We start from the raw sequence: 144,179 nt of genomic DNA, 5'->3' as shown, positions 1-144,179 counted from the left end.
TTTCGAGAGTCCATACTGAATGTGGAAACTGGAATTGTCGGAAAACTGGAATTTAATTTAAAGCTTCTTAGAGGCTCCAAAGCAGTCCTGTGCACAGCAGACCTGCACATAATGACACGCTATCTTCCCAACAGCAGTAATGATTCTGACCTTCCCTCCATGCCACAGATTCTGTAACCAGAGGAAAATTAATTAAGGGGTTGATCTAGTGATGGGGGATAAACTCTTCCTTCTCTGGTCTATTCAGAAGCTTCAGGAGTCACTCTCCAGATTGCAGGCCCAGGCCCTAAATATCCATCCTGAGGCTCCTCCCACTTCATTTCTTTCCACTCTTGTTGTTTTCCTCTGCTAAATGGCACAGGTTTACCCGACACACCCTTTTCCTTAAATCCTATCCCTGAGTTATACTTAAAACTTTAAAACAACAATCAATTTATTTGGCTGTATTAGTTGGTGAGACAGACAGGTGATTTGCTTGATTGGCTAAAACATTCCTAGCCCTTTAATTTCAACAAGAAGTTGCTTCACACACTGGATTCCTCTCAAAAGCAGTTGTTGTTGCATTCTGACTTATGGAAGAGGAAACTTGTTATATATAAAAATATATATTTTAAATATTCATAAACTACCTCATCTCCCCACAGGAGGTGCACTTTGAAAGCCCTTAGTAAGGTGCTGGGGACAGATCCTCAGCTTGTGTGAATGGATTCAGCTTCAATGGAGCTGCATACCTTTCCGCCACCTGAGGGGCTGGCCCCTTGGCTCTACTAGAACTAGAGAGAGTTTCATTCATAGTGCTGGCTTTGTGGTAGGACAGCTCAGGTTTGGTTCATTATTATGTATTTATTTTATTACTGGAGTGCTAACTGTGTTTTGTATTCTACAAGAACTGGTCACTTGAGGAATCCTTTAATTACAACAATGGTAACTTTGCTCTCATTTATAAATTTGGAGTAAAACCACCACCCATATTTTCTTACCAGTGTAGTCAAGTGGCATGGAAGTAGAAATGGCAATTTGCTTTGATGTGCAATATCAGATCTTCACAGCCTCACCCCATCTTCTGTTCTGTCTTTGTGAGGCCAGTGTAATTAGTCTTTTAGAGGACTGGTAATTAAAGCCAGATCTCGTAGACCTAAACAAGTTTTGAAAGAAGATTAATGAGAGGCGCTCTGCTTTTGTTTCTCACAAAGGGTGGGGAATCATAAACAGGAGGGGGAATGTGAAGAAAGGACACGGTCTGCACAGTAATTGGAGGAAAGTGTAAGTGAAAGGATGAGTCTAACGACTTTCCATCTTTGGTGTAACTCATCTGACTTAATTTGATTATACCAGGAATTAAGGTGGCCCCTTGTATCCGAATGTGGAATACAAATAGACTGTATGACTCTGCCTGGCTCTGCTTTGACAGATGAGCTGTGAGTGAACATGTGTCCAAGCTATGTTGGGGCAAGGACTGCTGACCAATCTATTCTCTTTATTTATTGTTTTATTTTGGCACTTGGAAGAGTGAAGGAAGAGCTTCCTTTGAAGGCACTACCCATTGTAACCTTTATTTTTCAGTTTTTGAGTTTTGTAAATGTATAGGACTTGCTCAAAAATGCAAGTACGCAGACACTCGCTAACTGCTTGCAGGCTCTCAAAGAGCAAATGGCTAGTATAGAAAGAAACTATTTGAGATAGTGGGAGAGATTCTAATCTCATTTACACTAGTGTAAATCAGCAACAGTGGAGTTATGGAAATCAGCGGAGTAACTTCCAGTTTACAGTCATGTAACTAACATCAGAATCTGGCCCAGTGTATTTTATATACATACAACTCTGTTTCAATCGTTCAAGAGCCAGGACTAACTGGTTCAATGCAGACACATAGGGTTACTCTTCCTTTTCAGCTGTTGCGGTTATTCTTTTTACAATTTGTATTACTCTAGCACCAATCAAGCTTGGGGCTCCATTCTGTTTGGCAGTACACAGAATTATAATAGGATAATTCCTGTCCTGAAGCGCTTACAAGACAGATGAAATGAAGAGGAGGAGAGGGAGGAGTAGGGGAGAAGGAAGCAAACATAAAAGCAAAAAGTCATCACAGTTGATGCAGCAAATGTCATATTAGTTCCACATTTTTTTATGGTACCTGCCCCCAAGAAGTTTACATTGAAGTTAAAGACAAGAGGCAACAAGTGAGTGTAACAGACAATAAGAGGGGAGGGAGGACAAGAGTAATAACAATGAGATAAACCTAGGCCAACAATCTGCAGATTGGATGGTTCTAGGTGGGGGAGGTTCAATTATCATTTTTAAAATCCCCTGAGCTCCTTTCATCTCCCGCTCTCCCAGAAAAAGGTGACACTGTGCTGTGCTATTTTCTTTGTTCCTCTTCCATCCCATCTCCAGTCTATGTAGATGATCCCCAACTACACAACTGCTAAAGAGAGAGATCCTTTTTAGAAAATATAAACAATCCCATCAACTGCACCCAAAGGGCAGGAGGAGTTGGGGAGTATGCAGTTGGGAAGGCCACTCGTACCTCAGTGGTTCTTCTGCATTCTTGACTGCTTTCTGCGTGTTAGCAGAGCTTGTCCATCAGCCAGAAGTTATCGTAGAGAAGGAGAAGAAGATAGCTTGCCATTTAAGGGGGGAATATCTTAAGCAGGTAGACTGTCTAGCAAATGACTTCAGTGTTGTGGTGGAATGTTACTGTTTGGGACAACGTACATTATCACTTGTATCTTGCTAAACTCGTGTGTTCACTTGGACTTCAAGAGGATGCCCACTATGCATTCTGCTTAGGGGTTATTGTCTCCATCCAGTCTTAAGGGTTAGTTTCTGCAAACAAAGCCCCCATGTATTAACATTCTAAGTACATTTTTAAAAAATTATTACCATATATACTCGTTCATAAGCCGAAAATTTTTGGTAAAAAGGTGACGCATTAAAGAGAGGGGGTCGGCTTATAAAAAGGTCTACACCAAAATGTGATGATTTTAAACTCTATGAAATCATTGAATTGAATATCTAATACATTGTCATTTTATTTACCTGGAGTGTCTGTAGGCATGGAGCCCCTCAGCTCCCTGTCGCTGCGGTTCGCCATTCCCAGCCAATGGGAGCTGCGGGAAGTGGCGCCACTGGGAGCTGAGGGGCTCCGTGCCTGTGAATGCTCCAGGTAAACAAAATGTCCCAACCCGCCAGCGGCTTACCCTGATGGGCCGGGAGCCAAAGTTTGCCAATCCCTGAAATATAGGGTCAGCTTATGAAAGGATCATACAGTTTTTACTATTTTTACCTATCCATCTTGGGGCGTCAGCTTATAAACAAATGGGCTAATGAATGAGTATATATGGTACTTATTTTCTTACATTCTGTTACTGAGGCTTCATGAAGAATTCAAATAACTTAGTGTTAAGAAGCTACAAACAGCTTCTTAAGATGTCTCCTCTGAATCTCCTCTGGTGGCATTTTTATAAGAATAGCTGTTCTGTTCTTCCCCTTGCCTTTATTTTCAATTCCTTTTAGATTCTTTAGTGTATGTTGTAAGGTTAGTGCCCTCCTAGCCCCCACACCATAATCTCTGAGCACCTGACACACGTTAATGGAACTAATGAAAGTTCTGGGGTTTTCAGGAATAGACTCTTATTTTTTTATCTATATAGAGAATAACCCCGGTCCTGGAGAAGCATCAGACGATACTGGCATGACCTTGCCTCTATGAGTTTGACTATACAAATTATAACTACATAACACAGAATGGGCTGTTCCATTTTTAACAACATTGCCACATGAAATACTGCAAGATGTCAAAGTTCAGAAGCACCAAGGACCTGCCCTTCAAGTTGCTGAGCACTCAACACTCTGGTTGAAATTAATGCAAGCTCTTGGTGCTCAGCACCTTTGACAATCAGCCGATCAGTATTTTAAGTATTAGCAAAGTGAAGACAAGCATAGATTTTCCTTTAATTTGTCATAATGTTTGAGGACTGTGACATATTGGACAGTATCCAAAAGGAAATTATATTGACATAAACTAGAGTTATTGAGAAATATGGTAATTTCAGAATCGTGTGAGTGACAGAGAGTGGCCTTCTTGAGAACAGGATAGTGTAAGTCTAATTACCATTTAAAAGGACCTCCAGACAGTGAAGAAAGAGTCACCTTAAGGATGGGGAAAGGGCTGAACTTGTCTGAAAGAACCTGACACGTCAATCTGGGACAGGAAGAGCTACTCAAATAGACTTTATTCTCAACAAGTAGTATGATAGGTTCAAAGACTCGTTTCAATTGATGTGTGTCACAAAAGAGGGAACTGGGAATATAAGGCTACATATAGTGGCTATTAGGAAAAATTACATAAACCCAAAGATTATTGTGCCAGAGAGAAGAGACCATGCATGATAAACTTACTCCCCAGGTCTAGACATTGAGCAAATTTCATTGGGCACTAACCACCTTACCATCAAAATAACCTGGGAGTGTAACTGAAAGTCACCTAGATCCTAAAACGCTAGACTCTGTTGATGTTAAAGGTTAGAAAGATGAGTGAATTTAGGAGCTTTTAATCACTTTTGTTGCGGGCTTGCCTCTTCCGGGGGCTTGCACTGTAAAGCAAACCACAACCTGGCTGATCATTTTTAAAGGAATTCCGTCCCCACGCATCCACTCAGACATATTCATATTACAAAATTAATTCAGATTCAGTTCACTAGGTAAATACACAAAGAACAAGAGAAGAATAAATAGAAGAAACTTCTATTTTCCACCATCAAAGGGTTACCATCCGGTGTTCTCAAGGGCCTGTATCAACATAATGTGTATTTGTTGTTTACCATTACAGCTCTGCATTTGGTTAATCAAATCTGCATTACTCTGAACACTGTACAATACAGTGGACTGGCTTTGCTACATTGCAATACCTGAGTCACCGATAAAGCAAATTACCATCAGAGTAAGACCAGGACAAGATAATACTATGACAGAAATAATATAAGGAATAATAAGGACCCAGGTGTACATAATTAAGGCTGTAATTCAAGCAAAGGGTTCTGGTAACATCGTTTATCAATGTCACTACAAGCCCTCGATGGAATTACAGCTTTATATGTAGAATTCAGATATATGTGATTTGTTAGAATACATGAAGAATGTTTCTATTAAAAGTAGACAGACAATATGTTAACCTCAAGTAGCAGTGAAGGCAAGATGAGTTAGAGAAGAACCCAGGTTTTTCCTGTTTGAACTTTAGTCTGCCTACACTGTAGGCAGAATGATCAAACTGTGAGGGCATTTCATGGCAAATGTCTAGATTCATTTGAAAGATCACTTAAAATATTTGGTGGGGAAAATGGTGCCAAAAAACAAAAACAAAGTGCAGAGCTAAAATTATAGTTCCAGCAAGAGTCAGAAAAGGGAGAATTAGGAATTGTCTATTACAATAGCAAAAAGACATGTACTCAGGGTACTGACCTGGTCACAGTAGCCACTGTTACTGCCTAGCATAAGGTTACAATGACTTAGAAATGAGGAGGAAAATGAAGGAGGTACTAATGGAATGGTGGGGAAAGTACAGCATAAAGGGAAGAAGTTGCAAAAATAGAGACTATTTTCAAGCCTAAAGAATTCACTGAGAATAAAAATTTTGAGAAAACATTCCCCCTAAAAAAACCCACTGCATACTATTTATAATTAAACATACATGAAATATGACAAAATGGGCAATTTAGTTGCTGACATCAACCTTAACACAGCCTACTTACTCCAGTGCATGGCTCACAGTCTTCTGTATGCCTGCCTTCCCTCCGGGCCAGAGACCCCCTGAACTTCACATCCTCCCCATCTACAGTAATTTCCCAATATGAGCTATAGTCTTCTATTTTCTTACCTCTTATGTTACATGGTGTACTAGTCAATGAACTGCCACCTACCCAACAAATACAAGTAGAGACCTGTACCATCTCTGGACAATGTATCCATGATAAGCCACAGCCTCAGAAAATCTTGTATCTTATCATCTTCTTACAGGCCTGAGATGCCACCACAGTGTGCTGGAAGAAGCCCTCTTCACTCTTCCATTGCAATTTGGGGACTTCCTAATATTGGCCACAGAACCTATCTCTGGAATGTGCCGGAGATCTGTACTTACGCATTCTACAAATATGGGCTTCAGTCCTCATTTCACCTGTGTAACTTCTTCCTGGATCTGATACAGGTGAAAGGGTTGAATGTAGTATTCCATCCTATAGCTACAGGCCATCCTGTTGTAATTGCATATGCTCCTGCGGATGCCTCTGGGCCAATAAGTGGACATATGATAGAGCAGAGAAACCTCACCCCAGCAGAAAAAGTGATAAAGAGAGCTTATGCCCAGCTAGCTCCACCCTGCTGTACCTGCAGCCAATGCCAAACCCGGAAGAGGAAGAAAAGGAGAGAACTTGGCTCAGTTTAGGGCTGACTGGTGAAAAGACAAATGGTAGTTCTGCTTCTCTGTACATAAGGGGAATTTCACTGCAAGTCTGACAGCTGGAACAACTGCCAGGGGAGAAGCACTCTCCCTGACTGAGAGAGCCTGCTGGGGAGCACCCAGCCGTGATTGAACTTTATTTTTGACTGTAAGGACATTGTTGGGCTAGGCCTCTCTAACCATATACACGCTTCTGCCCAGAGGGACCTGAGGCCATAGTAGGATGCTGCAAAAGATCCACAAGAGAGTGCTACTCAAAGTGAGCCACAATAGACTATTTGGATGATAGGGGCCATGCCCCAAACTAAAGGGACATAAGTAGGTACTAGTCCAGGACAGTGAACTTAGCCTTTCTGCTGGGAGGAGTCTGCTGGTGTTGCTTCACATAGGGCCCTGGACTGGGACCTGGTGGAGAGAAGGACCTGGATTCCCCTACCACACCTCCTTAATGGCTGAGCCCCAGATGCGAATGGAAGCCAGAAGATCCCCAGCTTAAGGTCAGGAACTAATTGCAGGTGCTAATTGCAAGGCTGCCTGGCCCTCCAAGAACCCTATCACAGGAGGGTTTTCAGAAACATTAGGTAAGTTAACGTTATCATTAGGACATTAATTGCAAATCCACTAATCTTTTGAGCAATTTTTGGTGTGTGTGTGGGTGTAGGTTTTTGCTGAGTACTATATTTGTTTACACTTATCTGACATTGCTTAACCTCGTGTCTCACTTTTTTTTTCCTTGTAGCTGGAAAACACTTAACACGTGTGAGCATAATAGTGAAAAAACCAGACACTTCATATAATTTGGGTAAAACGTTCAAAAATGCTTTTCAATGGGACAAAGGTTGCTAAAACACTTAGGTGCTTTTGAAAATGTTATCTTCTGTCCCTTGTTGAGGCACCTATTTTGGAAGCATATGAGAAATTGCATGCCTTAGTGGAGTAACCAGCAGAACTTGTAGTGCTCATGAATACAACCTTTGAATGCGGACTCTCTCAAACATTGTACTCACGGAGGCTGTATAAACTCAGCTGATGTATGTCATAATTTCTGCAAAGGGCTCTTTTGAATATGGCAAATGCCGACAGAAATTATAAAGTTCATGAAGTTCCTTTGGTTATGCCAGCAGATAATATAACTTTAGTGACACCTGAAATGTGATGCTTATGAAGGTGAGAGGCCTCGTGGAACTTTCAGCATCTTTTACAGTATCCCACAGTGAATGTAAATTTGCCAGGCATCTGATGACCTTACAGAGTGGCTCCAATACCAGCAGTTTTGCCCTTGAGTAACTTAACTTGGGAATATTAAATTTGGTCAAACTAGCCTTACATAAGAGTTCTGATTAAGAGTTAATGCATAAGATCAATGCACTTTTTATAGCATGCTACTTTTGGGGGAGGAGGGGCAAGAAAGGACAACAAAAAGAATACTTTTCAAACCTTAAAAGCAAGTTATTATGACTTTGTGAGGAGAACTCATAAGGAGCAAGGATCTTCATTTTATGCCAATGTCTAATAATAAAAGAATAAATAAGGAAAATACCTAATGTACAAGCTAGATTGTGTTTAATATAGTGTTTTTCATAGCTTTCCATGAGACAAAAGTAGGCCTATAAGCACCTGCCTATTCCATTACATCAAGATTGTACTGAGTTCAAAATCCCTTTATGTTTGTGCTTGGCTGATTCTACTGTCAGAAGCTTTAAAAATAACTACCAGTGTTTTGTGGTGACTAAAGATCATTTAGATGTCTTTTTGAAAAATAAGGAAATTGTATAATAGTGAAGCTATTTTGTTGGAAATGAAGAATCATAATTACCTCTAAATCATGAGAATTATAGCAGTGCATAAAATGTGACTCATCTTTGAGTACCTGTCCACATTGGTCCCACTCTTGACATAGATATGCGCCACTGCAGGAGACCAGAATCTTTTAATCAGTTGGCGCCAAGCATGCTCCCTGCATATCCTCACATTACTCCTTTCAAAGAGCATAAAGGATGGAGTAACTCCAACTGCCACTCAGTTCCTTCTTACTGCCCATGGAAGTGAAAAAGAACAAAACTGGTGGCCCGTTTCATAGTTGTTAGAGAAGTTACTTTTATGTAACTGCATTTTAGGTAGTCAGTGCCTTGGTGCCAAGGCTACCAGCCCTATTGCTGAATCAAAATCACCAGGTTTCAGACTCATATAACATTATTTTTGATGGCGAAATCAATGAAGAGGGCTTCTGACTCAGAAGTACTTCCAAAAATGGAATCTGCCAATTCCTCCTCAAGACCACAGTCAGCTTAATACACCAACTACTGGAGAGGTTACTCCAGGCTCTTCAGGAACATAGACTTGATACAGCTTGTAAAGGCCATGTCTACACTACTGCAGGATCGACACTGCTGTGATTGATGCACTGGGGGTTGATTTAGTGAGTCTAGTGAAGACCCGCTAAATCAACAGCAGAGTACTCAAGTCAACTCCAGTACTCCACTGGGGACAAGAAGGGTAAGGTAAGTCAATGGGAGAGCGTCTCCCATCGACCCAGCACGGTGTAGACACCACAGTAAGTTGATTGTCCCTTGAAAATGTACTGACCTGATCTGGATGACCCACACATAATTTGAGATTGTCAAATATCGTTTTGTTTTTTAAATCACCCAGGTCTGGGAACCAGCTGATATGATTGAGAGGTCATGCAAATTTCTTACCAGAAGATAGTTTATTCACTTTGCATAATTCATCTAAGCAGGCATTTCCCTGGCAGGAGTCATATATGGCAATAAGTAGAGCATATCAGTTGAACTTCCTGTTGATTTTCTTGCTACATTTTTGTCTTCTGTTGGAAATTGATGGAATCCTATTTGTTTTTCAATTGCTATAGCTGTGGAGGGGGACCCACATTGGTACTGAGAAGGTAGAAAAGAACAAAAAAACAGAAATTAGCACTTCTTGTTATATAAATGTTCAAAACAGATAGCACTTCAGTGTTTTTAAATACAACATGTAGCCAGATTATGATCTCAGCTGTACTGGTCAAAATGTCCCTCTAATCCCTTTTGTGAAATGATTCTAGATTGAGGCCATTGCAAATCAGATCAGAATCTGGCCATAGTATAAATATTCTGCTAAACATGCATTATGATGGGGATTTTTCTTCTATGATGTTATATTGAGATGTAGTATAAGAAAAATGCATTGGAATAGACTAACCCAGTAGCCCTAAAGATCACAAAATGGAGAAAGTGGTGCATTGTGCATCTAGTTGCAAAACTCCACAGTGAAGAGGCTAGTAGTCTTCATTCAGGCATTTGATTGACAGCAGTGTTGGAAGGAGGAAAGTATGGTTTTCATTAGTGACAAGCACTGAATGCTGTTAATTTCTTGTAAGAAGAATAAACTTTGCAAGCTAATACAGTCTCTGAGTAGAATGGTAAATCAAGATGTGTATATTGGTGATCTATTATATGAAACCAAAAGTTTTAGTAGGTGATACATTATGTAAACAGAGTTGATCTTACAAATATTATTTGAAGAGAGGCTAGAGTTTGTTGGCAAAGTGGGTTTATTAAGTGGGTTTATTAATTTATTAAGACAAATAAAGATGTTAGTGGGTTTGCAAATACACCCCATGTATTTTGTGAGGCAAGTTATCAGGGGCAATAACAAATTTAAGTAGATTGTATTAATGCTCCCATATGTGGGGAAAAAAAATTAACAGTGGTCTAATGCAATTTAAAAAAAAAAAGAATCTGTTCCACACTTGTAGTTTTTACAGAGCTTTAATTTAAACTTCATAAACAAAAATATTTCACAAGCACAGGTTCTTATGATCATCCTTTCCCCTCTGTCCGCATAAATAAATAAATTGCCCAAATACTAACATGCTTCCAACTACTCTTTCCGATAGGCACATTTCCCAGTACATTCTTCACTTTTTGCAGTCTTTAAAAAATGTGATTGCATGTTGTAACTGAAGAAAACATCCACATCATTAGCTCTGAAAATGTCTTTATCAACCTTGTTAATGTCAATATTCTAAAAGATCCACAAAATGAAGAGTGTGTGTGTGTTAAAGAACTAATAATGTATAACTTTGTTTCTGTTTTCCACATCGTATCGTCAATGTGTCTATCAGCAATGTAAACCTGAAAAATGATATTGTTCTTGTTTACAGCTAAATAGTTGACAAATAGCGGACATATGATTTGCAGTGTAAAAGCTCATCTTAGAATTTTGATTCCTGACACACAAATGTACAATTGTGGAAATTCATCTTTAGTGTAACTCAGCATTAATTTTGGCAGAATTAAAACTGCCAATGGGATGGATTTGACACAACGTGTCTTTAAGGGGTGAACACACAGTTTTATTATTAGTTTCTAGTATTAAAGGTATATTCTGGTAGTAGCAATCTGAAGAGGATGGAAAATTCATTTCTTTAACTATGCCACAATTGAAATATAAATTAGCTGATGAAATGTAATTTAGGTTGTGGAACAAAGAAAAGTTTAGTGTTGGAAGCATAGTATTCATTTAAGTGGTTCTAGAATAAGTTTCCATTTATACCAGGTCAGAAAAAGTTTGTATCTTTTCTCTAGATACCTATTGTTAAATACTTTTTGCATCATTCTCTACTATATATTTAGAGGCTATCCACACACTAGCAATACCATAAGTAGTCAGATATGGAAATATATGTATGAAGTGACGGTAATTAGTAATTAGCAATTATTTTGTCAGACAACACTATGATAATTCTCCATATTACCCATGTTGGTGTTGTCATTTGCTGTTGTTCTTAACATGGGTAGGCAAGCATTTTCTATAGTATACAGATTTTTATTTCTATAGGGCAACATTTGTTATGGTGCCTAGAAGGCTTTTAAATTAAGTTTTATAATGCCAAACAGATACTGTATCAGTGTCTACCATGTCAGTGATCATATTGTAATTTTGTGTCTCTGTTGTATTGGGTTTAATTCTGTCATGAGCACTGGTTTGGGGGTATGTCCCGACCAGAGCTGTGTGAATAACAGACAAAAACTAAATGTATCATATTGATTTTGAGGGTTTTTCTTACAGTTTTTTAAAGTAAAATTATAAACAAAAAGACATTTTCAATAAAAAAAATAAAATATTTCACTTAGAAAATGTTAGTGTTTCTTCTGACGATTTGTTTGGTTTGGACTTTTTTGGACTGAAACAATTTGGCGAATTTGTGAATTGTTTCAGTTGACCTGAAATTACTTTTCTCAGTGAAAAAAAGTTTTAGCCCAAAAATTTGCACAGCTCTAGTCCTGACATCCTCCTGTGCCATGTTCCCAAACTGTTCTGCATGCGCTTCTCCTCTTGGCTGCCTTTCAGAGCTAGCAGAGTGCCTCTCTTTCCTTGCTTCCCCGGCTGTCTCTCTCTCCTCCTACCAATGCATGCCCCCTCCCTGGGTTGCCTTTGCCACTTACTTATGACTCCATGCTATTTTTCATGTTTCTTCCTCTCACTACCCAAGCTGAGATTGACTGCACAACTAGCTGAGAGAGCACCTTGGTCGACAGAAGCAGAACCCACCCAAGCAGGGAACTTTCAGGGATGCCTAAAATTCTCTGGGCTGCTTGAAAAACTAAAAAGGCTACTAGGCAAAATGGAGAAAGTGAGGAGATGGGGGAGTTTGGAGGCAATGATAGGACAGAGGGAAAAACTTTGAGGATGATAGAAGGATGTTTTGAGGACAAAATGGAGGGAAAATATAGTCCCCCATTTCAAGGGTCAGTGTCCCTCATTCTAGATGTCCTTGTGTTTCATTGCAGCACTGAGATGTATGAGCCTGATTATTATTAATTATTATTATTATTTTATTATGCTTTAATGTTTATATTTTAGCAGTGCTTAAAGGCCACAAACAGGTTGGATACCATTTTGCTAGGTGCTACACAAGCATATAATAAATGAATATTATGAGTATATGTTTCCAATTGTTACCTACACATCTGGTTCCATGCTTTCGTTATATGGGAACGGGGGGGTTTACACAAATTAGTTTGGGGGTTTTTTGGGTGGGAAACAAACCAGGGATTTTATTTCCTAAATAATTGTATTTACTCATGTTCATTTCCATTAAATTCCAAAACTATCAGAACATGCATTAAAGAGATGGATTTTTTTTTCTTAAGTTGGAAACAAGGACAGGAAAGGTCAGGAATTAAAATATTTGTTAAAAATTGGTTCAGTTAAGAAGGTCAATTTCTAAGCAGTTGCTAAGTAGATATTATTTCCCTAAAAATAATTGTCCTAAAAAGAACTTAAAATCCTATATGTAAGCCTGACTTTTGTCTAAAAAATAGCATTTCAAAGACCACAAAATGTGTTCCTCTACACCATAGTACTGAACTTTGACAGATGTCCATTTAGAAATGGTGATTTGCCCAGTCCTATTTGCTGTCTTTTTAAAATCTGGTCCATTTTCCTCATCATGATAGTTTAAAAGCTCAAAAGGGAAGAATCATCTCACCGTTCAAACTAAAAGTGACCAGAAATTAAAATTTTAAATTATATTTTGCATTTGTATGCCTGTTAGTGGTGGCAACCATTATGCTAAAATGTCATTTGTGATGTTTGCAGTACATTGGAGCCCAATGTAAGGGACTGTCTCAATCCAAGTATAATATAGATTTAACAAGAAAAACTTCAATGTTTTAATATTTTAATTCTGTCTTGAGAATTTTCATGCCATCATCATCATACAAGAACAAGAAACATTCAATGAGATTGAAAAGAAAAAAAATTAAATTGATAATATGAAATAGCTTTCTGCACAATATATAATTAACTGGTGGAACTCATTCTCACAGGTATCATTGAGACCAAGAGTTTACTCAGATTCCAAAAGGATGTCAAAAGGATTAGACATTTATATTTATATGGGTAATGAGAACCTCCACAGCTACATTAGACAATAGAAATGGTTTTTTTTTAAAATTGTTTGCATGTTTTGTGTGTGTTTGCTCTTTAAAAAGACAGAATCTCACATGCTTCAAGGCATAAGTGAACCACTAACTGACAGGCTAGAAAGAAACTGCCCTATGGGCAAGTTATTTCATAATTGACTATTTCATTCTTTGACAATTAGCAGTAAATATGCCCAATGGCCTGTGATGGGATGTTAGATGGGGTGGGATCTAAGTTACTACAGGGAATTCATTCCTGGGTGTCTGGCTGGTGAGTCTTGTCCAAATGCTCAGGTTTTAGCTGATCGCCATATTTGGGGTCGGGAAGGAATTTTCCTCCAGGGCAGATTGGCAGAGGCCCTGGGGGTTTTTTGCCTTCCTCTGCAGCACGGGGTATGGGTCACTTGCTGGAGGATTCTCTGCATCTTGAAGTCTTTAAACCACGATTTGAGGACTTCAATAGCTCAGACATAGGTTAGGGATTTGTTACAGGAGTGGGTGGGTGAGATTCTGTGGCCTGCGTTGTGCAGAAGGTCAGACTAGACGATTGTAATGGTCCCTTCTGACCTTAAAGTCTGTGATTCTATGAGATGAACCACTGGTCTAATCTAGTATGAACATTTTTATGTTCCCACATTTGCATAATTACTCTTCCCAGAGGAACCTAGAGAGTGGTGATGGAAAGCTATTTTTCCTTCTCAAAATTCCTCATCTGTGAAGTCCCACAAGGATCTATCCTCCCTTACTACTTCCCAAACTTTCATTATTTACATAAGACCTTTTGAAGAGGTGGTGAGATGTCACTGGTTCTTCCACCACCACCAGATAGATGACACTTAGCTACCTATTTCTGTTTCAGCATGATTTCATCAGAATGTCACAGTGCCTACAAGGGGATCAGCATCTGGATAAAGAGCAGATGACTTAAGCCAAACCCACTCAAGAATAAAATAATACTTGTTGGGAGTGGGAAACACTCTGAAGGAACTAGGTGGGACACTGCCCTCCACTCCCATTAAAGGCTGTCCCTCATTTCATCAGTATGGTATGAAGCCTTGATTCCGACTGGAGTATTACTAACGTCAGATGACTAGGTAGAACCATTGACAAAAAAATGTCCATTTATACCTTCAATTTTCAAGGCCCCCTTCTCAGAAAATGTTTATGCATATGACACCTCCACAGTGGATTAATGTAATTCACTGTATTTTGAACTGAAGATGTAAGCAATGCAGATGCTTCATCTTCAGCAGCATGTGAGGTCTACTGTCTAAAGAGAATAGTCTATTGTGAGCACATCATCCCTATGCTTTTCATCCTCCACAAGTTCTCAATCTGCTTCTGTTGCTAACTCAAGGATCTGGTTCTAATATTCAAAACCATCAGAGGGTCAGGACTCATCTACATCAGTGATTGCATATCCAACCATGGTCTCCATACAGTTGCACTCTGCTAGGACAATGAAGGGCACAATACCTAAGATGACATGAGTGAAGACCAGAGACAAAGTGTTTTCTCTGGAAAGGGCTCTGCTATCAGGTGAGCTATCAGAGGAGATTAAACTAGCTCAAAATCTGATTACCTTCAGAACATACTGCAAAACCCATCTTTCTGATAAAGTTCTTTTATCATAACTGGAAGATGAAGAAAAATGGCAAAAAATGCAGCACAAAGAGTAAAGGAGTACTTGTGGCACCTGAGAGACTAGCCAATTTATTTAGTCTCTAAGGTGCCACAAGTACTCCTTTTCTTTTTGCGAATACAGACTAACACGGCTCCTACTCTGAGCACAAAAAGTGTTCTCCAGGAAAACCTTTTTAGAACATTGTGAGGAAAAGAAAAAGATACTCTTGGAAGTCCACTATGGGCCTTCCATTGCTGATCTAAATTACCCATGCAATGCTTACTCACTTGTTATAATATACTTATGACTTGTTATAATGTCCATATTTAATAATGAATACTTTCACAGGATTTCCTTTAACATAAAATTGTTGTACAAAAAAACTTAGGGCATGTCTATGCTGGCAGAGTTACAGTGCCAGGAGTTACAACGCCACTCAGAGAGTGTTGAAGGGAAACTGCTGTTGTGTGTTCACACTGTCAGCTGCCTGCACAATAGTGTGTTCACACTTGCGGCACTTTTAGTGGTATTCGGAGTGGTGCATTCTGTACAGCTATCCCACAGAGCACCTCTTTCTCTTCTGCTGCTAAGAGTTGTGGGACGGCATTGGGTCCTGTCCCAATGCTCCGTGATGCATTGCTTCACATCTCAGCAATCCCTGTGCTTCCATCCACATTTGGCGCCATCTTTCAACCGTTTGTGTACTGCACACCCTGCCTCTTCAGGCTGCAGGAATGGATCCCGAACTGTTGATCAGTATGCTGCTCACTCTGACCAACACATCACGAGTGGCAGTGGAGTTATTCTTTAAACTACAAAGGCAAGAGGAGTGCGACATTGATCTTGCCACGCATAGTACTTACGACACAAGATTGCTTGTGGCATTCACTGAGGTCCTGACCACAGTGGAATGCTGCTTTTGGGCTTGGGAAACAAGCACTGAGTGCTGGGATCACATTGTGATGCACGTCTGGGATGACGAGCACTGGCTGCAGAACTTTCGCATGAGGAAAGCCAGATTCACAGGACTGTGTGATGAGCTTGTCCCAGCCCCACGGTGCAAGGACACGAGAATGAGAGCTGCCTTGTCTCTGGAGAAGCTCGTGGCAATTGCACTGTGGAAGCTGGCCCTTCCAGACTGCTCCCGATCGGGCGCTAACCAGTTCGGAGTGGGAAAGTCTACTGTTGGACTCGTGTTGACGGAAGTCTGCAGGGCCATTAATCGCATCCTGCTCCAAAAGACCATGACTCTGGGAAACATGCATGACATTGTAGATGGCTTTGCACAAATGGGCTTCCCTAACTGCGGAGGGGCAATAGATGGCACGCATATTCCAATTCTGGCACCAGACCACCTAGCCCCCAAGTACATTAATTGCAAGGGGTATTTCTCAATGGTTTTCCAGGCACTTGTGGATCACTGTGAGCATTTCACAGACATGAACGCAGGCTGGTCTGGAAAGGTGCATGACACTTGCATCTTTTGGAACACTGGCCTGTTCAGGAGGCTGCAAGCAGGCACTTTCTTCCTGGACCAGAAGATCACCGTAGGGGAAGTTGAAATGCCCATTGTGATCCTGGGAGACCCCACCTACCCCTTAATGCCATGGCTTATGAAGCCGTACACAGGGCAACTTGATAGCGGCAAGGGGTGATTCAACAACAGGCTGAACAAGTGCAGAATGACTGTGGAGTGTGCTTTTGGCCGTTTAAAAGCCCGCTGGCACTGCCTCTATGGGAAGCTGTCCCTGGCCAACAACAATATTCCTATACTTATAGCCGCGTGCTGCACGCTCCATAATATTTGTGAAGGGAAGGGTGAAAGCTTCACTCAGGGCTGCACCGCAGAGGCTCAGTGCCTGGAGGATGAGTCTGAACAGCCGGAGACCAGGGCTATTAGAGGGGTGCAGCGCTGGGCCATAAGGATCAGGGATGCCTTGAGGCAGCAATTTGAAGTTGAAAGCCACTAATATTTGTTGCTATGTTTGGGAGTGCAGTGCTTGTAATGCTAGGAGGTGATTATGATTGATGCAGACAATGGGTTTAACATAATTGTATGTTGCAATGCAGGGCTGTTTTTGCTTTCAATTTATAGAATAAAGATTGCTTTCAAACCAACACAATTTTTTTTATTAAAAAACAACAACCGGAGGAAAGAGTCAAACCAAAAAAAAAAAATAAAACCATCAGCAGGGAGGGAGATGGGAGAAGGGGGGAGGAGGAGGAGGAGGAGGGGTCCTGGGACGGCTAAAGATTTGTGTATGTCCAGAGATCATAGCCAACCTTCTCTTTTGGGGTAAAATGCAGTGGGTACTGTACTTCAGCAGGGCCAAACTGCAGCAGGAGGGTATTGAGTGCAGTGGGTGAGGGAATCCACAGTGCTGGACCGTGAGGGGGGAGGAGTGGAATGCCGCAGGTATAGACTGGAGGCAGAAAGTTGATAAGAGTGTGTTGGCAGTGTCTGGGGGGAGCTTGCGAAAGAGTTTTGCGACAGCGGCTGTTGGGGAGGGCGGGCGCAGAACTGCTCGGTTTGAAGAGCTAGTATCTCCTGGAGCATGTTTGCTTGGAGCTTTAAGAGCTGCTCTGTGGCTTCATTCTGGCATGCCGCATTCTCCTTTTGGTTCCTCTTCTCGCTGTCCCACCACTCCTTCAATTCCTGTTTCTCGGCGGCAGAGTGCATCATAACATCACACAGAAAGTCCTCCTTAGTTCTTGGCCACTTTCTAGTTCTGCGCAGCCATTCAGCTGCCGATAACAAAGAGGGAGGCTGGGCTCCCAAGGTCATCTCTGTGACATTTAAACACCACATTTTACAGAAGCAGTATTGTTTGCAACACAGAGAACACTGATTCACTGATTTAAAACACAGCCAGTACTCACACACCTGTCACTAACTGGCTGACCGCAGCCAAGCACACTTGAACCACAAAACCCCCAAAATGGTGAGGAGCCGCAGGGGCAGGGTAAATCACTCTTCCCAGACCCTGCTGTACACTGGGCATGTGGATCTTGGGGAGAGCCAGCACTGTAGGGGAAGCCTGATAATTATTCCTGTCCCCACACTTTCCCCAGGATGTGATCATTATGGAAGATATCTCTCTGCTGAGGGTGAGCAGGGAATCAAGGGAGGCTTCCACCCTGGCCCCTGTGTGGCTCACCTGTGTGCAGCAATCAGGGCCGGTGCAACCACTAGGTGAACTAGTCAGTCACCTAGGGTGCCAAGTGGTCGGGGGCAGCGGTGGAGCGGAGGTAAGCTGGGGCAGGAGGGCACAGGGAGGGCCGCCTGCAGCAAGTAACGGGGGGGAGGGTGGCACACAGGGGAACCGCTCCCCACCCCAGCTCACCTCTGCTCTGCCTCCTCCCCTGAGCACCGCCCCACTCTGCTTCTCTCCCTCCCAGACTTACACGCCAAACAGCTGATTGGTGCCACAAGCCTGGGAGTCGGGAGAAGCGGTGGCGTGCTCGGGGTGGAGGCGGAGCAGAGGTGAGCTGGGGCAGGGAGCTGCTGCACACGGCTCCCGGGCTGAGGGGAGGGAAGAAGGGAGGGGGGGGAGGTGGGGAGCTGTCACGGGGCGCTCCCTGGGCCGAGGGGGGGCGGCAGCAGGGAGCTGCTGCAGGGGGGGCCTCAGGACGGGGGGGCAGGCGGGGAGTTGCCGCGGGGGCGGGGGACGGCGCAAGGTGGAAGTTTCGCCTAGGGCGTGAAACCTCCTTGCACCAGCCCTGGCAGCAATGGTCTGCTCCAGGCCCTCTCCCCCCTCCCCCTCCATGACGGCACAGTGGCGTGGGAAAGTTACCCTTAATGGGGCAAGAAACAAAGCAGCTCTGCTGAAGAACTCCACGAGAGTATCTCCACGAGAGTTTCCTGGAGTTCTCTGAGGGAGATTCTCATGAAGTGAGGGAGTCAATCAACAGCCTGTTCTGCCACTCAGACTACACATGCAGTGGGAGACAAGCCTGCTTTCTGCAACCCTCCTGCCCACATCAACTCTCTTCAGCAATTCCCCAAATCAAATCCACTTACCAGGGGCCTCCTCTCCTGTTTGCGCTTTGCCAACATCTGACAGCTGTGACTAGCTAGCATCCTCCGGGGTAGAAAAGAGCTCCTGGCTGCATGCATCTCTGACCTCCGAGTCATCCTCTGCCTTTGGGTCCCCCTCCACATCCTCATCCAAGATTTCCTCCTCCTGGCTCGGTCCCTTCTCAGCTGGCACACGAGCCACCAAAGTATCCACAGTGGTTTTCGCAGTGGAGGTGGGGTTGCCGCCGAGTATCGCGTCCAGCTCTTTGTAGAACCGGCAGCTCATGAGCGCAGCACCGGTGGTAGACATTCCACAGCTCCTTCACTTTGACCCTACATTGCAGTGTGTCCCGGTCATGGCTCCTTTCTGTCATGCATCGTGAAATCTGTCTGTAGGTATCATAATTCCTATGGTTGGAGAGCAGCTGGGACTGGACAGCCTCCTCTCTCCAAATGCGGATGAGGTCCAGCAGCTCGGCATTGCTCCAAGCAGGGGATCGCCTGGTGCGTGAAGCAGGCATGGCCACCTGGAAAGATGCGCTGAGACTGCTGCATGCATCACCGAGCAAACAGAAAGGGGGCTTTCAAAATTCCCAAGGAATTTACGGGGTGGGGATGACTGTTAGTCACCTAAGGGCAGGGCAGTAGAGTTCAAACCAGTGACCAGAGATGCAAGAACAGGCATTGTGGGACACCTCCCGGAGGCCAATTGCAGCACTGTAATCAACCAAGGTGTCTACACTGGCACCGCAGCGCTGTAGCCCTGGTGGAGAAAGCTCTAGGCCTCTCGTTAGGATGGGTATTTTTAAGCGCTACAACTGCGTAGTTTCTGAGCACTAAGTGGCTTGGCAGTGTATACACCTCAGGAGTTACAGTGCAGAAACTTTACTGCACAGAAACTTGCCAGTGTAGACAGGGCCTTAGTTTCAAACAATGTAAATTTTCAAGTCAGTAGCTTAGCAGGGTTTACTAGATCCAAAAAAGCTCCTTAAACATCAATCTAATTTAGTTTCTCTTAGTCCTTGCTTTTGTTTTTTCTCCCTTTTTGCAGGTTTTTAAAAAGGGAAATAATTACCTAAATAACAGATCACGTGTCTCTAAAGGGCAACGAGAAAAATTGCAAGTAATAAATTAAGTGTATGGAAATCAGAAAACAAGATTTACAATATATGTGTGAGAAGTTATAGTTGATGTTTGTTAATTGCAATCTGAAAAGTTTTGATGCAAATTCTGGAAATAATACAAATCATAGCATATACGGTGTAATGAGGAGAAAAGGTTGAAAATTGAGATTGTATTTAAAAAGGTTTCAGAAACTTCTTAGCACTATCATAGTTATTTCTATAAAATTACTTCAAATATTTCTTCAAGGAGGAAACAATTTAGAGTTCAAATTGAACAGCAAAATAATAACTGAAAATGGATATCAGTGCTGTTCTTCCCATCACTAAACTGTAGATTAGGGTCTTTGTCAGTGTTGCCATTATAAATCCCTATTCCCAGGGGTTTGTAACAATCATAAAGATTTGCTTAGGGCAAAGCTTTGAGGTATGTTCTCCAAGTGATGCATAGGGGATTGGTTTACAACTCCCACTTGTGTTAATAGGAGAGATCTGGGTAAATCTCTTATGCACTGATAGGAGAATAAACCCCAGAGCATAAACGTCTCAGTCTGAGGCTTTTTTTTTTTTTGTATTTAATATACATTTTCACAAAAAATATTTTTTTAAAAATAGAACATAGAAGAGAAACCTGGAAGCTAATGATCTCAGATATTTGTTGAATTAGCTAATGTTCAGAAGGCTTTATTGAAATTCCAGTGACCAAGTTCACAATATAAATGACTGTCTAAGCATTTATACTGCAGTATTTTCAAGTCATTAAATATTTCTAATTCACTATGTGGAAAATTCTCTGAAGTATCTGATACAGGCTACTGTCAAATTCAGAATACTGGTGTAAATGGACTACTGGTCTGACATTTTCTCTATTCCTGGGGGGGTAGAGACATTGGCAGCGTTTGTGGATCTGCAAGTAGGTGGCTCCACTGGTGCACTCCCCACTCTCCCCCGCCCACATACAGGTGTGCAGCATGCAGCAGTTGAGTAGTGGTGGCAAACCAGTTTACCTGCTCTTCATCATCCAGGGAGAATTTCATTCCCCTGACTCCAACATCTCAAATTTCATTTACTCATTCAGTGGATCAGCTCAAGAATTTTAACCTTAGTGCATGTGCTGAATTACCACCTTGACAAACTAGACAATAAAGAATCCAGCTCATTTACACAAGTATGTCATGGCAATCAGGACCACCAACTTGACTCCTGCCTTCCCTGGGTGGAAAGACAATAAAGCATGGCTGAGACCACCACTGCAAAGCAAGTGCTCCTCTGATGATAGGAAACTACCACCCAATCTTTACTATACAACAGTCTGATCTGTTCTAAAGAAACCATTGCTCAGTGGTATCAAGCTCACAAAAAAGCATTTTACTTCTGTTTCCTAAACAAACTAATCCAAAAGCTGGGTATGTACGCCACAGGGAGCTTGGCTGAAGATACCTGAGGAAGGCCTGAACTGAGACGGATATTGCAGGAAATAGCCATGTGAAGCAGAGTATTCTTGGGTTGGTTGCAGATCACTTCCTCATGATCTATGACCCCAGGCTTCCCATAGTAGAGCCAGGTAACAACCTCCTCCTCTCCTCACTTGACACTTTCTGGAGAGATACCTCTGCACTAAGGGATAAAGGACTGTAAGTCCAGGGAGGATAAAGGACAAGTAAGCATTACAATTGGGACTGCAGGAAAAGAGGAACCCATGTGTCAAGGTCTGAAGAAACTGTTTGAGGAAATAAAGCCACAAACCCTGAACAAAACAACCCATACTGGTTTAGCAATGTAGATTACTGTGAATACATCACCTCAGTACTCCATTCTCTACATATTTAAGGCTTCTACAGAACTTTCTTACAAGTTAGATTGTGGAACTGACTCCCACAAGACACAAGAATGACCACAGACCTCACAAAACTTACTTATTTAACTTAACTCTTGTTCAGTAAGTTCTTCTTATACAACACACACACAAGCAAACAAAAACCCTATCTATTTCTCAATCAAGCTATTGCTCCTGCTGGCTGGATAAGAAGATAGAGATTTATTTCTAGTTTTAAATACCTGGGAGACACTCAGATAGTCTAATCATGGAGGCTTTAATACTCTTAACTTTATAAAATTTACAAAAAAATTAGTAGCTTTAAAAATTAACACACATTTTAAATATTTACACAGCCTAATTGAACCGTATAAACAAAATAAAGTGCAGTAGATAATATCTGGGGAAATTACAATGCCTAGCAATTAAATTGTTAAAGATATGACACAAATCAATAACGTTCAGAATGGAATTTGACAGTGCACGTAAGTTCAATGAGCCTGTTCATGTGCAAAATGTCTGCAGGACTGAGGCCTAGGTGTGTTAAAAAAGTTAGAAATAGAACGTAAGTTTTAACTTTGCATTACCTTGCTTTGCTGGTTTTTACAATGAGTTTTAGGTTTTGGGGTTTTTTACAAATGATACTAAATTTCTATGAGAAAAAGAGTTCTGATATTACATGAAATTAAGACAAAGTTTAAGATTAAATGTTAGTAGTAGTCAGGGGGAAAACTTTTCAATAATCAGGAGAAAATTATAATGTTGCTAGCCTCTGGTTTGCAGTGGATAGCATTTAACAAAATAAATAAATAAAGGAATTGTGAACATTTGTCGGACATATACTTTGAATATAGTCTATCAAATTTTAATGAGACCATGGATTAAAACTACAATTTAAAAGCTTAAAACTGGAGGGGCTTATTTTTAACCCTAGGACAGCCCACCATTTAAACACGACCAACTGCAAGAGAGAATGAATATGAACGCTTAATTTTATTAATCTCCTGATATTGCTGCCCATTGTTCTGAGTCACCAAAATATGCAGTTTTTGAAGAGCCTGACACTCTGCTTTTCTTTCTCTGCTATATTTTAAGAAATACATATCATGTATTGCTTGCTAATGTTTTCTGTGGGTGGAGATGAGTAATTAAAGGCTTGTGAAATCAGAGCAGCATACATTTTAATAACTGATAACATAAATCAGTGGATTACTGCAGTTCAGCAAAGGAATTTGCTTGTGCTATTTTGTAAATAAGCACAAGAAACACCCTTAAAATTAAATTGTCAAGGTTTTCAAAAATTATTAGTGATTTTGGACGCCCAGGTTTGAAGGGTTCAGATTTTCACAGCACAGGTGCTTGGCACTTTCTGAAAATCAGGTCCTTGAAAGTGTCACAACTAGGGCATCCAAAAATCACTAATCACTTTTGAAAATCTTGGCCAGTTGTTCTGAATTAGATATATTATATCTTGGAAAGGGAGGGACTTAACTTCTATGTTTTTTAAAAAAGTGGGCTGTAATATTTATTGAAGTAACTTAGTAGTTTTCGTTTTAGTGTTAAAGTGTGTATCTGTAATAGCGTGTACATTTGAAGCTAAAGATGAGAGCCCTCCTTTTTTGTTACTACTCAGTTCCAGCTTCACTCTGAGCATGTGTTTAAGTATGATTAACTTTCCCAAATGCTTGTGGGACATGAGACAATGACTACTCAGGCTGTAGTTTGGGCTCTGGGAACCTGTGAGGTGGGAGAGCCCCAGGTTCATCTACACTGCAATTAAACAGCTCATTACCTGAGCCACAAGAGCCTGAGTGAGCTGACATGGGCAGCTTACATGGGAACGGGTGTTAAATTGCAGTGTAGACATTCCCTTACTGAAACTTAGTAGGTTTTTAGTTGGAGCTGTGAACCCAGGAAAGCAGCAGCTCAGAGCAGGGGAGCTGGAGCTGCATGACCAGAGGCAAGCTACAGTGCGGAGCTGCATGACCAGATCTGGGATAGCAGAAAGTCGGCCCAGCGGCAAGTAAATTGGAGTTGTGGGCAGCTGGGGAGAACGAGGTGAGGATCCTGGCCAGAGAGGGTGAAGCAGAGAAAGACATCACCCGACAAGAGGGCCTTGAAGGCTGGTTTTGGAAGGGGGACACAAACCCGATGGGAGGCCCGATTCCAGGGAGAAAGATCTCACCACCAGAACCTGGGGATGTGTAGACCCCACCAGAGCAGGTGCCTTACCTGCGATATAACCTAGGCTGTGAATGTTTTTGCATTCCAGAGACTATTGTTTATGGTGTTTCCTGTCCTCATAGTGTGGGATTCCTTGTTCCTTTAACCTTTTCAATTTTTCCCTTATTCTTTTTACAGTTGCTGTTTAATAAATTGTATGTGGCTTAAACTCAATGTACTGATCACTGGGGAAGTGAGCACCCTGGAGTGGGGACACTCTAGCTCTTGTGTGACCCATGACGAGACTGGGGATTAAGTCCCCCCACCCAGGATCCGGGGCCCAGCCTTATCATGGGTAGGTACGAGGACTCTGCCACATAGGAGAGAGGAAGAGGAGACCTCAAGGTCAGGCAGGCATCCAGGTAAAGGGAGTTGGTGCTGACTCAGATCCTTTTGCCATCCAGTTCCACTGGGGTAGTATAGAAGGCAGGAAAATTCCCCATGGTAGCAGGACCATTCCCCTGCTTCCATGTGGAATACAGGGAGCATTGATAACACTACTCCTTTCCATTTATTGAGAGAGCAAGAACGATCCAATCTGTGCGTATCGTCTAATCTGAAAGATTCATTCACACTTTTAAATTTTTGGTTTAGTTGAAATCATTTTGCTGCATAATGAGTTTGAGGCAGACATCTCTAAAGAATGTCTGTGAGCCTGTGGATATATTTTGCTAGGTATTTTTTGAAGTAAAGACCCAAGGCACTTTTCCCTTTTTCCAAATTCTGAAGTGCCATTTTTGTTTTTTGTGTTTTTTGTTTAACACTATAGAAAGATGTAGGTTTTTTAATTAGTTTCAAAGATAGAAAAATTTTATAATTGGCAATACCTATGTAGATACCTAGTAAATACCTTGATAAAACTGTAGGAGGCTGTGAAAAGATCAAGCAAATAGAGTTGAATGTAGAACCCATGCCTCCTCCTCTTGAAGTTAATTGGATTTTTGCCAATGACTTCAGTTGAGAGCAGAAGCAAGCCCGTAAGTAACTTTTGTGCAGTATTCGGAAACATGTAATAAAATGATGTTTGACTGAAGTTACATGTTTTCAGGGTTAAGTATGATGTTACTGGAAAAATGAAGGCACGGTTAAATCATGAAAATGAATGGGAAATTTTAAACATCACAATTTTAAACCAAGAGTGCTAACAGCAAATCAAATAGGAGATTAGTTGAGACTAAGCCAAATGCTGCTCTTTTTGATCCCTGCTTCACTTCATTGAAAATACCCATCTGAGAGGATTTGGACCACTGAGTGCAAAAACTTTAACAAATATTTTAGCTGACATCAGAAACAGTATGGATAGTCCATTCACTGTTGTGAAGCTGCAGGGAAGTTAGAGGGAGCAGACAAAGACATTTTTATAGATAAGACAAATCGGTAAGATGTCCATAACTTTGATTATATTGAGATCTTGAATTACTTAGATGTTACTTATAGGTCACCAGTTCAAATCTTGTCCCAGGAGACTGGTAGTGGGAAGTTATTAGCAATTGGCAGGTGTTCATTTGCCAGTATGAAACCAGTTGAGGCCTGATCTAGCAATCCTTGCTAGATTCCTTAGTTTTTGCACTCCAGTCAGTGCTTAGGAGTCCACATTACAAAGACCATCACCAAAATTTACAGTATTTAAGCATCAGAGAGGCAAAGAATTAAATGGGCATGAAGACTCAACCACCTCTTTCTGCTTTAGTGGCAGTCTCTCGAGAACAGAGGTGTGGTGTGGTGTGCTGAGGAAACTTGCAAGGGCTACTGCTTCTGCAATTCCTTTTCTGTGGAGGAAAGAACAAAAAGGACCTCAGACTTCAGGATTATTGCTTATGCACCTTCCAAGAGGACTAATAACTCACTTATGGAGAAATTCATCCATGGTATAGAGAATCAGTCCTCAGGCTCCATCCCAGTTAAACACCATCTGGGGGTGGAGTGGGAAGAGGAGCATGGCAGTTGAAGTAGCCACACACCAGTGCTCCCAGATCCATATTTACTTAGATTCACTAGCCTCACTGCTCATGGGAAATGAAAGAGCTGCAACTACTATTCCAGCCATAAGCTTAATAGTAGCCAAGTGGGGAGAAGGGGTTGCACAACAATGGATCGAGGCCTCACCAGCTCCTTCACACCGCAGCCACATAGAAGTGTATATGTTGGTATATAGTAGATTTCAACATTAAAGAGATTGTAAGCTCTTCAAGCCGGGACCATCTTTTTGTTATGTGTTTGTACAGTGCCTAGCACAGTGGGTCCCTGATACTGGATTGGAATAGAAATGATTAAAAAGCATTTGTTATTTTTAATCATTTCAACAAGTTACTAAAATGTTGGTTGTGATAGTTACGCAAACTATGTTTCTAAAGGGTAGCCTAGGACTGTTTTCTTCCACAGGTTGTTTGTCTACATAGTCAAATTAATTTCTGGGCCTGAGTCCAGAATACAGTCAAGTATTGTATGATAAGGTTGAAATTGAAGAGTATTTTGGCATTTAGTGTCCTTAACTCTGAAATGCATATGAACATATGTAGTAAAGGAAGTGAAACAACAGCTTTTATTTAACAAAGTGTCTAATGGAATTTTACTGTGAATGAGAAATCCATGAGAGGAAAAAAAAAAATTAAGAACAGTTGGAGACACTACAATTAAAATTCAAGTTAGGACCAGGTTGGTAAAAAGACAGAGGTCGATATCCTGATACCATGATGTATTGAATGCCCTTAACTCCTATAGCTGAGAGCCATCAGTATCATTGATTTAAATGGGAGGTGAGGGTCCTTAGCACCTCAAGTGCAGGACCCAATATAGGGATATAAGTAACTCTTGACAGAAATGAAAAGAAAATACAGTAAAATTGACAAAATATTTCTGTTTGTGTTCAGTTTTCAATAAATTGAAGATAAATGAGAAGTTTGGTCCACTAAAAAGGAAAGTGAGGAACCTGACACAGGAGATAAAGAAATGGGGAACTTGTTAAAAAGACAGGTACAGATACGGCAAAAGTTTACTCACATGAATATTCTTATTGATGTGTAAGCAGTGAGTATATATCAATAAACATCTCTTCTGATGGAGGATTCGCATGATCATATTTAACTATTTATTTTTAGATGAGAGCGATTCAGTGCAAGAACCATATTTCCTGGTATGGTAGAGAAATTAAACATATATACTCAACATTAAAAGCTAGAAATGAGTCCTATGCAGGTAACAATGAAACCAGTGAAATCAAGGTTTATTCTTTTTGAAAAATAGATGAAGTACCATGCACATTTCATATATATCACAGATTTCCTTTATGGAAAAGTCTTATAAAATCTAATAGGCATAAGCATCCAGCACCAGCTACAGTTGAGGGTGCAGGGTACTCCCTGGTATACCCAGGGCATTCCTGCACTGGGCCCAGATCTACCTGTTTTTGGAAATAAGCCCAGTAGAATCATAGAATCATAGAATAACAGGGTTGGAAGGGACCCCAGAAGGTCATCTAGTCCAACCCCCTGCTCGAAGCAGGACCAATTCCCAGTTAAATCATTCCAGCCAGGGCTTTGTCAAGCCTGACCTTAAAAACCTCTAAGGAAGGAGATTCTACCACCTCCCTAGGTAACGCATTCCAGTGTTTCACCACCCTCTTAGTGAAAAAGTTTTTCCTAATATCCAATCTAAACCTCCCCCACTGCAACTTGAGACCATTACTCCTCGTTCTGTCATCTGCTACCATTGAGAACAGTCTAGAGCCATCCTCTTTGGAACCCCCTTTCAGGTAGTTGAAAGCAGCTATCAAATCCCCCCTCATTCTTCTCTTCTGCAGGCTAAACAATCCCAGCTCCCTCAGCCTCTCCTCATAACTCATGTGTTCCAGTCCCCCTAATCATTTTTGTTGCCCTTCGCTGGACTCTCTCCAATTTATCCACATCCTTCTTGAAGTGTGGGGCCCAAAACTGGACACAGTACTCCAGATGAGGCCTCACCAATGTCGAATAGAGGGGAACGATCACGTCCCTCGATCTGCTCGCTATGCCCCTACTTATACATCCCAAAATGCCATTGGCCTTCTTGGCAACAAGGGCACACTGCTGACTCATATCCAGCTTCTTGTCCACTGTCACCCCTAGGTCCTTTTCCGCAGAACTGCTGCCTAGCCATTCGGTCCCTAGTCTGTAGCTGTGCATTGGGTTCTTCCGTCCTAAGTGCAGGACCCTGCACTTATCCTTATTGAACCTCATCAGATTTCTTTTGGCCCAATCCTCCAATTTGTCTAGGTCTTTCTGTATCCTATCCCTGCCCTCCAGCGTATCTACCACTCCTCCCAGTTTAGTATCATCCGCAAATTTGCTGAGAGTGCAATCCACACCATCCTCCAGATCATTTATGAAGATATTGAACAAAACCGGCCCCAGGACCGACCCTTGGGGCACTCCACTTGATACCGGCTGCCAACTAGATATGGAGCCATTGATCACTACCCATTGAGCCCGACAATCTAGCCAGCTTTCTACCCACCTTGTAGTGCATTCATCCAGCCCATACTTCCTTAACTTGCTGACAAGAATACTGTGGGAGACCGTGTCAAAAGCTTTGCTAAAGTCAAGAAACAATACATCCACTGCTTTCCCTTCATCCACAGAACCAGTAATCTCATCATAAAAGGCGATTAGATTAGTCAGGCATGACCTTCCCTTGGTGAATCCATGCTGGCTGTTCCTGATCACTTTCCTCTCATGCAAGTGCTTCAGGATTGATTCTTTGAGGACCTGCTCCATGATTTTTCCAGGGACTGAAGTGAGGCTGACTGGCCTGTAGTTCCCAGGATCCTCCTTCTTCCCTTTTTTAAAGATTGGCACTACATTAGCCTTTTTCCAGTCATCCGGGACTTCCCCGGTTCGCCACGAGTTTTCAAAGATAATGGCCAATGGCTCTGCAATCACAGCCGCCAATTCCTTCAGCACTCTCGGATGCAACTCGTCCGGCCCCATGGACTTGTGCACGTCCAGCTTTTCTAAATAGTCCCTAACCACCTCTATCTCCACAGAGGGCTGGCCATCTCTTCCCCATTTTGTGGTGCCCAGCGCAGCAGTCTGAGAGCTGACCTTGTTTGTGAAAACAGAGGCAAAAAAAAGCATTGAGTACATTAGCTCTTTCCACATCCTCTGTCACTAGGTTGCCTCCCTCATTCAGTAAGGGGCCCACACATTCCTTGGCTTTCTTCTTGTTGCCAACATACCTGAAGAAACCCTTCTTGTTACTCTTGACATCTCTGGCTAGCTGCAGCTCCAGGTGCGATTTGGCCCTCCTGATAACATTCCTACATGCCCGAGCAATATTTTTATACTCTTCCCTGGTCATATGTCCAACCTTCCAGTTCTTGTAAGCTTCTTTTTTATGTTTAAAATCCGCTAGGATTTCACCATTAAGCCAAGCTGGTCGCCTGCCATATTTACTATTCTTTCGACTCATTGGGATGGTTTGTCCCTGTAACCTCAACAGGGATTCCTTGAAATACAGCCAGCTCTCCTGGACTCCTTTCCCCTTCATGTTAGTCCCCCAGGGGATCCTGGCCATCCGTTCCCTGAGGGAGTCGAAGTCTGCTTTCCTGAAGTCCAGGGTCTGTATCCTGCTGCTTACCTTTCTTCCCTGCGTCAGGATCCTGAACTCAACCAACTCATGGTCACTGCCTCCCAGATTCCCATCCACTTTTGCTTCCCCCACTAATTCTACCCGGTTTGTGAGCAGCAGGTCAAGAAAAGCGCCCCCCCTAGTTGGCTCCTCTAGCACTTGTGCCAGGAAATTGTCCCCTACGCTTTCCAAAAACTTCCTGGATTGTCTATGCACCGCTGTATTGCTCTCCCAGCAGATATCAGGAAAATTAAAGTCACCCATGAGAATCAGGGCATGCGATCTAATAGCTTCCGTGAGCTGCCGGAAGAAAGCCTCATCTACCTCATCCCCCTGGTCCGGTGGTCTATAGCAGACTCCCACCACTACATCACTCTTGTTGCACACACTTCTAAACTTAATCCAGAGACACTCAGGTTTTTCTGCAGTTTTGTACCGGAGCTCTGAGCAGTCATACTGCTCCCTTACATACAGGGCTACTCCCCCACCTTTTCTGCCCTGTCTGTCCTTCCTGAACAGTTTATAACCATCCATGACAGTACTCCAGTCATGTGAGTTATCCCACCAAGTCTCTGTTATTCCGATCACGTCATAGTTCCTTGACATCACCAGGACCTCCAGTTCTCCCTGCTTGTTTCCAAGGCTTTGTGCATTTGTATATAAGCACTTGAGATAACCTGTTGATCGCCCCTCATTCCCAGTATGAGGCAGGAGCCCTCCCCTCACAGACATTCCTGCCTGTGCTTCCTCCCGGTATCCCGCTTTCCCACTTACCTCAGGGCTTTGGTCTCCTTCCCCCGGTGAACCTAGTTTAAAGCCCTCCTCACTAGGTTAGCCAGCCTGCTGGCAAAGATGCTCTTCCCTCTCTTCGTAAGATGGAGCCCGTCTCTGCCCAGCACTCCTCCTTCATGGAACACCATCCCATGGTCAAAGAAACCAAAGCCTTCTCTCCGACACCACCTGCGTAGCCATTCGTTGACTTCCACGATTCGACGCTCCCTACCTAGGCCTTTTCCTTCCATGGGGAGGATGGACGAGAATACCACTTGCGCCTCCAACTCCTTTATCCTTCTTCCTAGAGCCACATAGTCCGCAGTGATCCGCTCAAGGTCATTCTTGGCAGTATCATTGGTGCCCACGTGGAGAAGCAGGAAGGGGTAGAGATCCGAGGGCTTGATGAGTCTCGGCAGTCTCTCCGTCACATCGTGAATCTTAGCCCCTGGCAAGCAGCAGACTTCTCGGTTTTCCCTGTCAGGGCGGCAGATAGATGACTCAGTCCCCCGGAGGAGAGAGTCCCCGACCACCACCACCTGCCTTCTCCTCTTGGGAGTGGTGGTCGTGGAACTCCCAACCTCAGGACATAGCATCTCATGCCTTCCAACCAGCGGAGTCTCCTTCTGCTTTCTCGCCCCAGACATATCATCTGGTCCACCCTCCGCAACGATACCAGTCCCAGGCAAACTCCTGCTGTGTGCTGCTCTGCTGTCCCCGCTGCTCAGCTGGTTCTCCGCCGCTCAGCTGGTTCGCGAAGCTCTGGCTATTTTTTTTTTTAAATCATCCTGGCTGGGATGATTTAACTGGGAATTGGTCCTGCTTCGAGCAGGGGGTTGGACTAGATGACCTTCTGGGGTCCCTTCCAACCCTGATATTCTATGATTCTATGATTCTATGTTGCCTATCTTTGCAGTTTTGAGTTTCTTCTCAGATTCTAGTTTCTCTCTCTATTATTTTACAAAAATGCCCTTCTTGCAATGAGCTGGGGTTTAAGAATTGCTCTTGATTACTTCATGCTTTTTAATCACTCCACTGCAAAACAGTAACAAAGTTACTTGATCCATCTGTTCATCAACAGTCATAGCTTAGTTAAGAATGAAGAACAAAATATCTGAATGAGTCTTCGGTATCTGAATCACTACTTTTTTATTCTTTCTTTTTAGTCTTATTTGACCTATGTTCTAGAATTACTTCATTTCTTCGTCTCATCTGTGTGTCTGTGAACTTCTACTCACACAGTTAACAAATATGTTTAGAGCTTTACCTTGGTTGGCTTTACCTTGAAGATTTGCAATTTGCATTGGCTTTTCAACATATGAATTTTATTTTTCACATAGACTTCGATAGAACATAGATGCTTTAGATACCTTTATTCATTAATCAACATTTCCTATTTAAAATAAAAATGCATTATTCTGTCATTTGTGATTATGCTCTCCTAGCAACTTTCTTGAACTGGAACTTGTCATTTCAATGGGTCTATGTCCAGAAAGCTTTAGATAGCTAAAACTGGATAGATGATTCTCTGAATAGTTTAATCCTTTCCTCTGTATGGTATAACTTAAATTTCTTACTTAAGGGGTTGATGTCTTTCATTTCAATACCCTAATGATAGAATATAACGTTAAGTGTTCATTTCATATGTAAACATAAACTACAACACAAAAAGTAAAAAGGGAAGTTCTTTTCCCACAAATTCAGGAACTTGTAATTAACAGTCTGGTTGTTTTTCAGTCCGAAAACTCTGGTGAGGCATAGAAAATGCTTTTGTTTGCTGTATCAGGGCTCAGACCTATAATCCACTGACATGTATAACATTGTTTTTATTAATTTTAAAATCCATATTTTGTGGGTGTTGTCATCAGTGTCAGCTACGCATTTTCTACATCTGGGCCTCATTCTCCTTCCACGTTCAATGGTGTGAATCAGAGTAACTTCAGTGAAGTAAATCGAGTAACACCAGTGTAAAACAAATGGACAAAGAGAATCCGACCTACAAATTGCATAAAGTTCAGTATTGACCCTGGTCATATATTTTATTGCCTGTATTATTTCTGGGATTGCGTTAGGGGCAGGAAGTATGTCATTGTAATCCTCAGTGAGCATATTGAGGTTTATAAGTTTGCAATACAGCTAAATTTCCTTTCCATTTTTTTCCAGCTCAAAGGAAGGTAATGTTTGATAATTCATCTCCAGTTCCTTTTAACTTTCCCCTTCTGTCTCTGAACACGCATCGTTACGATTCTCTTATTCCTTTGCTACTTTAATTTTATGTTGTTATACTAGCTTTGTTATACAACTAATATTAACATTGCTTAGCATAATATATATGTTTTTTCTGTTTGTCCATTTGTCAAAATTTACAGGGTTAGACATTCTCTGAAAGATCTGACTATACATTTCATTAAACAGACACTATCCGTTTGTGTTTCTGCACTAGTTTCTTTAATTTCTTCTCTAGATTTTTTCCTGGCTTGAATCCTGAGTTTCCTTTTCACGATTGATATTCAGTTCCTCAGGCTCATCTTCAAGGCATTCAATAAAATTCATTTTCAGCCCACGGAATTTTCATGTACATAAATTATTCTAACTTACTTTCTAAGTGTAAATTAAATGCATGATATTTTATTACTTGAGTATTAATGAGACTTCACGCCTTCTATCATGCTAACCTCCCTTATCCCATCATGCTATACCTGGAAGATTCTCCCTGTCCTCATTTGCCATGTGCCCTTTTTTTCTTCAAATCCCTCCTTAAAACTTCTCTCTTCAATTATTCCCTCCTTCCTTTCATTCCTCTTTAATAATCCACAGAATCTCCTTCTCCTGGACCATAATCTTGTATTTTGTCTTGTATATATTTGGCTCATTTTATCAAAATTGTGTAAGCTCTTTTGGTCCAGCAGTATTGTTTATGGCTCGTGTGGTATTGGGAACTATATCTTTAAGTGGGTTATGTTCCAAGACAGGGCGTCTAGATGAGGGGTGCTGAAGAAGCCCCAGTTCTGTTATGCAGAGGCAGTTGAATCTGCATCACTGAACAAAGAGGATCCTTTCAAGCAGCTTGTGCCCAGAGTGATTACTCAACACTACTGCTCTGATCCTGCAATCTGGTGCACATTGACAGAGTATGACACCTGCGCAATAGCTGAGCAACATCCATGTTTATGGTGCTATACCAATGTATTTAAAAATAATAATTCATAACCTTCTCTGTGTATATTGTTAGAGAGTAATGAAATCTCCAGCATAATTGGTCCATCATCCAATAGATGTATACAACCCCTTTGCTTCACTTGTATGTTTAATGATTTAGGCTTAGATCCGCAAAGGTACTTGTGTGCCTAGGTCCCAATTTTAGGCACTATTGTGAGCCATAAAACCCCTGTTCAGCATTTACCTAACCCTGTAGGTGCCTAAACTCACTTGGCACCTAAATTTGGCCCTAGTCACCTAAGTTTCTGCATGTTGGCATGCACACTGTTGCCTCACTCTAGATACTTGTCTCCTATCTAAGCCCCAGTGCAATCCATGAACTGAGGTGCTCCTCCACCTATTTTCCCAATCTCACCCACAGGGCCCGATCTGATAGGCATGCTCAGAGGCTGCCTATCAGATCGGGTCCCATTCGAAATAATAGTGATGCCAGTGTCTATGTTATAACTTTAAGCCTGGTGGTGAGAGCACTCATTTGGGATGTGGGAAACCCAAATGCAGTTTCCTCCTCTACCTCCTCGGAGGCCTGTCTTGGTTGATGTAGAAGAAAAGGCCACCCGCATTAGATATGCACAGCATTGTCCCCCCTCTCTGCAATCCGGTGGAAGCCCCTTTGCCTAAGCTCCATAAAGCTTTGGAATGTAACCATGACAGGAGGGGCCAGCTGTTCTCTGCAGCATTATACCTGCTGAAAATGTAGATTTTTGTGTGAAAATCTGATCAAGAGTCAGTACTGCTTGAAGCAGTATTAACTTCCACTGAACTTTCTCTTTTGCTGCTGCTAATGACTACAGGGGGAATCTATCCAGGAAAGAGAGGAGTCAGAGAAGCAGCAATGAAAGCATGCAGTTCTCTTCATACAGAATCTAAAGATGATGGAGATGGGGCTTCACCTATGGGCTAACTACTTCTACTGAAGAGAAGATCTGACAGAAATATTAGATCAATTGAAGTCAATGGCAAACTCCCATTGACTGCAGTAGAGCTGGGATTTAACACCTCATGGCGTTTCCTAGGCCTATTGTTACCTTCTGCAGGTATTTCCATGGTGGGGTACAACGTAGCCCTTAGAAATTATGGAGTGATCAACACAGGAATGAGTATGGTGAGATTTTAGAGATAACAAAAAAAAGGAGTCCCATAGATGCAAGTATTGTTACATGTCATCTAATTTGCTACGCCACCCTGTTGAATCAAACCAGTTTACACTCTGTTTAGTTACTCTGTCCATTTCTATTTATTGTTGAGACCACAACTGCATTGAAAATCCTGTGGTTATAAATACAATATATGGGAAGATCGGTACCATATTAAATATATCAAAACTGAGGACATAGAAATGAGGACATATATGTTAATAAATATGGATCTGAGATGAGATCTTGGCCCCACTGAAGATCACAAAACTCCTGTTCACTTCAGTGGGGTCAGGATTTCCCCCATTACCTGTGTTGTAATAGTTACGGATCTCCTTCAGAATCTGTATCTGTATTTTCATGAACAAATTGTATATAACTTTTATATTAAATGTTGTTTTACATATGCACCTAACTTTAGCATTATTAAATGAACTCTTCCTTAGATGCAAGGTGAATCTTGTGTAGACATTTTATTCCCTAATTTTTCCCCTCCCCCCAGATACTATACATCTTGCCTTTCAGTGGGGGAATTGAGAACTTGTATATTCCAGGATACTGTTTGCAGAACTTGGGGCCACTGTGATGATGTATGTGAGTTAAGAATACTCAAGATGCAGGACTGGATCCTAGATTTTGTTCCACTACTTTGTGCAAGTTTAGGGAGTTGTTCTTCCATGACAATGTATTCAGAGTGGCAGCCATAGTGAAGGCAGAGAGAAAAATAATCAAACAGCTATATATACTTACTTAATTTTGCAGCTTTTTTTTTCAAATTCTTGGAAGTGAGAATTGGACTTACCGGCAGAACCCAATAATAAGGGTTGATCATTTACAATACGTCTATGCTACCCGCCGCATTGGCGGGTAGTGATCAATCTATCGGGGATTGTTTTATTGTGTCTAGTGTAGAGGCGATAAATTGATCCCCGATCGCTCTGCCGTCGACTCCTGTACTCCACCGTGGCAAGAGGCGGAAGCGGAGTCGACGGGGGAGCAGTGGCAGTCGACCCCGCACTGTGAGGATGTGAGGTAAGTCGACCTAAGATATGTCAACTTCAGCTATGCTATTCTCGTAGCTGAAGTTGCGTATCTTAGGTCGATCCCACCCCCTAGTGTAAAACAGGCCTAAGTTGAACCTAGTAGACATAATGGATGATGAAACAATGACTTGTATTCTTTTCTTTTGTAAGCCTCTGAAAAAGTCCTGATTTATACAGAACAGAAGAGTATGAATCTATGTAAATCATCCTATGTAAAAAGAAAAGGAGTACCTGTGGCACCTTAGAGACTAACCAATTTATTTGAGCATAAGCTTTCGTGAGCTACAGCTCACTTCATCGGATTCACGAAAGCTTATGCTCAAATAAATTGGTTAGTCTCTAAGGTGCCACAAGTACTCCTTTTTGCAGACACAGACTAACACGGCTGCTACTCTGAAGCCCATCCTATGTAAGTTGTTGGGCATTCTGTAACACTCCATAATAGTATCCCTATATCTTAAGCTCATAAGGCACAATATGATTACACATGGCTTGTGACTGAGGCTATATTTAGGCCTGCCATTGCCGTGTTCACTTTGTCAAATAACTTTGAATTTAGACCTGGTATAGCTTTCAAAATTGAATGCGCTAGCTATCTAGTTCTATCTGTCCTCTGAAATCCCTGAGATTCTTAAACATTGGTGTCTAAACTTGTTCTCTAGGCCTTTACATATGTTGCAACCTTAACATTTTTAATATAGCATTTTGTATAGAACTTCAAAAATATTGAACAATTTAGTTAAAGAACAAGAAGGTAGGAGCTGAAACAAATGACTCCACTTTCATTACTGGATCCAGTTATTATTATTTATTATTGTAGCACCTAGGAGTTCTAGTCAAGTCATGAACCTCATTGTGCGAGATGCTGGATAGCCACAGAATAAGAAGACAGTCCCTACCCCAAAGAGCAAACCAGTTAAAAATTACCTACTTGTCTCTCACAATAATAAATAAAAAAAATAACATAAAAACAACCTCTGTAGAATTTCTTTTGCTGACTTTATCCATGTATTCCACTACTATTAGCTTCTTCTCTGAGGGAAAAATTTAGCTCTGATGTTTGCAGACCCAAGCCTTGGAGTCATGCCTCCTGCCATCTTGAACAGTTTTCTCATATCTGCCCCAACTCCCCACACCAATCGCACCTGAAATTATCCTTTCCCTTGCCTATCGCCATTAATTTTTCTCTTTGTGTGCTATCAGACTTAACTATGTGACTGCATCACTTGATATAGTGAAGTAGTTTTACGATACATTCTATATAAAAGATACTCCACAATATACAGTTATGTTGTATAGCTTTTGGGCACTTGACTTTGTCTTTTAGTTCTTTCTTTCTCACTGGGTGAATGTGAAATTTTGTCAGTAGTATTTGTTGTTTAGTATTTGTTTATTAAAATTAATTAGAGAATATCAATCTCTTAAAGAATGACAATGAGTAGGTGATAATTGGAAATTTCTTTATTTTGACACCTTTGTAATACTTTACTAGTGGCATTACAAACTCCCTAACTGTAGGACTGAAGAAGAACTATACAAACATGTTACTTTTTGGGTAACCAGTGGATAATAGAGGACTTTTTCTTTCCAACTAGTTATTCACTTGCATACTTGCAAGTAAGTTGATAGCCTGCATAAGAAAGTAAAGAATGGCAGACTGATTACTTTATGGTTATTTTGCAAAACTGATGAGACAGCAAATGATATGCAATCCTATTACAAAGACTAAGCACAGCTTCCCCACTGCCTTAAAAAAAATCCTTACATTCCTTGCATTGGGATTGGGTGATATGATTCTACAGTTCAGGGAGACTGGAAATTACAGAACATCTGCAATGAAATTGGTTTTTTGTGGAAAACTGATGAATCACTTACTGCCAATGACTGGAAGGAAAAGTACTTGTTTATGCCCTTATGTAATGAATTTTTATGAGGTGAAGTTTGCTGTTTATAAAAAATACACTTTAAGCTGCCGCTGATGTACAATAATAGAATTCAGAATAATGCATCACTGCAAATACAGTCACTAGTAGAATAATGTCTGCTTACAAAACACCAAAACAGTGCTATTACTTCTGCAATGGAATTAAAAATTTTCATCCAGCCTCTCATATTCTTATAAGAGAAAAAGTATTAATAGGGACATAGTCCACATTTGTCAGAGCCACTTACATACCTTCAAATATGACAAATTCTTTCATATTGTCTTTTGAACCCCAAAATGTTTTCTTCTGCTCCAAGAAGTAGGGCTGATATATACTGTCGGAGAAAAATTACTCCTAAGCAGTTATTCAAAAACAAACTAAAGGCAATGGCTCCCTGTAATCTCAGGCATCTAAGTACAAGTAACTATTTATATACCACTCACCACTACATATCAGTTGGCTATGTTTGTGTGTAACGTGTATTGAAATTTAAAAGACTCTTGCTTTCTTAGATTAATGTAGCTACATAAAAATTGTTCTATGGATGGTTAAAGAAAATAATTTCATTTCTTTTGAAGGCTATACAATTTCTTTGAATGAGAGCTGACATCAGTTAATGTTTTTGCTTAGTTTAGGGGGCAATGGAAAGAGACATTCCATTAAGTGATCAAATTAACCTTCTAAAACTAACAGTTGGGACTAATTAGTAACCTCAAATATGCTCAAAAGCAGCATTCTTTGCCTTACAAGGTAGGTTGTGAACGTTTTTAATATGAACCCTCATTTGGTAACAGTCAGTGGCAGTAGTAGTAGCTGTATTGTGAAAACTCCTACGGGTAATTTTTGGGGGGGAATTAAGATTGTGAGAATGTTTTGCTAATTTTGAGAAGCTAGGTGAAAATTTTTTTTCACAGTATAATTTTTGAGTTTTGGTTATGGTTGATACCAATTTTAAAAATGTTTTGTAGTAGAACAGCACGCAGCTGGAATGCTTCAATAAAAGATTGCATCTTTTGGAATTACAAATTGCATTTGCCCACAGGACCCCACCAAATATTTCCTGGAGAACTTATAGGCAGTAATCAGGAAAAACACTAAGGGTGAGATCCACAAAGGGGGACTTAGGTGCTGTGATAGCATTGAAATGTCTAACTTTTAAGTGCCTAGAAAATCCTGGGAAATTCGTGATCCACAATGCCAAGTTAGGCACCAAGGCTACTTATATAATGAATGGGGAGAGATAAGTACCTTAGAATCGGATCAATAAAATCAGCACACTAGGCACAAAGCCATCTAAGCTAGACTCTGGGAGATACCAATGAGAGAGGTATGCACTAAGCCTTGCCCCTATCGTGGAGATAGCCTCCTAAACCCAGGCTCCAGGGAGGCACCTACTTCTCCTTGTGATCCACAAATGGGAACCTGGTGCCTGGACTGAGGCAGCTTATGCATGTAAACCACTTCTTGCAGGAATTGCTTATGCCCCTGTCTCTTAAACCAAAACAGCCAGAGGAGGAGCTGTTGCTGCCACGACTGCCCTTATAACTTTTAGCTCCATGGTTAGAGAACTTGCCTGGAATGTGAGAGACCCAGTTTCAACTCCTGCCACTTTCTGCCAGAGGGGGAGCAAGGATTTGAAATGGGGTCACCTACTTCTCAGGACAGTGCTCTAACTGCTGAGCTATGGCATATTCTGACTGGGGGGAGCCCTCAATCTTTCCTGTTGAAGCTGTTCTGCTGTGCTCTACCCACTATCCTACAGGATCGTTCTCTTTCTTTCTCTCGCTGGTCTAATAACCGTTTAAATATTCATTCCCAGTGGAACAGTAGGAGGTAGGTAAGGGGAGATAGACCCTGGATTTGCGCCCTGCCCCCGCTCCAATCACTCTTTCACTATTTATCTACAATGGAACAACTTCAACAGGAGAGACCGAGGGACCCTCACATCAGAATAAGGCATAGTTCAGTGGCTCCTTGCTTGAGAGACAGAAGATGGGAGATTCCTGTTCAAATCTTTTTCTACTCCTCTGGGAGAAAACAGGAATTTGAAACAGTGTCTCCTACATACCAGACAAGTGCTCTAACCACTGCTTCCTCTTCCAGCTGGATTTTGGATGGAACCCAATCTGGTAGACATGCTCAGTAGACATCTACTGGATCAGGCCCCGCATGCAACATAGGTGACCGAATAGCTATCTTGCCCTGGTTCAAGAGTTGTTTTAGGGATTGAAGCAGGAAATAGGCATCTGGACACCTAGACTGGGGAGTAGTGTGCTTGCCGCAGGGTCTAAAACCTAGCTGTCTAGACAGCAGAATGTTATTTGCTGAGTGAGTTTAGGTGCCTACAGGGTTAGGTGGTAGCCAAGCAGGAGTTTCATGGATGACAGTGGTATGATGCAAAGGGACTTAGGTGCCTAACTCCAGAGTTTAGCTGCCTAAATTTCATCATGCATCATACCTTAACAACTAATACATTTTGCATTTTTTAAAAAAGAAGCCCTGCAACAACTTACTTATATTCCAAACATTGCTGCCTAGGTTGAAACCTTCAAGTACTGTGTTCTTTATAGCTCTTCCCTCTCTGGCCTGGCATCTCTACTAGTTTGACATTTATTGCTAGTATGTCAGAGTTTCTTAAAAAGGTATTTATAAATAGTTCTATGAATATGTCATAATGCTGTCAAAATATGTGGCTTAAAACTTGAATTATGATTAAGGTTTGTAGGGTGGTTTAACAGTTAGCATGGCAGTTCCACAAGGAATCAAAATTCTTTTTTCCCCAGGTTAGTAGGGAACAGGAGATGAAGTTATTTCAAAGGAGCAAAGTAAACTGACTGCAAAGGCAGCAGTATCCAGCCCTGTTGTGAGAAAAGAGTGATGCACAAGTGGTTGGGTGGGTGAAGAGACATGGGTGTCACAGAATCTCAGTCTCTCTCAGAAGTATGGGTAGGAAGAAAGCACCACGTATACAGTGTTCTGTAATTGTGGAATGTTTGTTTCTCTGTACGTTGGATAGTAATTGCTAGAGAGAATCTTTAGCAATCTGAATATAGGAATTTACAATAACCCAGCAAGCTAAAGGGAAGGTCAGCAGAAGTTAGTGCTACTTGAACGCTTGAGATAAATGTTAAGTTACAATTTCAGATTATTGGCTTGATAGTGTTCCTTTAAAGGAAAACATCCTTTTGGCTTTGTGATGGGGTGTATCTACCTGCACTGGCCCCACAAGGGTTAACTGTGTATTGCAGGCTGAGGAAACCACACACCTCCATCTCTGCTGGGCATTCTCAGTCTGGAGAAAGGGTATAAAGGGAAGCAGCCGACCTGAGGACAGATGCATATTGTGAGCTCCCTCCACAGACCTGCTGGAGCCTCAGTTCACAGAGGACAGTCATGCCAAATCCCAGGTGGATACCAGCCAGCCAGCCAGTGTGACCTGGGAAGGGAGTTGCTGCGGACTTAACAACCAGACTACCCCCGAGGACCCATGGACTGCTGTACTAGGAGACCAGGTAGGAAGTATTCCAGGGGAAAAAATATACCAGTCTGGTCATAGGACCGGGAGACTCGTCAGCAGGTTTTGGTACATTCAGACATGCTGACGTGCAATAAGGAGTAGAAACTAGCTAAATGGTATATAGTAATAAAGGCTGATCTCTTCTGAGTTTTGATAGAAGTTTTCTGGTACAGGGTACTTGTAACTGGTATAAGTTCTAGGCATTGGTTCACTCCACAGCTGCACTGGTTACTCTGGCACTATAACTGTTCTAACTGCAGATGAACAACAGAACTCTACCCAAAGGTTTAGTTTAAAAAAGTTGACTGAAAAAAAATAAAAGTTAAAAATAAGGGATTCAGACTATGTTGTAATACAAAATATCAGCAGACTTTTTGTTTTAATTATATACACCTTTTAGATGACAGTTTAATTAGTGATATTTTATCCATATAGTAAGTGAACAAACATAACAAAGGTAGTTATTCTTTGGATAGATCACAAATTAGCTGAATTTTTCTTCTGATATCTTTAGGCAAGACATACATTTTAGGAATTTTCTTTTGTCACCTAATACAGCAACAGTTAAGATCCTATTCGAAAACATAACATATATGAAATGTAAGTGTTAAAGGGAAGCTGCCAAATACTGAAGTTTTAGCTCCAGAATTTTCTCCCTTAAAAATATTAACCCAGTGGCAACTGTCTTCTCAACAGGGGGAGGGTGTGGAAATCTTGGCTCCTCAATGGTTGTTTTGATTTCACCTAACTACAAAGTAAAAAAATAAAATATAAATAAAATCTAGTATTGCTAAGGAAAAAAACCCACACAAAACATGTTATTTATGAGACCTTCAGAGTTTGGTGCTCTGCTATTGCAGAGCTGCACTGATAATATCCAGTGAAATTGTGGTACAACAATTGAAATAACGAAACAAAGAGACCCATGTTCATCACTGTGGTATATGAAGGCTATACTAAAATGTTCATAAAGGCAACAAAAGTACCCTATGATTTATATAATAGATTAGGGTGGTATCCACTTAGTATCCTGAAAGAATAGATGCATTTGGCTGGGACAATCAGGAAACAGATTCACTGCAATGAATTTAAACTGACAATGCTGGATTAATGGTGCACAGTGGCAAAAACTGTTTAAAAAAAAAAAGTTACTTTTAAGCCTATTCTCAGTAATGAGTGAACATGAATTGTTTTTTGCTGATATATCCTGCTGTGCAGCTCTCCATTTTCTTTAGGTGGTCTCACCACTTTATTATAGATGCTAATGAGTTACTTACCTCAAAAGTAGTTCACAGGGAATGTCTTCTATGGTGATTACATAAAGCAGTTGATGAAATATGCGGATAGCTATCAACAATATAATCGCATGAATCTTTGATTATAATTGGAATAATTGCTAAATTACAATTTTATATTAGTATATGGAAACTAATGTCAATACGGACTTTATTATATCACAGACATAAGACCGAGAAAGATCAAACTGCTGTAAACAAAATGACAATATGATCAATTTAATAGTGGTTCTGAATATTATATTATACAGTTTACTCTAAAGTATGTGCTTCAAGTGCACCACAAAAAACTCTAGAGTGTGTGAACTTCTGTCATTTCAATCTTGTATTTCAATGGCTGAAGATTGTATACCTCTGTACCACACTTAGGACAGGTAAAATACATGTCAAATAAGCAGTTGCTTTTAATACAATAGTAGCAGAAAACATGTGAGCAGCCTATGGTATGAGGCATAGTTGGCCACTCCCCACATACAGAACATTCCTTGCAATGTGCTGCTAAAGTGTTTTCGCTACTGGAAAAAACTGCAATAGGCAAAGACCAAGATGAAATTTTGAGTTTGAGCTTTTGCATGTTAATGAGTGGTAGAAGATAGATTAGAAATTCAGCAAAGCCATGCCATAAAAGTTCCCTGTTCATGTATTCAAATCCTATTTGACGAACATTCTGAGGCCTACAAAAGACAGATCTAATTCCTAAAATACGTTCGGTAAGTGTTGCAAATTTTCCCTTCTGAAGGAAAATCAGAAAGTTCAGTAGTCCACAAAGTTTTAAAAGTCCAGCTACAAAATTAATGAAATGCTTGATTCTGCAGAATGACTCTAGTTGGCGACTGCTGAATAAATCATAGCATCTTTCTTCCAACCACCTTCCACCAACAGTGCAGATAAGATACCATAACTTCTGGTGTTTGCTCAATGGCTGATATTTCTGTGTTTGAGATAAGTCATTCTTGTATTGAATATTCAGAATAGTCTGTCCCACAGTTGCATTCTTAGAATAGATGGTGAATCTCCACAAGAAAAGACATAAAAATGCTTTTACTTCTGGTTCAATGTGAGCCAACAGCCCCGGTTTAAATCCATGAAAACAGCTGGAAAACTGGGACCAAACTAGCTGCTCCAAGGCTTTGTTTAGTTCAAGAGCATCCATCTGACTTATTCTGAGCACAGGGTTCACTCTTTCTGAATTATTGCCATTGGAAGCCATGTCTTCACCACAGCTTTCTAGGAATAAACACAGATAAGCTTATAGTATAAATTTAACATTTTGTATTGTTTATACTTGTCTTTCAATACAGTTCATATAAAATTGTGAACAAAATTGAACAAGCAACAAAGCCATCGCTTTAGGAATTATTAACAATATTACACACTGCAACCAGCACCATTCAAGAAGTGTCATATTAATAACATAACTTTAGTCTTAAAATTACTTAAACTGCACTATTATTCCACACAGTAACACAGCTGTATCCTCTGAGCTATTCACAATACTAATCACACATTTAGTGCTTCACTGTAAGATTTAATGCATTGCCTGATGCTAGCAGAGTGATCAAATACTAAAATGAAGCAACAGTAATTGTAAAACAGTACAGTGGTTTATGGAATTTAATGTGGCAAATAGGTATAGTAAGTAAACTCTTGGGGGAAAGTAGTGAAGACAAACCTTGCCATATCAACACATCATAAGCTGCTGATAAACTATATAATATAGAAGATATTAGGAGATCTGAGAAATATGCATAGAAGAAATATGAAATTTAAACAAGTTGGGGATGATAAAGCCTTTAAAACAAAGACAGTGATATTTAAAAAATGCTAAAAGGATCAAATAAATATTCAGCACTCACACAAATTATCTTACAATATATCTGTGATGCCTGCATGTATTTTCTAATCTCTTTTGACAGGTGCAGGGTTTTGCTACCAGTTGTATAACAATTTTTCTGGCAAGATGATTAATGTATGCTGGTAACATCAACTAATGTGTACTCTTTTCCTGCCTGAGTATTAGAATGAAAAATAAAGTTATCCAAAAAAAATAGCTTGGTGCATATGTGATCATATTAACAATTCTGTACAATGGGAAAACAGTAGTATACAGTGCAAAGGCAAAGTAATCTTGTATAAAAGTCATGGCATAACGTGTCTCAGATATGCAGGATTTCGCTGTGGGGTGCCTGATGTAGTGGTCCTTTACACTGAGCTACAACAAATAAAAATGAGTTATTAGGAGGCCTAGTGATCTAATAAGTGCACAGGTTGCTCCCACAGATTTGGGGTTTTAAACTGGGTTCCTCGCAAAGCGGACCAATAGGACTTATTGCACTGTGGAGGTAGCATGTTCAGTTGCTTTAGAAAAGTGGGATAGGAACAGAATGAGTCTCTCCAGAGAGCAAAAGCCTGAAATGGAATTTACCAATTTCAGAAGGAGCTGCTTCCAGTCCTTATTTGTTAGACAGAAAGTTGCCATAAGAGGTTTTTTTTTTTTTTAAGAGGTGAATGAATTCTCCTTGAGCTCAAACACATCCACCCCCCCCACCCCGGGGGGGAGGAGGAGGAATGGGCACAGGTAGGGAGAAAAATACTGGCAAAACCGTAACAACTCCAAAAGTTTTTTTTAAAAAAAAAGTGATCTGCAATTCAAAGCCCAAATTACAAAAACTTTAGAGCAGTATTCCTTTCTGTACCCATTGGGAAACTTAGTAATATCGCAAGTAACACACTGTTGAAACAAATCTTGCAGTAGATGTGATTAGTTTTTCCATGTGTGCGCGATTAAAATAAAGGAGGAGATGGGGGGGGAGGGACAAACAACAACAACAACAAAAAAAACACACATCAAGATGTTGGCATGCAAAGCTTTTCTTGTTGCCTATGGGTATATCTAATCCTCAAGCTTGGGGTGTAATTCCTAGCTCAAGGAGACATACTTTGTATTAGCTCTGATGAAACTAGCACACTAAAAATAGAGTAGTTGTGGTGGCATGAGCAACAGGAGAGGCTAGTCAGCCTGAGTATGTACTTGTCTAAGATGATGGGCACATATTTGAGGAGACTAGCCATTCCCGCTGCTTGCGCTGCCATGAAGTGTAGTCAGACTCTATGGCAGTAGCTAAGAATTCTTCCGTTAAGTCCTGGAAAAAATTATATATATATATATATAATTATACTATATATATATACACACTATATATATATATATAGTACTTCTAGATAATGTAAGCCATGACAGACCACATCTATTAACATGGGCTCTTATCCAGCAAACCACTTAAGCACATGCATAACTTTGACTTTAATGGGACTATTCACATGCTTAAAGTTATGCACACACTTAAGTGCTTTGTTGGATTGGGGCCATATATCGCACTCATTACCATCCATCACTACAACCGTGTTGAAGAAGCCTGCACTTAACCAGGGTTATTTGGACATTTAGAATGTATATAAAAGGCAAGATTCTGAAGTTGCTGCCATTGATTTCAATGTTATCCATACGTGAACATCAAAAGGGTAGAATTTGAAATGCCTACTCCCATGTGAATGCTAAATATATATGAGAATCACAATGGTCTTGTGGCTAACTTTTGTTGAAATAATAAGCCTCCACTCCGCATATTTCCTGTTTTGCAGGAATGGTGGTTTCTTATTTTACTGTTTTTATCCACTTATTTTTAAACAGTGCTAACATAAAAGGTCTCCTTTGATTACTTTCCCTTGCCCAACAACGAAGTTATTTCAATGCTTTGTTACACTTGTACTTCATATTGTTTTCACAGATACTGGCCTTACCACTGGAACAAATATGCAGCCTGGTGTCTGTACCAATCAATCAGTAAATAAATAAATAAAATTACACAGCCCACAGGTACCATCTTTCAGCTTGTATTTTTTTTCCCCATTGCAATTCACTTCATATTCTTCTGTTTTATACAGATCTCACCAAGAAACTTGTTTTCCTCCATGCCACCTAATTAACTTCCATTTCTCCTTGTCCCTACTGCTTGTTATTCTCTTCTCATCATCTTGCTTTAGATCATTTTAAACTAGTGAAGGGACCAGAATTGTATGCCCAATAATAAATAAAGACAAACACCAGTGTTTCATTTAAGTATATCACTAGGCTAGGAGTATGTGAAGGGAACACTTAAGGCAAAAAAAATAAATAAATAAAAATAAAAATCAAGAACAGTATAGTGCATTCTACTAAAATCAGTGTGATTAAGTTGTTACATAAATATGTTTAAGGCAAAATGATTTAAAACTAAATATTAAGGTCTCCTGCTGACATTTTATCACCACAGCCAATTGCTTTTGTTTCACAGAAAAAAAAAAAACACCCTTGAAAAATCAGTTTTCCAATAATATAAAGTCTTTTCTTTCCTTAAATAAGCCCATGCTTTGCTTTCTTTAGTTTATATATATATATATATATATAAATAAAAATGAATCTCTTGTACAGTGCATTCCAAATACAAATTTTATATCACAAAGAAAATAGGAATTTCTCCAAGTAGATTTTAATGCTGTTATTGAGTATTGTACAAATTATGAATGAATATATTTTATTTAGAAACATGTTATTGACAGAAATCTATCAATAGTAATGTGAGTATTGTCAAGGGCCTGTCAATATTAATGTAATTATGATTAAGGGGATAACATGGATTTTAGCTATAATACCAAGTAACATCTCCTACATTGCTGCTATCAATATAAGCATTATTATTGACCTGTTCTGAGACACTCAGTACTAGATGTATTACCATTAGGCATATTTGTCAATGCATGCTGCCTACAAAAATTCTATGTTAAATTTACGGGCCTATAAAAACTTTGTCAGCAGAAACTCACGAATCCAAGTAATCTCTAGGGCGTCATTCCCCCTCCCGGCTATTCCATTGTAATAAACTAATTTCCACTGTTCCAATGTCACTGCCATCTTGCGCCTACTTTTCTAGCATAAAAAACAGAAATATTGCATTTACATATTATTTCTATGCAAAAGCTTCAAGATTTTAAGATATTTAACAGTTTTTAAAAATGTTCAAATGAAAACATTTTTGAAATGGTTCTGTTCACAACTATTAAACTAGTTCACAACTATTAAAAACCTCATTTAGAATGTGATCTGGCATGCTTTAAATTAGTAGGATCATTCCTGTTGACATATATGGGTTCAGGATTGAGCAGTTTAAAGTGATCTCTCTTCTGCAGCAAATAGAGTTACAGTCTTCATATCATAAAAAAAATTAGAGGAGACAAAACAATGGCATCCTGATGGAATTTAGGAGGATACCTGTTCCAGAAAAAAATTGCAAATACTGGCACTGGAAAACAAGTTCATAAAACTTTCTGTACTCATTAGCACAACCCTTCATTAGTATACACTGGTATACAGGAGTTCAAGATAAGAAAATATAAAAAGTAGCCAGTGTCCAAACATTTACATTTTAATATCTTAATCATTAAATCGCAAAGGAATGCAGTCCACACCATGGTCTGTCAACTAGAACCATCAGCCCCAGATAGTACCCAATAAAACCAGAAGTGAATCACACCCCTTGCATGGAAGAAGGACCTCAAACTCACTTCAAACACTACCCATCCTGAGATTGGTGCTGGTGGGGAGGGTTGGCAGGGCTAGCAGACTCACTACTGGGCTCCAAGCAGCTTCCAGAAAGCAGCTGGTATGTCCCTGCTGCTCCAAGGCCCACAGCATTTGTGCAGGCAGTGGGCCAGATTCTGCTATAAATCCAAAATATGTTCACTGTTCATCTTCAGGTCTAGCCAATGAAGCACATTGCTTTTAAAAGTACAGTACTTTCTTTTAATGTAAGTAATGCATGTCTGTCCATTTCATCTTTTTTGTTATTGAATGTATCATTTATTTGGATAAGATATCAAAACTGAATGTGTGCCTAATTTGTGCCTGGCATCACTAGTCAGACTTAGCTGGCTACTTGTTGATATACGGAATTTGCTCATCTCACTCAATGCACACACTTTTTTTTTTTTTTTTAAAAAAAGTTTAGTCTGTTGTAGTCATTGCCAAGAGATCCTGAAATGGTCTCTGATTGAATAGTCATAATATGATATACTTATTTTGACCCCAAACTGTCTACTGGTGATCTTTTGTTTCATGTTAATTAATTTCAAGTGGAAGCTTAAATTATCATCAATTTTTTTCTCTTAAGAGGCAGAAAGAAGGTAGAATTTAATAAAGGTAAGATCTATTTCCTCCCCTATTTTGAATATATTTTGTTGCAATACAGCATAGGTGAAAATGAGGTCCAGGCCTTGTATTTTTTCCTTGGTAAACTCATTTTAAAATAGGTAGGTACTTTGTTCATGTTTCCTTAGGTTTCTTGGCATTGATGGAGTATAGTACATAACCTTCTTGAACTTCTTCTTCCCCCCAGAATTCTCTTTCAAGATGCCAGTGGCAAAAAACAGTAGCATTTGGTAATTTTCTGAACCCCTATTTTAATCTTATAGACACACTTGACCTTCTCCTGTCTTTAAAAGGCCATCTCTTGAGTTGCCACTGCCATAGTTAGTGTTACTGTACAGAAGGAGGTCCAGGGATTAAAAATGGTAGTATCAACATCAGAATGCAGGAAAGTACGTCTCCCATCCTATGTTAAGAAGTCTCTGGAGGAGGCAGAATGGTGTATAGTATAAGTTTTAATTTAGGTTATCCATAGGTCCACATTTGTTTCATATGAATCTTGAATTGCAATAAATGTCATTGACCCAGTTCTCTGCACGTGACTCACTGACTCCTTTATGAAATAAAGTTACATCTGAAAAGATTATGTCCAAAGAACATTAACAGTCTCAAGAACATTCTGATTCAAGGTGAAAGCTTCCTCTTTAAACACCTTGTTGATTTTAAGCTGCATTATCAAACTGATTGTTGACCTTATAACACTTAGCTTTTGTTCACATTAAATTCTGCCTCTTCCCTTGTCAAATAGTTTTTTCTAAATGCACCAGAAGAGAGGTTTTTTTTACTTTTAGGGTGTGACCATACAGAATTTAGAGAGTCTATTAAACAGTTCTGAATTAGAATTATCTGTACATGAAAGTGAAAATATCTGTATTTAACCCTAAATTTTAAGCCCTTTGTTTTTGTGGGTTAATCATACTTTTAATATTATGCATTTTTTCTAGTTTATATCTAAAAAGTGTCACCTGAAAAATAACTCTTAAGGAATGAATATGATAATTTTATGATAAAAAAGTACCAAATTAATTTAAGTTTTTGAACTCCAAAATCATGTAGGGCAGACCCATTTCTAATGCTCAATGATCCGCCACTGTGAACCGTTCTGTGACATCGCATCTACCAGAAACCCCATTAATCCTTGCATAGTTTTAAAATGCATCCCAAGGTCCAGTACTTGAGAAGTGAAGCATAGCCTCTATGATCTTTAGTTTGAGCAATCTGGACATACTTTGCCATATCAAAAAAGAGTATAAAGCTTCTCAAAGTGATCTTTATTAACTACATTGTGTTGTTCAGCTGTCTGATGCCATTTTACCATCATTAATGTATGTGTTTGCATCCCCTAAAAAGAATAAAGGCAGCAAGTCTAAGTCCTGATTCATCCAGATGCTTACGCATATGCTTGACTTTAAGCAGGTGTGTACTCACACCAACTTTAATTTTCCTGGATAGTCATGGTGTCCACCTTATATTGGAGAATACATATTTTTTATTTGTAGTTGCTGCTCTTACACATGATCATGTGGAATTTTTTTTTTTTTTTTTTTTTAAAACACTACCAGTGACAGTTTTGGGTCTTTTAAATGCCTATTTTTTTTCCAAATCCCGACTAACTGGTGGACTTTATGTAGAATAAGGATTTCAATGAACAAACCACATGCCAGAATCAGAAACTTAGGAGCTCATGCAACTCTCATGAATCTGTGAAGTGACTCATATTGACTTTAATGCAAGTTAGACTGGAAAATTTAAACAAAGTAAGGGCTGAGAGACAAAATACATATTAAACTGATAATAGATATCGAATAGTGCTGTCGATTAAGTGCAGTTAACTCACGCCATTAACTTTTTTGAGTTCATCACAGTTTTAATTGCATTGTTAAACAATAGAATACCAATTGAAATTAGAATATTTTATAATATAATTTCAATTACAACACAGAATACAAAGTGTGCACTGTACACTTTGTATTATTATAACCATATTTGCACTGTAAAAATTAACAGAATAGTATCTCTCAATTCACCTCATAAAAGTACTATAATGCAATCTCTATTGTAAAAGTGCAACTTACAAATGTAGATTTTTGTTACATAACTGCACTCCAAAAAAAAGTAAAATTTTAGTGCTGACAAGTCCACTCAGTCCTACTTCTTTTTCAGCCAATTGCTTAAGAAAAATAAGTTTGTTTATATTTACGGGAGATATGCTGCCTGCTTCTTATTTACAATGACCTGAAAGTGAGAACAGGTATTCGCATGGCACTTCTGTAGCCAGCATTGCAAGGTATTTACATGCCAGATATACTAAACGTTTGCTTGCCCGTTTTTGCTTTGGCCACCACTTCAGAGGACATGGTTCCATATTGATGACACTCATAAAAAACACATTAAATAATTTGTGACTGAACTCCTTGTGGGATAATTGTATGTCTCCTTCTCTATTTTACCTGCATTCTGCCATATATTTCATGTTATAGAAGTCTTGGATGATGACCCAGCACATGTTCTTAAAATGAAGAACATTTTCCCTGCAGATTTCACAAAATGCAAAGAAGGTACCAATTTGAGATTTCTAAAGACAGCTATAGTACTCAACCCAAGGTTTAAGAATCTGAAGTGCCTTCCAAATTCTGAGAGAGACAAGGGGTAGAACATGCTTTCAGAAGTCTTAAAAAAGCAATACTCCGATGCGGCAGCTACAGAATCCAAACCACCGAAAAAGAAAAATCAGCTTTCTGCTGGTGGCATCTGACTCAGATGATGAAAATGAACATGTGGCAGGCTGCACTGCTTTGGATCATTATCAAGCAGAACTCATCATGAGCATGGACACATGTCCTCTGGAAAGGTGGCTGAATCATGAAGGGACATATGAATCTTTAGTGCATCTGACACGTAAATACCTTGGCTACAAAAGTACCACGCAAACACATGTTCTCACTTTCAGGTGACACTGTAAACAAGAAGTGAGCAGCATTCTCCTGAAAATGTAAACAAACTTGTTTGTCTTAGCAATTGGCTGAAAAAGAAGTAGAACTAAGTGGACTTCTAGGCTCTAAAGTTTTACACTGTTTCATTTTTGAATGCAGTTATTTTTTGTACATAATTCTACATTTGTAATTCAACTTTCATTATATAGTATTTTTCAATTCATCTCTTTTTTTTTTAGTGTAATCAAAAATAAATCTAAAGTGAGCACAGTATACTTCGTATTCTGTGTTGTAATTGACATCAATATATTTGGACATGTAGAAAACATCCAAAAACATTTAAATAATGTTATTCCATTGTTTAACAGCACGATTAATTGTGATTAATTTTTTTAAATTGCTTGACAGCCCTAATATAGAACCATCACACCTTTTAAACTTTTATTAGTATTCCTCTCCTCTTTGATTAGTCAAAAAGTTCTCCATTAATATTTGTTCCATTTACCTTATAGCTGTTTAACAGTCACATGGACAATAAATCATCATCTATTGGAATCATAAGCTAGACAAGCAATATAATGGCTGCTTCAGCAGATCTAAGTTCTGCACACAAATATAGTTAGCAAGAGCCAAACAGCGGGCACTGAGTGACATAAGCAGAATTGTTTCTAGCCAGTGCTGTTAACATTTCTGTTACCATTTTCTACACTAGCTTGAAGCAACAGAATTGTGTGGGTAAAAGAGTCTCAGTGTGCAGGATCAGAAACTATTCTAAAATTTTCCTCTTAATTGTAAAGGCCTTCCTTCCAAGTATTTTACCAATGCTTTCGGCACTACATCTTTTTACACGAGTAGTTCCAATTTAGTTTCATTTTACTAATATTCAATTGATCGTTTTTACTGTTTCTTTTGTGGGGTACATAGAATGGCAGAAACGTCAGAATACTGCCTAAATTGGTAGGCAAAATGGAGGAAATAAATAAGATGTTTGCAAAATACACACATTTATACAGGCAGTCCTCGACTTTATGACGTTTGACTTATGATGAATGGCACTTACGTTTCTGAATTGACCCCCTGATTTGACTTCGACAATTAGTTTAGACTTTGACGCTCGGTCCCACAATGGAGCGTACTGCGGTTCCGAGTTACGACTTATGACGCAATGTTCAGGAACCAACTGTGTCGTAAGTCCAAGCACTGCCTGTATAGCTAAGAAAACACTTTAAGGGAGGTGCCATGGGCTTAGTAGAGGAAGAACATTCTTGTACACCTAGCCCTAACTCATTTTCTTATAAAAATTCCACTTGGATTAAGATGGAATATTGTGCGCTGGACAACACGCTTCAAATAGGTTGGTTCAAACTGATGTACATGAAAGGAAATGTCACTACATTTAAGTGGTCTGAAAACAAGGCTATTGTGGAGAAACTAAATGAATTCTTTGCTTTGGTCTTCATGGTTGAGGATGTGAGGGAGATTCCCAAACTTGAACCATTCTTTTTAGGTAACAAATCTGAGGAACTGTCCCAGATTGTGGTGTCAATAGAGGAGGTTTTGGAACAAAGTGATGTATTTAATAGTAATAAATCACCAGGAGGTCAAATATGAAACTGAAGAAAAATTAAGTGTGGTACATAACTTATTGCTTAAAATCAGCTTCTGTACTAGATAACTGCAGGATAGCTGTTGTAACACCAATTTTTTTTTTAAAAGGCTGCAGAGGCTATCCTGGCAATTATAGAGCAGAAAACCTAACTTGAATACCAGGAAAATTGCTTGAAACTATAGAAAAGAGTTCGCAAAAAGAAAAGGCGTACTAGTGGCACCTTAGAGACTAACCAATTTATTTGAGCATAAGCTTCGAAGTGAGCTGTAGCTCACGAAAGCTTATGCTCAAATAAATTGGTTAGTCTCTAAGGTGCCACTAGTATGCCTTTTCTTTTTGCGAACACAGACTAACAAAACTGCTACTCTGAAACCTGTCATAGAAAAGAGTTATTAGACACACAGATGAACACAATATGTTGGGGAACACTTAACACTGCTTTTGTAAAGGGAGATTGGTGAGGCATAATCTATTGGAATTCTTTAAGGGAGTCAATAAGCATGTGAACAAGGATGATCCAATAGAAATAGAGTGTTTGGACTTTCAGAAAGCCTTTGTCAAGGTCCTTCACCAAAGCTCTTAAGTAAAGTTGGCAGTCATGGAATATAAGTGGGAAGGTCCTCATGGATCAGTAACTGGTTAAAAGATAGGAAACAAAGGGTAGGAATAAATGGTCAGTTTTCACAGCAGAGAGAAGTAAACAGCAGGGCCCCCAAAGGATCTGTTCAAGGGCCAGTGCTGTTCAACATATTCATAAATGATGTGGAAAAAAGGATAAACAGTGAGGTGGCAAAGATTGCAGACAATACAAAATTACTCAAAGCTAAGTCCAAAACTGATTGTGAAGAGTAACAAAGGGATCTCACAAAAATCGGGTTACTGGGCAACAAAATGGCAGATGAAATTCAGTGATGATAAAGGCTTATTGAAAAACAATCCCAATCCCATATACAAAGTGATGGGGTCTAAATTAGCTATTATGGCTCAAGAAGGTGATCTTGGAGTTATTGTGGATAGCTCTCTGAAAACATCCACTCAATATGCAGTGGTGGTCAAAAAAACTAACAATGTTAGGAACCATTATGAAAGGGATAGATAAGACGACAGAAATTTCATAATGCCACTATATAAATCCATGGTTCACCCACATCTTGAATATTGCATGCAGTTCTGGTCACCCCATCTCAAAAAAACAAAACAAAAACAAAAACAAAAAAACCTGGAAAAAGTACAGAGAAGGATAACAAAAATGATTAGGAGTATGGAACAGCTTCAGTAGGAGAAGAGATTAAATGACTGGGATTATTTCAGCTTGGACAATAGACAACTAAGTGGGGATATGATAGAGGTCTATAAAATCATGAACGGCGCAGAAAAAGTGAATATGGAAGGGTTATTTACTCCTTCATGTAACACAAGAACCAGGGGTCACCCAATCACATTAACAGGCAGCAGGTTTAAAACAAACAAAAGGACGTACTTCTTCATACAATGCACAGTCAATCTGTGAAACTCATTGCCAGGGAATTTTGTTAAGGCCAAAAGTATAACAAGGCTCAAAAAATAATTAGACAAGTTCACAGAGGGTAGGTCCATCAATGGCTGTTCACGAAGATGATCAGGGATACAACCCCATTCTCTGGGTGTCCCTCAGCCTCCGACTGCCAGTAGGTGGATGAAAGGGGATGATCCTTCGATAAATTTCCCTGTTCTGTTCATTCCCTCTGAAACATCAGCACCAACCACTGTCGGAAGACAGCGTACTGTGCTAGATGGACTATCGGTCTGATCCAATATGGCTATTCTCATGTTCTTATTCTTTCCGAAGAAATAAGAGAAATTTAATTTTTTTGTTCCAAGATGATGCCTTTAAGATGCATATTAATAACTGTAGCGGATATTCCAATACGGATACTATTGCCTATTTCCATAAGGAGTGCTGGTGGTGGAGTTAAGTCATAGGTGTCAAACACTTGGTCTGCATATTGGATCTAGTGCTCCTGAAGGATCTATGTGGCCTGCATGATCTATTTAGAGTCTCCTGAAACATAATTAAAAAAAAAATTCTAGACATCATAGTTATAAAGTTAACCCTCTAACTGCAAAGAGAGAGTCTGTGGACAGCCTGAAACAATAGACTTCATGTATGAATTCCTTCACCCCAATTAATCTAATTGGAATATTAATTCCAGAGACCGATGTGACACTTAAATACAAATATTTAACAATTTTATTGATGATCACTTAATCAGATGAGCTGGTGAGGATGAATACTGGAATGGAAATTGGGAGCTACTGCACAGGAAGGAAAATAGAAGGTAGGAAGAGGGATATAAATAGAGAAAATAGGATGGGGAAAGAAGAAAAAAATATAGAAATTGACCTTATAAAGGGTAGAAATAATGGTGGTCCTAAATGTGAACATTTACCTACTGTGAGATGTGAGTTAATAACTAAAAGTTTAATTTACTACAATCAGGCCATTTTCCCTGCACAAACAGTGCACCTCAACCTTTGTGCAAGTTTACCACTGATATAAAGGGCAGAAGTGGATGGAAAGAGCAATAGGATGGCGATTGCTACAGATTGAAGGGAATGTACTGTCCTAAATTTTTTAACCCTAGACTATAAATTTAAAACAGAATTCAGCTGACTCCAAAAATAAGTTTAACACTAGCAGGTTAAGGGATACCCAATTAATATGGTTTTAACACTCATACCCTACTCAACTGGTCATCAAGAGCCCAAGTGCTGTCTCAAGCATCAAGTGAAACCAGAAGGCAGCCATCCTCAGCAGAGAACAGCCCCAAAGTGTAAGGAGCATAGCAAAGACTACAACCCCAGCATGTAACAACACCCCACCTTAATCCTAAAGGTCTAGTGGTCAAAGACTACAGGACCTGGCTTGCAGGGTTCCCAGAGCTGCCACTTTGGCCATGGCACATTCCCGGCTGGGCCCTGTAGTATCTCCATAGGCCTCCATCAAAGAGGAGTGGGCAGGAGACCAAAGGCCGCAGGGAAGAGCTAGACTAAGCTCTCCTGTCACCACTAGATTGTGACCTTTGCTGCCAGCCAGTCCCCAACTGGCATAGTGGGAAGCCTATAAAAACTGATGCCAGGCCCAAGTCTTTGACTAGGCCAGGGGCAGTTCTGGGGCCATTGGGGTGAACTTTTAGGGAAGTGGGGTTTCCTTCCTAGGTCTGAGAAAGAGAAACTTAAAATTCACTAAACAGCCCCCCGCAAGACACGCCCGCTCCGGTCGCCCCTTGTCCCGCCACAGCTTCCCCTCCCCCACTGCCCCGCCGCGTCCTCCGTCTCCCCCGAACTCCTCCAACGGCTGCCCCCGCTGTGCCCCAGACTGACCTCCGCTGCCGTCCTGCCTGCTGCTGCCTGGCGCTGGGGAGAGGAGAACCTGAGCGCCCCTCTCGCCGCCTGCTGCTCCCACTCACCCGGCCGTGGGGTGCCAGGGCTGGGGGCACGGTGGCCCGCCTCGCGACCAGGCCAGGCGCAGCTATTAACAGCAAGTTGCGACCCGGATCATGGAGCCCGCGCCCACTGCGTAGAACGGCCGTCACACAACGCAACAGATACCATAGATGTAGCGTCAGCCGCCTAGAGTGCCGCCCACTAAACGGGAAATGCCGTCGAGTTAGAGCAAAGCTTCTCCTCGCCTAACTTAAGGGACCCGGGATAGAAGCCGGGCTCGCGCTTCCGGGGTTGACAACGCTCGCGGCTATATAACTGACAAGCCATTCAACCAATCAGAGGAAGGGGAGCGACTGGCCAATGGGGGTGAGTCTGATAGTCAGTGACTCGAGGAGGTGTGTGTGGCTTTAACGTGGGGTCTGTGTTACGTTCCTTCTCCTGCCGTCTTTTTAAACCTTTGTGTTTTGTAGCAACGGCCCGCCGCCCCCCCCATCACCCCCAGTCCCCAACCTGCCCCCGCCAAATCTCCCTCGGCATCAACCCCCCCCTTCCACCCCCTCGCCCTGTCCCAACTCTGTCTCCGCCCCTGGCCAAGTCCCCCTCTGGCCTGGCCCGGCCCCTTCCAACCCAAACCACCATCCTCCCATTTGGGGTCTCTTACCCCTCGCTCCCCCGGTCCATCCCACATCCTGTTACTGGCAGGATAAGCAAACACGTGCGTTTCGTTGCAGAAACTCTCTGTGAAGCCTAATCTGCCCCCGCCCTACCTGAGGTTAACCTGCAGCAAGAGCTGCTCTCCCACCATAAAACTCACCCCTGTCTCTGGATTGTATAGGTGGAAAAACCTTGGTGCGTGTGTGTGAAATGGCTAATCAAGGTGATGAGAATCTGTGTGGACTAAATGATCTGGGAGGGGATGGAGATAAAGTAACATGGGGAAGATACAGCACAGCGGGGGATGCAGCAGCAGATTCTTGTCCAGGACTCATCACGTGAGCCTTTTACTGAAAAAGTGCATGCAGACTAGAAGCTGAGCAGACTAGAGAGGAGACGTGGCAACAACCACTAAAGAGGTGCTGAAGGCAAGTATTTCAACACCAGCACCACCCCACCTACCTAAACTGTTGATAGGTTTGTTAATGGTATTACTTTACCATTCCATGACGCAAGGCACTTGATGTGCCACTGGAATGCAGCCATTATTGGGGTGAATTTTTAGTTATGGCATACAATGAATCTTATTATTATTTATATATGGTAGCACCTTTGAATTGCACTAGAATTTTGCTAGGCACTGTACAGACATGTTGCAAAGAAGGCAGTTGCCATATAAGATACTTACAAAGAGCCCACTTCTTCCTCATCAACAAACAAAACCCAAACCAGCTGTTGTGTGACAAATCAGATGTAGAATCATAGAACTGGAAGGGACCTCAAGAGGTCAACTAGTCCAGTCCCCTGCATTCATGGCAGAACTAAGTATTATCTAGACCATTCCTGACAGGTGTTTGTCTAAACTGCTCTTAAAAATTTCCAGTGATGGAGATTCTACAACCTCCCTAGTGCTTAACCACCCTAACAGTTACTAAATTTTTCCTAATCTCCAACCTAAACCTCCCTTGCTGCAATTTAAGCCCATTGCTTCTTGTTCTATCCTCAGAGGTTAAGAAAAACAATTTTTCTTCCTCCTCCTTATAACCGTCTTTTAATATTTGAAAACATGTTATCATGTCCCTTCTGTCTTCTCTTTTTTCCAGACTAAACAAACCCAATTTCTTTCAATCTTCCCTCATAGGTCATGTTTTCAAGACCTAGAATCCTCTTTGTTACTCTTCTCTGGAAACTCTACAATTTGTACACATCCTTCCTGAAATGTGGCGCCCAGAATTGGACACAAGACTCCAGCTGAGGCCTAATCAGTGGAAGAAATACTTCTTGCTGACAACACTCCTGCTAATACATCCCAGAAGGATGTTTGCTTTTTTTGCAACAGTGTTACACTGTTGACTCCTATTTAGCTTGTGGGCCAGATCCCTTTCTGCAGTAATCCTTCCTAGGAAGTCATTTCCCATTTTGTATGTGTGCAACTGATTGTTCCTTCCTAAATGGAGAACTTTGCATTTGTCCTTATTGAATTTTATAGCATATTTCCGAGATCAGTAGTGCAGTAGTAACTTTGCTGTTAATACTCTACAAAGAAGCACAACTAAGGAACTGGAATTTGAGGGGGGATGGAGGAAAAAATTAAAGTAAGATGCATACCTTTCATGCATGCCTAGTATTCCTTGTCACATTTCCCCTTCCCACCCCCTAACACTTGAAGGACATAATAGAAAAATACCCCCACTCCCCATAAAAAACACCCTACAATTTTTCTACTGCTTTGAGTGCTTGGTGTTGGTTTAAAAAGCAAACATTTTCTATAGATTTAATAGCCTGTAGATCTGTCCCAATGCTGAAGAGGCCTCTGTGCTTGCCTAGGAAGTACTCTTCATAAACACTTGTAGAATATTTGACCTTAAGCATGACCTGAAGATTAATAGGTATATATTGTATTACTTTAAGTGAGCCCATTTCCCCCCTCAGTGCACATGTGACTTCCTTTAAGGCTAATGGGAGTAAGGTGTGCCTAGAGGTTAGCAGAAACTTCGAAAGGTGCTGTTAGGCTCTGTTGTATTAATGATCTCATAATTGCTGAGGTGCTGCTTCTTCATATGGAAGCAAACTAATTAAATCATCCTTTTGTATCTTGGGATAGCAACATACCTGGAATATATTGTGTCTGGTTTTTTTTTGAGTTCTTTAATACTTAGATGCAGTGGGCCAAATTAAAGGTGGAGTTTGAGCCCTCACTCTGAACTTCCTTGCTTTTAAGTGTCTTTTGCAACTTTAAAGTTATGTTAAGTTTTACTTTTTCAGTGTTTATCAATTGCCTCTAGTCAAGGGGTTAGAGTTTGTTCTTTTAAAATATAAAATATATATATTGTAAAGAACATGAGATGTAAAATAAATCAATTTCAGTTTACACAAAATCAAGAGGATTTAGTGGATTTGAGCCCCAAGGAAGAGCAGTTGTTGTTATTTGTACATTTATACAAAACTTGAGAGAAGAAGCAGTAAATTGCATGCAGTGAACGTGATTTCTCCTTTCTTTTTAATGAGTTTATATAGAATACAAACTGAATACCGGTAGTAAACATATTTGGCCCTCTCAGTAGGACATTTGAGCCTTATGCGTGGCATATGACAAAACACATGTACTTTGGAAAAAAAGCAATGACATGACCCTTGGGGTAAATTTTTTGTTTGTAGTGTGTGTGTTTGTGTTTGTGGAGTGCTTGCTGCTTGACCAAAATATATCGTGTGGTCTGTTTGGGGGACTGTGTGCTGAGCCTAGTGGCCTGCTAGGCAAGCCTGAGAGCTTCTTAATGAGGCTTTGATCCCTAAGCCCTTTAGCACCCATCAACCCTTAACCGGGGGCAGGGCTACTGAGGAAGACCAGGGCTTTTGGAAGGGAGTTTAGTGGGAGAGTGGGGACTAGATACACTTAACATTCTTTAAACTTAAGGCCAAATACACCCCCTAATAAAAACAAAACAACAACAACAATGGAAGGATCTGCAGGAGTAAAAAGAGAATGCAGGCAGAAGTCCAGCAACAGAGTGGGGGCTATCCAGTTTATTGTACTCAATGAAGCATGTATGATTACTTGTTGTATGGGCAGGTTGCGTATGTGTGCATTAGGAGCAAGAAGCTCCTGGCTCTCAGAGACCATGTACGGGCTTTGGAGAGCAGAGTGTCTGAACTGGAGAAGCTAAAGGAGACAGGTACATACATGAGACTTTCTGGGACATAGTAGAATGGTCCCAGCCCCGATCTGACAGGCTAGGTGCTGTTGAGGAGGATGAAAGTCTCTGGGAAGGAGAACATCCAACTGGAGTAGAAGGAAACGATCCCATAATTGGGATCCTCCTTCTAGATGATGATGTGGTATCCTCTCACACTGGGGATACTTCTCCAGGGGAGGGAACTCCAGTTATTGGGAAGAGACAGGTAATAGTTATGAGGGATTTGATCATTAGAAACATAGATAACTGGGTTTGGGATGACCGGGAGAATTGCATGGTGAGTTGCCTGCCTGGTACGAAGGTTGCGGATCTCTCGAGATATCTAGGTAGACTTATGTGTAGTGCTGGGGAGGAGCCGGTGGTCGTGGAACACGGAGGTATCAATTGTGAGCCTACACCCCATGCTCTTCATAGAGATATGCTTCTGATATGACATAACTAAGATATGTGTTATGCAAGATGGGTCACGTAAGGTACAATTGGAAAGGTTCTGATTTACTGAATATGATTATCCTATTTGTATGCATGTATCATTTCTGTATCCAAAGTTAAGAATATCGACTATGTAACAATTACAACTGTGTTTACATTTGGGGTACACCCCCCAGACAGTATGCAATCAGCCTGGATGGGCCATTTGGGAGAACAATAGGACTCTGAAGATGCTAATCTCCCACCTTCCTGAGAAGTTTCCTGGGATGCTGTGATCATGTCACCTGGTACTGGATTACATCTTGGATTTCTGGTATTTTTCCACTGTGTGTGTGTGTGAGGGAACCACACTGAGAGACAAAAGATTCCCACCATATGTAAATTCTATTTAAGGCGGGGAAGTGAGGTAATCCGGGTTCTTCTCCACTGCCCTCCCACCCAAGAAGGAAGACTGCTGAAAACACATGAAGAAACAAAGGAACTAAGCTTGAAGAGGAGGCAGGGGCTGAGCCCAGGTGAGAAAGATTTAGCCTGTGAAAGGAATATCTGGAGATCTAAGCTGCAAGCAGTTACCTTCAAGAAACTCTACAACCTGTATGAACACTTAGGGTGAGAATTTGCTATTAACCAGTTACTTTAGTATATTAAATTTAGTTTGCGTGTTTTGTTTTATTTACTCAGTAATGTGCTTTGATCTGTTTGCTATCCCTTATAATCACTTACAATTTATCCTTTGTAGTTAATAAACTTGTTTTGTTTTCTAAAACCCAGTTTGTGCAACTTATAACGGGGGTGTGGGGTAGGGGGAAAGCTGTGCATATCTTCCTTCACATTGAGGGAGGGAGCAAATTTCATGAGCTTACGCTATTCAGTTTTCTGTGCAGTGCAAGACAATACAACTTTGGCTTTACGTTCCAGAGCGGATGTGCACTTGAGTGCTGGTGAATTTGAGTGCTAGCAGTGGTGATTGTAGTGTCTGTATGATTATACAGCTGGGTGTGTTCCTGCCTGTGTGTGTACTGGAGGAGGCCGGAGAGCCTAGTTCAGCAAAACAGTGTAAGGGATCCCAGGCTGGTGGAAGAGGTGGGTTCTGAAACACCAGTACATCAGGTGGCATCCTGGAAGGGGGGGGGGGTCCAACCCATCACACCAGTGACATAGGGAAGGGTAGGAGAGAGGTCTTGGAAGCCAGATTTATGCTTTTAGGCAAGATATTGAAGTCCCGGACCTCCATGGTAGCTTTCTCTGAAATGGTTTCAGTTCCATCTGCAGGGCCAGTTAGACAAGCAGAACTGCAGGGTCTCAATGCATGGATGAGATGATGGTGCAGGGAGGAGGGATTTAGATTTATTAGGAACTGGGGAAACTTTTGGGAAAGGGGGAGCCTATACAGGAAAGATGGCTCTACCTAAACCAAAATGGAACCAGATTACTGGCACTTAAAATTAAAAAGTTTATAGAGCAGTTTTTAAACTAAGGGCTGGGGGAAAGTTGACAGGTGCGAAGGAGCATATGATTCAGAGAGACATCCCTTAGGGGAGGATCTACTAATGGAGATTCCCTCCTATTTAGGAATAGAGGATATAAGATAATAAAATATGGGTAGGATCTGATGAGAAAGTCAAATGAAAAAAAGTCCCATTCAATTACATCATGCAATGGCAGACAGGTAAAAAGTGACAAGTTCTTAATGTGCTTATATACAAATGCTAGATGCCTAAATAATAAGGTGGGTGAACTAAAGTGCCTGGTATTAAATGAGGATATTGATATAATAGGTATCACAGAAGCTTGGTGGAATGAGGATAATCAAAGGGACACAGTAATACCAGGGTAAAAAATTATATCAGTAGGCCAGAACAGGTCATGCTGGTGCAGGAGTGGCAGTATATGTGAAAGCAAGCATAGAATCAAATGAAGTAAAAAAAACTTCAATGAACCAAACTGTGACAGAGAATCTCTATGGATAGTGTTTCCATGCTCGAATAATAAGAATACAGCAATCTGTATACAGCAATACTGACCATCTGTCAAGGATGGTGATAGTGACTGTGAAATGCTCGGGGAGATTAGAGAGGCTATACAAATAAAAAGCTCAATAATAATGAGGGATTTCAACTGTCCACATATTGACTGGGTACATGACACCTCAGGATGGGATGCAAAGATAAAATTTCTTGACACCTTAACTGACTACTTCTTGGAGCAGCTAGTCTCGGAATCCACAAGAATAAGGTAATTCTTGATTTAGTCCTAAATGGAGCACAGGATCTGTTCCAAGAGGTGAATATACCTGAAGTGCTTGGTAATAGTGACCATAATATACTTAAATGTAACATCACTGTGGCGGGGAAAACACCACAACAGCCCAACACGGTACCATTTAATTTCAGAAAGGGGAACTACACAAAAATGAGGAAGTTAGTTAAACAGAAATTAAAAGGTACAGTGACAAAAGTAAAATCTCTGCAAGCGGCATGGAAACTTTTAAAAGACCCCATAATAGAGGCTCAACTTAAATGTGTACCCCAAATTAAAAAAAACAGAACCCCAAAAGTGTTATTGTGGCTAAACAACAAAGTAAAAGAAGTAGTGAGGCAAAAAGGCATCCTTTAAAAAGTGGAAGTTAAATCCTACTGAGGAAAATAGAAAGGAGCATAAACTCTGGCAAGCAAAGTATAAAAATATAATTAGGGAGGCCAAAAAAGAATTTGAAGAACAGTTAGCCAAAGACTCAACAAGTAATAGATTTTTTTAAAAATACATCAGAAGTAGGAAGCCTGCTAAACAACCAGTGGGGCCGTTGGATGATCAAGATGCTAATGGAGCACGCAAGGACGATAAGGCCATTGTGGAGAAATTAAATGAATTATTTGCTTTGATCTTCATGGCTGAGGGTGTGAGAGAGATTCCCAAACTTGAGCCATTCTTTTTAGGTGACAAATCTGAGGCACTGTCCCAGATTGAGGTGTCATTATCAATTTGTTCCAAAACCTCCTCTAAACAGCAATAAGTCACCAAGACCAGATGGTATTCACCCAAGAGTGCTGAGGAACTCAAATGTGAAATTGTAGAACTATTAACTGTGGTTTGTAACCTATCATTTAAATCAGGTTCTGTACCAAATGGCATCACATTAGCTATCCTCGAATCAATTTTTAAAAAGGGTTCCCAGTGGTGATCCTGGCAAGTACAGGCCAAAAAGCCTGACTTCAGTACCAGGGAAATTGATTGAAACTATAGTAAAGGACAGAATTGTCAGACGCATAGTTGAACATAATTTGTTGGGGAAGAGTCAACATGGTTTTTGTAAAGGAAAATCATGCCTCACCAGTCTACTAGAATTCGTTGGGGGAGTTAACAAGCATATGAACCAGAGTGATCCAGTTGATACAGTGTATTTTCAGAAAGCCTTTGACAAGGTCCCTCACTACAGGCTCTTAAGCAAAGTAAGGTGTCTTGGGACAAGAAGAAAAGTCCTCTTATGGATTGACAACTGGTTAAAAGATAGGAAACAAAGGGTAGGTATAAATGGTCAGTTTTCAGAACGGAGAGATGTAAATAGTGGTGTCCCCCAGGGGTCTGTAATGGGACCAGGAGTATTCAACATATTCATAAATGATCTGGAAAAGGGGGTAAACAGTGAGGTGGCAAAATTTGCAGATGATACAAAACTACTCAAGATAGTTAAGTCCAAAGCACACTGTGAGATACAAAGGTTTGTCACAAAACTGGATGACTGGACAACAAAATGGCTGATGAAATTCAATATTGATAAATGCAAAGTAATGCACATTGGAAAACATAATCCCAACTATACATATAAAAATGATGGGTTCTAAATTAGCTGTTACCACTCAAGAGAGAGATCCTGGCATCCTTGTGGATAGTTGTCTGCAAACATCCACTCAATGTGCAGTGGCAGTCAAAAAAGCTAGCAGAATGTTGGGAATCATTAAGAAAGGGATAGTTAATAAGAGAGAAAATATCATATTGCCTCTATATAAATCCATGGTATGCCCACATCTTGAATACTGCATGCAGATGTGGTCGTCCCATCTCAAAAAAGATTCAGAAAAGGGCAACAAAAATGATTATGGGTATGGATAGCTTCCATATGAGGAGAGATTAATAAGATTGGGATTTTTCATCTTGGAAAAAAGACGATTAAAGGAGGATATGATAGAAGTTTATAAAATCATGACTGGTGTAGAAAAAGTAAATAAGGAAGTCACTTTTCTTATTTACACAAAAACTAGGGGTCATCAAATGAAACTACTAGGCAGCAGGTTTAAAACAAACAAAAGTATTTCTTCACACCACGCACAGTCAACTGGTGGATTCCTTTGCCAGAGGATGTTGTGAAGGCCAAGACTGTAACAGGGTTCAAAAAAAGAACTAGATAAATTCATGGATGACAGGTCCATCAATGGCTATTAGCTAGGATGGGCAGGGATGTTGTCCCTAGCCTCTGTTTGCCAGAAGCTGGGAATGGGTGACAGGGGATGGATCACCTGAGGATTACCTGTTCTGTTCATCCACTCTGGGGCACCTGCCATTGGTCACTGTCGGAAGACAGGCTATTGGGATAGATGGACCTTTGTTCTGACCCAGTATGGCCGTTCTTATGTTATCTTCTTATGTTGTCCAAAATGAAAAGCTTACATTCTTGTGATACGCTCACAAAACTGCAACAACTGACTCCCTATGCTGTTAAAAACTGTGTCATTTGTAGCTGACCTAAGATACCAATATGTTTTTTAACAACTCACTTGCTTTTTATCATTTAGCCTATCACAACATTTTGACTAGACCAAACCAAGCCAGTCTGAAAGTACTAAACACACTTGACTGATGATGAGTTGTCTGGACAGACGTTTAGATCTTCTAAGAATGACAACAGTCTGAACAATATTTTGGATAAAAATTTCAAAAGCTCCTAAGTGACTTAACCTAAAAGCTTTTCTTCACTGACCAAAAAAAAAAAATGTTTTTTTTTTACTGTGGGATAATTGATGTGCTGTAAAAACATAGTGGAGACAAGGCTGTCTAGTTTTACTGGGAGGTCAACTAAGTGAAGTCAATCCTAGGTGGTGGCATAGTGCTGACCTTATCTAGCCACTTCTGGTAAATACTACAAGTGCCCTGGTTCCACTTAGTTATCTCACTGTAAAATCCTCTCACATGTTTGCTATCTTGCTATAGAAGAGCACCTTTTTAAAACATGAAGAGAAATCCACAGTCCATTTTTAAAAATGATTTAGGTAGCTAGGAGCCTTCATTTCATTGACTTTTAGTGTGACCTAGGTAGCTCCTAAATCTCTTAGGCACATTCTGAAAATTTTACTGCATAGTTTTACTTCCACAGTTTTCCACCATTTGGAAATAAACTCAGATGTAACCTTCTTCACAGAAATAGATTTGGAGTAGAAATCAAATTCTTAAAATTTAAATTCTAGAAGTAAAGGAATAAATTCAGGACTAGATTGTGTTCCCCATATTTCAAATGTTCTTCCTGCCTGGTTTCAGCCTCAGTATTTAGGATAAGCCATATTGACTAAGTAATGGAAAGAATCCATAGTATCTCCAAATTGTCTTTTTTATTTTGTCTTCGTGTGGTTCTAGTTCTTTGTAACTAGATCAAACCAGATTTCCATTGAGACTGTAACAATAGTGTCATCAGCCTATAATCTGTCAAATCCCTAGGAAATCTCCTTCAATGGTTTATGTAAATGTATTCAGGGTTGGCAGTTTCCCAGGAAAAACTACATTAGGACAGGATGTTGGTAAATACTGATTTGAACTGTGCAAGTTGGAAAATATTTTTTTATTAAAATATACTAATGAAAATCACTGACAAATATTTAGCAATTTGATAATAATTTTGCAGTAAGATGGTCTGTTAATTTTAATGAAAGGAAATAAAATCAAACACTCCCCGCCCCCCAACCTCTGTATGCTGTTGCCTTGGCTATCTCAAACAGAAACGGAAACTTCTGAATCCAGGAACTCCCCTTTCCCAGATGGGGAATTCCCGGATTCAGAAGCTTCAGTTTCTGTTTGAGGTAAACTGCCAAACTAACTGTCCAGTCCAGTAGTCTGTCTCTTCATCTGGCTGGCTGCAGTGCAACTGCTGTGATTGAACTCAGTGAGTACAGTGATTCAAGACAAAATATTTCATCATTAGCTAAGATGGAAGACCACTTGACCGAATTCATGGCTATTTTGACAAGTTTCAAGAAGATGGCAGAGAGCCTTAGATGCAGAAATTGTAAAGAAAAAGTAAGTGGGAAGGCAGATTGTATGAGCGAATATTTTGCAAAGTACAGTGGAAAAAACAGAGAGACTCTGGAACGGCTGACTTTGGCTAAACATACATGAGTATTAGAATCAGACTCTGAGGATGAAGGTACTGATAATACTGCATTGTCATTGCCAAGTACATCAAAAGGAAGCCATATACAGCTCAGCCAAAGACAAGGAGGAGGAAGTATCACAGTTTTTCAACCACAAATGGCTATGTTTATAACAAAAACATCTCCAGTATTGAAACAAAATGTAGACTTGAAAATTGCAGATTTTTTATGAGTGTAATATTCCCTCTTCTGTTATTTAGCATCCAATTTTTCAATCAATTATCAGCTGCCTAAGGCCAAGCTACGAAGCTCCCTGTCAAAAGAAGGTACTAGATGAACTGTTAGATATAGTTACTAATGGCTTAAAGGTGGAAGCACACAAATTACATGGAAAAGCAGTTACATTAATACAAGATGGCTGGAGAAATGTGCACAATGACTCAGTGATAGCTAACTTTGGCTTCTGTGTTGGTGGTTGATACTGGAAGCAATAAGAAGACTGGAAAGTACTCTGCTACATTGGCAAGAGAAGCCAAGGCATTAGCAAATGAACTGTACCATTGTGTAAAGAGCTACCTGAGAGACGATGAGAAAAAGATGTAAAATATGAGAAGTGATTTGGAACAAGAGGATGACACGTTGGTTAAGTATGGATTCACATCACATTGGCTAAATCTACTTGGACAAGACCTTTGATGAAACATGTTGTAGATTTACAAAAGCATTTTCGTAATTGTCATCAGCCTGAAGTCTGGTTAAAAGAATGCCAAGTTCTGTAAAACCCCAAATCCCTGGTGTTACACAATGGAACAGTCAAATAACATGCCTGGAAACATATGTTTAAAAACTGTCCTCATTATCTCAGGATTCTGACTAACCATGAGGCAGAACTGAAGATAGAGTTATCAGTATAATTAATAATTAGGGCCATGCCAAATTCCTCCTCCATTTTGGTCAATTTCATGGTCATAGGATTTTAAAAATAGTAAGTTTCATGATTTCAGATATTTTAATATGAAATTTCACAGTGTTGTGACTGTAGGGGTCCTGACCCAAACAGAGGCTTGGGGGGAGGGATCACAAGACTATTGTAGGGGGATTGGGGGATTGTCTCCTGCACTCCTGTGCTACTGCTGGTGGCAGCACTGCCTTCAGAGATGGGCAGCTGGAGAGCGGCAGCTGCTGGCCCTGAGCCCAGCACTGAAGGCAGAGCCACCGCCAGCAGCAGCGCAGAAGTAAAGATGGCCTGGTGTGGTATTGCCACCCTCACTTCTGTGCTGCCGCCTTCAGAGCTGGGCTGCTTCTCTCCAGTGACCCAGCTCTGAAGGCAGCACAGAAGTAAGGATAGCAACACCACGACCCCACCTACAATAAGCTTGCGAACCCCCCACTGCCTCTTTTTGAGTCAAGACCCCAGTTTGAGAAATGCTGGTCTCCCCCGTGAAATCTGTGTAGTATAGGGTAAAAGTACACAAAAGACCAGATTTCGCAGGGGGGATCAGATTTCAGTCTGTGATGCATTTTTCACAGCCATGGATTTGGTTGGGCCCTATTAATAATCAAGGGATTTACCAAGAAGCAAATAACTTGATCAGACAATTAAAATTAGTTGCTGTGAAATGGCATGCACACCAAAGGGACACATTAACAATTGTTGTAGAATGAAAACAATGGTTGCATTTGCTGATAAATAAAGATCTTGCACCACACAAAGGAAAAGTACACAAGAGATTTTATGAGGCAATTACTCCTGTACAAATGTTGGCCAACCTTCTTCATCCAAAATACCCAGGAAAGAAATTTGTCATCTGAACAAAAAGAAATTGCAAGACCGTGGTTGCTGAGTAAAATCCTGACTTCTCTCATATTTAGCTTGATTTAAAGTAGAAGAATTGCTGTATCCAAAATCATTGTTTTCATCTGCTATCAAGGAAAAATTTCCCCTTTAACATGGTGGAAACATTTGTAGAATGATGATATTCTGTCTGACTTGAGGTACAATTGCATCAGTGTCCAGCAAGTTCAGCAAGCACAGAACTAATCTTTTCAAACTTTGGATAATCCACCCAGAACTGATGAATAGGCTTGGTCTATCCATTACATCAAAGTTGATCTTCTGTTACACAATTTTGAATGGCCAAGTGGACCTAGACTGGTAGTGTGCAATTCTGCATGCTTCTGATTGCTTACTGCTTCAAGCCTCAAAGTCTCGATTGTTGTTGTTTACATATAACCAAATGTTTTGACTCTTATTTGTAAAATATTGAAAACTGAAATAAGTCCTGACATATATAACTTCCTTGAAAAAATACTGAACCAAAATGTATACAGATATTTAGACAGTCAGTATTATTATAACATATATCATTGTTATGCTCACTGCAGTTTTACTTTTTATTTGTAAATTAATCTCCTAGTGCTTTATGTAATCACAATTTAAATATGTAAATAAAACTATGTGTAATGTGGTAGCAATATAGTGCATCAATGACACAATTTTTAAAATAGAAAATGTCTTAAACTGGGACTAACTAGTTTTTCCTGAGTTAGTGAAAACCATGATCTAACCTGCTAAAAACATCTCTGGTAAATACCTTGCTGTCCCTGCGTTTAGTGCCTCTCTGTACAATCCCTTGTGTAAAATGTGTGCTATGTTTTGATCAAAGTTTTCCTTGTATAAATCTTACCCATTAATTTGATTTAATTTCTGCTGTTTCCATTTTAGCAATCTAGGTCTGTCCCCTCTCAATTTAAGGAAAAAAAGTTATTCCTATTCTGTATTATGCCATAGTGGTAAGTAATTCTATTATAACCCCCTTTTTTTCTTTTTAAAATGAAAAGTGAAGGTAGCCTACTTGAGTCTAGTTAATTCCCTAATTTTATAGTTTATTTCAGTGACACTTGCTTACGTAGTCTTTTGTATAGATAATGTGTCACCATATTCATAACAGCCTTCCAAAATTGTCATGAAAGTTGGACATAATCAGGCACAAAATTTGCTTCTTGTGCGAAATGGTCTTATGGTCAAAGTACTGGACTTGGACTCAGAAGATCTGAGTTCAAATTTCACTTTTGCCACAGATTTCCAGTGTAATCTTGGGCAGCTTACTTTATCTATCTGTGGTTTAGTTCGCCCTCTATAAAATGGGAATAACAGTATTTCCTTTGTCTTGTTGATAGATATTATAAACTCTTTGGGGCAGGGACTATCTCTTACTATGTGTTTATACAGGGCCAGGTGCTACTGTAATACAAGTAATAACAATCCCACACCCTTAAAATGATAAATGAAAAAGCTATATTTTAATGCCTGTCTTAAAAACAAAACAAAGAATTCCAACAAATAAAATCTGTTAACCCAAGGTGATTGGGTAAGTAGAATTTTAATGAGCTAAATTACAGAATATATATACAGTGTTCTAAATCTCAAATTAGAGTGCTTTTTTGGAAATAGAAAAATAATATATTAATACTTGTACATAAGCCTCTGTGCATAACCTATTTGTATTTTAGCCTCACATGACAGATTACTTTGCTAAATTCCATAAGATTAAAGTTGTTCAATATCATATATATTTCATAATTATGAATTGGATCCTAAATGCTCATAGCTTTTTAACATGTAGTTAATAATGCCTGATAAGGGTTCTGTGGAGTACAGCAGGTCCATTTTACAGAGGGCTTAACTGAGTCAGAGAAGGCATAACCTAAAGGGAAATTGGTGGAGTAGGGAGTAAATCCCAGACATTGTGACTCCCATGTCTCTAATTAATAGCCTGATTTTGCAACCCTTATTTTAGTAGTGCTCTGCATGAGTTAAGGTTATAGAATCATGCGCTTAACTCAGAGATCGTCAAACTACGGCCCACAGGCCACATCCAGCCAGTCAGACCATTTAATCTGGTCCTCAGCTCCCGCCAGGGAGCGGGGTTGGGGGGTTGCCCCACTCCGGCGCTCCAGCCGGGGAGTGGGGTCAGGGGCTTACCTCACTCCACATGGCTCCCAGGGAGCAGCTGGCATGAGCATGGACAGGCAGCTCTGCACACTGCCCTGTCCGCAGGCACTCAGCCAATAGGAGCTGCAGGGGTGGCGCCTGAAGACAGGGCAGCGCGTAGAGCCACCTGGCTGTGCCTCGGAGCTGGAGGGCGGACATGCTTCCGGGAGCTGCTTGCAGTAAGCACCGCCTGCGCCCCCCCCACACACACACACCGTGCCCCAACCCCCTGCCACAGCCCTGATCCCCCCCCACCCTCCAAACCCCTCGATCCCAGCCCAGAGCCCCCTCTTATACTCCAAGCCCCTCATCCCCAGCCCCACCCCAGAGTCTGTACTCTCCCCATTCCCCAACAGCTTGCCCCATCCCTGATCCTCCTCATGCCCTCTGAACCCATTGGTTTGAGCCCAGAGCATCCTTCTGCACTCTAAACCCCTCATCCCTGGCCCCACCCCAGAGCCTGCACCCCCAGCCGGAGCCCTCTCACCCCTCCCCCATACCCCAACCTCCTGACCCAGCCCTGATTCCGCTCCTGCCCTCCGAACCCCTCGGTCCCAGCCTGGAGCCCCCCTCCACAACCCAAACCCCTCATCCCCAGCCCCACCCCAGAGCCCTCACTTCTCCCCCCGCATCCCAACCCGGAGCCCCCCTTCACACCCCAAACCCCTCACCCCCCCAGCCAGAGTCCTCACCCCTTCCCACACCCCATCCCCAATTTCGTGAGCATTCCTGGCCCAGCATAAAATTTCCATACCCTGATGTGGTCCTCAGGCCAAAAAGTTTGCCCACCCCTGCCTTAACTATTATTAAGTCACCCATGTGTGTAAGTATATGTAGGGTGATTTATGCACCATAGATTAATGGTTTCTTTATACATTTTAAATTTTTTTTGCAAAAAAACAAATTAATTGATAGAAAAATATGTGTTATGCTCAGGATTCTAATCTGTTTTGTTTTGGTTTTTTTGGTAATACCTTATTTCATGATTCTTTACTGTACTTCATTTCTTGACACCTCACAGGGGAAACAAAATTACAAGTAATGTGTTAAGTTGAATGGGCTAGAAAATAATTCATTTTGGTAGTGCTTTTCTATGTGTTAGTGATCCAAAAATCCTCAGAACTAAAAGCAGAAATATCAAAATATCTATGGGGGAGAGGAGAAGAACATTGTTTGGCACTACTCTTGCTCCTTTCTTTCTTGGTCACTTTTGAAGCTGGCGGAGAAGTTGAGTGCAACTTTGTACTCCTGTGGGTGGATTACTTTTCCCACTCTGCTGCTAATGCCATTGGAAAGTGTTCTTGTATAGGAAAATAGTACTTTTGAACTTGTTTTTATAAACCAGTGTTGATCTCAACAAAGATAAAAGGACTAATCTCATTTTAAATCAACATTTGTGATGGATAAACAAGAATAAAGGTTGTTCTGAGCTGCTAATGTATTCATAATGAAGTTACCCATTGGATGAATTAGTATATTAAAAATACTCAAATTATCATGATTTTAGTATCATAGGATGAACGTGGCATGTTAGTTAAGGAAACTAGTTAAGGAAATCTTTGCATTTGACTGTTTGTGGGTGGGGAATGACATTCTGTTGTATTCTGACACACAGTAACTTAGATCACATTGACATCACATCAGAACAATGTTTTATAGCCTCTGCCAATTTAAAAATCAAATTGATGTTAGATCTGTATAGAACAACATATTTGACTGACAGGAAAGGTAGTTATATATGGATGTGATGTTCAATCCATGTATAATAAGGTTTTTGACTGACAGTTTAACAGTGGGACAATTTCTATCCCTTAGATTCCAAATGATTATTATTGTCATACAAAAAACACTTTCCCACTAACTCTGTATAGAGAACATGTATACTTTTTTGTGCAATAGCATTGAGTCTTTTGAAGTCTCAGGTGGTGACAATTAATGAAGGCACTATCAGATAATTGTAATCAATGTCAAGGATTGCTATTGTGGTGTGTCGTGATGTGGAAGCCATTGGGTGCGTAACTCCCAGTGGCCGATCGGCACAAGTCTTTGACATATTCTGCACGCTGGATGAAATGTCTTTGGAGAAGTGACGGAAATATTGCTTAACTTGAAGGCTTTTTATAATCTCTTTTCAGTTTTGCAGTTCTCTACATCACTATCAAATGCAGTTTTAATCTGAAAAATAACTATCTACAAATGACAGGTTTCAGAGTAACAGCCGTGTTAGTCTGTATTCGCAAAAAGAAAAGGAGTACTTGTGGCACCTTAGAGACTAACTAATTTATTTAAGCATAAGCTTTCGTGAGCTACAGCTCACTTCATCGGATGCATACTGTGGAAAGTGTAGAAGATCTTTTTATATACACACAAAGCATGAAAAAATACCTCCTCCCACCTCACTCTCCTGCTGGTAATAGCTTAGCTAAAGTGATCACTCTCCTTACAATGTGTATGATAATCAAGGTGGGCCATTTGCAGCACAAATCCAGGGTCTGACAAGAACATCTTGGGGGAGGGGGATAGGAAAAAACAAGGGGAAATAGGTTACCTTGCATAATGACTTAGCCACTCCCAGTCTCTATTCAAGCCTAAGTTAACTGTATCAAATTTGCAAATGAATTCCAATTCAACAGTTTCTTGCTGGAGTCTGGATTTGAAGTTTTTTTGTTGTAATATCACAACTTTCATGTCTGTAATCGCGTGACCAGAGAGATTGAAGTGTTCTCCGACTGGTTTATGAATGTTATAATTCTTGACATCTGATTTGTGGCCATTTATTCTTTTACGTAGAGACTGTCCAGTTTGACCAATGTACATGGCAGAGGGGCATTGCTGGCACATGATGGCATATATCACATTAGTAGATGTGCAGGTGAATGAGCCTCTGATAGTGTGGCTGATGTTATTAGGCCCTGTGATGGTGTCCCCTGAATATATATGTGGGCACAGTTGGCAACAGGCTTTTTTGCAAGGATAGGTTCCTGGGTTAGTGGTTCTGTTGTGTGGTATGTGGTTGCTGGTGAGAATTTGCTTCAGGTTGTGGGGCTTTCTGTAGGCAAGGACTGACCTGTCTCCCAAGATTTGTGAGAGTGTTGGGTCATCCTTCAGGATAGGTTGTAGATCCTTAATAATGCGTTGGAGGGGTTTTAGTTGGGGGCTGCAGGTGACGGCTAGTGGCGTTCTGTTATTTTCTTTGTTAGGCCTGTCCCGTAGTAGGAGACTTCTAGGAACTCTTCTGGCTCTATCAATCTGTTTCTTCACTTCCGCAGGGGGGTATTGTAGTTGTAAGAATGCTTGATAGAGATCTTGTAGGTGTTTGTCTCTGTCTGAGGGGTTGGAGCATCAGCCACACTATCAGAGGCTCGTTCACCTGCACATCCACCAATGTGATATATGCCATCATGTGCCAGCAATGCCCCTCTGCCATGTACATTGGTCAAACTGGACAGTCTCTACGTAAAAGAATAAATGGCCACAAATCAGATGTCAAGAATTATAACATTCATAAACCAGTCGGAGAACACTTCAATCTCTCTGGTCACGCGATTACAGACATGAAAGTTGTGATATTACAACAAAAAAACTTCAAATCCAGACTCCAGCAAGAAACTGTTGAATTGGAATTCATTTGCAAATTTGATACAGTTAACTTAGGCTTGAATAGAGACTGGGAGTGGCTAAGTCATTATGCAAGGTAACCTATTTCCCCTTGTTTTTTCCTATCCCCCTCCCCCAAGATGTTCTTGTCAGACCCTGGATTTGTGCTGCAAATGGCCCACCTTGATTATCATACACATTGTAAGGAGAGTGATCACTTTAGCTAAGCTATTACCAGCAGGAGAGTGAGGTGGGAGGAGGTATTTTTTCATGCTTTGTGTGTATATAAAAAGATCTTCTACACTTTCCACAGTATGCATCCGATGAAGTGAGCTGTAGCTCATGAAAGCTTATGCTCAAATAAATTGGTTAGTCTCTAAGGTGCCACAAGTACTCCTTTTCTATCTACAAATGGTACCTCTTAATCCAACAGATGCACTCTCTGTATGTTAGGTCCAACAATTCTGATTTCCACATTCTGAAGCCTAAGGTTGTTCAAGGAAAGGATAGTTGGGGATGTGAAAGGTATTTAGTTATTTGGTTTACCTTTCTCTTTTTTTTCGTTTCCTTAGTAAACTTCTCATCCCTAGGCCTTTCATTCTTAAGTTCTTACTGCTTGTATCCTGACAGGTTCCTTACAGGATGGGGACTTTATCCTGTGAAGCGCTGACTGAAAAAAACTTGGTAGTAATGGTGGATAATCAGATGAACATGAGTTCCCAGTGTAACGTGGTCAAAAGGGTGAATGCGATCCTGGATGTGTAAACAGGTGACTCTTGGGTAGGAGTAGGTAGGTTATATGACCTCTGTATTTGGCCCTGGTGAAACTGCTACTGGAATATTGTTTCAACTTCTGGTGTGCACAGTTCAAGAAGGGTATGAATAAATTGGAGAGGGTTCAAAGAAGAGCCAGGAGAATAATTAAAGGATTGGAAACGATGCTTTATAGCGGTAGACTGCAAGAGTACAATCTGTATAGCTTAACCTGGGGGTTAAGGGGTGACTTATTCATAGTCCATAAGTACTTATATGGAGAACAAAACTTTGATAATAAAAGGCTCCTCAGTCTAGCGGGCAAAGGTAAAACAAGACCCAATGGCTGGAAGTTGAAGCTAGACAAATTCCTACTAGAAATAAGGAGCAAATTTTTAACAATGAGGGGAATCATTGGTACAATTTACCAAGAACTGTGATAGATTCTATATCACAGAGAACTTTTAAATCAAGCTTGGATCTTTTTCTAAAAGATATGCTCTTGCTGAAACAGGAGTTAATTCATGGCAGTTTTCTATAGCCTGCGTTATACAGGAGGTCAGACTAGCTGATCACAATTTTTCTGTTTATTCTTAGTAAATAAGAGCTCTGTGTTTGACTGAAGAGGTTGTTGGAGGAGTTGGAACTGTCGTTTTTCCTCAGTAGAATCATTGTGATGTAGAATCCCAGAGAGAAAAGGGTCTAATCATGATATTGTTGATCGTTTAGTAGTGAAGAAGGTGTAGAAAGAAGATCAATTTTCCCAGGTAGGGGAGAAGCTGTTAGTCACTAATTGTCTTTAGATTTTTGTGTGTAGCTGTACAAACTGGGAGACGATTAGGACTAGAGCCTGTTTTAACACTATTGTTTTGAAAGAATACATTTTTACTGGCTTTTATGAAAAATACAGTTCCTTGTTGAATTACAGGTTGATAAGGAAATTCACTCAACTAATCTGTCTGTTTGTGAGCCTCACGCTTCTAGGTAGGTGATGTTTTAGAAGCATCTGAAAGCATGAAGTGAAGTGAACTACTCAGAAAATATTTTAGTTCAACAGAAAATAATAATTCAAACCCATATTATATAGATTTTTATTTAATTTCTTAGCTTTTAAAAAAAGCAAACTGAAAAAAACAAATTCCATCATGTAGAACAATATTAACTCCCACGTGATTCATCAGCAAGGTTTGAAACTTTAGATTCACAGCACAAACCTCTGCCACTTCAGTTACTCCTATTAACACCTGTCCTTTCTGCAGCGATTGGGACACATCTACATAGAATGTACCAGGTTGCAACCCCTTTTTTGACTCCTTCAGAACCTCTTACTGGCTGCACTTCTCCTCACACCTCCTGATTTCCGCACACACCCCATCCTTGGCCCTACAAAGTTGTGAGACCTCCTCATCAGCCTTCTCCTGGCATTGGCCAAGATGGCCAACCATCACACAAACAGGAAGAAGCTGGATAGGGAGGTGGTACTCTGGGGCTGTGGGACCTATTTCAATTGCCTTGTTCAATCAAGTCTCCTTGCAGAGTTCGCCTTGGCAGTGTCCACTGACTCCTTAGATGCCTTTAAGGAGCAGTGAGTGCTGTGGGGGGTTCTGTGCACGGTTTCTGCTTCCAGTTCCCTAATTTTCACTCTATGACCTTCGTTCCTATCCCAGTTTTTTATTTTTGTCTTCAGTATCCACTTGGGAAAACCACGTACTGGGTCCACCTCTCCCCTGCAGTTAAGGGGGAGGGTTTTTAGCTATGGGCAGGCTTAGGCCTGCCATATCCCGGCAACCACAATACATTCTCTATTAACGTATAGAAGCACTAGATTGTCATCTTGTATGTGAGCCAGCCACTAGACACTCCGGTCTATCTTGCCATCCAGACAAGCTGGTTTATGTGATAAATGGTCACTTACACCAAAAACAACAAAATAATCAGTGCCAGGAGACCAGTCACTCCCCCAGGTCAATTTGCATCCTAGATCTCACACCAAAGACAATGCTGGTAGCCAATAGTATAGTAAACTAATTAAAGGTTTATTAGCTAAGAAAAAGAAATGAGAGCTATTGAGAGGTTAAAGCAGGTAAAAATATATGTACAAGTGAATCACACTATGTAATTTCAAAAGGTACCAGAGATGTAGTAATCTGCCAGTTTCCCAAAAGTCTTTTAGGGCTACCCAGTGTAACTCTGGGAATCTCTGTCTTCTCATGCAGTTATTCTGCCCTGTTAGAATCCAAACAGTCCAAACAGGATTTTTCCTTGTGTCCATATGTATAGCTTTTTCTCACAGAAACCAAGCTGACAGGATGCCCCCCAAGTGGGTACCTTCTCTCCTGATGAGGAGAGAGGAATGCATTTAGAGAATTTGATCTTTGCTCTCACACACAATGACCATTTGGCTTTCCATGCACAGGAATTAGCACTTTCCTGTTATAAGCCTTGTGTAACGCAAATTAAGAACTTTCTCATTTGACGGTTTACTTAGTTACAGGGGTAAATACAATGCTAATGTTTGCTATTTCATTATAACAGGGTACAGATAAGAGAAAACAGTGAATGCAACATCCCATCAGTTTTTCCTGAAATTTAAACACTAAACACATTTTAATATATTTTTAACATCTACTTTGAATTATACTAACACAAAAGTGAGCTGGGTCTGGTGTCCAGCTGTGAGTTAGCCAGTTCTTAGTTGATGCCTTCAACCTTTGCCAGAGATGGCACTTGGCTTACCTGCTTCTCACCTAGTAACACAGTAGTCCCTCAGCTGCCAGGAGGAGCAATAGCAGGAAAAGTCATGTTCAGCCCCTGCAGCCCTGGGCTGGAGCATGCCCAGTAGAGATGGAATTTCAGAGAATTTTGCTGCCTAACTCTAACAAGTGTGTACTGAACATATGCAAACTGAGATTTGCAGAGGTTCATAACTTGGCAAAAGGTACATTTCTGACTCCAGGAGTGAAATGCCATACCCCTGCTCCAAAGCATGGGGGGCTATAGAGCTTCTCTATGGTGAAATGATTGTACAATTTTTTTAACATGGGCAAAACAACACATTTTTCTTTACCATCTCTCTCAAAAACAGCTGAATCATTTTTGCTGAAATTAAAAATTACTAAATAACCTGAAGCAGACACATGGCATGGAAAATTTTAGCTCAAATAGTTAAAGCTTGGCAAAGTTTTATAAGCAACTGAAAATAGGGTCTTATAATGGGAAATACTGGGCAACCTCAACTATAAGTGATGGTACCTCCATCACTTATAAAGGTTTGTGAGGAAAAAACGAACATATATACTTTATGTTGTATATGCTCCCTGACTTTTTTCCTTCCCTTTCTGGAGAGGAGAGGTCTTTAGGGGAGAGGTTTCCTATGTCAGAATAAAAAGGGAGCTGATTCCAGTGTTTCTTAGAAAATAAGATTTAATTTTGCAGGGAGGAGTAATGAAAATAGGTTAACAGGTTTCAGTATTTATATTAATTAATTTCTTTAACTGTTTCTGTTGGTAAAACTGTAAGGCTTACCTCTTAACTCTGTACTCTGATTATCAGTGAAACCTCTCTTCCATCACCACTTGAGAGACAGAAAAGGAAAATCACTTTACAGTGACACTTGGGGAGGAATGGAGATGTGTCGGTCTTAATGTGTAAAGCATTAGACTCCAATTTGGCCATAAAATAAGCAAAAAAAAGTTAATTTAAAACAAAACTACATGCCTACCAAATCTTGGCTCTTATCTAAGACAGTCAAAATTAGACTGATTTTTTTTTCCTTTGAACTAAAAGGGAAAGAATTTTTTTCCATCACAGTTTTTATTCTCAGGCGAGACAAGTGTCTGTAGGAAGTAAGTTGACAAACATCCATTGCCATGGAAATATTAGAAAATAGTATATTTAGTCAAATATTTGTAAGGTATAATTTGTTTTAATTTAATAATTATTTTCACAATCTTTTTATAGTTAGGCACAGATTCTCAACCTAGAGGCTTACAAACAGGTTTTAGGAGGTTGAATCACCCTCCTTTCTTTATGGCTAGATGGAAGGAGTGTCCTAAACCTTTTTTCTGTTCTTACTTGAGGTCTTGTTACATAGAAGGTAGAGAACCATTGCACTAGAGAAGTGGCTCCAAAATGGAACATCGAGCTAATCTACCCAGTCGACCTCCTGCAGTAGAGTTTTCTTCGAAGGAAATTGAGGTTGAAGAAACTATTAATGGTGTATTCTAGAATCTTAAGTAAAGACCAGCTGAATGTTACTCATCTGTGCTGCATTTGTTGCTGTTATTTATTTAGGTATTATTTGTTACCATAGTGCTTGGGAAGGAACGGACAAGGACTCCATTGTGCTAGCTGCTGTACATACATAGAATAAAAAGAATAAAAAATATGGTCCCTTCCCTGAAGAGCTTACAATCTAAATTTAAGACAAGAGACAACAGATGGCTACAGACCAAAAAAAGTGGAATATAAGGAAACAGTGAGACAACATACATTAACATGATAGGTCGTGGTGTCAGCACACCAGTAGTCTAACCATTGTTAATACCATACATTTTTTTTGTATGTATCATGGCAAAGGAGAGATTTGAAGGAGGATAATGAGGTAGTTTTGCAGATGTTTACAGAGAGCTCCTCCCATGACAGGGAGCATGGGAGAAAGCATCAAGGTATTAGGTTGAAAATTTAATAAGTGGGCGATGGAGGCTATATTGGCTAGTCAGAGGCAAAGGTTGACATTTTGATAGTGAATGATAGCAGATAGGCTGTGAAAGGCCTTGAAGGTGAAGACAGATGGCTTATGTTTGATGTGATAGAGAAGAGGGGAGTCAGTGGAGGAATTCAAAGAGAGCAGTGATGTGGTCAAAGAGAGAAGCTAGAGAGTGATCTTTGCATTCCAAATAGATATGATCTGGGCACAGTTGTAGTTGTCAAGACTAGTGAAAAGGACAATGAGATGTGAGATGATGAGAGCCTGGATGAGAGTTTGAACTGTGTGGATGGATAGGAAAGGCTGTATTTTAGAGATTTTATGCTGAAAAAGTTGGCAATATTTAGACATAGCCTGCATGTGAGCACTAAGAGAAAGGTGCAAGTCAAAGATGACCTCCAGGTGACTGGCCTAAGTGACAGATAGGATCGTGGTGTTGTCCACAGTGATTGAGAAAGGAGGTGAGGGGAGAGCTGGGTGTGGGAGGAAAATTAACATATGTAAAGCAGAGCTCTTAAGCTTTAGCTGATGGTTAGACATCAATGAGCAGATGTTGGGGGGGAGTAGGGGCAAGATTTTAGTTTGGACAGAAGGAAATAGGTCTGTGAGTCACCAGTACAGAGGTGGCAGTTGAATTTGTGTTTGTGGATGAGATTGTCTGAGGATAAGGTGTTAGAGAGAGGAGAGAAGGGACCAAGGACAGAGTCCTCTGAACTGATCACAGAATTAAAAATTAATGATAGCTTAGGTACAAGTGATTATGATTTGATTACATTTATATGTGCAAACAGAGTAAAGTAATACTCCTACTAGGTGCTTTAAAAGGGCCAGTTTCACAAAAATCAAAAGAATTATAAGCCAAATCAACTAGGAGGACGAATTTAATCAGAAAAATGTGAATGATAATTGGGAATTGTTTAAGAACATTTTACCCAAAAAGCCACCATCGAGGAAGAAGGCAATATTGGTTAAAAAACAGGCCAAGTTTAGAGGGGAAGTGAAGGCACTTCATTTGGATGAAGTGAGCTGTAGCTCACGAAAGCCTATGCTCAAATAAATTGGTTAGTCTCTAAGGTGCCACAAGTACTCCTTTTCTTTTTACTAATGTTAGATATTTTTAAATCAGCAGGTCTGGATAACATACATCCAAGTGCTGGCTGAGTAGCCTATTGAAACATTAATGTTTACTTTTAAGAAGTCTTGGAACACTAGGAAAGTTCCAGAATATTGGAAGAAAGCTAATGTTGTGCCAATATTTAAAAAGGGTAAATGGGAAGCCCTGGGTAATTATAGGCCTTTCAGTCTGAGATCAATCTGGGCAAGATTACAGTGCGGCTGATATGGTACTTGATTTATAAAAAATTAAAGGAGGGTAGTATAATTAATACCAATCAACATGGGTTTATGAAAAATAGATTCGATCATACTAACTAACATACATACATAATACCTTTTTTTGATGAGACTACAAGTTTGGTTGATAAAGGCAATAATGTTGATGTAATAAGCTTAGACTAAGGCATTTGATTTGGTACCACACAACATTTTGATTAAAAAAACTAGAACAATATAAAACGAACATAGCATCTATTAAATGTCTTAAAAGATGTCTAACTTATAGGTCTCAAAATATAATTGTAAATGGGGAATTATCATTGAGCAGGTGTGTTTCCAGTGGGGTCCCTCCACGATCGGTTCTTGGTCCTATGCTATTTAGCATTTTTGTCAATGACTTAGGAGATAACATAAAATCATCACTGATAAAGTATTCAGATGACACAGTAATTGGGGGTGAGTAATAAATAATGAAGAAGATTACTGATTCAGAATGATCTGGTTCACTTGGAAAACTGCGTGCAAACAAACAATATATGTTAAGATGGTTCAGTGTAAATGCATACATCTAGGAACAAAGAATACACCATACTTACAGGATGGGGGACTTTATCCTGGGAAACAGTGACTGAAAAAGATTTTGTGGTGGATAGTCAGCTGAACCAGAACTTCTAGAGCGACACTGTGGCCAGAAGGGCTAATGCAATCTTTGAATGCATAAATGGGAGTGTCAAGCAGGAGTAGAGAGGTTATTTTACCTCTGTATTTGGCACTGGTTTGACCGCTGCTGGAATTCTGTGTCCTGTCTTGGTGTGCCCAGTTCAAGAAGGATATTCCTAAATTGGAGAGGGTTCAAAGAAGAGCCAGGAGAATGTATAAAGGATTAGAAAACATGCCTTAAAGTGATAGACTCATAGAGCTCCAACTATTTAGCTTAATAAAGAGCAGTTTAAGGGGTGACTTGATTACAGTCTATAAGTACCTTCCCAAAGAACAAATATTTAATAATGGACTCTGTAGTCTTGTCTAGCAAAGAAAGTTATAACATGATCCAAAGGCTGGAAGTTGAAGCTAGACAAATGTAAACTAGTAAGAGAGTGTTAATTTTTATCTGTGAGGGTAATTCACCATTGGAACAGTTTACCAAGGGTCATGTTTTAGGAATTATTTTGGGGAAGATCTGTTTTAGGAATTATTTTGGGGAAGTTCGATGGCTTGTGTTATTCAGGAGGTCAGAGGAGGTGATCAAAATGGTCATTTCTGGCCCTGGCATCCATGAATCTATAGAAGCAGCAGAAACAGGAGAAAAGAAGCCTAACACCCCCACCATAGTCTGATCCAGTGCAGGGAGCATGAGAGAAGAACAGGTTTTATAATAGAGGGCAACTGAAGAGGCAAAGTCAGACAAAGGTATCCAGGTCTCCCTGAGAGCCAGGACCTGTTAGGAATGAGATGAATAGGTTATAAATGGCTGTGATCTTTTTTTGAAATAGAGACAGCAAGAGAAGGGGAGCAGGGAGGAATGAAGAAGGGGAATGAGCGTAAGGTTAGGAATGGTGGCTTGAGAGTAGCAGTAGTGATGGCAGGGTTGGGTGTAGGAGGTGAGACCTGAAGGAGAGCCAGGATTGGGGCAAATGTTATCAGAGGTGAGGATGAGCCTGCGGATGTGGGACCTTGATTTGTGCTGTTGGAGGAGGGAGGAGATCAGGGTGGACAGGGGATAAGGAGCAAGTAGAGGCAGTGTGAACTGTAGAGGAGTATGTGTAACCATTAATGGGAGATGAATCCAATGGGGAAAGAGAGGCAGTAGGAGAAGGACAGATGTTATGGTGCAGAAGAGTGGTATCATGAGAGCCGTGCATGAGTGGCAGGTGCACAAGATTATAAAAAAAAACCCTTACAAACTAAACACACTCAAGGTCTGATGCATGGTTTCAGCCTGATGCTGAGTCCCTGCTTTCTGAGACTGGTCCCCTGCTATTGGCAGGACTCCCGGGTTGTAGACACCGCTGGTGGTGAGGTCTCTGGGCCAGGCTGTGATGCAGTTGCAACGATGGCTTGTGGCCCGGTGCTGAGTCTCTGTTATCTGGGAAGGATCCTCTGGCTATATGCACTACTCCCCAATTAGAAACAACGAGGAGTCCTTGTGGCACCTTAGAGACTAACAAATTTGTTTGGGTATAAGCTTTCGTGGGCTAGAACCCACCTCATCAGATGCATGGAGTGGAAAATACAGTAGCAGGTATAAATACACAGCACATGAAAAGATGGGAGTTGCCTTACCAAGTAGGAGGTCAGTCTAATGAGACAATTCAATTAACAGTAGGATACCAAGGGAGGAAAAATCACTTTTGTAGTGGTAATGAGAGTGGCCCATTTCAAACAGTTGACAAGAAGGTGTGAGTAATAGTAGGGGAAAATTAGTATGGGGAAATTAGGTTTTGTAATGACCCAACCACTCCCAGTCTTTATTCAGGCCTAATTTGATGATGTCCAGTTTGCAAATTAATTCCAGTTCTGCAGTTTCAAGTTGGAGTCTGTTTTTGAAGTTTTTTTGTTGAAGAATTGCCACTTTTAGGTCTGTTATTGAGTGACCAGGGAGATTGAAGTGTTCTCCTACTGGTTTTTGAATGTTATAATTCCTGATGTCAGATTGGTGTCCATTTATTCTTTTGCGTAGAGACTGTCTGGTTTGGTCAATGTACATGGCAGAGGGTCATTGCTGGCACATGATGGCATATATCACATTGGTAGATGTGCAGGTGAACGAGCCCCTGATGGTGTGGCTGATGTGGTTAGGTCCAATGATGGTGTCCCTTGAATAGATATGTGGACAGAGTTGGCGCTGGGGTTTGTTGCAGGGTTTGGTTCCTGGGTTGGTGTTTTTGTTGTGTGGTGTGTCGTTGCTGGTGGTTATTTGCTTCAGGTTGGGGAGCTGTCTGTAAGTGAGGACTGGCCTGTTTCCCAAGGTCTGTGAGAGTGAGGGATCGTCCTTCAGGATAGGGTGTACAGTCACCGTTATTAATTATTCTGCAACCTAAAGATCAAATGAATGTTACTCATCTATGCTGCAGTCTGTTATATGCTGGGACACTAATCCAGTCATTAATCACACACTTATTGGAGGGCATGCAATTTTTTTTATGGCTTTCCATGCAATTACCAGCCAGATCCAAATACGATGATTTCTTGGCATATGCCTTGGTCTGGGTATGTTTATGCTGCAGCTGAGACTGAGCCTCTCAGCTTGGGTAGACAGAGTTATGCTAGAGGAACTCAAGTAAGTGAGCTAAAAATAGCAGTGTGAATGTTGCGGCACTGGTAGAGGCTCAGAACAGCCACCCAAGCTCAAGCCTACCCTAGCTACTTGACCTTGGATCAATGGGCTAGCCTGAGCCTCTGTAGGTGCCACAATGTCAACAGAGCTATATTTAGTGTGCTGACATCAGCCTCCACTAGCATGTATGTCTACCTGAGCTGAGAGGTTTGCTCTGAGCTGCAGTATAGACATACCCTCTGAGGTTGTGGCAAGAGAGAAACATTGCAAATGGTTGCTTTGGGTGGTGGGCAGTGGTGAAGTTCTCCATTAACAAAATGGAAGGTGAGAAAACCTGATTTATCTTTATAAAATTATCTTCATTATTAATAAAATTATATTTGGATCGATGGTCATTTACTTTATGTGGAGCACAACGAGCAGAGAAAAGCAGAACCTTGCTCTCTCTGAGGGAAGTCTCCTTTGGTGAATCTACACAAAGGAGCATAGTTAGAATTTGTGTTATGTATGAGGTACTAAGCTTGACTTCAATCCCTATTTTAAAGAAACAGTTTACACCCTAATTTATGATTTGACAATATATATATTTTGGATCACGTAGTGATGTACCAAAAAGTATATGTTATTACAACATAAAACAAATTATTGCTAAAGCAAAGGCTGTGTGGACTAAAGATTGATGCATGAACCTTTTTTAGAAGTCTCTTGTACAGAAGTTCTTGATATTGCTTAAGAGTCCCATGAATAGTTTTTGTAATCTACATTAATTGATCACACGAACCAATACACTTTTTTAAATCAGACATGGATTAGTTTTGAGAATGAGTGGATGTTGGTCCCAAAGTGTTCATGAGAAAGGGAATTAAAAAGACACTTGAGGTCTAGTTTATTTTCTTACACAAGATTTTTTTGTATTTAGCAACTTATTAAAGGTGTGTTAATATATCATTCTTCTTAAAATAGATCTGTATTTGTTGCTTACTATTGTTACCTCAAGGGGAATAAAGCAACGCTTCAGAAAGGAAAACTTAGAAATGGTAGAGGGGAGATAAAAGGAAAGACTCTTTTCTCAGAAGGACAGACTCGACTCCCTTCCATATCTGTCGCCTGTGGATTTAGCTTACAATAAGGGTGTCCCTCCCTCCCTGTATGATGTAATAAAAATGAAGAAAAGACAAGGTAATATGGTGCAAACAAAGGTAAGTGATTAAGAGTAAAGGTAACTGGGAAAACGGCGGCGGGGGATGAAACACAAACTTAACTGTACAGTGGCGACTGGCTCTAGGAGCTTGAAGCTCAGACCAACAAAACCTCCCTTGGCATTCAGAAAAACAATAAATGAAACCTCAATACAGAAACCTTTCTTACGATTTAGACGCAGTGGACACTATGCACAGACGCGAGGCCCAGGACCTTCTACTCTCCAGCTAATTAGAAGCCTTTGAGGAGGACCGCTGTGGAGTCCCGACGACTGCTGGATTTCGTCGCAGGCAGGGAGACCCTCTGGGATTATGGACACCGGGAAAGCAGGACCCTCCACAGGTAAAATGGATTCAGTTTGCTGTGGCAGGGATAGTGATGACAGGCTGTTCCTTTCTCAACCTTGCTGCGGGATAAATGGTACTCTTCTCTCTAGCTTTGGAGAGTTGGGCAGACCTGACCGTGCATGTGCTGCCGCTGGAATGGGCACCACCGCACAGGCGCTGAGCAAGATCTTATATATTCTCTAAGGCGGGAAAAGTTTTGAGGGAATAGAATGCTGGGGGTTGGCTCTGGTGGGAAAAGCTGGTTCAGTCCGGTTTGAGCCAGAGAACTCCATTGTCTAAGTTGTAAAGAAGTTTGCTTACAAAGATGGAGTCCAGGGGTCATAGTTCATATACTCCATAGTAAATTCTATTGAAGCTAGTGATTTACTTACAGTTACTTCAGAAATACATTATTAAAATACCTAATTAAACATATTAAACAACACCAACATTTTTTTACTTTTTATACCTAACACTATGTGTTGGTAGTAATTAAATTTTTAAGGTTACATTCAGGTTTTTAGTTAAAAGGGACTTAAAGCTCTACTTTGTTAGGCATAAAAACAACCAATGATCATAGCCAAGTTACCCCACTGTTAGGGAGAAATTTAATATTTTGGAAATTTGCAAGGAAATATATTCAGCAATTTAAGAACACCAGAAAGCTAAAATAGTTACTTTTAAAACATTTATGGCTGGTGTCTAACATTTTTTCACAACCCTCTAATGCCTTCTTTTTAAATGTTGAAATTTATGGGAGAAGATTTAGTTTGACAAACTTTTTAAATTAATTTTTATTACCATTTTTCTTCAAAACTGATATTAATAGCATCATAAAAGCCAAAGAATACTAACTTGTTTTTCAGATACCTTCATCTAACATTTTAGATGTTAAAACTCTGGCATCTAAAATTTCAAATGTCTTTTCTTCTGAGAGAGGAATAAAAAGTGGAGCTGCTAACTACACTGCTAATTATCTCATTAGGTTGGAAACATAAGCTCATGTGTACACTTCTAAAGGAATGAAGTAGGGAACTTTCACACTCTTGCAAACCTGAGTAAGAGCCAGGAGGAGAGCCATATTCCTCCTTAAGGCTGGAAGGAGAGGCGCTCTATTGTGCACACTAGGAGGTGAGTAACAGTGGAATGCTCTTCCTGCACACTTAGCTTGACACTGGGGAAAACATAGGTATATTATAATGTATATACCAGGTACACAAGGTGAACTTCTAGACCTGGCAATGTAGATGATGTGTAATGTGCTTACAAACTCTCTATACCTTTCTAATTATATAATTCAGACTTATTTGTGTTGAAGTATTCTTAAATATGACTTGTGAGTCAAAGTCAAGACACCTTCTTTGTGAATGTCTAAGGTGATTTTTCACATCAACACTGAAGTTAACTGAATATATGCACTGTAAGGATGACAGAAATTAGGTAACAGTGTAAACAGGTCATTCTGGTCTTTTTAATGTTAGTTATACATTTTGCATTAGGGCTGTGTGAATTACTTTAGTAACCTTAACTCTAATTTGGTGAGAATTTTTGTTTAGGATCTATAAGTGTTATGTATTAAAGGAAAAAATAATTAAAGAACATTTTCCTCAGTTATGGATTATGAACTCTGTCCTTGTTAGAGCACAGAGAGCTTTTTAAATCATGAGGGCCATCACAACTTCTGTTTAAAAAATTGTCCTAACACAAACTTATCTAGTAGGAATAGTTAGTGATCTGCCCTTCATTAGGTCTGATAAAGATCAGATGGTATGTGTACTTAGAGGTTGGCTTTTTTTTAAGGTTGTGTCTGAGTGTCGCATCAGTTAATCATTTCACCAGTGGACTTTCCTATCTTTCCTTCTAGTATTGGAGAGGCCGTGCTTCACAAAGTGGATTTAACAAAATGTCTTGATTTCTACTTTGAATAGATATAAACCCTTGAAAAGGCCCTAATTTTTTTTTCCTTTTGATACCAACATATTAGGTCTGTTAGAGTTCTGAAGAATTATTTTAAAATACTCTAGTTATCTTTGTGTGTTTCTTGGGATTGTCACTTGAGGATTAAATTAAAGCTCATTTTACCAGAATTGTGGCAGCAATGATAACCAGTCTCAGGTCAGTTTCACCCCTTGAGGGGAGCAACTTGGAGTCATTACATGCTTTTACAAAGCACTAATGCCTGGGTTGATCACATGGGACTCTCACATCAACTTGGCTGTAGTATAAAAGATTGTTTCCTGTTCGCTGTCCATATCTTTACTCTCTTCTCTTTGTCTTTGAGTCTGTGTTTCATATATCTAACTATCTTGTTGTGTTACCATATTGCCACTTGTGCTTTTCTGCTTTAGACAGGATTTTCTATAGCAATGCCCACATTTCAGCACTGTCATTAATAAGTTTATAGCTTGACCATTAAAAATTCAACTTGGATTGAAACCAGTATTTTAAAAAAAGAAATAATTATGTAAAAAGAATGTTGTTTGATTTTTGTTTTTACAACTGACATTCTTGGGAACCACTTTCAGTTTGTTGAAATGGAGAAAACAGAAGTGAAAATGAAAATAATAAATGATGGGCTTTATTTCTCTTTCCAGTCTAGTTCTTTAATATAGTACTGTTTTAAAAGGAATAAACTTAATAGAAAAAATGCTTCAAAATAACATTTAAGGTTGTGACAAAATAACAATGGAAATTCCACATTTCTCCTGCCTTCCTCTGTTCACTTTTCTTAGTTGAGGCTTCTGAGAAGTGCATCATTTTAATCAGTGTCCGTATACTAGAGACTTTACAGCGATGCTTCGGATGAGGAAAAGGCTCTGAGACTATTCTGTTACATGGATGCCCTCCTTGTGGGAATGGAGAGAGGGAAAATTTCAGTCCTGATAGTATGTTGGGTATATCTGCAGTTTATTATATAATCAAATAATGAGTGCCATAGACTTGCATTCAATTCCCGAGCTACTAAAGATAAACTACATTATCTGTTTTTCTTATATAGATGTTGGAGAGTTGTGATGGGCAACTCCTCCTCCTCCCAAGAGTCTTCACTTTTAGAATTGCACAAGAATCAATCCTGACTTCATCCCTTTTCAATATTTATATGAGACTTCTTGGACAATTAGTTAAGTGCTACAGGCTCCAGGGCCATCAATACACTGCCAACACCTAGCTTTAAGTCTTAGTTCCAATGGATCTAGTCACAGATGAAGATATGATTCTTGTCTTGACCCAGCATACTCTAAAACTGAATGAGCAAGGTAGAAAGGTTTTGTTTTTGTTTCGCTTTAAGTTTAATTGAAAAATTGTTCGATGCAAAAAATCCCAACCAACCAACCAACCAACCAAAGAAAACAACTCACCACCCAAAGTCCAGACAAACACATAAAACCCTACAACATTTTGAGTATTTTGTACTCACATACCCTTTCCATTTTTACTGGATCCTAGGTTGTCTGGTGGGGCTGCTCAGATATAGGTTCTTCACCACAAACCTCCCCAAATAATTTCCTTCCTCTGAAAGTTGTCTTTGATTATTTGTTGCATCCTATCTAGCCATTTTAGCTGCCATGGTGATAGACTTCAATAGTAACTGATTTTACTTAAATATATGTGGAATCTTTACAATAGGATAAATTAATCTTTTCATTTTAATCTTTATAGTTCTTCTTTGAGTGATTGCACATGTGCATTCCACTCTAAGTGTGTGCAGACCCTGAGCACAGTCATCAGAAAATTTTCCCTCAGTGGTATCCACCACGGCAGCTCAAATGCCTTCTGGTGCCGCGCGCTTATAGCGCTGGCATAAAGAACCTAGCTGATCCTGCACCCCATCAGTTCCTTCTTATCGCCTCTGACAGTTGCTAGAACTGTTATCCTTGCTTTGGCAAGCTCTCTGTGGTTTTGTCTTTTGTGTATTTGTACACAGTCACTTATTTCTAAATAGTTTTAGTCAGTTTTAGTATAAGTTTGTAACTTACTGAGTTAATGGAGTTTTTGTTCATTAGCCGGTGCCAAGGCATGCCTTGGTCATCAGGCTTCAAGCCCGCTCTTTCTGCAACAAGGATGAGTGATCTGCACTCAATCTGCCTGAAGTGCCAGAGAGAATCTCACAAGGAGGACTGCTGCCAGATCTGCAGAGACTTTAAGCCTTGCACAAAGAAGGACCGGGAGACCAGGCTGAGTTTTTTGCTCATGGAGGTGGCACTGAGACCTCCATCTGAGCTAGGCCAATCTGACTGCACAGAATGCCTCGGCATTGGTAAGGAATGCTGTTCCTACTGTATTAGAGTCCCAGCACCATTCACCCTCCACAGTGCCTAGGAAAAGGTACAAAAAATAGCTAGTCAAGAGGGGACGATCTCCAGCACTGAAGACGGCCAGGCATGAGGATCAGAGTAGAGTGCAACCTAAGTCAGGGCACTCCTCTGTCTCAGTATTGTAGAAGTCCGCATCGTTGACTCAGGCATCCATGCAAGCACCATCGAGTCTGGTACCAGATGAGTCTACATTTGTGATATAGTGTGGTACCTACATTATCTCAGTGCCAACCATGCCAGAGGCATTCGCTGCTTCCAGAGACCTTCTATCACTATTGGTTCTGGTATGACTGGCAGTACAAAAGTCAGCTGTATCAGTGCTGGTGAAAAGGAAGGAACCCACTGGTTCTGGTCATTGTTCAGTACCAGGCCCTTCAGTACCGTCTTCACCATGGCACCCAGTCTCTGACACTGGTGGAATCTGTACATCCATGGTCACTGGATAGAGGCGTTGTCTTCTGAGTCGGAGGTCTAGTCTTACTCCTCTTGTTCGAGGAGTCATCCCCGCTGCTCCCCCAGACACTCCTACCCTGCCATGTACCTGGCACAGGGATACCATTGAGTGCATGGTCAGGTCATCATTGGGGACCTATGCTAGTCCAGTGGCTGTTTTTGAACCCATGGGGTTTTGCCCCAGTTTCCGGAGCTTACTCTAGGTGCTCCTATTCGGTGGCCTCAGAACGAAGGGCATCACCATCCCATCCAACTGCAACTGGGCCAGACTCATGTACTGAGCCTGGCACAGAATTACAGGAGACAGCTCAATGGGATCCTGCCAGGTTGAAAGAAAGGAAGTGTGTCCACAAGCGGTGCTGTCCACTTCCTCCTCCCCTGATGAGGCTGTTTCAGAAGCAGCTGTCACACACCCCCAGATGACTATAAGGCTCACCAAGAGTTGTTGAAAAGGGTGGCCTTAAATCTGGGCATACAGGTGGAGGTAATGAAAGGATCCTCCCAGAGCTTAGTTGACATTTTAGCTGTTGCGGGCACTTCAAGGGTGACCCTGCCTCTCAATGAGGCCATTATGGACCCTGTTAAAGCCTTGGGGCAGACTCCTGCATCCCTCCCATTTCAAAAAGGGGTGAGCAAAAGTACTTTGTTGCTGCCTAGAGTTATGAGTTCTTGTACACCCAGGAGCCCTGGTAGTATCCGCTGCCAGTGAAAGAGAACTACAGGTCATCAGAGTGAAACCCCAAAAGCAAAGGACTCCAAAAAATTTGATTTATTTAGTAGAAAAGTTTATTCTACTAGGGGGTTACAACTCAGGATTAGAAACCAGCAGGCGCTGCTGGGCAGATATGATTTCAACATGTGGGACTCCAAGCAGAAGTTCAAGGACTTGCTCCCACAAGAGGCCAGGCAAGAGTTCTCTTCATTGGTGGATGAGGGAAAATCAGTAGGGAGGGCATTCTTGCAAGCTGCTTTGGATGCATCTGACTTGGTGGCCAGGTCCATGGCTTTGGCAGTGGCTATGTGCAGGCTTCATGGCTTCAGTCCACAGGTCTCCCGCAGGAGGTCCAGCAAACCTTTCAGCACCTACCTTTTGAGGGAGTTTTTCAGACCAGACTGATGTAAAACTTCATGGGTTAAAAGACTCCAGGGAGACCCTTAAGTCTCCTTGGTTAGTACACTTGGTTTGTACACACCAGCAACTTCAAGGAAGCACAACAGGCCCCAACAGCTTGTTTGATATTCTATCCAGCAGGATCTATAGAGAAAAGAAGCAGGGATTTTAGATATAGGCCAGCACCCCTTCTACCTCTACGTCAAAGCCTGCCCCACCCAGACATCCAGGGGGTTCTAAACAGACGTTTTGATGGGACACGCGAGGACTCTGTACCAGTTCCCACGATGCCAGGCTCTGTTTCTCCTTTGTTTACAAACCCTTAGTGCAGGGCCTTGTATCACCACGGACCTTTGGGTAATGAGCATGGTGGAAGTGGGATATACCCTCCAGTTTATTTCCACTCCTCCTTCCTCCCCTCTGTCCCCGGGGACCCCTCTCGTGAAGAACTTCTGGTCCAAGAGGTTCAATTTCTCCTTTGGGTGGGAGTTGTGGAAGAGGTTCCTTAGAATGCCATAAGGCTCTACTCCCATTATTTCCAATCCCAAAAGCCAAGGGAGGTCTCACTAATTCTAGACCTGTGCAAACTTAACAGCTATCTCAAGAAAATAAAGTTCCACATGGTCACCCTGGCATCCATTATTCCCTCCCTGGATCCCGAGGACTGGTACACTACCCTCGATTTAAGACTCATTTTTTCATATTTAGATGTACCAAGATCACAGAAGTTTCCTCAGATCTGTAGTGAACCACTCCCATTACCAATTCATCATCATCCTGTTCGGCCCGTCTGCAGCTCCACTGGTGTTTACAAAATGTGTGGTGGTAGCGGCAGTCTTCCTGAGGATGTTAGGGGTACAGGTCTACCCTTATCTAGATGACTGGGTAATCAAGGGCTGGTCCATGGCTCAGATAGCATCCAGCATTCAACTCATCCAGTCGTCGTTTGAGGCCCTAGTCCTTCTTATAAATGGGGAGAAATCTACCCTCACTCTGGTGCAGAGGATAGAGTTTATTGGAGTTATGTTCGACTCTACTCAGGCCAGGACCTACCTCCCAGAGGGACATTTCCAGTCAATCACATTCCTGATAACACACCTCAAAAGTCATCCCATCACAACAGCCCAAAATTGAATGAGGCTTTTAGGGCACATGGCTTCATGCACTTACGTGGTACAACATACCAGGTTACACCTCAGGCCCCTCCAGACATGGCTGGCCTCAGTGTACTCCCCAAACCGCCACCATCTGGACACTACGCTCACAGTATCTCCGTAGGGTCCTTGTCTCCCTCAAGGTGGTTGAAACCTTTCACTGTTTGTGCAGGCGTTCCTTTTATATGCCCTCACTTGACAATGGCTATAGTCGCAGGCGCAAAATGAGCTGGTAGGTCACCTCAGCAGGACTTCCTCCAGTCACCATGTGTGGTCCCTTTGCCCAGATGTGGTGAGGGGTGTTTTCGAGCAGTGGTGGATTCCCCAGATAGACCAATTTGCAATTCAGTACAATGGAAAGTGTCATCAATTCTGCTCCCTACATGGCCACAGTCTGGTGTCTATCATGGATGCCTTTGTGCTATCATGGACAAAACACCTTTACTATGCTTTCCCTCCCATCCCGCTCTTGCATGGAGTGCTGTTAAACATCAAGCGGGACCGAGACTGGGTCATTCTGATAGCCCTAGCATGGCCCTGTCAACACTGGTTCGCCACTCTGTTAGGCTTCTCAGTAGTGATCCCAATCCCACTTCCATTACACCCAGACCTGATGTCTAAGGGTCACGGTTGGCTGCTCCATGTGAACCTGAGCTCCCTTCCCTAACAGTGTGGAAGCTCCATGACTAAATCCCAGAGAGCAGGCTTGCTTGGAGCAGGTTCATCAGGTCCTACTCGGTAATAGGAAGCCTCCACTACTTACTTTAAGCTACTTACTTTTCAAAATGGAAGTGGTGTTCTGTCTGGGCATCCCAACGTGGGGTCTCGCCCATGCGGTCATCCTTACAAGAAATTCTCAAGTATCTAGTACACCTGAAGCTGCAAGGCTCAGCTATCTCTTCTATCAATGTTCGCCTTGCAGCAATGTCAGCCTTCTGAACCTGGTTGGATAACCAGTCCTTGTTTCCACATAACATGTCTGTCCGATTCCTGAACGGCCTAGAAAGGCTTTACTCTCAAGTAAGAGAGCCTGTTCCTCCCTGGCACCTGAACTTGGTCTTATTAAGGCTCATGGGTCCTCCATTTAAACCATCGGCAATGTGCTTCTTAATGTACCTCTCCTGAAAAGCTGTTTTCTTAGGCCATGTCTACACTACACAGTTTTGTTGGCAAAAGGCAGCTTTTCTCAACAAAACAGTAGACTGTACACACTATGATGCTCCTTCCATCGACAAAACTCACCTGCTTTGCTGACTTGATGAGAGGCATAGAGCTTTTTATGGCAAAGTTAGATTGACAAAGCATCAGTGTAAACGCTGCATTTGTTACGTCACCGTAACTGGCCTGCAGGAGGTATCCCACAATGCCCACCATGACCGCTCTGCTCACTGTTTTGAACTCTGCTGCTTTGCATCCATGCACCCCTCTCCTCTCAAAGCTCCCCTTTCAAATTTTGAAACTGCTCAGTGTGGAGAACTCACATAGCTACTAGCCAGCTCAGCATGCTGGCTCTTGGCAGCAAACGCACTCCTGCCTGGACTACAGGGGAGGGTGGATCTCTTGGTCTGTGGGGAAAAAGAGGCTGTGGGAGAACTCAGAGGGAATCACGGAATCAAAACATTAATGTGGAATCCTGCTCTCCCGAGCACTAGGACTGCAGCAGCAGGCAGGCAGGACGAAGTGCTGCCTGGGCGGAGAGTGACTGCTTTTCTGTGCAGAGCCAGGGAGTGAGGCAGGGGCTGATGTTGGGGTGTCCCCATTCCTCTGCTGGTATACTGGTCTCCACTGAGCTGGGGTGGGGAAACAGGGGGACACCAGCTGTCAGTACACCAGCTTCTGCCTCAGGATTGGCTGCTTCCAGCTGCTGTCTGAACTTAAAGAGACAGCGTGCCAACACACTCACTCTCCCCCAACACACACACTTCCCCAACACTCTCTCTCTCACTCACACACACACATGCTCCCTCTCACGAACTCGTCCCTCCCCTCCCTCAGACACACGTACACAGTTCTGTGGGCTTCTTGTGTTAGTGTTCAGCCATGTCAGTTTGGGCATATTACCGAGTGCTACTTTTAAAAGTGGCTTCAAATTTGTTACTTTTTGGCGCACACAGCAATCATTACAAGGTTCATAGCACAGTGCAAACAAACAATTCCAGGCTCAGCACACTACAGCAGCACATGTTATTGTGGCTCATTGTTAATATGCTCCATCAAGGCATCCCCCAGCTGAATAACCCCCCATTGGGTTCCTTTTATACCCTTGTGTTCATAATGCACAGCACAATACTGAACAGCAGTGCAGGAACCATGCTTTCTGATGGGGATGGCTGGTTTGCAGGTTACCAGGGCACTTGAAAAGCAGCTGGCAATCTAGTAGGATGCCCATGGAATGATGGGATTGAGAAACCCTCATCATGTGATGCTGTACCTGCCCCATGAGGCATTGCAAACCCTTCCAAAAGCACCCTGCGTCCAGTTGCACAGTAAGATAGTTATCCACAGTGCACTGCTCTCTGTCAATGCAAGAGCTGCTGTTGTGGATGCACTCCACTGACACGAGGAGCATAGTGTGGACATGCAACAGCTGTTTAATTATCGTGGTGGCTGTATGTCAACATAACTTGTGTTGACAAAACTCTGTAGTGTAGCCATAGCCAAGGCCTGTGTGGCCATCACTTTGGCCAGAAGAGTCTCAGAGCCCCATGCCATCACATCTAGAATCTCTCTACAGACCTTTAAAAATAATGTGCAGTTACATCCTCACCCCAGTTTTCTCCCGAAAGTGGTTTTGCAATTTCATAGCAATCAAGCAATCTATCTTCCTGTCTTTTACCCAAAGCCGCATGCGAATAGGAAGAAACAGTGCCTTCACTCACTGGGCATTAGATGAGCCCTAGCTTTCTACACAGAAAGGACTTAAACCATTCAGAAAGTCCATCCAACTTGTTCATAGTGGTAGCAGGCAGGATGAATAGTCTCCCAGTCTCTTCACAGACAATTCTGTTCTGGATCACTGCATGCATTTGTACTTGTTGCAGTCAAGTGGGTGTTCTGCCTCTGACTACCCTGACTGCTCATTCCACAAACTTGAAAAATTCTTCAGCAGCATAACTAGCACAAATCCTAGCGCAGATTCAGGATATTTGTAAAGCAGTGACCTGGCCATCGGTGCACACATTCTCCTCCCACTATGCCATCACTCAGCAGTCCAGAGATGATTGGAAATTTGGTTGAGCTGTCCTGCAATCAGTGTGACCATGAACTCCAATCCCTCCACCTATTCAACTGCTTGGGAGTTACTTTGAGTGGAATGCATATGTGCAATCACTCGAAGAAGAAAATGGTGACTAAGATTCCATAACTGTTTTTCTTCATGATGTGTTGCATCATGACCCACCCTCCTGCCCTTGACATTGGAGTTTCCGGAAAGGAGGTGTGAGGTCAGCTGGGAGCTTTATATAGGTGCTATGAGCGTGACGTACCAGAGAGCACTTGAGCTGCCCCAACTGGTACCACTGAGGGAAAAATTTTCAGCAACTGTATTCAGGGCACACCCACACCCACCCACACACACACACCCACACCTAGAGTGGAATGGACATGTGCAACACATCTTGAAGAACAACACTTATGGAAGGTTAGTAACCATTTTTTAGATTTTTGACCAAATGCTAGGCAGCATGGACAGCTTAATATAAGAGACACTAACTGCTACCCAGGGCCTTCTGTTATAATTTAATATTAATGTTATAATATAAGCTTTTATACCCTAGAGACTGTTTTTATAGACCGAGTTGGCTTGACACATATTTTATTTGCATACCTTGGGGATCACTTGCCACTCTCCGGACAATTACAAATGGGATTTGAGATCACAGAAACCATTAATTTACAAAGCAGTGTGGGTAGTCAGGGAGGATGTATGAGTTTGTAGCGTTGAACATTGACCAGTTGGCAAACAAAAGATAGGGCTGAGCTGTCCACAGATGTATCATGAGGGACAAGATTAGCAAATATGGATTCTGAAGAGAAAGGACATGGACTGAGAAAGCTGTGTGTTTCAGAAGATGATAGAATGGGTCTGATTTAGGGAGACTAGAGTCAATTTTTTATTAATAGCTAGTGGCAAGGTCAAAAGATGAGGAGAAACATAAAATAGTATAAGATATTTATGTTGAGAGTTCCCAGAGATTAAATGAGATTATAAATGGGTAGGTCAGCAGCTGCTATAATTTATCCGTTCTTTATTTTCTGCAAGCAACATTATCCTCCTGTCCTGGACCCTACCTGATCACATTCAACCCTGGACTAAGCAGATGTAATTCCTATTAAAGTAAATAGTAACTGCAAGCTTATTCCATGGTTGAATTTAATCTATGGTTTTTAGAGACTTTAACCCCAACATACTGACCAAAGTGCTCCTATTTTAGGTGAGTAATAAAATGTACTTACAATAGATCCTGAGAGTTATGAACAATTCAGGAATGGAAATGATTGCAACTCTGAACAAAACGTTATGGCTGTTCTTTCAAAAGTTTACAGCTGAACATTGATTTATACAGCTTTGAAACTTTATTCTGCACAAGGAAAATGCTGCCTTTAACTATCGTAATTTAAATGAAAGAAGCACAGAAACAGTTTCCTTACCTTGTCAAATCTTTTTTAAACTTTCTTTTCATTTTTTTTAGTAGTTTACATTTAACACAGTACTGTACTGTATTTCCTTTTGATTGGGGTTTTTTTTTGGTCTCTGCTGCAGCTTGATTGCATACTTCCAGTTCCAGATGAGGTGTGTGGTTGACCAGTCTGTTTGTAACTCTTGGGCTCATAACTCTGAGGATCTACTGTACTGTGAATATGAAAATTTGACTAAGTTTGACAATTATTGTCCTGCTTGCTACTAGTAAGTAAATACGAAGCCAGCATTAGCTAAGTAGAAATGATGGGACCTTTGTTTAATTTTTCTGCCCCTTCTGTGGAAGGGAAGCACCAGAGTTAAATTTACCTGTATAATGACAGTTCACTGCAGTTGCTGCTGAGGATCTGCTGTGAAGCAACAGAAGAAATCAGTTCTGTCTTTGTCTGTTCTAGGGTGGGAGGAACAAATAGAAGAATGATTTTTTGTTTGTTTGTTTTTTAGTTGGGGCATAGTCTTGGGTATCAGAGTGTGTGTTTTAGTTTTGACACAACCACCTTCCTCTTAATGACTTTGATTTTTAGATATCAGAATCTCTACACAAAAAAAGTTGTATAGCTGAGTCAGTTCACAATAACATAAATGGAGCTATTATATACTTTCTTTTCTCAAGTTTTCTATTCAAATTATCACACTGCATTAATTTGAATGTTGTAATCAATCAGACTTCATATTTCTTGGAATCCATGTCTTTGTATTTTCTGATGTGCGTTTAAGTAAATGCAACATTATGGTTGAGAATATATCTTTTTTTTTTCTTTTCATATAGCATTACATTATTACATTTAGCTGTTTCTATATGAAATTGGCTAAAGAAAAACATTGTCTCTTTACACTGTGTTCTCACTGAATTTGTATTGAAACAAACAAAACATTGCTAATTCTAGTTGGTATTATGCAGTTTTATTACATATAATTGATATAATACGTGCTAACATATTACTTTTTCATTTCTGACTGCCAGACGGGCTCTCAAAATAAAACTTATTGACTAAACCCTGATTTTGACCTGACTTCAGCAACTAATCTCATTCCTTGTTTTTCTATCCTTATGGTACCCCTCCCCCCACAAAAAAATAATTATTAACATTTGAATTCAATGATTAGTCAGGTTCTTGGAGGGAAGTTTGTTTTTTATCTAGTTAATTAATTTGGGTAACATTCAGAACCTAGAACTTGCCTTTACTATTCTCTTTATTATACAAGCTTTTGTTGATTATTACAGTACTTGGGAAATAACATTAGCTTCTGTACTATAGGAATAGTTCTTCACTTGGGAAAAAAGAGAGATGTTCCAACTGATCCTGCAAAAACCAAGTACCAAATGATGCCTTTATATGAGTTGGATTTCCTTGCACCTCTTCTCTGTAGAGGATGACTTAACTGTACAAATATTAAACATCTCTTTCATTTCCATTATGGTAGCCATTAGGGGCCTAATTAGTTATGTAGTCCTTTATATCTGTACTCGGTGAATACAAAACTCTACCAAATCAGAATGATTGCTTTTTATGAGGTGTAAATGAATAAGCAAATGCAAATTAGTGGTAGGCTCCAAGTTTGTTGCAAACTGCTTATCTTCTTTAGAAATTTAACTGGTTGTTGGTAAACTTTAAGGCTTCAGTATCTTTGATATCCTTCAGTTTCTTTCTATACTGAGGGTGTATATCAGGAATAGACAATAGGCAGACTGCAGGCCAAATCTGGACCGCTAGATGCTTTTGAACGAATGATATAATAAAATTATATGACAGCTAATCAAAGGGGTGTGGGAACCTTGCAAAAGGGACAAGGATCCTACACTAAAGTACTTGGGGCGGGGGAGGGATAGCTCAGAGGTTTGAGCATTGGCCTGCTAAACCCAGGGTTGTGAGTTCAATCCTTGAGGGGGCCATTTAAGGATCTGGGGCAAAAATTGGGGATTGGTCCTGCTTTGAGCAGGGGGTTGGACTAGATGACCTCCTGAGGTCTTTTCCAACCCTGATAGTCTATGATTCTAAAGAGTTTTCAATCCAGAGTTTGAATGAAAGATAGTGAGAGCAAACTAAAGGGGGAAATAGGATAGATTTGGACTGGGTAATATAAATTATATGATGTGGTGACACAATGAGTTATGATTCATTAGTAAACAAATGTATTAATTTTATTCACTTCTTCTAGGCTTTGAGGCAGAAATTAGTTTAAGAAAGGATTTTGTATGGGGAAAAGATGGTTGCTTGGCAAACTGTCTTTGAATTGAATAGGAGTTAAAATTTGTCTTCATCAGTTTCCAAAAGCTATATCCTGAAGGAAACTGCATTACTAATACACTGTAGAACCTTCAGCCTCTAGTTCAGTCTAAAATTCTAATAAAAGTAAGAAATCTTCTTTCTGTTTTTTAGTAGTTGCTTGGGGCTACTCTTTCAAAAGTTTGATTTCTGTTTTATTTTGATAAATATTGTGTTGAGTGCTTAGAAAAATTAGAAGTGTAAAAATACATAGAAAACTGGCCCATAAAGCTTGATGGAGTAAGGAAAACGAGGATTATGACCTGTGGTAAAATTGATATTTTGGAATGGATCTCAAGATAACTTTTAAAGCCCTGATTTTATATGTATTATTCTCATTGCAAGTAAAACTAAGGATTCTACAATCCTGCGTAAATGGTCTAAGTGATCAGAAGCTAATGAAAAAATTGCTTATTTGGATGCTAAACTGCTGAAAGCTGACCAGATAATTAATGTAAGAGCCTTGGTAGTGAGTTGCTATATATTAACTTTTTTGTCATTTTTTAAATTATAGCTAAGCTTATTGAGTCTTTAGTTGCTTACTAAATTATTTTAATACTTTTGTGTCAAATTTATATATATATATAGCTTATTTAGTTATGTTTTTATTTTAAAATATACTAATGTTGTTGACTCTCAAAACAGTCCCTAAATTAGATTAATCACCATTCTTATTTCCTTCCCCCTAAACTATTTTCAGAAGAGTGGTTGCACTACATTTGAAAATTCAAATACAGTAAGAGCTACAAGAATGACTGAAGGTTTGAAAACCTACCTTATACTGAGACACTAACGAAACTCAATATATTTAGCTTGACAACAAGGAGGTTAAGAGGTGACTTGATCATAGTCTGTAGGTACCTACATTGGGAGAAGATATGATCAAGTTCTTTAATCTAGCAAAAGCATAACAAGATCAAATGACTTGAAGTGAAGCTAGACAAATTCAAACTTGAAATAAGGTGCTAATATTTTACAGAGCGTATATAAGCATTGGAACAAATTAGGTAGCGATCGGGGGTGGAAGGGGTTCTCTATCACTTGAATTCTCTAAAAGGTGTGCACTAGCTCAGCCAGGAGTTATGGATTTGATGCCGGTCTCATGTAGGAAGTCAGACTAAATTATCACAATACTCCCTTAAGTCTTAAAATCTATGAATCACTATATGATTTAAGTGGACCACAAAATGGCAGATCTGGAGAGAAGAAAGGTGAGTAATAAGGGGAAAGGTATCCCCAATATCAGATAGTCTACAAAGCCATTTTGCAGACTTCAATGCACGCTGCACTGAAGAATGAGGGAATGGCTGTAGCACCAGAGACTTTCTCTCTCTATATTAAGAATCCCCTCCTCAAAGGCAGGGCCTTTTCCAAGAAGACCTCATCTTCCCTTCAGAGTTGTCCTGCTAAGGAGTTTATAAAGCACATCTCCTTTCAAATATCACTGAAAATGCTTGGAATCTATAGGTTCACAAAAGCCTCCTCACTAAAATCTAGGTTAATATATAACTGAAATGGTTGTTGGGTGGAAGAGTTTTCAGGAAAGAACTGCATTAAAATATTTCCTGTTACAGACCAGGAGGGTAAACACAAAATTCCACACACAGGAACATCTTCCTCTTTCTCTGATGATTCTTCCCAAAGATATTAAAAAAAACAAAAAAACAAAAAACAAAAATCTACAGTGAAATCTTCAGAAGAGGGAGAGTTAAAGCTCAGATTTATGTTATGAGGACTGATTCTAATTTATTATCATCTAAGAGATTTCTTCCTCTTTTCCTGAAGACTGATTTGTGTTCTCTACACTGCAGATTGTACAATGGGGCTGATTGAGATGACCGTATGATAGTTTGTTGACACAATCTTCGACATACTCATCTTCTGCTAAATGAGATTTCTCTATGTTAGTCACCACAGATAATGATTCTTGTGTCCCTTGAAAACATAATGGTCTTGGAATGGCTACCTTGGAGAACAACGGGTCAGTTAATTGAGCTTCAGTAAATTATATTAGGTTTCAACTACAAGTTAGAAAATTTATCCTCAGCACTCATTTATACCAACTTCCTGACATTCTGTCACAGCCATCATCTTAAAAACCAGCAACAATAACAAACCCGAACCATCACCACCATCTAGATATAGAGCTGGACCTCTTTAGAACTTGTGACAAAAGTAGAAAATTCCTTTTGAAAGGTAGGCTTAAATCAGCAGCCATTGGCATGAGGGCCATATCCTGTACCGTATAGTTACTGCAGGTACCTCCTTAACTGGACCTTATGGTAGTGTCATTCTCAAAATGAAGCTAGAAAAGGAGACTATAAAGTAATTGAAATCTCTCAAATCTGCTTGTTCTCCTTCATGTGAAGAAACTCTCACGATGTTCCCAAAGTGTTTTGGGATTCTTGTATAGAGATTCTTGTATGCTAGGTAAGTGCTAACATATAATTATAATAATTGTTGCTTTCTTTGCCTCCGAGTATCTCTATTATGTAAAGCCAGGCCCAGTGAATGTGTAGTTTAGAGCTCTAGAATACTGATCAAGTTCTTAAGAAAATTCCTGGAAAAAGTGTGGAAAGATTTTTCTTTTTGTGATTCCTTCAGAGATTCAAGTTACATTTGAAAATTCCAAACTATCACCTGCTGACAATCATTAGGCCATTTTCTGCTACAGACTTCAGGAAATACTTCTCTAACTATTCCAGCTACAGGTCGGTCTTGGCTGTTCATGGGAAATAGTCAATAATAATGCTTAACCCACTATACAGCATATTCTAACTTCGAAGTGATTTACAAATATTAATCTTCACTTAAAAGTAAATTGTTCTATTCCTTTTTTACAGATGAAAGTACTAAAGCAGAAGGATTAAGGTGTACATATTAAAAAGTGCATACACAAAAGTATGCTTGCATTTCTGTATGTGTAAAACCTTACTCCTGGGGGAATTCTGTGCCAGCATGCAATGCAGAATTTGCACAAAATCAATGTTCGGGGCAGAATTTCATTTTCCCCCTACAGAATTGGTGTGAACGAACTTCTGGTCTCTATTAGGGTGCGGGCGGGCTGCAGTTCCCAGGTTTGTTGGTCCTGCTCGGTGACACGGTGCAGCTGGGATCCCGTGGGGAGAGGCAAGAGCAAGGCACTGCTGCTTTCTGGGAAGAGAGAGACTGAGAGTAAGGGGTCTGCAGAATTGGGGACGTGACTTGAGATGTACCAGGGGCAGCAGAACCCTTAAATTGTGCCCCCCTCCCCCACTATCCGCAGATACAGGTCTTCGTTGCCTGGCAGGACAGTAATGAAGTTGTGCAGAGCAAAGCCCGCGGCTGGGTTTTGGTGGGGAGAGGCGATGCAAGTCCCATGGCTGCGCTGTCGGGGGGGGTGGGGGGGGGCGGTGCGGGAGTGTCTGGCCCTGCAGCTGAACTCTGGGGGGAAGTTGGTGTGGGTGATTGGGCTGGGGGGGCATGCAGTCCCCTCCAGCACTCCCCAAATGCCCCCTCCCAATACATACACACTCCTCCAGCATCCCCCAATATCCTCTCCTAGTACTAGATCACTAAAAACTTGAGAATATTTCATTGTTGCATAAGTTTTTACTTAGTTCCATGTTATGCAGACTGGAGGCAGCATGCATGTGACCCTAAGAGGCCCTACTAGAAGTGCCTCCTGGAAAAGGGTTCACTGTCATATAACAGTGTGACCCAGAGCACCCAAGCATTCACACCCTACATGATAGTGTTGTAATCTTTGTATAAAATATGCCTTGTGATTTAAACCAGGCATGTCAGGGGGAGTTTGTGAACAGGTCTTTCCTAAAGAAAGGAATGTGGGTTTTCCTCAATTTACATATAAGCAGGAAACAGGACCATCAAGACAGCAGGGAAAGGAACAATTTGCCTTTTAGCAAACATCAGCGGAGGGGTGGGAAAGAGCATGGAGCTTACTTTACCATGAGACTCCATGTCACCTTCCTCACAGCTTGTATAAACTTTACTTTGAGGTGTAACCTTCAGAAGAATGAATTTCAAAGGGTCATGAGAGTTTAAAAAGAAATGCTGAAACCCCCAAGTTATCTCTTCCACCTAAGAAGACAAATGGTACAGCACTTCTGGGCATCTGAAAGAGAACCTCACCAAGGTGGGGATCAGCCACCATCTTGCTGGAAGACTGTGCGTGAGAAAAGCCATCTTGAACAAAGCCTGTACCTTAGAAAATTAAGATTTAGACTTTTAGGTGTGTGTTTTCACTTTTATTTGCTTGTAACCATTTCTAACTTCATCTCTCATACCTGAACTCACTTAAAAGCCTATCTTCTTTTTGTTAATAAACTTGATTTACTATTAAACTAAGCCAGTTAAAATATATTTGAATGAAAGTGAATGTTAACCCCAGCTAATAAGGCAAGCTGGTGGGTTTGTCCCTTTAAAGGAGAAAATGGATCTTATTACTTCTCTGAATGTTGCAGAAGTGGGCTGAACACTACTGAGCACAGTGGTTTGGAAATATTGGGACTGGGGGCGCGTTGGGGTCATCTGCTTACGTTAACAGGTCTGGTAAAGATAATAGCATGTCTCTAATAACTGCTGGCAGGTTGTTGGATTCAAAGTGATTGAATCAGAACAGGGAGCCACAAGTAGCAGAAGTATCTTGGAGAACTCAGGGTTATAAACCAGTGACACAATCTCTCACTGGTCTGAATTGCACCTCAGAATATGACAAACAGTGGCTTCTATCTGGCCTGAGAAACTGACTACACCTAATCCGTTGCTCTCATGGTATGTATCTGTAAAGAATATTGTGTAAGGTATCAGCTGAAAGCTTATATCATACTGGTCATCATAATCATTGTGTGATGTATGTATGGGTAACAATTGAAAAGTCATATGGGTATACTGAAAATATGTTTAAACCAAACATACCAGGCAGGGTCGATAGACAAGGTTTTCCTAGACAAAGGAATGTTGATTTACCTGTCTGTCTATGTCTCTGGTGTAAATTGAGCATGATAAAAGCCAACACCAAGTAAGCTTTGTTTGCATGCTAAGTCAACAGGAAAAGTCAGCAGGGGAGAAGAACTTTGGCTAGGGATAAACTTCAAAAGAATACACATTAAAGGTTTTCTGGATTATAAGAAGAAGGGGACCGAACTTCTGGGTTATATATCACTGAGTGAACAAAGTAGTCAGAGCCTTCCATATCAATGATTGGTGGATCCCCAGCCATGTGGGCTAGTGACTCTGAGATGTGGATTTAGGTGGGAAACCGCCTAAGAAAAGACTGTAGCTGCTTAAGTTTTAGTCACTAGAAAGCAAGTTATACTTTTGTTTTATCTGTAGCAATTTGCTGTTTCTGTTTGATTTGGTTAGTATCACTTAAATCTTTATTCACTTTTAATAAACGTATTCTTGGTTTTTCTATATATTTATCTCAGTTCTGTAATATTAAAGTGTGAATCCTCAGCTAAGCTAACAGGCTGCTGTGTATATTGTCTCTTTGGAGACAGCAGATTTGGTAATTTCTGAGAGTGTCCAGTGGCAGGGGCTGAATACTGCAGTGGAAGGCACTTTCACAAGGTTCAGGAACTGTGGTGCACCAAGTGTTACCTTGCATCTGATGAAGTGAGTTGTAACTCACGAAAGCTTATGCTCTAATAAATTGGTTAGTCTCTAAGGTGCCACAAGTACTCCTTTTCTTTTTGCGAATACAGACTAACACGGCTGTTACTCTGAAACAAGTGTTACCTGTAAGGCAAAGTAAAGGCTGTTAATGTCCCAAAGAGTTTTTTTGGCAAGCTAACCAACTGGGATATCAGGGAGTTATTACTCAGTTTAGTACCAGCAAATCTCTCTTTTGCTAAGACAGAGGGATAACAAGGTCACAGTTCTGGATGCCCTGAAAAAGTCACATTGGTCTTGTAGTTAAGGCAGATATGAGGTCAAATTTCTCTTCCTGACTCTGCAAGTGACTTGCTGCTATGATCTTGACAAATCACTTAACCCCTCCATGCCTAAATTCTCCAATATGAAAATAGGAATAATATATTTAATATTCTTTTTATAATGGTTTGAGATCTTTGGATGAAAGTTTCTAGGTAAGTGCAGGATAGAAATAATAGTAATTATGTCTGTACAGTCATCCTCTTGGAAATACATTTTTGTGGCTTTGCTACTTTCACTTCCTATCTTTAAGGGAAGTATTGGTGTCAACATCATCATAAGCCAATACCCTAGCAGATTGTTCCTGATTTTAAGAATATATTTAAAGCTTTCTCATAATGGAGAAAAAATTACATATAAATAACATTTCTATTTTTATGTATGAAATTAATATTTCACTCACAAACATGAATCACTTGATGTAATTGGCCTTGTTATTTACAGTTGAAAATACATCATTCTGTATTGTAATTTAGTGGCTGTTTTTGTAAACAGTACTTCTATGTATGACATCACTGGCATTTAACTGGCTACTAATAAAAACATAAACATTCCTTTTTGTAAGCCTATATTACAGGTTTCTGTGCATTATATTTCATCATATGGCCTATCACAAATTTTTATAGTTCAGTACGCTGCAAAAACATTGCATTGCATTACCTTGAAAAAAACAGTGTGTTAGCAGTACTTTAGGAACACTGTAACATAATACATTTTAAGATTGCTAGGATTTAAGAAAAAAAATTAAGCAGGGGACCTGAAAGTAGGGTTTAAATAATTTATCAGATACCAACCAGCTAAAGGATTCTAGGTAGAGGTTGATAATTAAAATGAGGCTGATATGGAGATTCCTAGGGTAAGATTCAGGGATAATACCCTTGTGAAAAACACAAAATGGGGAGGACCCTGCTATTTCTACCATATCCTCTGGCTATTACGTATCTTACAAATGTGAAGCTCTCTACTCCTTCTAACTGCTGAGAAGGAGAAGCTTTTTGTATCTCACCTTCCCCACCTTTCAGAGCCTCCTGGCTGCTGAGGGAAATAAGTCTCTGCTACTCTACCTGTCCCTTAGTATCTGCTTATTGTGTTCTTCTCCTCACTGAGTAACTCAAGTATTTGCCTCTGCTGCTGCTCATATGTTTGCCAAGCTGTGGCTACATTAATTTTTTTTTAATATGTTGCTGCTTGGTAAAGCTGTGAATTATAGTAGAAGCACTGGACCTGTCTGACTGCAGTCCAGAAGTTAAAACAGTATATCAGTTTACACTTGGTTCACTGCAACCATAAAGCCTAGATTTTTTTTTTTTTTTGGCATATAAAACTGATATTGTAGGTCCCCTCACTCATCAGGCCAAGTGAATGAGTGAATTTTTTCAAGCCTAAAATAAATTTTCTGTTTAGCTTTTTTGGTTTTTAAATTTGTCATAGTTTAAATTGTTTGTTTGTTTGTTTTTAAATACTGTTACCTGTGGCAACCTGGATTGATGTAGTCAAACATGAAGGGATGAAGATTTTGAAGCGGAGTCCATTCCTATGGAATAAAACCAAAGATGGAAAATGTAGTTGTAGCCGTATACTCTGGCTCTTTAGTACTAATTACAAATATGACTAATATATCTGTCATAGTTTCCATGTTTAAGTTGCTCATTTTGGTAAACTGGTTTAGCTACACTTTGAGAATAAGGTAAATAAGTACTTGTAGCTTAGTATTTATTGTTACATGGCTAAAGTATGTAGAATCCCTGCTGTACAGCAGTCTCTTGTCAATCAGTTATATTTAAATATTTATTCTTGTTCAGACTCATCTTTCCTAAGCCATCATTGCTCCTTTGCAGGGTACTTACTGATTTTCAGAATAACTCCTTGAGCACATATAGCAATGTGCAGTCATTTGGAATAAGTAATTTTAAAAAGCAATATAAAATCCCAGTTCTTTTGTTCTTCTACTCTTCACAAGTGGTAATATAGAAAAGGTATATTAAGTCAAATCTTTTGGGATTTATGTTGTATTCAATGGATAGTTTATTTGATGTTTGAATAAATGTTTGCCTCTGCGTGCCTTGGTTGATTATGATTTTCTTGCATATTTATGAAAGCTTTTCTATAACTGCTGTTTTGCATTTTGTTTTAGGTAGGCACAAGATTCATTTGTTAGCAGATCAGTATTTCTGTGTTGTTGCTTTTTTCATTTTGCATTTAAAAAGAAATAGTAGTGATCATCTAGAGAGATGTGATCTCTTACTTACCTTTTTGGCTGCCAGTCTGTTAATATTAACTAGCTTAAATGTTGGCATGTTTTCTCTAAAATTACTTCTTAGTGCACAATTCTCTTCCCCTCTTCTCCACATTTTTGAGGAGGAAAATCAGTTTTTTCATATAATTGTTTAAGGTTCAAATGAAAATATAAGAAATCTTTTAATCCCTCTGATTTCTCAAATAAAGAATTACTATAGACGGAAAAAAGTTAATGTTTTTCAATACAGATGTGATAAATCCACATTTTTGATATTTTCTGAAACACCAAATACCAAGCTTATATCTTGTTAGAAAACAGAATATTTAATAAATTTATTCAGAGGCTTCCCCTCCCCCACACTCTTCACTGTTGTATCTGAGTATGACACAGAGGTCCTCTGGGGCCAACTGCCTAAAGGATCACGGTTCTTCACAAGCAACTGCAGTCTCAGACCTGACAAACTCACTACATCTAATACACTTCCATAGTATTTATCCGAAAAGGTAGTATGTGAGGTCTCTACTGAAAGCTTGTGACTTATCAATACTCATAATCAGTGTGAGATGTATGTATGGGTAATATGTAAGGAATAATGTAAGTATATTGAAAATTATGCCCTGATGATCTTGTAATGAAAGCAAGTCACCAGGGAATAATATGTGTTGGTGATGGCCCATTCAAGCAGGAGAAGTCACCCTTCCCTGGCTAGCTGATTATGTAATGTATTGCTCAATTGTCTTTGCACCAACCCATAAAAGCCAATGGAAAACCATCAAAGACAAAGTAAACACTTTGAAACCACTTGGAAGTGAAAAGGAACAATGTGACAGTGAGGGGATTGCCCTATCTATGAATAAAGACAAAATACGGGATTGAGTATATCAAAGGCTGGAGAGAGAGACTCTGGATCCATTCATTGAGGAGTTACTGTGCTGAGTGGTAATGCTTCTTGAAAGACTGGAACCTAGCTCCTTGGTGCTAGCAAGTGCTGCAAAAGGCTGAACTTTGGGGTGAGAATCTACTTTATTAAATAGTAAAGATAACTATTAATAAATTTAGACCCCCTGTTTGCATTTTAATGTTTTGGATCATTTGTAATAATTTATTTCCATCAATCATATTTATTTCTATTTGAATCTCCATCTTGCTCTCCATGTCTGTTTATATAATACATTGCAGTGGAAAGGTCCATCAACAAACTATGAAAAGGAATCCGTTGACACACGTTGTGCAGGTTACTGGAAGAACTGTAAAGTTCATTGAGGGATCTGAACTTTTTTTTCCATAGAGTGAACACATGGTCTGTACACCAATTTGATCCAAGACTAACGAGGTCTCATTCTGAGCCTGTAGAAGGGGGTTACATAAGCACAAGAGGCCATCTGACCTAGCAATTTTAGGAAGCTTCTTATCAAATTTGAAGGATGAACCTTCAAGTTGGAAATTAATTTGGTAAATGTTGAGAAACTGTTCTTTAGAAAGAAAGGCTCTTGCTGCTTTGGGGTCCAGAAGCTCACCAGTGAATTCAGTAGTCTGGGTCGGAACCAGATTTACTTTATTTAAATTGATAATTAGTCCAAAAATTTTTTTCTGCTAAAGTTCCCCTTATTAACCAGTCATCTAGATAAGGATTACGTGTATTTCTTGATGGTAAAGGTGGGCAACAAAAACTGATAGACACTTTGTGAAGACTTAAGGTGCCATCAAGAGTCTGAACAGGAGAACCAGTAATGTTTGCCTACCACTGCAAAACAGAGAATCTGTACATGAAAGTAAGCGTCTTGCAAGTTCAGGGTACTGAACCAATCCAAATGATCTAGAGAGGGGTATGACAGAAATGAGTGTTATGAAAAATCTAATGTAATTGACAAATGTACACATTTAGTTACCTTAGGTTGAGAATCTGTCTCCAATCCTCCTCCTTTTTTGGAATCAGTATGTATGGAGAACAAAATACCCTCTTCACAAAGTGGGGAGGAACTATCTCTATCATACTCCATTGTAAGATTGAGTCTTTCTCCTTTGCATGACAACCTTGTAAGAGTGGTCCCTGAAGAGGGGTGGTGAGGAGGAATGGACTGGAATGGACTATATGGCGTAACCATCTTGAATGACTTGAAGAACCCATTGGTTTGTAGTTATTCCAGACCAAGCCTTTTTTGAAGAAGGAGAGTCAGAAACTAAAAAGGTGTGTGTATGTGTGTGTGCGGGGGGGAGGGGGGGCAGTATAGATGTATGTAGACTGGTTCTACAAACTCAACTGTATCCTCAAAATGATTTCTTTTGAGAGTGACCAAAAGAAAGGAGGAATTTAATAGATTTTCTATTCTAGAATCTTTGTCTACTGTGTTTAAAGGAAGATTTCTGGTGGAAGAAGTAGCCAGCAGTGAAGGGTTGAGGTTTCTGTTTATTAGAAAATTGGGATTGTGATGCTGAGCCAGAAAGGGTTAAGCAATTTGCAGGCTTAAATGACCCAAATTCAACCTTTAAAGACATATTAGGAAAGTATGTAAATTAGGGCTATTCTTTATAAATAGCTAACAAAGCTATGTTAGATAGTCTGGAGCTTTGAAATGTACACTTGTATTGTTAAAGAAATGGAAGATGAACGTGTCTCTGTTTACCTATATATTGTTAGAGGCTAACAATGTAACCAGATGGTTCCTGTCTGTCTGTTACTGTATTCTATAGATTCAGAGATCAAAAGGGGATATTAACATTAAGATGTAAGATGGGTGTAGTAATATAATTGTGTACATATTTCTTTGAAGTTTGTAGTAAACTGTCTATGAAGTGCCTAATGAATAATTACCTTATGATGATGAATGCAACTGTGTATACATAGGAGATAAGAGGTTTTACTTCAAAGCCATAATTCTTCATCCAAGGAATACTTGCTTTCAAGAGGCTATCGATAGCTTGCTAGAGATCTATAAAAGAACTCTAGGACCCTGATCCTATATCTCAGATTGCTTAAGCTTCATCAGGGGAAGTTCGAGTTGCAAGACTGAGGTCTCCAGCTCCAGTCTGGATTACCCTGATATTAGACATAAACTGCCTATTTTGGACTATAATCTGATGAACTGATTCTGGAAAGAACTTTTTGCAACTCTAAAGCTCACCATTTCTCCCATGAAACTGACCTATGAACTTTTATTCATGTCTGTATGTACAATGATCTTTTAACCAGTACTGTCTCTTTTCTTTTTTTAATAAATCTTAGTTTAGTTAATAAGAATTGGCTGTAAGCATGTATTTGGGTAAGATCTGAAATATTCATTGACCTGGTGGGTAATGTGTCTGATATTTGGGATTGGTAGAACTTTATATATGATGAACAAGATTTTCGGTAATCCTCATCATATTTGACGTGGCTGTCTGGGTGGGAGCCCAAGGCTGGATTGTTTTAAGGGAGCTGTGTTTTTGGCTTCTGGGTAACCAGTAAGGTATTATAGAAGCTGTTTGGTTGCAGGATTGGTGAATCTAATTAGTAGAAATAACCACCAGTTTTGGGGATAGTGGAATAGTAGTCATGACTGGAGTACCGGTACTGAAGGGTATGTGCTGTTTAGGAAAGACAGAAATAAAGGCAAAGGTGGTGGAGTAGCATTGTATAACAATGATGAGGTAGACTGTAAAGAAATAAGAGGTGATGGAATGGATAAGACAGAGTCTGTCTGGGCAAAAATCACATTGGGGAAGAAAGCTACTAGAGCCTGCCCTGGGATAGTGCTTGGGGTGTGTTATAGACCGCCAGGATCTGATGTGGATATGCCTCTTTAATGTTTTTGAAGAAGTAAATACTAATGGGAATTGTGTGATCATGGAAGACTTTAACTTCCCAGATATAGACTGGAGGACAAGTGCTAGTAATAATAATAGGGCTCAGATTTTCCTGGATACAATAGCTGATGGATTCCTTCACCAAGTAGTTGCTGAACTGACATGAGAGGATGCCATTTTAAATTTGGTTTTGGTGAGCAGTGAGGACCCCATAGAAGAAATGATTGTAGGGGACAACCTTGGTTCGAGCAGTAAAGAACTAATTCAGTTCAAACTAAATGGAAGGATAAACAAAAATAGATCTGTGACTGGAGTTTTTGATTTAAAAAAGGCTAACTTTAAAAAATTTAAGGAAATTAGTTAGGGAAGTGGATTGGATTGAAAAACTTATGGATCTAAAGGTGGAGCAGGCCTGGAATTACTTCAAGTCAAAGAAACTATCAGAAGCCTGCATCCCAAGAAAGAGGAAAAGATTCATAGGCAGGAGTTGTAGACCAAGCTGGATGAGCAAGCATCCCAGAGAGGTGATTAAGAAAAAGCAGAAAGCCAACAAGGAGTGGAAGATAGGAGGGATTAGCAAGGAAAGCTACCTTACTGAGGTCAGAACATCTAGGGATAAAGTGAAAAAGGCCAAAAGCCATGTACAGTTGGACCTTGGAAAAGGAATTAAAAGCAATAGTAAAAGGTTCTATAGCCATATAAATAAGAAGAAAACAAAGAAAGAAGTGGAACCGCTTAACACTTGGAGTGGAGGTTAAGGATAATCTAGGCATGGCCCAATATCTAAACAAATACTTTGCCTCAGTCTTTAACGAGGCTAATGGGGAGCTTAGGGATAATGGTAGGACGACAAATGGGAATGAGGATATGGAGGTAGATATTACCACGTCTGAGGTAGAAGCCAAACTCGAACAGCTTAATGGGACTAAATCAGGGACCCTGGATAATCTTCATCCAAGAATATTAAAGGAACTGGCACATGAAATTGCAAGTCCATTAGCAAGAATTTCTAATGAATCTGTAAACTCTGGGGTTGTACCATATGACTGGAGAATTGCTAACATAGTTCCTATTTTTAAGAAAGGGAAAAAAAGCAATCCGGGTAACTACAGGCCTGTTAGTTTGACATCTGTAGTATGCAAGGTCTTGGAAAAATGTTGAAGGAGAAAGTAGTTAAGGACATTGAGGTCAATGGTAATTGGGACAAAATACAACATGGCTTTACAAAAGGTAGATCATGTCAAACTAACCTGATCTCCTTCTTTGAGAAGGTAACAGATATTTTAGACAGAGGTAACGCAGTAGCTCTAATTTACCTCGATTTCAGTAAGGCATTTGACAAGGTTCCACATGGAGAATTATTAGTCAAATTGGAAAAGATGGGGGTCAATATGAAAATTGAAAGGTGGATAAGGAACTAGTTAAAGGGGAGACTACAGTGGGTCACACTGAAAGGTGAACTGTCAGACTGGAAGGAGGTTAATAGAGGAGTTCCTCAGGGATTAGTTTTGGGACCAATCTTATATAATCTTTTTATTACTGACCTTGGCACAAAAAGCAGGAATGTGCTAATAAAGTTTGTGGATGACACGAAGCTGGGAGGTTTCAGAGTAACAGCCGTGTTAGTCTGTATTAGCAAAAAGAAAAGGAGTACTTGTGGCACCTTAGAGACTAACCAATTTATTTGAGCATAAGTTTTCATGAGCTACAGCTCACTCTAAGGCGCTACAAAGCTGGGAGGTATTGCTAATACAGAGAAGGACTGGAATATCATACAGGAAGATCTGGATGACCTTGTAAACTGGAGTAATAAGAATAGGATGAAATTTAATAGTGAAAAGTGCAAGGTCTTGCATTTAGGGATTAATAACAAGACTTTCTGTTATAAACTGGGGATGCATTACTTGGAAGTAACAGAGGAGGAGAAGGACCTCAGAGTATTGGTTGATCACAGGATGACTATGAGCCACCAATGTGATATCGCCGTGAAAAAAGCTAATGCAGTCTTGGGATGCATCAGGAGAGGTATTTCCAGTCGAGCTAAGGAGGTGTTAGTACCATTATTCAAGGCACTAGTGAGACCTCATCTGGACTATTGTGTGCAGTTCCGGTCTCCCATGTTTAAGGAGGATGAATTCAAACTGGAACAGGTAAGGAGAAGGGCTACTAGGATGATCCGAGGAATGGAAAACCTGTCTTATGAAAGGAGACTCAATGAGCTTGGCTTGTTTAGCCTAACTAAAAGAAGACTGAGAAGAGATATGATTGCTATCTATAAATATATCAGAGGGATAAATACCATGGAGGGAGAAGAATTATTTAAGCTCAGTATCGATGTGGACACAAGAACAAATGGATATAAACTGGCCATCAGGAAGTTTAGACTTGAAATTAGACAAAGGTTTCTAAGCATCAGAGGAGTGAAGTTCTGGAACAGCCTTCCAAGGGAAGCAGTGGGGGCAAAAGACATATCTGGCTTCAAGACAAAGCTTGATAAGTTTATGGAGCAGATGATATGATGGGATAGCCTAATTTTGGCAATTAATTGGTCTTCAACTACTAGCGGTAGATATGCCCAGTGGCCTGTGATGGATGTTAGATGGGGTGCGATCTGAGTTACGATAGAGAATTCTTTCCTGGGTGTCTGGCTGGTGAGTCTTGCCCACATGCTCAGGGTTTAGCTGATCTCCATATTTGGGGTTGGGAAGGAATTTTCTCCCAGGGCAGATTGGCAGAGGCCATCAGGTTTTTTTGCCTTCCTCTGCAGCGTGGGGCATGGGTCACTTGCTGGAGGATTCTCTGCACCTTGAAGTCTTTAAACCAAGATTTGAGGACTTCAGTAGCTCAGACATAAGTTAGGGGTTTGTTACAGGAGTTTGTGGGTAAGATTCCGTGACCTGCGTTGTGCAGGAGGTCAGACTAGATGATCATAATGGTCTCTTCTGACCTTAAAGTCTATGATTCTGCGGTTGCTGCCTGGCCCGTTTCCTTCCGATGTGCCAGCTCACCACTTTGGACAAAGGATCTTAGGCATCATATTGCCTGGCTACATGACAGAGTTCCTGTCAGCCCCTTCTCCAACTCCCATGCCCTGTCCTTCTTCAGGGACCACTGTCATGAGAGGATTCTGAAACAGGAGGTGGACTCCCTACTCTAGCTAGGGACTATAGAGCCTTTGTGCCCTCTGCACAGGGAGAAGGGATTTTACTTCAGATACTTCTTCATCCCTAATAAGAAGGTATCCAGAGACTCTTCCTGGACCTCAGACCACTAAACATCTTTATATGTTGCTCAAGGTTCAGGATGACCACCCCAGCCACAGTAATTTCCTTCCTGAATGAAGGCAACTGGTTTGCGTACCTCAATTTGAAGGATGCTTATTTTCATTTAGTTATTCACCAAGCTCATAGGAGATTTCTGCGCTTCACAGCACTTTCAATACAGACTGCTCTCCTTCAGCCTCTTGATGACCCTGAGGGTTTTACAAAGGTACTGTTGGTGGTTCACTGCATAACTCCAGACAGGGCAGCCCCATTTTTCCGTACCTGGACAACTGGCTTCACACAGGATGGCTATCTCAGGAAGTACAAGCTTCAGTCACCTCTTCACTCAACCACTTTCAAGTGTTGTGACTTCAGGTAAATTCAGAAAAATCTACTTTAACCCCCCCACCAATTATAGAATTTACTGGCGTGGAGCTGAACTTGATCAGGGCTTACTTACCTCAAGAGAGATCTCTCATAATGAGTGACTTCATTGCTCTGCTTTGGCTCAAACCTCAGATGACAATCCAGTCCTGCCTGGACCTGCTTAGCCATATGGCTGCATACACCTCTTCACAAGGCTGCACATACAGTACCTTCAAATCTGGTTGTGGATGGTCTATGCTCCAAGCAGGACTCCCTAGATAAACAGGTTTCACTTCCCCACGATGTCCTGATGTTGCTCACCTGGTGGGAGACCAGAGAGTCGGCGTCAGGGTTCCTTTCATGCCCACTCCTCCTACAAAGACTCTTATTACAGATACTTCCTTACTGGTATGGGGAGTGCATGTAGACAGCCAGGCAGCTCGGGGTTCTGAGACTCACAGGAATCCAAGCTACATATCAGTCTTCTCGAGCTTCATGCAGTACGTGAAGTGTGCAAGATATTCCTACTGCTTATTTGGTCCACATGACCACTTTCTATTATATAAACAAATGGGGGAGCCAGATCTATGCCACTCTTCAGCGAGGTGATCCAGCTCTGGAATGGTGCATCTAGCATCAGATTACCCTCTTGGCAGTATGTATTTCATTGGAGCGAACTCCCTGGTGAACAGCCTCAGAAAGCATTTCCCCTGGGAACATGTGTGGGAGCTCCACCCTTTGGTAGTGCAATACATCTTCTGTCAATGGAACATCCCAGCCTCTTTGCAACCTAGTAAAAAAAAGAAGTGCTCTTGAGCCACCAACAGCCTTAACTCCGGAGGGGAAGCCTTACAGGTGCAGTGGTTGGACCTGCTGATGTATGCCTTCCCTTCCATCCCCCTGCTACCTTATGTCCTCGGGAGAATCAAACTGGATAGGGCAACAGTGATTCTGCTAGCTCCCTGGTGACTGAGACAATTCTGGTTCACCACAATCCTGCAGTTGTCCTCTCACCCATGCATTTATCTTCAACTGTTCCCAGGCCTGCTGTGTCAAAATGAAGTCAGGACCAGCCACCCCAACCAGGCTTCCCTCCATCTGGTGGTGTGGTTTGTGGATGGACAGCGAACTTAGAGAAATCATGCTCAGAGGATGTCCAAACCATCCTTAACAACAGCAGGAAACCCTCTACAAAAAAGTGCTATATGCTGTCAAGTGGAAGCGATACTCTAGTGTTAGCAGCACCACTTACCTCCTGAGGAGTTGGCAGTCCCTTTTGTCCTGGAATATTTTCTCTCCTTGAGGTTGGGCTTTTCCATCAGTTCTCTACAAGTATATTTGGCAGCTATCAATGCCTTTCCTTCCCTGGTGAAGAACTGTTCATTGTTCACCTACCCTGCCACTGTGAAGTTCCCAAAAAGCATTATATGGATAGTCCCTCTGGTATCTGCTCCTACCTGGGACCTGAACCTCATCCTTATGAACCCGTCATTTGAACTGTTGGCCTGCTCCCTCCTACACCTGTGTATAAAGGTTGCCTTCCCTCTACCAGAGCCCTTTCCTGCTGTGGGGGAAAGGTCCAGCAGTGGGGAGCTGGCAGAGCCTTTCCCTGTGGTGGAGAAGGGCACTGCAATTGGAGCTGCAGGGGGGTGCCTGTAGACGGGGCAGTGTGCAGAGCCACCTGGCCACACCTCCATGTAGGAGCCGGAGAAGGGACATGCCACTGCTTCCAGGAACTGCTTGAGGTAAGTGCCGTCTGGAGCCTGCCCCCCTGAGCCTCTCCCCATGCCCCAACCTCCTACCCTACCTCTGATCCCCCTCCCACCTTCCAAAGCCCTCGATCCCATCACCCTTCCTACACCCCAACCCCCTGCCCCAGCCCTGATCCCAATCCTGCCCTCCGAACCCCTTGGTCCCAGCCCAGAGCACGCTCTGACACCCGAAACTCCTCATTCCCAGAGCCCACAGCCCCAGCCGGAGCCATCACCCCCCAACCCCTGCCCCAGCCCGGAGCCCCCTCCCGCACCCTGAACTCCTCATTTTTGGCCTCAACCCGGAGCCAGCACCCCCAAACAGAGCCCTCACTCCTTCCTGCACCCCAAACCCAATTTCTATTCCTAGATGTGGCCCTCAGGCCAAAAAGTTTGCCCAATCCTGTGTTAGACAAACACTTTTTGGTGAAAAACTTTGTATCTATAGATCTCTTCCATACTTGTGCTTAATTATTGATTATTAAAACTACTTCTTTGCATTTTCTGGTAAATATCTGCAACAAAGTTATAGAATCATAAAAATATAGGACTGGAAGGGGCCTTAAGAAGTCATCAAGTCCAGCCCCCTGACAGGAGCAGGAAGAGGTAAACTGAGACCATCCCTGACCATTTAAAAACTTCCAATGATGGGGATTCCACAACCTCCCTTGGAAGCCTATTCCAGAACTTAAATACCCATTATAGTTAGAAAATTTAACCTAGTAGTTAACATAAATTTCCCTTCTTGCAAATTAAACCCATTATATCTTAGTTCTGCTTTGATATCTCCAGAATCAGCCACTTTGTTTCATAAAACAATGTTTTGGTTGCTGAAAGATTTAGCAGCCTGGTTGTTTTCTGCTTCCACCATTTGTACAGTGCTATCTTGAACAAGTGCAGCACTTTTGTAGATGCAGTGGCATCTCTGTATCTAATGTTCTGAGGAAACTCTGGGCTGAGATCCCATTATAGAGTTTTCTAGTAATTCCAGAGATTTGCACAGTCTAGGAGTGTGTGCTCAGGTGGGGCCTCCAAAGCTTTTATTTTTCTTTGGTTTTTATTTTGCCATGAAAGGCATTTTCATTCTTTAGCAAAATTTGTTGTGTTTGTTTTAAATGAGGAGCAAAAAAGAGTAGATGCTTTGGATCCAAACAATTTGACACTGGAGATGAAGTGAGGACTGTTTATGTGTGGATTGAGGACATAAGACAGTTATAGAAATTTCAGAGGGAAAAGACATTAGGTCATCCAGTCCAACTCCTTGCAAATTCAGAACTGTTCCTTGCAATACATTTTCTAATGTTTTGTTCTGTCTAGTTTTAAATATCCAAGCAATAGAGATTCCACTTCTTCCCTTGAGAGGCTTTTATATTACTTCATTTATCTTATTGTCCAGGACTTTTCCATGATACTAAACCTAAATTTTATTTTTCTTAATATTCATCTTATTACCCCATTTCAGAGTAACAGCCGTGTTAGTCTGTATTCGCAAAAAGAAAAGGAGGACTTGTGGCACCTTAGAGACTAACCAATTACCCCATGTTACTCATCTTTCCACTCTGCTGAACAATTCTCTTTTATTCCTTGGTTAGTAAATATGTCTATCTATTAATTTAATTCAGTGGTTCTCAAACTGTGGGTTGGGACCCCAAAGTGGGTTGCAACCCCATTTTAATGGGGTTGTCAGGGCTGGTGTTCGACTTGTTGGGGACCAGGTATTCAGCTTTTCCTGCCCCCACTGCCTGGGGCGGCAAGGCTCAGACTTCAGCTTTGGACCCCCATCTGGGGCAGTGGGTCTTGGCCTGGCTCAGGCTTCTGTCCCTCCGTCCTGGGGTCGTGTAGTAATTTTTGTTCTCAGAAGGTGGTCACGATGCAATGAAGTTTTAGAACCCCTGAAAAGCTATCTACTATTGCAATATCTTTGCCACCTCTCATTCATCACCTTAGCCAAATTACATTTTTCAGTTCCATAAATTGTTACTAACTCTACAAGTTACTGTCTCCAGCTCTCTGATGGTTTTCATTCCTCTTCTCTGAGCTCCATAATATGTAACCTTATTACCATGAACCGTGAAGAACAGCATTCAGTGCTTTGTATGTCATGGCTTTATTACTTTGACTGGGAGTTCCATGCTAATTTCAAAGTGCACAATGCTGGTAGAACAATAAAAATGCAGGATTGTTCAGTTTAATTCTTCAAAGGGCTCAAGAATGTGTACATGTTTAGTGGTATCTCATTGTGAGGGACACAGCAAGGTGTGTATTTAACTCCTCCGTAAAAAAAAAAAAAAAAAAAAAATAGGAGCCCAGGTATGTGCTTGTAAGGACCTGTACATGGGCAGTCTGATCTAATGATTGAAGCCCAGAATAGCATCATGATCATGATCTGGAGCCATGCCAAGGGTCACAGCCAGAGTTGGAAGCAAACCCGGGGTCAAAATCAGAGTCAATAACTGAGGTCAGGACGAGGGTGCAGGAACAAGGAGTGAGAAACAAGGCAAGGTAACAGGAACAAGAAGTAGGAACCGGGCAAGGAGGCGGAACTTGGTTTAAAGGGATCTAGTCAGCAGCAGACCAAGTGAATAGTTGCTCAGACAAAGGGTATGACAGGAAATAAGAAACTTTGAACTAGGACAGGGCTTCTCAAACTTCATTGCATTGCGACCCCCTTTTGAGAATAAAAATTACGAAATGACCCCAGGATGGGGGACCGAAGCCTGAGCCAGCCCAAGACTCAATGCCCAAGGTGGGGGTCCAAAGCTGAAGCCCGAGCATCGCTGCCCCAGGCAGGGTGTCTGTGTGGCAAAGCTAAAGCCCAGGGGAAGTGGGGCTTCAGCTTGGGCTTCATCGCTGGCAACCCCATTAAAACAGGGTCATGACCCACTTTGCGGTCCAAACCCACAGTTTGAGAACCACTGAGCTAGGAGGTGATCAGTCTGTTAGTCAGCTGATCCTACTTAGTCAACAGCTGTAGCCTCTGTTTCTGGGGTATCACCTGCAGTTTCCACATCTGGCCTTCCAACGTGGTGACAAAAAGACAAAGTCTCCTTCTTGGAAACCACCTGGGGTTTGAGACTCACGGTGCTCGACACTATCCTCCTCTGAGGGCAGTCCCCAGGTGCCTTGGGGCCAGGTTTTTCAGGCTGATCCTTGTGGAAACCCAGTAGTTTTTCAAGGGCATGACCATGATGAGCTGGCTCCCAAGAACATTCTTCTGGCCCATAATTTTCCCAATAAATCAAACAATACAATGCTCTTCTCAGTATTTGGGAATCCATGATGTTCTGAGTTACATACTCCTCATGGTCCTGTACTTGAACTAGGGGTGGGGGTGATGGATGCTGGCCAAGAAGTGGATCATTGAAAAATGGCTTCAGGAGAAGTACATGAAACACTGGATGGATCTTCCAGGATCAACGGAGCTGCAATTCAAATGTTATCAGATTGATTTGTCAAAGAATGGTGTAAGGTCCTGCATATTGATGGTCCAATTTGTGCGTATGTTGGCCAGCCTGTAGATATTTAGTGCACAGCCATACTTTTTTACTAACATTCAGAAATGGGGCCTTTTGGCAATATTTGTTGGTGTGACATTTATAGGCTATTTTGGTGGCCACTAGGTGCTCCTTTAGGTTCAACGGCTAGCATCTGATTCACCAGGTTCTGGCCTTTTTGGGTTTTGTAACGATTCTGTTCTCGAGAGCTGCATGTTACTCTGTTTACTGGAATGTTTTAACTGATATTGTAAATGGAGCATGTCCCTTGTTAACCCTTTCACTGCCTTTTCAGTGCCCCTTGGCATGTTTGACTCATATATTTCTTCATGGTTGTTCTATTTTAGCCTTTCCATAAGATATGGTTTACAGTTTGCACTTGGCTTTAGTCAGATTTGAATGTCATACGGTGAAGAATTCCAAGACAAATCTCCTTTTCCTTCATATATTTTTTCTAGGGAATGGAAGCAAAATACCACATAATTTGTTTATTAGTATGTTGAGAATCAAATACCTACACATGCTGATAATCTCAAGTTATGTACCAAATTAACAATATGATGCTATAGTGCTCACTAGTGATCTGTTCAAACACCGTGTCACTGATGTCTATTTGAATTTCCTTCATTTACATAGTTTGTTTTTGGTTTGCATTCAAATATCTTTCAAAAGCTTTGTTTCTAAACATAGAATATGAACTGAAGATTTGTTGTATTCTTTTAACAAAATATTTTTCCTAGCTAAAGAGTCTCTTTGCTATTGGTATTATGTCATCTTTGTTTCCGTTCATTCCATCTGGGAGACCTTTCCTCAAGCCAAGCTCATACCTGTACTTTATCAGATGATTCATGGGTGACTCCTTTAACAGCACTAAACTGTGCAGTTGGTATCTTTTTTGTAGATTAAGTGTGGTAGGCCTGGTTTTCAGTGAGCGAGGGAATGAGAATCCTTTCTTGGCTACAGAATCCACTGAAATTTCACTGTTGGGATGGCTTATGTAGTTGAATGACTTTCATAAAAAATATGCAATGTTTTCACTAGGTTTTTTTTTTAACCGTTACTAAGTGGTTAATGGAATGTAGCTGCTGAAAAGGTTTAAAAAATAGCCATTTAAATATTGTCTGGTTTAGTAGTCTATAAATAGTAAAACTATACAAGTTTCAGTTCCTATAATAAAGGTTTTTTTTTTTATAAAGAACCATTTAAAAAACATGTGCTTAATATTAGAGGTGAAAAGCAAAAATAATAGTTTACCCTCTCACTATTGAAATGATAAATATTTATAATCTTTCTCCCATACAGAGTGTCAGGTGCCACCCACACAGGAGCTGCTGCTGCAGCTGTGGGGAGCCTACCGTCACTCCTTCTTGTGCAGGTTGGGGCTCCCCTTGTCCCTAGAGAGATGGGGCAGCATCAAGGGCTTCCCTCCCAGAGAGAAGAAGGTAGAGGTGGTGGACTCCACCTCTTTTCATAGCATCATAGAATCATAAAATTATAGGATTAGAAATGACTGTAAGGGTCATCTAGTCTAACCCCCTGCCAAGATGCAGGATTTCTCATGAGTGTCAGCAAGGGACCCCTCTTCCTTCAAGAATGGAAGGGCAAAATCCAGTAAAGTTTTATTATTTATTATTTAAATTACAGTAGCCTTAGGCACCTCATTCATAAATTGGGGCACTACTGCACTAGGCACTGTATAAACATATTACTAAAAGACAGTCCCTGGGCCAAAGATCTTACAATGTAGGTATAAGTCAAGAGACAAAAGATGGAAGCGGACAGAGAGAGAGAGAGGACCAAATGGGGACAATGAGGTGATAATGGCCAGTAGATAGGCAGTGATCTCAGCATTTCAGGTGTTTAACTGTTCAAGAACCCAGCAGTAGTCTGGACTGGCTTCATGAAACAAGAAGTGTAAATGACCATCAACAAACATTGCCACTTACTGTAAAGGACATGTGAAATGCACAAAGTGAATAAAATATGAAAAAGAGAAAAGAATGTGTTCCAGTCACTTCTTTAAATTATAGTAATCTTAGGTGTTTCAATAGTGGGTATAAACCAGAAGCTGTCCTCAGAAAAAAAAAATGTTTCAAATCTGTATAGCCAGCTTTACTGCTTGTAAAATGGGTCTACTCATGGTTATCCAACTTTATCAAGTATTTTTATACCTACAGGTAAAAAAGCACTAGTTAAGTGCAAAACAGTAGTATTCAGAGTATTTTACAGGTGGAAATACTGAGACATAAAAAAGCTGAGTAACTTGCTTGGGCTAGGCTTTGAACACTAAATCAAGCTACTTTGGTTCTTGTCTTGGTTTCTTACCCTTTTCCCCTTCATCAGGTGACAGGGATATTAATACTTATCTACCTCACCACAGTGCTGTGAGGATTAATTATAAATGTTTGCATAGCTTTTTAAAAACATGCAACTTTTGTATAAGTAATTGTTTGCCAAGGAAGCATGAAGGAGAAAAGAGCACTGCAGAGGGAAAGAACAAAAATTGTTCCTTTTGTGCTAGGTCTGCTACCTACCAAACAGTCTAGAGTAGATATGAGAATTTTATTATATGTAAGAAGAGAAGAAATTGGTCTGGGGAAATGCTTTTCTGAAGACATTTTCTTCAGAGAGAAAAGATGACTCAAAAGAAATAAGAGCAGAGGTATTTTAGTAGCAATAGAAATTACAAGCTCCACTGCATAGGTTGGCTTAGTGGTCTGTATATTATATTTGAAATATTTTCATGCACTCTCTTTTTCTGGAAAAAGAAAAGGACTCTGAAACCTGTCTTTTTCTGGAGCCAGTGTTTGAAATCTATGCAAGATTGATTCTCATCTTCATCTTTATGGCAAGAACACTGAGTTCCATGCAGTTTACTATGAGGATTTTTCAGACCAAGCCTTGAAAACTGAAGCTTTTTTGACTGCGTGGCTGTTAAATGTTACCCCTTTTAACCAGAGTTATTAGCCAATATTCAGGTTCTTGCAGGTTGTTTCTTTTAGAATGAGAAATTGATGAGTGAGTCAGGTATTTCTTTGATGCTTCCTTTTATATTTACAAAGAATGTACCTAAAGTCCTGTTTCTCTGATCACTGTAGCAATCAAACAACAGGAGACAGTTTATTTTCTCACAGATCCAAGCCTCTTACCCAAAAGCACACACTCTTAATTTTTTCTCAGGATCATGCTACAAGTGCTTCCCTGTCTGTCTCTGGTGTTTCCTTGCTGCCCTCTCTGTCTGCTTGTATGGTGTTTCTTCTGCTTCTCTCTCTCTCACACGCAGTTCCATCAAACAGCCCCTAAGGGAGACTCTTCTGTCAACATATATGAAGATTCCTAACCATCAGAGGAGTGAAGTTCTGGAACTGTCTTCGAACGGAAGCAGTGGGAGCAAAAATCCTAACTGGCTTCAAGACTGAGCCTGATGAGTTTATCGAGGAGATGGTATGACGAAACTGCCTACAATGGCACATAGCTGATCTGTGACTGCTAGTTGCAAATATCTCCCATGACTGCTGGTGGGACACTAGATGGGGAAGGCTCTGAGTCACTACAGTGAATTCTTTTCCAGGTGTCTGGCTGGTGGGTCTTGGCAAAATGCTCAGGGACCAACTGACTGCCATATTTGGGGTTCGTAAAGAATTTTCCCCCCAGATAAAATTGGCAGGAATCCTGGATTTTTTTTTTTTTTTTTTTGCTGTTCTCTGCAGCGTGGGGCACAGGTCACTTGCAAGTTTAAACTCGTGTAAATGGTGGATTCCCTGTAACTTGAAGTCTTTAAATCATGATTTGAGGACTTCAGAAACTCAGCCAGAGGTTAAGGGTCTGTTACAAGAGTGGGTTGGTGAGGTTTTGTGGCCTGCAATGTGCAGGATGATCATGCTGGTCCCTTCTGGCCTTAATGTCTTTGAGATTCCCGACCGACGTATGGCCCTTGTTTTGGGTGCTGTCCCCTATTGTTTCAGTTATCCTATTACATAAAGTCTTCATGGCTTCTTGCATTTATCCTGAATGAATGGCAGCTATTGCCCACAGCTTCCATGAAATTTCACCCCACCTCAAGCATAACAATAACTTTTATAGAAGTTGATGGGTTTTCATTAGTGTCTCCACCCCTGAGTCTGCTGCAGTTTCATTGTGCTCTGTGTATATACATGTAGAACTTTAACTCTTTCAGTGCCTGTAGCTGTAATAGTGGTGTTTCATTAATACGTTTTACTATATATATTTTGTTGGTACAAAATAAATACTTTGCGTGTAGAAAAACAATTATATTTTTCTATTACTTTATGGACTAATGGGTTTTCCAATTTACTTATATTTGTCCAATTAGAAATATTTTAATGACTTCCAAACCAGTAGTACATATGTACACACATAAACACACACACACACTCACACACACACACACTCACTCACTCTATTACAGTTTTTACTTATCAGAATGAACAGTTGAACAAAATTTTAAGAACGTATTACTTGGAGAAAGGCAAATATGTGATCTCTGTTTGTCACATGAAGCAAACAAAGTAATTATACTTACAGATTAGGTACGTAGTTAAAATATTAAAAATATGCACAGTTAATGTGTTGCTGAATGGGTGTTTCTCTGACAAATTGAGATGTGAAGTGAGGGTCCAATTCTGTAGTGCTTCCTAATGCCAAGTATCCTTTAGAAACTTCAGTTGGAAGCACAGAATAAGAATTGATTTAAAAATAGAATAGCATTTTTTTCCAGTAGTCCCTGTGACAGATTGGTTAATCGCTCCATAAATCCACATGCATAAAAGCAGACAGTGATTGTCTGCTAGATCAGGGCACTCAACATTAGAAAGGGGATTTAATTAGTATTTCTAAAGACTTCTTTCCAATAACGGTCATGGAGGATGGCTTCCAAAGTTAGATATTTGCAGCTGGGCCCCATCTGCAAAAGAATATTTTGGAGTAATAAAAGATGTACCAAAGAAGGACTGAATGTGATCCTGAAGTAATATGTGACATCACACCTTTATGGGGGAATATCTGGTATGATGACACACTAGTACATTTGTATAAATATTTTTGTGAGAGATGCTAGTTATTATAGTGGGCAGGTTAATATTTGTAAAATTAATAGATTCCAAGGCCAGAAGGGACCACTGTGTTCATCTAGTCTGACCTTTTGTATAATATAGGCCACAGAACTTCCCTAAAATAATTCCTAGAGCAGATCTTTTAGAAAAACGTCCACTCTTGATTTTAAAATATCAAAAGGCCATAGTCTATAACTGAAGAATGAACCTGAGATGCTGCAAGGGGGGACAGAGTGTAGTCTGTATGTATCTGAGATACTGCCTGACAGTGGTAAAGAGAGGGCTGATAAATTGGAAAGGGGTCAGAGAAGAGCCAGGAGAATAACTGAATAATTAAAGAATTAGCAAACATGTCTTATACTGATAGACTCAAAGAGCTCTATCTGTTTAGCTTAGCAAAGAGAAGGTTAAGAGAGAACTTGATTACAGTGTATGAAGTATCTTCATGGGGGCCAAATATTTAATAATGGGCTCTTCAACCTAGCAGAGAAGTGCATAACATGATCCAATGGCTGGAAATTGAAGTGAGACAAATTCAGACTGGAAATGAGGCATACATCTTTAACCGTGAGGATAATTACCATTGGAATAATTTTCCAAAAGTCATGTGGGGGATTCTCCATCACTAACCATTTTAAAATCAAGATTGTGTGTTTTTTCTAAATGCTCTGCTCGAGGAATTATTTTGGGGAAGTTCTATGGCCTGTGTTATACATGAGCACAGTGGTCTTTTCTGGATGAGCACAGTGGTCTCTTCTGGCCTTGGAATCTATGAAAGAAGGGTGTGGCTGTTTGGCTGGGAGCTCTAAAGTTCCATATCTCGTCAGCTGGAAGATCCAGGGTGTCAAGGGTGAAATATTATCTTGTTTTAAAATGTTATTTGGTTCACTTTAGTTAAAGCTAAGCTGTGTTTATTTAGCTGGCTTTTTGCCAAGTATCAGACTAGTGATGCACATGTTCTTTTTTAATTTGATTCTCTATTCCTAATAAATTCTGCTTTTAGTTCCTCTATTTGAGTCTTAGATTAGGAGTTTCATGCAGAGAAGGGAAACACAGTACTCTTCTATCTAGAAGAAGAGGTAGTGAAATTACAGCATTGGATTTATACCCTGCTCTGTGTTCTCAGCTGAAAGGAGTCTCCCCTCCCCCACCCCCAGCATGTCTCTTCCAAGGTTGTGTTACAACTGACACATGTAAAATTACATAGGACCGTGGACAGAATTTGAGAAGGTGAAGATTACTCCCTTTATTATTTAGGACTACTTGCATGAAAAAATGCTAATAAAAATGAGTAAGAATTGCAGAATTGAGTCCATAACTTATTCTTCAGAGGTATAAGTGTTTGCAAAAAGAACACTTCCTCGAATGTATAGTAAATGATAGTGATAAATTTTCATTATGGTCTGTGTTTTAATAATATTATCATCTTAAAAGAATAAGAGCCAGATCCTGAGGATGGGAATGGACAACAGAGGGTGGATCACTTAAAATTCTCCTGTTCTGTTCATTTCCTCTGAAGCATCTAGGACTGACCACTGTCAGAGACAGGATATTGGGCTAGATGGACCACTGGTCTGACCCAGGAAGACTGTTCTTATGCTCCAAACCTCTGGCTCTTGTTGAAGTCAGTAGAAATTGCAAGTATTCAGTCATTCTAGGAATTTGGCTTTAAGTCAATAAAGATATAGTGAACCATCATGGTAATAAAATTAGTGCAAATGTGCAAGATTTAATAAAATATTACAAAGTTCTGAAAAGATTATAAATGTGTTTTTAGAAAAACTGTATGAAAACATATTCAATTATTTGAAAAATCATTTGTAATCATGTAATTAAAGATGGTATTGTAATATATACGCCTCAGGGGCATAATTGAGGTTTGGGGTTGCAACTTTGACTTTGTCATTTCCTGATTTTTGCTCCTACATATTGAACTTTAATGTTCCTTTAATGCACTGTTTTGTATGGAATCAATTGTAATGCTGTAACATTTTATCAGCTGTTGCAATTTCTGTGCATTGTGAGATTTTTGCATGAATTGTGCATTTATAAAAAGCTATTGTGTTATTGCACTCTCAGTACTTTACACCACGCTAGGATGGAAAGTTCTTTCTGCTTGTCAGTAATTGCCACTGCCAAATTCTGGCACACACCAACTGAAATAAAAAAAAAGTTCTATCTATGAGAAATGGTAGTACTTGATAAAGTCCTCGGGAGCTGCAACAGACACGATTAATCCTTCCAGTCTTGGATCTGGAGAAGCAATGACTACAGAAATGATAAATGGCAGGTAGGCAGCCTCCCTTTCGTTATATTTCTTCCATTGTTCTGGTCTGGACAATTACCATGTCAAAGGACTTCACCAACTACTTTAAAATGTCATTAATTTTCTTAAATGAAATGTATCACAGAAAATAGCTCTAGTGCTTAATTTCAAATGCCGGGATAATATACTGTGGGCCTGTCTTGGGACAAGCAGTCCTCTCACTTTTATTTGCCCTTGAGATTTAGAAGAAATCATATCTATAGTATTCATAATAAGTAGCAATTTAACCAAGTTTAAATTAGATGTGAATAAATGGATTAACAAGCACCTCATTAAATTTTTAATTTCCATTTCATTTATCACATTTAATAGAATCAACTTTGTTTCAATCTGGGGGAGGATTAATTTTCAAGTGTAACATTAATTTCACTTGTTTCTGTTGATAGGTTGAAATTTTACTACAATAATGTATTTTGTATAGTTTAGAAATATCTCAGATACAATTTTTACATAACACAAACTATTAAATAGCTAACAAATTAGGAGAAAGTTGTGTTTGCTGAAGAGTTCACTTGGAGATTTTTTTTAAAGTGCTTGATATCAAAGTACTGTAATCCTGAGGAACAGTCAGTATATTCGTCTTACTGTAATATAGTATTTGTGTGATGTATTTTGTTAAGAAAAATAAAGAATTCAAAATCAGTTGTATACCAGAGGAATGAAAAATATATTTCACTAAAAGAGGACTAGCAAGGATTTGACATCCAAAGTTGACTTCTACATTATAAATTGAGTCCTTCCCAAAGAGATGTTGTAAAATATTTTGAATTCCTTGAATGGAAACTAAAATAGAAATGTGACAAACTTTAATACTTTGTGATTTAAATAGTCTAATTTTTTTTAAATCCAGCTCTATAATTTATAAATTAATATTCAGAAGTATACTCCTCAAACAAAAACATTGTAACTTAATTGTTGTATCTGTCCAGTTGTACACATACTTCAGTATTCTCTCTCCAATAGCGACTAGTACCAGGTGCATCAGAGCGTGGAAGAAGCCCTGCCCTTAGGTAGTTGAGAGGTAGGAAGAAGCCCTTAGGTAGTTGAGAGGTAGGAAGAAACTTTGGCCAAATTATTCCATAAATTCCTATTGCACCTTCTAAGACATCCAGTATCAGTCATTCGCAGAAACAGAATACTTGACTATATAGACCATTGGTTTATCTGATTTGGTAATTTCAGTATTTCTGCAAGATAGTTTAGATATTGAGGGCAGAGGGCAAATCATTTTATGGCTTTTCAGAAGTATTTTTATGAGCATGAGTATTTCTCATATTGTGATTTTTTTTTTTTTGGAACATCGTGCAAGCACTTATGAGACTTCTGTAACATACCTCTCTGGAGAAAAAAACAAGAGAAAAGGGGTGAAAGAAAGGAGTTTATTTATTTTAATGTGGGGAAATTTGTGCATTAGACTTTTTGGAATCCAATTAACAGTTGTAATTAATTGGATTAGTAGCTAAAAGACATTCAGAAATAAAACTTCTTTTCAGTCAACTTGAAAACAAATTTAAAATATTGAAATCTAACTGCACCATAATGTTATACCAAATCTTAGAGCAATCTTTTTTGAAATTACAAACCGAAGTATTTTGCTTGAAGTGGAAGGGCTGCCAGTCCTTGCTGTTTTGCAATATTCATTGTCTTTTATACAATTGAACATCAACTGCAGTTAGCCAATATTGAGACATTAAGTGCATCTTAGCACTTGTGAAAAATGTCAGATTGCCACCCCTGAAGTATACATACAGGTGTTCTGTATAACAGCAGCCATGAGAGCTTTCTCCCTATTCTGTAGGGACTACCAGTAGGTGAAGAGAGAATAATTTGGTCTATGTTCCCATTCAGTAGCTGGCCTTTGTGCTGTGGCCACCAATTGCAATGTAAATAATTGCCTTTTAGAAGTAGTTCTAATTTCACAATCTCATTTTACATGTTTTTCTGAACAACCATCAGAAAATTACCATTTTCTGTCATTACCAGCCTGGGCCAGTGCAGATTTGATCAAGTGATTTAGAAGAGAGAGACTCCATATTGCCTCTTAAGCCACCCGGTTCCATAAATCCAGTGCCTTTTAATGATGTAAATGTTTAAGTGAAAGAGGCTTTATTTTTTCATATTATATTATCCAAAATTGTAAAAATAAAATAGCGATAAATGGAGAAAAGGGTTCAAATTAGGGCTATTGTTAATATCAGGCACATAGGTAGATCTTATAAATACTAATTACAGAAAATTAATTTCTTCCTTAATAACTTTGTCTTCAGTAAAAGAACTAAAGCCAATAAGAGAGGGCACAAAAACATTTATTAGATTTTTTTTTTTTATTTTAAAGGAAATCAAATAGTTTTCAAAAGCTGTAATGAGAGTATAAACAGAATTATTAAAATATAACACCCATTTCAGGACTGGCCTTCCCACCCCAACAAAAAAACAAACAGAGCATTTACAGTACTATGCCACCCTTAAAACACGTCTATGTAGAATAGTAGCATGAAGAGAAAAAAAAAAAGGAAACTTGTTTAATGACTTGGACACAACACCAGCTGGAGCTGAAATATGTATGGTATACTGGGGACTATTAACTATTTAGGATTTGATTTGCAATCAGTAAAGACTGATGAGATACATTTACCAGAATTGGTTATTTAGGGAAATTAACTTAATGTCTGTGGAACATTTTCATATCAGGTGCACTTCTAATTATTGGCAAATCAGATCTCCACTGTTGTCTCTACCTGCCTCTCTTGTCATGCAGTTGCTTGAATGTAGATCTGCAACCTAAAATGGAATGTAAACATAAGTACGAGACAGTGCACAGAATATAAAAGTAAAAAGGGGCATAAAGGTCAATGTCTAGTGTAATTTTAAAGCCCTTTACTTAAAGCTAATTTCCATGCAAAGTATGTGGATGGAGTGTCTTATGTGGACTAGCCCTTGTCTCCAGTATCCAGTCATGGACTGAAGTGTCGAGTTTTTTGCTTCTCTGGATACATTTTAAGTGAAACCCTCTCCAACAAAATGTAGGGTTTGAATGCCTTAGGATGAACAAAACACCTGAAGAGGATAGATTCATATAGTTTGTCTAGACCTGATTAATCTCTCAAATAGAATCTTCACTGAATTGTATAATAGCCATTGTAGGAAGCCTGAATTTTGCTGATGAGAGTTCTAAGCCTGCCTCAGAAAATAAAATTTATTCATTTTAGTCTTTATTTTGGACCCTCTTATTTGAGGTGGCATGGTGGCAGCAAATTTTTTTCTTCTTACTTTCTTTCAAGATGGCAATTCTCTTGTTGAAATAATCCTCCTTTGTGGAAGATGAATTACAGACCTTTCAATACTGCACTAAAGATAATTGCAATTATTATAAATACACATTTCCGAAGTGCTTATGCCCTCCAGTTAGGAGTTAGAATCTAGTTCAAAAGCCATTGTCTGTACTTTGGTGAAGGTTAAATTGGTCAAATTGACCCTTTCTGTTCATCTGTAAATATGGATGGATGTGTGCATTTTGGTATTCTTTGTATGTGCAACTTGCAGGGTTATGTTGACAACTATTGCCCTGCTCTAAGTAGTGGTGGGAAAGTGGTGACTATTTGAAAAAGTTTATTAAAGAGGCTGAAGGATGGAAAGATCTCAAGTGAAAACTTTTGAAGTAGGGAATAGTTGATTGATTTTTTTTTTTTTTGGTCCTGTTTGGATCTCTGTGGTAAGCTAAGAAGGTCAGAGAGGCTCTGATGTTGAACAGACTGCTTGCAATGTTAATTTAAAAAGAGAGAGAGAGAACGATGTGTTGAAAGAGGAAAAGTATAATAGAAGCAATAATAAATGCCCTTGTTGTAAACACAATAAGCAACTTCTGTTCATACTTTCCAGTTACCAAACACTAAGCTTGATTTGATGGGGAAGATGCCAGTAAAAAAATCTGACTTTATTTTTTAAACTTTTTTGCTTACATTTTAGGTTTCAAGCCATCAAACAAATTGGAAGTTGTAATTTTCCTTTCAAACACACGTGAACAAAATATTTGTAACATTCCTAGTCCTAGCTAAGTTTTTCCTCAGGTGCCTGTATCCAAAGTTGATCTATGTATAGAACACAAGAAAATTACTTCAGCCGGTGATGACATCAGTAGGGAGCAAAACTTGATGGATCTAAATCTCCCAAAGGAAGCTGGTGATTGTACATTGATGGTGTGAAACACCTGCAAAGACCATCTGGCCATTTCAGCTCATGGAGACCTCGAGGTGCAGGTTAAGGAGAACAAAATATTGTCTGGAGTAAAAGAGAAGTGGTAGGTCAGCCCTAACATGTTCATAGGCCTGTTCAGTCCAGCTCCTGCTGACCTTGTCCACTGTTGGCTTCCTCTATGCTGTTTGGGAGGTGACTTGGAAAAGAGAAGAAACAGGATTGTATCTTAATACTCTTTCACTTGGCCCTGTTGTGTTCCAGGATTTGATGCATCCCTTCAGAAACCTCCGTACTCTCTAATTCTGCCTCTGATGTCAGAAGATCTATTTTCAGTGTGCATTTGGTTCTGTTAGCTGCCATGGTGTCCCCCAAGGTCCATAACTCCATTTATATTACATTTGTGGAACTGATATGATATATGCTATTTGGGAAGCATGACATGCTGTTCTAGTTTCCAAAGTAGTGCTTTGACAGCTTCTAATCAATCTTCTTTCTCTACTTTGGTGGAGTCAGTGGTATATGTCAAGACATTAAAAGATGCTTTTGAGTGTTAAGACAAATCCACTTTAGTAATTGACTTGCAGGTAGGAGGTGAAGAGTGGGATGAGTCCACTAAAAACAATTGAAATTTTTATTATGTATACCTCACTCGCCTTCTACATCTAGCAGTGTAGGCCATACTTACAGTATGGGGGATTCTATCCTGAGAAGCAGTGACTGAAAAAGACCTACCAGTCAGGGTGGATAATGAGGTAAACTTGAGATCCCAGTGTGATGATGTGGCCAAAAGGGTGACTACGATCCTTGGATGTCACTATTTAACATTTTTACCTGACCTGGAAGAAAACATTCTTCTTTGAGCAATTGCACATGTCCATTCCACTGTAGATGAGCATGAACCCCGTGCACTGATGTTGGAGATTTTTTCATCAGCGGTACCTGTCAGGGTGGCTCAAGCGCCCTCTGTCACCACGTGCCACTGCATGCTTGTGTAAGAGAGTATAGCCACCCCTGACCCACCTCGGTTCCTTCTTACTGCCAGTTAGAGCAGTTGTCAGAGCAATCCAGGCTTGTTAACTCAAGGGCTTCCAGAGTAGCAGCCGTGTTAGTCTGTATCTGCAAAAAGAACAGGAGGACTTGTGGCATCTTAGAGACTAACAAATTTATTAGAGCATAAGCTTTCGTGGGCTACAGCCCACTTCATTGGATGCATAGAATGGAACATACAGTAAGAAGATATATACACACACATACAGAGAAGGTGGAAGTTGCCATACAAACTTTAAGAGGCTAATTAATTAAGATGAGCTATTATCAGCAGGAGAAAAAAACTTTTGCAGTGATAATCAAGATGGCCCATTTAGACAGTTGACAAGAAGGTGTGAGGATACTTAACATGGGGAAATAGATTCGATATGTGTAATGACCCAGCCACTCCCAGTCTCTATTCAAACCCCAGTTAATGGTATCTAGTTTGCATATTAAGTCAAGCTCAGCAGTTTCTTGTTGGAGTCTGTTTCTGAAGCTTTTTTGTTGCAGAAATGCCACCCTTAAGTCTTTTACTGAGTGGCCAGAGAGGTTGAAGTGTTCTCCTGCCAGTTTTTGAATGTTATGATTCCTGATGTCAGATTTGTGTCCATTTATTCTTTTGCGTAGAGACTGTCCAGTTTGGCCAATGTACATGGCAGAGGGGCATTGCTGGCACATGATGGCATATATTGCATTGGTAAATGTGCAGGTGAACGAGCCCCTGATGGCATGGCTAATGTGATTAGGTCCTATGGTGATGTCACTTGAATAAATATGTGGTCAGAGTTGGCATTGGGCTTTGTTGCAAGGATAGGTTCCTGGATTAGTGTTTTTGTTGTGTGGTGTGTGGTTGCTGGAGAGTATTTGCTTCAGGTTGGGGGGCTGTCTGTAAGTGAGGACTGGTCTGTCTCCCAAGATCTGTGAGAGTGAGGGATCATTTTTCAGGATAGATTCTAGATCTTTGATGATGTGCTGGAGAGGTTTTAGTTGGGGGCTGAAGGTGACAGCTAGTGGTGTTCTGTTATTTTATTTGTTGAGCCTGTCCTATAGTAGATGACTTCTGGGTACTCTTCTGGCTCTGTCAATCTGTTTTTTTCACTTCAGCAGGTGGGTACTGTAGTTTTAAGAATGCTAGATAGAGATTTTGTAGATGTTTGTCTCTGTCTGAGGGATTGGAGCAAATGCGGTTGTATCTTAGAGCTTGGCTGTAGACAATGGATTGTGTGGTGTGTCCTGGATGGAAGCTGGAGGCATGTAGGTAAGTATAGTAGTCAGTAGGTATTCCGGTATAGGGTGGTGTTTATGTGACCATCGCACAGTGGTGTCCAGGAAATGAACTGCTTGTGTGGATTGTTCCAGGCTGAGGTTGATGGTGGGATGGAAATTGTTGAAATCATGGTGGAATTCCTCAAGGGCTCCTTTTCCATGGGTCCAGATGATGAAGATGTCATCAATGTAGCACAAGTAGAGTAGGGGAATTAGGGGACGAGAGCTAAGGAAGCGTTGTTTTAAGTCAGCCAGAAAATGTTGACATACTGGGGGGCCATGCGGGTACCCATGGCAGTGCCACTGACTTGAAGGTATATATTGTCCCCAAATGTGAAATAGTTGTGGGTGAGGACAAAGTCACAAAGATCAGCCACAAGGTTTGCCATGACGTTATCGGGGATACTGTTCCTGATAGCTTGTAGTCCATCTTTGTGTGGAATGTTGGTGTAGAGGGCTTCCACATCCATAGTGGCCAGGATGGTGTTTTCTGGAAGATCACCACTTGCTCTCACCTTCAGCCCCCAACTAAAACCCTCCAGCACATCATCAAGGATCTCCAATCTATCCTGAAAAATGATCCCTCACTCTCACAGATCTTGGGAGACAGACCAGTCCTCGCTTACAGACAGCCCCCCAACCTGAAGCAAATACTCTCCAGCAACCACTAACACTAATCCAAGAACCTATCCTTGCGACAAAGCCCAATGCCAACTCTGTCCACATATTTATTCAAGTGACACCATCATAGGACCTAATCACATTAGCCACGACATCAGGGGCTCATTTACCTGCACATCTACCAATGTGATATATGCCATCGTGTGCCAGCAATGCCCCTCTGCCATGTACATTGGCCAAACTGGACAGTCTCTACGCAAAAGAATAAATGGACACAAATCTGACATCAGGAATCATAACATTCAAAAACTGGCAGGAGAACACTTCAACCTCTCTGGCCACTCAGTAAAAGACTTAAGGGTGGCAATTCTGCAACAGAAAAGCTTCAAAAACAGACTCCAACAAGAAACTGCTGAGCTTGACTTAATATGCAAACTAGATACCATTAACTTGGGTTTGAATAGAGACTGGGAGTGGCTGGGTCATTACACATATTGAATCCATTTCCCCACATTAAGTATCCTCACACCTTCTTGTCAACTGTCTAAACGGGCCATTTTGATTATCACTGCAAAAGTTTTTTTCTCCTGCTGATAATAGCTCATCTTAATTAATTAGCCTCTTACAGTTTCTATGGCAACTTCCACCTTCTTTCTATCTCTCTATCTAGCTATCTAATGTTCCATTTTATGCATCCAATGAAGTGGGCTGTAGCCCATGAAAGCTTATGCTCTAATAAATTTGTTAGTCTCTAAGGTGCCACAAGTACTCCTGTTCTTTTTTCAAGAGCTTCCCTCGCTCCTTTCTGTATATAGATCCTGTCTTTCTCTTTCTCTCTTCTTTTTTTTCTAGTTTTAGTTATAGTTAGTGTTAGACAACTTTTAGTGCTAGGTTTCTGATTTTGGTCTCTCTTGACCACTTTTTATCTCTCAGGACTGAGACTGGTGCTGGAATGATTGTCATATTTGCCAGAGTTTAAGTCTTCCCGTATGAGTGCAAAACGCATGTCTGTCAGCAACCGACACCTAGCCTGCTTGAAACATTTGGAGAAATCCCATGTTAGTGAGGTGTCACATTTACAAAGGATTCGAGTCCCTGCTCCAAAAAAAAAAAAAAAAAGAAGAAAGGGTGGCAAGGCTTAAGTGCTTGCTTATGGAGGCAGCACTTTGACCCTCATCAGAGTCATCACGTGGGAAGTTCACCCCAAGTACACCAACTTCGGCATGGAGCGCTCCATCAGAGATTCTGCGGCTCCTCATGACCATTCCTGAGGTTCAGTTGCTCACTTGACTGCATCAGTACTGAAGCCAGGCAGAGGCAGAGACCCAAAGAAGCATTTGGGAGAGAGACCCCTCTCCTCTGTATGTTCATCCCATCCCAAGAGGGGATTGCTGCCTTCAGAGCCTGTGCCAGGTCTGTCGAGGCCATCCCCTTGAAAGACATTTGTGGAATTAACAGATGGTGCTGATCCCAACAACTCCAGACACATATGCTGCCACAAGAGACATCTTTAGCCTCTTGTACAAGTATTGTGGGAGGAGAAGGTCTGCAGTCAGTACTGCTGACCGTGGTTCAAACCTCGCTGCATTGAGATCCTATGGTGCTGCTATCCAAGCCTCAATAAAAGCCTATGCTGTCTAAAGGAAAGTTTCCCAAGATTTCCCCAGTATCCCCCCAGGCTTGGGCTACCTGTCACCAGTCCCACCTAGATTTGCACTTCCACTGTCAGAAGCATCTGACTCTTTGTTCTTGGACTTCAAGGTGAGGTCTTCTGTATCCCACCCAGATGACCCAAGGTGGGTAACATACCTCCCATCAGAATCATTGGGACCATGGCCATCCAGCTGCCCCAGCATTAAGGTCTATCTAAGGATCTATGACCCGGGCCATAGGATGGATCTCTGGCCCATATCAGAGGCCACTCTGGATATCATGAAGTGTCCCCCACATCTGGCTAGGACCTCTCCTCAGCCATCTCATTTGCTGTCATGGAGAGTGTACTGGAGACACTGATATTGAGAATATCATTACCCACTACCAAGACTGATACTGAGCAGCCAGAAGCCCCTCAGACACCCTCCCCACTTCAAGTTACAAGCCAGTCACCACCTCAGATGCCTGTCACATCCTTGCCCTTATCAGCAGATAAGGCTGTGAAGCTGTCAAGTGACTCACCACTATCAAGGGACCATAGAGCTTATCAAGATCTTTTAAAAAGAGTGGTCTCTGTACTTCACATTCAGGCAGAAAAGGTGCATGAAAACTCTCACAAGTTGATGGACATCCTGGAACCGCTGGCTCTATCAATTAATGGAGCCAGTTAAGGCCCTTTGGTAGATACTCTCCTCCTTGTCCACAATTTGTTGCATATATCCATTCCATAACCTGCCCTCCTTCCTGATGTGAAGCTGTGGCCAAAATGGCTTGTTGACAGGTTATTTTACCTGTTTTTGGCATTGTTGTGACCACTGCTGGATACTGGATCCAGTTCTGTTGTCCACAATTCAAGAAGCATGTTGATAAATTGGAGAGAGTTCAGAGAAGAGCCAGGATGATGATTAAAAGATTAGAAAACATGCCTTTAGTGACAGGCTATGTCTGCACAACCCCTTATGTTGGCAAAACTTATGTTGCTCAGGGGTGTGAATATTCCAGCCCCCTTCCCACTCCGAGCGACACAAATTACGCTGACATAGGTGGTAGTGTGCACAGCAGTATGTTGGTGGGAGAGCTTCTTTTGCCGATTATAGCTATTGCTGCTCATTGGGGGGTGGATTAATTATATCAGCCAGTGAGCTCTTTCCCATCAGCATGGAGCAGCTACACAAGAGATCTTACAGTGGCACAGTTGCATCGGTACAGCTGTGCTGCTGTAAGCTCTCTAGTGTAGACAGCCACATATTGAGCTCCTTGAGTCTATTTAATTTAACAAAGAGAAGGTTAAGGGGGGACTTGTTTGCTGTCTATAAATTCCTACATAGGTGTCATAAATATAAAGGGAAAGGTAAACCCCTTTGAAATCCCTCCTGGCCAGGGGAAAGCTCCTCTCACCTGTAAAGGGTTAAGAAGCTAAAGGTAACCTCGCTGGCACCTGACCAAAATGACCAATGAGGAGACAAGATACTTTCAAAAGCTGGGAGGAGGGAGAGAAACAAAGGGTCTGTGTGTCTGTCTATATGCTGGTTTCTGTCGGGGATAGACCAGGAATGGAGTCTTAGAACTTTTAGTAAGTAATCTAGCTAGGTACATGTTAGATTATGATTTCTTTAAATGGCTGAGAAAAGAATTGTGCTGAATAGAATAACTATTTCTGTCTGTGTATCTTTTTTGTAACTTAAGGTTTTGCCTAGAGGGGTTCTCTATGTTTTTTAATCTAATTACCCTGTAAGATATCTACCATCCTGATTTTACAGGGGGAATTTCTTTATTTCTATTTACTTCTATTTTTATTAAAAGTCTTCTTGTAAGAAAACTGAATGCTTTTTCATTGTTCTCAGATCCAAGGGTTTGGGTCTGTGGTCACCTATGCAAATTGGTGAGGCTTTTTATCCAACATTTCCCAGGAAAGGGGGGGTGCAAGTGTTGGGAGGATTGTTCATTGTTCTTAAGATCCAAGGGTCTGGGTCTGTAGTCACCTAGGCAAGTTGGTGAGGCTTTTTACCAAACCTTGTCCAGGAAGTGGGGTGCAAGGTTTTGGGAAGTATTTTGGGGGGAAAGACGCGTCCAAACAGCTCTTCCCCAGTAACTAGTATTAGTTTGGTGGTGGTAGCGGCCAATCCAAGGACAACGGGTGGAATATTTTGTACCTTGGGGAAGTTTTGACCTAAGCTGGTAAAGATAGGCTTAGGAGGTTTTTCATGCAGGTCCCCACATCTGTACCCTAGAGTTCAGAGTGGGGGAGGAACCTTGACAATAGGAAACAAATGTTTGATAATTGGCTCTTCTGTCTAGCAGAGAAAGGTATAATATGATCCAATGGCTGGAAGCTGAACCTAGACAAATTCAAATGGGCAATAAGTCATACATTTTTTACACTGAGAGAAAATAACCACTGGAAAAATCTACCATAGGTCATGGGGGATTTTCCAAAACTAACAATTTTTAAATCAAGAATAGATATTTTTCTAAAAACTGTGCTCTCAGAATTATTTTGGGGACGTTCTATGGCCTGTGATATATAGGAGGCCATGATCAAAATGATTGATTGCGGCCTTGGAATCTATGAATCCAGAGGTGTTTGTGATACGTCTTAAAAAGAAACCAATCCATTCTCTCTGCCTGGATAAAGAGATTCTCCTGAAGCAGGATTGTTTTCAGGCCTGCAAGCTTGTCTCTTCTGCAGTCAAAACACCCTTAAGAGTGAGCCCGTAAAAGAACCTAGCCTAGCCTCGCCCTGTTTGGATAGCTATCATTTCTGGTAGGTAGGGCTAGGGAAGAAAGGCATGAATTTAAGGTGTGTATTGATGTTGGATTTATATGTAGACAGTCAGGTAGAATTTTGGAGACACAGGTACTGGCAAAGGGTGGGGAGATTGAAGAAACTGTGGGTGAAGTTTGTGGGAGCTGGGGGTATGTGAATGGAAATTGAAGATGGATAGAATTTGTATTAAATGATAGTGAAAAATTGCTTTCCTAGGGACTTCAATCTTGACTGTTCAGAATCCTGATACATTAGTCTAGACACACTGGCATGGGACTGCATTGTATGCAGAAATCTACTCAGCCCAAAGAGGTGAGAGTTCCTGGCACTTATAGGGTAGGAGGTTAATACCTTTTTTAAGTTTCAGGGGGTCTGTTTAAGAAGGCTGAGTGGAGTTTAGAATTGTTCTTCTTTTGCCATTTTTGGAAGAGAATTGGGATTTGTTGTCCATTGTGGAAGTATAACATTGTATAAGTATAGTGTTGTATAAGGGGACATGCTGGATACATTGTATATGAGAGGGCATGCCAAAACATGTTACAAAGTATCTGAGGGAGCACATGTAGGGACAGTTAGCTTTTGAATGGAGAAGCACTTAAGATAGAGCCAGCACGTCTAAGAAGCAGGCATCAGAATGGAAGGTGTGAAGGGCAATTAGTTTAACTGGAAGCTGTTAAAGGAGATTGTTAAAGGTGGCAGGTAATTGAAGATATGTGACTGGTCTCAGGGATCTCGAAGGGTGGTGACTAAAATCTTTTTTCTTCTTTTGTCTGTAACTTCTCTGTAACTTGTTCTCCAAAAACTGTATAAATTAAGAGATACAAGCCCCACTCGGTGGGCTCACTTCTAAATGTATTAGCAGAGCAGCTTTGCTAATAAAACAGAGTGGTCTGATAAGTTGTGAGTCTGAGTCAAACTTTGACACCATATATATGACTCTTTCCCATATCTGCAAAAGTTTTCCATCCTTTTCCAGTCCATTAATTGTTTCATACTCTCCCTTCCTTCTGTCCATTATTTTTTCTCTGCCTCTGCCAGTCCCTCAGTTCTCACATCCACAGTTCTCCTCTTGTTTGTTTACTATCCTCTTGACTGGGAATGGGCTTGTTACTCAGCAGTTGCAGTAACTCTTGCTCCTAGTTAGATAGTGGCCTCTTTAGCAACTGTTCTTTCCCTGCTAGGCACTCTTCTCACCCTGTTCTGAGTTTTACCCAATGCATACTGGGTGTCTCATTGGAGGAGTAAAGTGTGGTGACAGAGCAGATGAAATGGTTGGGAAAGGAGCATCTAGAATGTTTTGGCCACTGGCCTCACCTATCATGATAGCCAGGCAAAAACGGTAGATGCCACAGGAGAGATGGAGGAGACAGAAAACAGACTGAAAAGCTGGGGGTTGACATATCTGTGTAAAACTTTCTTTTCAGTGTGGGACCACAGTAGATTTGGGAATAGAACTCAGACGTTCTGAGTCCCAGAACACTGTTTGTTTTATGCACTGTATGTTGATCAGCAGCCTAGTTACTATTCTGTGTGTGTTTTATGCTGAATTAAAAAGTTAGCATGCACTATTCCCTTTTGCATTAATGTTAGGGTTCCCCTGAGACCTCTTCAACTTGGTTCCCCAAGAACTCAGTTTGACTCCAGGGTTCCTTTATTTGTCATACAGCAGAGCTATGCTGGGTTGATCAGACTCAAGCCTAGGGGTGGATGTGGGGCATATCACTCATCTAAAGTTACACAGCAAACCTCTTCCTTTATATACATTTACTGTACATTGCATAACATTTTGGATTTGGGTTGGTCACTTTGTAGGAACCAGTCCTTTGACAGCATGGTCTATCCATGCACTGTCCCTGCTTGACTTACTCTTTACTTCATTTTACATTCCAGGCTTTTGTTATCCGTTGTTTTATTGTCCATTGTAAATGGTTCCCTAGGTGTTTCTCCTTATTTTAAGGTAATACATACATTCTGTTTCCAGTCTGCTGATCCATTTACCTCCCCAATCTTGTCTCCCAAAAAATGAGGACTCACCCATGTCCAATTATTCATCTCAAGCCAGGCCTACAATTAACAGTTTTAATAATGGTGCATTTGAAAAGTCAGTAAAACAAACTGCATGATATTGCTGGCATTTGTATACTTTTATTATAGTTTTATAAATAATATAATCAATCACTTAATCATATGTATGTTAGATGTAGATAACATGAGAAATATTATTTATCACCTATTCTGTAATTTATCTTTGCATAATTTATAATCCAAAAGATACAGTATGACATTATCTAGTGTAAAATCAGAATATTTTTCCTGTGGATTTGGTTTTTTACCTGTTAATTTTAAAAATTATGGGGTATTCATAATGATGATTAATTAGAAATAAAGAAGTTAAATCACAGAATCTGCTGAGCCATTTATTTTCAATAAGTTCCTTTTTAATAAAATTAAATAAGGGTAATATATTACATTATGTAATTATTTGGATCCATATAAAAAAGTTTGGCCTTGTAAGAGAGGTCTAAAACTGCTCACTTGCTATTACAGATATTTCAGTTTAACTGAAGAGTTCATTATAATTAAAATTAGTATTTGAAATTTTATATTTTATCTTTTGCCATTATCATTTGTTATAAAATATCAGTAATTTGCTCGTCCTCATATTTTACAGGTACAGAGCTAGATATATCCAAACTATGATCTGTTTCTCCTGAGATTAATCTTAATATGTTGTTTTTTTAATTTCCTGTAAGACGTACTCTTCTAGTGTCTAGTCTAGCAGCCCATGACTTAATCATTAGATTTATACTTCCTGTCCACGGAGCATTTGAGAGGTCAGAGGAATCAGAAACGATTGCCTTTGGCCATCCGTTATGAGTCATGGACCCTGACCTACTTTGTTGAAAGCAAGTATCAGACCATCTAAAAGGTATTTCTTTAAAAGCTGGAATTCTTACTTTGTTTCCTTCATAGGCAATAGAATAAAATCTCCCAAGAATTTGAAGCTTCTTAGCAATTTGCTGAAACAGCAAGTGATCGGACTGACCTTGGCCTTCTATTTTGCCAACTCTTTGAAGAAAAGCTGTTTTTGTTCAGGCAGACAATGTCAGGATAACATACCGTGTCCTAGATTTTTTTTTTTTTTTTTACAATATCACTGTAAAGAAAGAACATTAGCATTTGAAATTCCATGTAATTTCAGGCAATAGACATATTAATTGGCAGTTCAGTCTACTAATAGAAATGTAGTTCACTGATTGGTTACTTTCTATATTTGAAATTAGTGTCCCAAAGAAATTTGTCAGATGTTGGTATAGCTCTGGCCGAGTTCCTCCTGGTGAACAGTCACCAGTCTTCTCTGTTGGATCTGTTCTTTGGATCCTGCATGTTTCAAAGCCTTCTGGGTATGAGCAGAGTCTAGACACTGTCTCTAGAGACTTGTCTACATGATGCTGCAGGCTGGACTATGCGGGTATGAGTTGCAGCATGCACTTTAGTATTGTGGTGCAACTGCCCTGTGTAGACAATGCTAGCGTGAACTAAAAGGTACTTAGTTTGTGTTAACATAGTCCTGTGGACTACATTAATGTGAACTTAGGTACCTTTTAGTTTGCACTAACAGGGTCTACATGGGGCAATTACAGCGCAACACTTCAGTGCATGCTGCAACTCTCACCTCCATAGTCTC

At 40.4% G+C, this 144,179-nt stretch overlaps 1 protein-coding gene and 1 long non-coding RNA gene across 5 annotated transcripts; one reads left to right on the top strand and one right to left on the bottom strand.

Annotated features, from left to right (window-relative positions):
• Positions 1-42,832: 42,832 nt before the first annotated feature.
• Positions 42,833-57,173, bottom strand: PEX2 (peroxisomal biogenesis factor 2). Of its 4 annotated transcripts, none has more exons than XM_073330762.1 (2): positions 56,845-57,173; positions 42,833-43,925 (listed from the first exon to the last, which is right to left on the bottom strand). In XM_073330762.1, the coding sequence occupies exon 2, from the start codon at positions 43,906-43,908 to the stop codon at positions 42,991-42,993; it is 918 nt and encodes a 305-aa protein (XP_073186863.1). In that variant the 5' UTR covers positions 43,909-43,925; positions 56,845-57,173; the 3' UTR covers positions 42,833-42,990. The 4 variants fall into 4 exon arrangements, 3 of the variants coding, with proteins under 3 accessions (XP_073186863.1, XP_073186864.1, XP_073186865.1); XM_073330763.1 differs by lacking the exon at positions 56,845-57,173 and adding an exon at positions 54,962-56,664; XM_073330764.1 differs by lacking the exon at positions 56,845-57,173 and adding an exon at positions 52,933-53,712.
• LOC140906590 (uncharacterized) lies at positions 56,805-125,032 on the top strand. The gene is made up of 3 exons (XR_012157162.1): positions 56,805-57,273; positions 86,583-86,749; positions 124,847-125,032. It is a non-coding gene; the product is annotated as an uncharacterized lncRNA (long non-coding RNA).
• Positions 125,033-144,179: the final 19,147 nt, after the last annotated feature.

The sequence above is a fragment of the Lepidochelys kempii genome, chromosome 2 (genome assembly GCF_965140265.1).
Source record: "Lepidochelys kempii isolate rLepKem1 chromosome 2, rLepKem1.hap2, whole genome shotgun sequence".
Lineage (NCBI taxonomy): Eukaryota > Metazoa > Chordata > Testudines > Cheloniidae > Lepidochelys > Lepidochelys kempii.
This window is presented reverse-complemented; position numbering and strand designations above follow the sequence as displayed.

Bases quoted from the DNA above. Each gene is read 5' to 3' on its own strand.
- PEX2 (XM_073330762.1), bottom strand. From the start codon at position 43,908: ATGGCTTCCAATGGCAATAATTCAGAAAGAGTGAACCCTGTGCTCAGA.